At 31.8% G+C, this 129,409-nt stretch overlaps 1 protein-coding gene across 4 annotated transcripts; it reads right to left on the reverse strand.

Annotated features, from left to right (window-relative positions):
• Positions 1-2,878: 2,878 nt before the first annotated feature.
• Positions 2,879-93,633, reverse strand: LOC139491181 (glutamate receptor ionotropic, kainate 2-like). 4 transcript variants are annotated; one of them, XM_071278641.1, is made up of 17 exons: positions 93,356-93,609; positions 53,378-53,444; positions 50,807-51,164; positions 36,456-36,611; positions 27,488-27,739; positions 26,683-26,864; positions 21,645-21,698; positions 17,536-17,703; positions 15,646-15,801; positions 13,500-13,601; positions 13,225-13,338; positions 11,914-12,123; positions 10,311-10,653; positions 9,518-9,735; positions 7,579-7,801; positions 6,567-6,832; positions 2,879-6,198 (listed from the first exon to the last, which is right to left on the reverse strand). In XM_071278641.1, the coding sequence occupies exons 3-17, from the start codon at positions 50,901-50,903 to the stop codon at positions 6,028-6,030; spliced, it is 2,712 nt and encodes a 903-aa protein (XP_071134742.1). In that variant the 5' UTR covers positions 50,904-51,164; positions 53,378-53,444; positions 93,356-93,609; the 3' UTR covers positions 2,879-6,027. The 4 variants fall into 4 exon arrangements, with proteins under 4 accessions (XP_071134742.1, XP_071134743.1, XP_071134745.1 ...); XM_071278642.1 differs by having other exon boundaries at positions 50,807-51,250; positions 93,356-93,477; XM_071278644.1 differs by having other exon boundaries at positions 93,360-93,432.
• Between the last annotated feature and the right edge of the window lie 35,776 nt (positions 93,634-129,409).

Consider the following 129,409-nt stretch of genomic DNA (forward strand, 5'->3'; position numbering starts at 1 on the left):
CAAATTTTATGAAAATTGTTAAAAATTTACTATAAAGGACAATAACTCCTTAGGGGGTCAATTGACCATTTCAGTCATGTTGACTTATTTGTAAATCTTACTTTGCTGTACATTATTGCTGTTTACAGTTTATCTCTATCTATAATAATATTCAAGATTATAACCCAAAACAGTAAAATTTCCTTTAAATTACCAATTTATGGGCAGCAACCCAACAACAGGTTGTCCGATTCATCTGAAACTTTCAGGGCAGATAGACCTTGACCTGATAAACAAATAAACCTGTGTCAGATTTGCTCTAAATGGTTTGGTTTTTGAGTTATAAACCCAAAACTGCATTTTACCCCTATGTTCTATTTTTAGCCATGGCGGCCATCTTGGTTGGATGGCCGGGTCACCAGACACATTTTTAAAACTAGATACCCCAAAGATGATTGTGGCCAAGTTTGGATTAATTTGGCCCAGTAGTTTCAGAGCGGAAGATTTTTGTAAAAGATTACAAAGATTTACGAAAAATGGTTAAACATTGACTATAAAGGGCAATAACTCCTAAAGGGGTCATTTGACCATTTCGGTCAGTTTGACTTATTTGTAAATCTTACTTTGCTGAACATTATTGCTGTTTACAGTTTATCTCTATCTATAATAATATTCAAGATAATAACCAAAAACAGTAAAATTTCCTTAAAATTACCAATTTAGGGACAACAACCCAACAACGGGTTGTCCGATTCATCTGAAAATTTCAGGGAAGATAGAACTTGACCTGATAAACAAATATACCTTGTGTCAGATTTGCTCTTAATGCTTTGGTTTTTGAGTCATAAACCAAAAACTGCATTTTACCCCTATGTTCTATTTTTAGCCATGGCGGCCATCTTGGTTGGAAAGCCAAGTCACCAGACACAATTTTTAAACTAGATACCCCGAAGATGATTGTGGCCAAGTTTGGATTAATTTGGCCCAGTAGTTTCAGAGGAGAAGATTTTTGTAAAAGATTACTAAGATTTACGAAACATGGGTTAAAAATTGACGATAAAGGGCAATAACTCCTAAAGGGGTCAACTGACCTTTTCGGTCATGTTGACTTATTTGTAAATCTGACTTTGCTGAACATTATTGCTGTTTACAGTTTATCTCTATCTATAATAATGTTCAAGATAATAACCAAAAACAGCAAAATTTCCTTAAAATTACCAATTCAGGGGCAGCAACCCCACAACGGGTTCTCCGATTCATCTGATAATTTCAGGGCAGATAGATCTAGACCTGATAAATAATTTTACCTCTGTCAGATTTGCTCTAAATGCTTTGATTTTTGAGTTATAAGTCAAAAACTGCATTTTACCCCTATGTTCTATTTTTAGACGTGGCGGCCATCTTGGTTGGTTGACCGGGTCACCGGATACATTTTTCAAACTAGATACCCCAATGATGATTGTGGCCAAGTTTGGTTTAATTTGGCCGAGTAGTTTCAGAGGAGAAGATTTTTGTAAAAGTTAACGACGCAGGACGACGACGGACGCAGGACGTCGACGGACGACGGACGCCGGACGCAAAGTGATGGGAAAAGCTCACTTGGCCCTTCGGGCCAGGTGAGCTAAAAATGGAAAGTCTCTATCAAAAAGCAAAATAAAAAGCATATTAAACCTAATATTACATAAAACACTAATGATCGAATAGCAAGCCCCCCATAAAATAGTGATGTGCTTTGGAGGCATCCTTCCTTTTAGTCATATGAATACAAACCTGACGATATGTTAAATGGTATGTCATACTCTAAGAAAAACCAGAACCACGGGATTGGGCTTTCGACACTTGGAGCATATCCGTCATCATACATGTACATTTAAGGTGTATTTTATAACAATGACCAAAATTCGATGTTATCAAAATGTTCGAACGGATGATTTCACCACCTTAATCTCGTTGATTAGGATTTCATAGAAAAATAAAAAAAAAATTAATCTTAACAGTTCTGAGGTAGTATCAAAATGTTTCTTATTTTGGGCACTTTATTTCTAGCTGTTCGATGTGAGCCAAGTACTTTGACCTATACTAATTTTCTTTTTACAAATTGTTACAAAATGCTCAATGTTATAACTGTTGATAACAATGGATGTTTGTCACATCTGCAACATACAAAATAAAAAAAAGTCTGGCGAAGTATTTTAATTTCACTTTCAGATATATGATAATGTCCTGTCATTCAGTAGCCCACATTCTATTATATACGTTTAATTCATTTAACCCAGCTAAACTGAGAGTAAGGATACTGTATACATTTTTTATCGTTATCTTGTTATCGTTATCAATACTGATTGACTACCCCGAAATAGAATGTACAATAAATAGGAGAATTTGGCCTGAAAAATATCCGTTTTGAATTTCTAAGTGACTTCATAACTCTATCCATAGTATACATTTTCATATCTCAATTGATACGTTACGTTCGTGTTTGTTCAAAATTTACGGACTACATTAACGTGTTTGTGATCCTTATACAAAACTGCACCCATGGCGGGTGGGTAAAATGACTAAATTGACACTTATTAAGTTGTACGAGCTTGTTGGTGCGACTGGGGCCTGTTTCATACAAACAAGACTTATCATTGACATTTCATTCAGGTAGTTTCAAGGTCAAATCTATAATAATCTAAGGGAGTACAGAAAATAAAATAAAACCCCAAAAATCAATAACTGTTTTAACTTGTATCAGTATGATTACGACATTCATATTAGGATAAAATGTCGTAAACGTAGTAGTGTTTGTTGCCAGAAACATGATATGTTTGTCATAAAGTTGGTAAATAAGTGTTGTATCACATGCCATTACCATCTTGTTTCATTAGTTATTTAAAAAAGAAAAAGGCTTAAATTCTAAAAAATATTTTATTCCTTCAGAGATATGTACATTTTGACATCATAACTAGTGATACAATGATTAAATATAAATGATAGTGACAATCAAAAATAAAGATGAATAATCTACCAACGTTTTCATCTAATTAATTATCAAAGTTTAAGTTTTTAAAATCAACTTGAACTTCTAATATAACTTTAATGTGATCATAAACATTATCTTTTTCATATTTTACATTTTTATGCATGAGATAAAAGTGCTGATCTAAACGTTTTCAGTAGTATTTTAGGCACTCTTACCACTTTTTATGATCAGAGGGTAAAAATCCTAAACACAGAATATTTTGCCAGTATATGATAATATTTTCAACTCGTGTATTTACATTTATGTGTGCAACGGCACTATAGTTTCGACTGTGATACTTATAAGAACTACCTTATCAAAAAAAGAACTCAATATACATTCGACGAATATATAATACACAGGTATCCCACTGCAGGTTCATGTAAGTATGGTAAATGTATTTTTAAACTTAAATGGAAGACACAATTACATGACATAGTGACGTTAACATGATAAAATTTTTCAGTATAACGTTAATTACTCCGTTTGTATCACTATACATTACTTTGTTTATTATTCATAACAATACAGTTGGCACAAAACCATTATGTTTTTTTATCTAATTTTTATAAAGACTAGTTTCAATGCTCATGACATCATTTAAATTACCTTTCAACTGCATTATAGTATCTTTCCGTTTCAATGCAAACGTTCTTATTTTGTACCATTTCTTTCTCTTTCTAATACTGTTACAATAATACTGCACAATTCTTTTAATCATAAGTTTTAAATGACAAAATAGATGAATAAAATACATAATCAGTACATTATTGCAATTAAGATGACGATTTATAATAAAAGATCACACAATGAAAATATATACAAATGTTAATGTACCATACTTATATGACAATTCATGTGATGTTCATGACATTTGTTTGTTCTCATCAACATTTGTATCTACAAACGGCATACAAAGATGTGAACATATCTATCATGAACATGTATTTATGGACGGATGATATTGCTCTGGACATGTTATATCAAAGATCTTTTGTTTACATCACATATATTATATTTTAGAAAGGAGGTTAAACCAATAATATGCATGGTATATTTGAATAACGTTAAGGTATTGTCTGAGAATATCATAATTTGGAGAAAGTGTAATCTATAATATGGAAAGGTACATTTGAAGTAAGTTGTGGTTCTAATTTAGAATAAATAGTGTATTTTTTTTAATTTCTTAATTTCTATATACAAATGAAATTGATACCTTATGTTTGAATAAAATAAAATTCAATAGTGAAAGTGGAAAATAAATAAGCATTGTCAAAATGGTAAAAAGCGCGAAGATAATATATATCAAACTTTCATATAAGGATTTATGCTGTTAATAATGCTGGAAATATATTATAATTTCTCCTGAATATCTACGTCCTGTCAGTTGTGTTGTCGAAGAAAACATGTTTCAAACCTTTAAACTCCCCTCCCCCTAATAAAAACACTTATTTAAAAGAAATACCCTTATTGTGAAAAATTAATCAATAAAGTCGTAATACACAATGAAATCATTAATTTGGTGTTGTCCTTTCTCATCAAAAATTTAACGCTATTTTTTTTAGTATGTAACAAAAGATCATTTTTTGTAAGAATAATTGATTAAAAGCAATTATAGTTTCATCCATTCAAATAGCATGACACACAAACATTTAAAACAAACATGGATATATATATACAAATGGCACATAACCTTTATTGATTTCACATTGTTAAAGGTCAAATCAACAATATGGTAAATATTCAAAATATACACATCATATTGCATAACTTAACATTAAGACTTAAGATCAATATTCAATAGAACACATTTGAAAGTTTTATTATTGCAAGAGACATGAATGTAAAATTAAACTAATTATGAAATGAAATGGTCAACTTGATCTGAACAGCTTTACTGCAGTAAATTCACACTGGTTCAGACAATTCTTTTGCAGTCAATTAAGATCTGTCTATATTATGTTCAGACAGTTCAATATTCTTTTATTTTTTACCTAAAAAATACCAACTACTGATTTGTTTTGAACAGAGCATAACAATAATGGATTGACTGCAAGGAAAATGTGTTAAAAGTACTTTGTTTAAAACAGGAAAAATGGTTGAAAAATAAATTAAACTCTAAGCCGTACTTTATATGTTAGTTTTCAGATGATGTTATGGTCGAAATGGCAGTTTAAGACTAAACTTCTTCTACGAGGATTAAATTGGTAGTTACATTTTATTTTATTGTTCATAACTTTGATTGTTTGAAACATGGAGCCACATTCCGGATTGGCCTAGTAAAATGCGATACTTTTTTTCCTCATCAGTATAACTTTATATTTGATTTGATTAGACTTTTGACAACACTCACAAAAGCTAAATATGTCCTACATTGGAACATGCAGTTTATTCGTAAAGCATATTTTATTTACATATCACAAAGGCACTTTTTTCAAAACTAACATTAAATAGTATAATCATTTAGAAGTATAATGCGAAACGCATTTCTTCTCACACAATAAAAGTTATACATAGCATTAGTTTTCATCGCGACATAAATACAAAGAAAAATCATTTTTATGTAGATAGATTTTTGACAGGCTCACTAGACATTAAAAAACAAGATATCCTTCTGATTAGTATGTTTATCGTCTTGATAAATCTTAAAGAAATTTGGAGTGATTATCTTTTTTTTATCAATAAAAAATATCACTCAACAGTTTGATTGACGATGTGAAGACTTAATTAGGTTAAATTCTAAAATTAACACACACCACTTAAGTTGTCGCCTATAAAGCACAATACCAGTTAAAATACTGATTGATTTATATCAACCATCGAAACTGCTATTTATAATACCCAACATTAAAATATGTCTCCTGATTTAGTACATTCACCTGTTAGTCATCGTTTCAGAATCTATGTCATTGTTTTTTTCACAAGTATAAAGTAACGTCACATAATTAGCTGTATAGCTATTGCTGAGGACAATTCAAATGAATCATGTCTTGGTGTACGTTTTCTTCCAAAACGTATTAGATTCTGAAACATTGTATCTATCATGCATAATATTCTTTTGAACCCCCATAGTTATTACTAAGCATTGGTGCTGTCTGTATAATTCCATTATCTGTTATTTCTAAACTGCTTTTTCTGTTAGTTGGTTTTGTAGATCCATAACAAGTCAAGGCAAACCGGAACTCTTCTGACATCTCAGAACACAATGTTTGCTGAAACAAAATTATAAATGTTGTAGCATCTCTAGTGTTATAAACAAGCCATGACTTTAGGTCAGACGTTATTGCAACAAAGCTTGAAATACTAATAGATTAATCAATTAATTGCATGCATGGCTCTCGTGTCTGAATATATATGATATCATGTGAAGTCCATTAAATGATTTTGTCATTTTCTGCAGTACTTCTCCGACCCTTGCGCTTATAATTTGTGTCATTCGTCAGCTCTTATCAAAATAGTATTCTGGCCAAAAACAGTAGAAGGTTGAAGAGTATGGTTGAGGACCAGAAATTCAAGTGCCATCGTTTCCTTGATTTGTGATGTATTCACAAGTTAAATGAAGAAACATATATATATTTACCTTATCTTCTTTTGCATTTTTCCTGGCTTTCCATACAAATTCACACATTGATATGAAAAACCCTCCGATTACTCCTCCAGCTAACACAACAAATACACCTCCGACATTTTTAATTGACAATGCTTTAGTTGTACTCTTTTTAACCTCTGCACAAACTCCACCTTGAACGCGCTCTTTTTTCCACCACTTGACCTTAAGTTCAGCTATCTTCTGCTGTTCTTGCAAATTTAAAATTTCATCAGAAAGAGCGTCTCGATATGGCGAACCTATAACATAAATGAAAGCTGCATCCTGTGGACAAACAAAACAAGACAAAAACTATCGTTATTCAATGAAAATAGCTAATGAATTCAAACTCAAAGAAGAGAAAGGACAAGGAAGGTGGATGAACAAAATCATCTTTTATACAAGTCATACTCCTAGCCAAGAACTTTGTTCAAACGCACAAAACAATAAGCCAATATTAAATATTATTTGAAAGACAAGAGTCTCAAGCAAGAAATGATATATTATTTATTGTAACTATGCGATATCAACAGTTCCAACAAAGACTGTCGCCGTACAGTTCAATACATTTTGTGTGTTTATTGAATGGAGTCATGTTTTGTCAGTAAACATTTTTTACATTTACATGGATTCCGATCTTTTATACGTGTGAAATTGTCTGATTCACATTTGTCCTAGCTAATGAAAATGTAATTGTTCTCAATACAATAAAAATAGAGAATCGCCAAAGGATGAAAATCCACTGCTTAGCTAGGAAGTTTTGTTTTTAATCCTGGAAATAATAAGTTCTGCAAACAACTGTCATGTTTTATAGTAAAGGTAGGAAGAAAATCTAAAACAGTCATCAGCGTTGTTCGAATGAAACTATAAATGTGAAAATTAAAATAAAAAAATAGCAAACGCCGAGGAAATTCAAAACGGACAGTCCCTTATCAATACTTTTAATATTAATACTGCGAATGTGTATTATAATAGAAAATATTAGTTTTATACAAGTATGACTTACCTACGGGCAAACCAATCCCGTATCCTTTTGAATCAAGCAGACCACCAATCTGCATTAATTCACATTTTCTGGCAATCACGTATTCAATATAAGTAGATTCAGCAAAATATGCATAATTGCCATTTTCAACTTTTCCCATTCCTTCAACATTACTACTAACAAAGTTATTTGAATCACTATCCATCACCGTCCACATTTGTTGAAAAGTTGGAAAGACTGAGTCCTATATTATAATAACAAAGCAAATACTTCAATTTCAAAATAAACTCATCATAGATACTAGGATCAAAATTTTATATTTACGCCAGACGCGCGTTTCGTCTTAAAAAGACTGATCAGTGACACTCGAATCACAAAATGTTTAAAAGGCCAAATAGAGTACAAAGTTGAAGAGCGTTTTATTATGTGCATTTATTATTTCGATTTTGACCTTTTGGACTAAAATGGACTAAAATCCCGTCCTTGCATTTCCTATCATGATTTTCTTGATAGAGGGTTGCTGCTCATAAGGAAGCTACTTAACCAAGAGTTCCAAATGGTGAAGTTGAAATCATCCCTTCGTAAATTTTACGGACGCCATCACTAGTTGGTTGACCATTATTGAATAACCGTTTCACAAATGATATCGGATATGTTCCTTACGTCGTAACTACAATCCCCTTCCCTTTCATGAATGTAACCTACCGAATTAGACTATTTACCGGATTTGTTATCACATAAGCAACACGACGGGTGCCACATGTGGAGCAGGATCTGCTTACCCTTCCGGAGCACCTGAGATAAGACCTAGTTTTTGGTGGGGTTCGTGTTGTTTATTCATTAGTTTTCTATGTTGTGTAATGTGTACTATTGTTTGTCTGTTTGTCTTTTTCATTTTTAGCCATGGCGTTGTCGGTTTGTTTTCGATTTATGAGATTGGCTGTCCTTTTGGTTTCTTTCGTCCCTCTTTTTTTCTTAGCAATTTAAGACAAAATCATGTTTAATTCATATTAAAAAAAAATAAAATAAAAGTTATAATATCATTGCGATCATAACACTGTAGGATTTGTTTTGCAATAATAAAAACAAGGCAATAATTTGCAGTTATAAAAGGTGATAGATGAGTAAAACATTTCCTATGATTTTCTGGTATTTTTATTATGGAATATACAAGTAGCGTTTAAAACATATTTATTCAAAACAAATTATTCAGGTAGATTTTGACTGTCTGTCAACTGAAAGAATATTTCTTTCTAATTACTGTCATGAAATGATCCCAATCCCTTGTCTAACAAAATAAACATGTTAAACACATGACCGGTTTTCAAAAAAAATATCTTTGAAGTGTAAAATGGATTACTGTAGTGGTATCTTTTATGAATTTAATAATTAGTTTTGACGTTAATCATAACCCTCAAAAATACGAAATACTTTTTATAAACCGAACATTATTTTTAACAAGTACATAATTAAAAAAAAGCAAATGCTCCGCAGGGCGCAGCTTGATACGACCGCAGAGGTCGAACCAGAAACAGTTGGGGCAAGTATGGACACAAAATTATTTTGATACAGCTCTGAATTTAGATTGTGATTAAATAGTTGACACAGAATAAGTTTCTGACACAGATGCAATGGAAACATACGTGCAAGCATAGACGACGTTTGATAGATTTAAAGTGTATGATTTGACATTGTTTTCTGTAAGTTTCATTAGAATGGATATGATAATATTGTATTTTAAGCTCCGAAGGCATCAATTGTTGATTTGATAGTCGCAAATACCTGTTTACTGGCTACGGTAACGCGTCACAAGAAAACTCAAATTGCGAACATCAAATCACCGATTGATACTGTCGAAGCTTAAAATTACAGTTATCTCCTAAATGGACAAATTGCGGATAAACTATGATATTTATTTTAAAGAAATATATATATATATATGCAAATCAAATGCTCATACCGAAAAGAACTTTGCTGTGCTACCAGTTTTTTGAGTACCATATTTTATAACACTTTGCTTTGCCAAATCCTCAGCTCCCTCTATTGGTGATACCATTCTTTCGACTGTTAAGAAAGCAGCTAAATTGGCAGTGTAAGACGATATTATTATAAGGGTAAAAAACCACCAGCAACATGCCACCAATCTTGTTGAAATTGCTCTAGGTGCTACCTCAGATCCTGAAAATAGTGAATTATTTGTTTAATATTCATTTGGCAAAGATAATTTATAAACAATCATTAAAATGGAGACATGTCTTGATAGGATTTTGTAAAGTTCACATTGCACGTTTTGTATGTCTCTCAGAAAATACAATTTGAATATATGGCCTATTTTTGGTCATAAACGGCTAGAAAAAGATTCGATGGTCTGGCAAAATTGGCATGCAATGCAGGATATCAGTAATTTTCCAGGGCACCTACTAGAAAAATGGGATTATCTTTTGTTTTCTATGATAATGTTATTTCCTTGTTTGTCCTTCCAGCTCGTTTATTTTGAATTGATTTAACCCTCCTTCAACAGGAGGGACAAATATGTCAAACACCGGCAAGGACATATATGTCTATGTTTTAATTTATGCAAGCTTCTTATCATTGCTGTCTCTCTTTCAAAAAATAAATAACAAAACGTGAATTGTATATATATTGTTGTCAACATATTTCGTAAATTCATTAGCACATTATATTGATTTTTTCTAAATATAAGCAAACAATTCTAATTTTGGAATATTTTAAATTTGAATCTGAATGAATACCTTGTTGCATGAGAGCTCCAATTGAAAACCAAAGACTATTTAAGATGGAAAACTGGTTTTCGACAACGTCTGTTTCTGGATTGCAAGGATGTGGGTTGCACCATTCATATGGCGTAAACCTGGCTATCACAAACAACATAAAACTAACACACATAAATGCCGCCAATAAATAAATCCACACATCTGTTGATAAAGGGTCTAAAAACGAAAAGAGTTTTGGAGGTGCAGGTTCCGGTTTCTTGAAGAGGATAGATATTCCTAGATTAATGAAGGGCTTTGTGAAGTCAATGTATTTTTCTCTATCGTATGTAATTGTCATTCCAGCAACTGCAAGATCTGCTTTCTGAAATAGAAACAAAATATATGATTCGTTTACAGAACCTAAATTAGATAGAGGTTCTAGTATTTTACATTAAAGGTTTTAAACGCTTATAGTCAATAAAATTATTATATTTTATTTTAAAACAAAGTTATAATCCTTGTTTAGAATTTCAATAAAATAATATTTCAAAACTAAAACTTAAAGGGGCACTAGCTGTCAAATTCATGTTCACCGATTCTAATAAAATTCTCACATTTGATTTATAACAATGTAAAACATTTATCCAAACTATTAAAAGTCTAAATAAAACAATAAACAAGGCACAGGCATGAAAATACGTAGCTTCGTTTCGTGTGTATTTGAGTCTAGACGCCATCTAATTATTTATCGAGTTGACCTCTATAGTAATCCGATGACCATATAAGCGATGTAAACATAAATATAAATAGATTGAGCAAAGACGGGCTGTTGAATTATCTAGGTCTATTTAATTTCATATTACAGATAAAAAATAAATGTTTATCATCTTTTTTACCTGTATTAGAATGTTTATTTGTGGATTGAATCAGTAAATCAAATGATTTACCTTTGTTTTCACTTTCAATGTTGAAATTCTCTTCCTTTAAATAACTTTACACATACAATTCACATGTTATCCATCTCAAGCTAAGGGGTTACATTAAAGTTAAAAAAAACAATACGGATTCAATGAGGTCGAATTATTCACTTGCAAGTGAATAATTCATAATCAATGTTTTTTTGCTTATTTTTACAAAATTAAACTTTATTGGCTACTAAAAATGAATTATATTTTCACTATTTGTATTTCATTACTGATTGAGCCAAAACAAATTATATTAGGTTTTTCATATATATCGTAGCTAGTGCACCTTTAAATGAATATTATTTCATGAAAACGCTTTTACAGTTATATTAGAATGAGGAATGGAAACAGTGTATTTGTCAAAGAGACAACATTTGGACTATTGAGCAGAATGTCTACCGAGTCGTCAACGCAGCGAAGAAATTCACTCGGGAATGTTTTTTCAGCTGCTCCCTAAACAATAGTGTAAACTAGTCCAGCGAAAATGAGTCACACTACAAATGTAACATCGAAACATGCAAACGAACCATTTCATTTTTAAAAAGTCGACAAATCCAACAAGACTAGAGATTCCTGACTTGGGACGGGCGTAAAAATGCGTCGTGTTTTGTGAGATATCAACCCTCCATATACATCTGGTAAATGTAGAATAAACACACACATATTAGTATACTAACCCCTTCTACAAGTTCTTTCATCATACCATCACATTCAATTAGCTTAGTCCGACTGTTCTCCTTACAACTACCATAACCATCAGCAGCTTCAATTGTGTAGTTGAATTTTAATTTTTTCTTCAACAATTCAAGAACGTCTATTACAAATCCCTCAAACTTGGGAGCACCTGGTTTTGCCTCTCCTTCAGGACGCATTACGTATGGTGGATCCTAAAAAGTAGACACATAATAATTCAAAATCAAACATCTTGCATCTATTTTCTTAGATTCCTCGATATGCAAAAAAGATAGGTACCGCGTGGAGACCGTGTACTAGTATATTCCAGATAGGTACCACGTGGAGACCGTGTATTAGTATATTCCAGATAGGTACAGCGTGGAGACCGTGTACTAGTATATTCCAGATAGGTACCGCGTGGAGACCGTGTACTAGTATATTCCATAGTAGGTTAGGAGGAAGGCGGGGCTTATTTCAATAAACGGTTACAAGTGGAAATACGACTTTGGCATTTGATTATTTAAATGTATTGAAAGTTCTGTTTTATATTGGTATATGAAGGTAGTTGATATTAAATTATTATTGTTGATAATAGTTTTTTTTCTGCAGACCAATTGAAGTTGGTTCTTAAAATTGAACACTTGAACACTTTAATATAAAATTAAGAAAATGTGTTTGATTGCAAATGAGACAACTCTAGTCTAAATTCAACGAATAAAGATAGTCGGTAAGATAAATTCGTCACATACTGTGTTGGTGACCTAATACAATATATACGGGTTCAGTAAATTCTATATTGGGTTCCAGCTTCGATTTCATCCTATATGCAATCTACTCACCCTGTGTATGTCGTATTAGGTCACTAACACACTATGTAACTATATTATCGTACGCTTAGCAAGGCGCTGGTATTAAAAAAAAAGTGGAAAAGACCAAAACAGAGAACGAAGTTGAAGAGCATTGACGACTCAAAATTTTAAAAGGTTTCCGCCAAATACAGCTTCAGTAATCTATTCCTGGGGTAGAAAATCCTTAACATTTAAAAAATAATCCGGTTAATTTTGAAATGACCCTTTCAATAATTCATGTTAGCACAAAAGTGCTGGACTGGTGACCAAGTCTTTATATCTGTGAAACTAGTACCTTCTTTGGAAATGTAAAGCAATGGATTCATTCTAACTATGACAACATAATATTTGATGTATCAATATTTACAAAAAAATATGAAAAACTTTAATATTTGTTCATATGACAGCCTTATTTGGTGTATATATATTAGATATAGTAACACAAATCGTTTCCTTTTTTCCTACCTCTTTTGTTGTAATTCTCAACACCTTTTTGCTTAAATCTTTCTCAACTTCTACTTTTCTTTCTTTTTCTGATTTTGTTATATTTACTCCTGGTTTCGGACCCCATGTACCAATCTGAAATATAACAAGTAATTATGTGTTATGGTAGAAGAGTCTACAAATCTCCATGCCATGATTGAGTGAATCTTATGAATGTTTTATTTAAATTTTAATAAGAAGGAAAAATATTCACACAGACTGATAGCTGATAAAATAGTAGATTATGATCAATTTACCTTTTGAAGTCCAGTTCTAGAAAGTTCTACAACATCCAAATTAAAATTTCTACGTTCACCATTTTCAAATTGAACTCTTCCAGTCAAACTTTGAAAATCCATCTACAAAGAGATCAAAGGAAGAAAATGTACACATGCAGATATACATGCAGGTTACAATACGACCTTCAAACAATGAACAAAACCCATACTGTATAAAACACCTCGGTATTACCTGACCGTGCACGACCTTCATGGGTAGTCAAGGTCGTTAAAAAAATTAAAAAGTTACCAATTTAACTAAGTTATGAAGATCTGTCACTGGCGTCTATTCAAAAATCCTTATTTCAAGTAAAGTCAGACAATCAAACAAACAAGACAACTGTTTGTTTATCTTAAAATACGGGCTGTACACAGCTTTAGTTATTTCTGAGAGTCTTCACGTTTTATGTATTTCAGTCGCATTATTTCGTCCTGTCTTCTGTTTACTTTAGTTTGGTACAGTTAATCCTTCTGATTCACCTGAGCTTATGACTTTTGATGGTATTCGTGTAGCTCAAACTTTAGTTTTCAATGTGTAGTGTAGTGTTTTGTTATAGTTATTTTGCTTTGAAATGGGACATATCCGCTGTTATAACGTAAACGGCAATAGTGGCATTGGTAAACGTTCAAAAGATATTTCTTGAAGGAGTAGGTCCAGGAGGACCCCTTTTTGGCCTCAAAATATAGCAGTTTTACAAAATTGTTCAAATGTAAACTTTTAGTTACTTATTGGAATGTACAATGCTTCTGCTACATAATTATGGGCTGTTTTTGACAATACAATGCACATATATCGGGTATTAGCATCATTAGGTTATGCCAAATTTCTGAAATCTTCACAACTTAAGCATTTTAGTTAAATTTTAGACGGTTTCCGTCCTAAATGAAAGTGGCCGCATTTGTGTTCATTCTTCATATTAGAGTGTAAGTTGTATTTGATAATAATACATAACATATATAAAGGTTGAGGGTGAACACGGATTCGGCCACTTTCATTTTTGACAAAAAACATCTGAAAAGGGACATATTTTGGCAAATTTGATAGATTTTTCAAGTTAAAGCTTGAATCGGAGCGTTTTAATGACTTAATCAGTTAAAATCTTTCACATAAACTAATTGAATCAACTGAAATAGACACTTAACTGTTTAAAAAGTGTCCAAAATCTTTCGTCAGATGAACATGAAATATGAGGCCAAAACCGGCCCTTACCGGACCTACTCCTTTTATTATTAAGGAACATTTGCTAAGAAGCTACGGTATATACTGTGACCCTTCATCGATAAAATCAAGAAAGGATATAAAAGTGTTGTAAAAAGTAAAATCTCAAAAATTACTGAAATCCGATGAAAATCAAATCGAAAAGTCCCTAATCACATGGCAATATCAAATGACAAAACACATCAAAATCAAATGGACAACAACTGTCATACTGCTGACTTGGTACAGGCATTTTCAAATGTAGAAAAAGGTGGATTGAAACCGTACAAAATAAGAGATTCATAGCAGGTGCTATTAGATGACTAGAAACTGAAAGAAAATAATATCAGAATAAGGCAAACAAAAAATCAGATGGACTGTGTGTATAAAAATGTTAACATGATTTCATGCCTCCGAAGCGCTTTCTGTATTTATCTTCATCATGAAGATTCAAAGTCGAATATCTAAAAGGAAAGGAAAATCGAAACATTTAAAGAGTCATACGATTAAAATGAACTTAAAATAGTAGTCAAATCCATCTATTGTCAATTTTACCTAGTGGAATTGAACCCATTGCTACTAAAAAAATTCTAAATCTATGAAAGTACAGTTTTAGGATGTTTGTTGTTACTCATATAAACACCGAAGTTTTGCCGGGTGATACCTCAAGGACTGATTGTTTACCAACAGGGTCAATACTGTAAAAAGTTAAATCTACACTTTATAAATGTCAAACATCCAAAGTGTTTTTCTGGATCTTACACTAATTAGATTTGTTTTTATATATATAAACAAAACCAAACGGAGGAAAATGTGAAATAGTACTCAGAAATGAAATTACCTAAAGAATGAATATATAGTAACCTAAAAAATATGAGAACATCCTAATTAAGCACGTGTTCGGTTTCTATGGTTTCAAATACTTACAGTTTTCATGTAATTTAATACACTAAGACCATCAGCCCATGATTTGGACTTTGAACATGATAACTCTTTGTCAGTGGATATTTGTTTGGCCTTGCCCACCTCATCGAGAGCATGAGCTGCTAAAAACACTCCATCGTACATTAAGGCTACATCAGTCTGTAATATAACAAGGACAATGATTACTAAGGTAATATACCGACCATCTTCCAAAGACGCACATCTGGGTCTTCACATGTTTTAAAGTTAAATGTATTTGAAGAAGTATTTCACATTTCGCCATGTTATTATGAGTTTGTTTTAAACTTATGAGTTTGAATATCCCTTTGGTTTCTTTCGCCTCTTTTGAATGCATTTCATTAATAGTGAAATGTGATGATTGTGTGTCGTAAGAATAACTGACACTGATACAGTACGTGTTTAGCCCTGAAGTTCCTATTTAAACTTTATAACAAGAATGTGTCCCCAGTACACGGATGCCCCATCCGCACTATCATTTTCTATGTTCAGTGGAATGTGAAAATAGGGGGAAATCTCTAATTTGTCATTAAAATTAGAAAGATCATATAATAGGGAACATGTGTACCAAGTTTTAAGTTGATTGGACTTCAACTTCATCAAAAACTACCTCGACCAAAAACTTTTACCTGAAGCGGTACGAATGGACGGACAAACGAATGTATTACATGTACATGTACCCCCTTCTGTAAGGTTATATGTTCAATCCTTTGTTACGTTAAAACAATATGGATTAACAATAGATCAGTTTTATGGTCCATCTTGTTTATATGGTTATTACATGCTAAAACATATTTTAATTTAATGGCAGATTTCTGAATATTATAAACTAACAGTAATTTCTGAATATATGTATTTATTTTGACATGAATGACGTGTACCTAATGCTGGTTGTTATGAAAGTTAACGACAAACAATAAAAAAAAGAATAAAAATAAGTTTAGTTAAAATTTTATGTACGAATAGGCGAGCCCTGTTTGTCTCATACAGTCATAAAGATTTTTTACAAGTGTAGCGCTGAAGGTGAAAAGTACAGCGTTGTAAATATAAAGTCAAAAATTCACGAGATTCAAAGTCCAGCGCTTTAATTAAGATCTGCACAGAAAGTAGACAGGGTTCTCAAGTAAGACATGTTTTACCCAACCCCAACCTCTGGTTCCTATACTAATGAATACAACAATAATACAACACATTAACTATACCTCCATTGCATTTGTACTGTTATATAAGCTAAGAAAGCTGGACTGTATCCATTAAGCAGCACAAAGGTAATAAATAAATCAGTCAAAATGACAACAAAATTAGGCATTATAATTATAGAATTAGACCATGCTCTTAAAATTACATTTAATTTACTTATGATTGATGAATTAGGTACTGTTTTGTTTAACACACATTTTTTAAGATTTGTTTCTTCTTTCTGGGATTGTCATTTTTGAGAGGTCCATGACTTCTCAGAGTCAAATGGCTTTAATTCATTGAAAGGCTATTTTAATCATGGCATTACAAAGTTCCTTAAAAACATTAGCTTCATAAATTTTCATTTTGCACTTTACACTGCAATTTAACTGGTTAGATTTTAAGTTATGGTAGAAATGGTGGAAATCATGAATCAAGATACACGTTTATGTTAGTTTCAAAATTGGATTTTATAATCTTTAAATGATAGTAAGTTACGTTACGTTCAGTACTAGTGACTGATTGAAGTTTCTTTGTTAAGGACAAAAATACATATTAAAAATGTGGATCTAACACAACACATTCGATGCTTTTTCATTTTAATTAAACGAAATTAATGAGTGCATATGTTAACTTCTATATTTCAGTTTATGGTACTTTGTGGTACATTATCTTTTTTTACATTAAAATAGTTACCGGTATCATTCGTTGACCTTGCAATGGCGATTCTCTGTTATTCAACTCTTCAAACACCCAGTCTTCATTGACAGCTACAACTTTAGGATTTTTAGGATCTACTAATCTGAATGCTGTTATATTTGCTCCACCAAAGGAATATTGGTCTAAATCAAGTAATCCCAAGTCCTGCAAAAAAAGAAGATGCAATGATGAGCATGGCTTGAAAAAAAAATATTATCTTTAAAAAAAGGCTTTTTAGTTTATTTTCCTGAAGAAGCCGCTGCGAAAAGTTTTACAATGAGTACCTGTCTTGGGCTATTATACTAACTATTAAATATAATAGCCCCAGGTACCTGTGTAGCAATGTCTAACAATTTCAGTGCAAATCAAATAAGAGGAAAGAAATGATTAATGGTTCATTGTTTCTACCTATCGTTTGAATCAAATAGATCAACAGTATAAATAGAATCGCGGTCAACCATTGTGACCCAAGCTACCTAATCTAGCAATATATATATATATATGTATCTAGGACAAAACTAAATTCAATACAATACATAAAGCAAGTAGCAGACATTTAAAATATGTTATGCTGTGGTACATGTAGTACACACTGTCTTACTCCATGTTAAACAATTTTCTGTGTTGTGTGATGATGTCATTTTTTGCCACAAAACCAGGTTCAACCCACCATTTTTTTTCTTAAAATGTCCTGTACCAAGTAAGGAAAATGGCCATTGTTATATTATAGTTCGTTTCTGTGTGTGCTACATTTTAATGTTGTGTTTCTGTTGTGTCGTTGTTCTCCTCTTATATTCGATGCATTTCCCTCAATTTTGGTTTGTAACCCGGATTTGGTTTTTTTTCAATCAATTTATGAGTTTCGAACAGCGGCATACTACTGTTGCCTTTATTGTTATTATTTTTTTGATTCCAGTAACTGTTGATCCTGCTGTACAAAATATTTTTAGATTCAGAACTGGGCTTCAGCGAGCTAGCTCAATTACTGCTACCTCAACTATGAAAATTGCTTCAACAGAATTTTAATGAAGTGTTGTATACTAATTATTTTTCTGAAAAACTAATTTGTGGTTAAATAAAATGAAGACTGATAAACGACTTAATCATTTCTTTATCTTCAGATTTGTAAAATTGTTTCATTCAGAACAAAATGACCATTTCCGTTCAAAATCCGTTTCTAGTAATTATGCCTTAGACTGTAAAGCGGTAAAGAAATCGCTTATATGTTTAATCTATGAATGCTTTTCAATGCGTTAAACTCGTATACCAGTACTTCCAACCGTTCAGTTATGTATACATTTGTCAAACTTTTTTTTCTGTATCTCCGATTCTCTTCAGTTTATAACTATCATACGAGCATTCTAGTTGGAATGAACAACAACATGTGGATTTGTTCTTGCACAATAAACATCACATTTAATAGATCTGTATGAAAATCCTTTTTAAGAATCGTAAAAAAAACAAAAAACACAAAATACGCTTCTTGCATATTAAAAAAAACTCAGTGAGATACATTTTACCGGATTTGTTATAATATGAGCAACACGACGGGTTCCACGTGTGGCCGAGCAGGATCTGCTTACCCTTCCAGAACACCTGAGATCACCCCTAGTTTTTGGTGGGGTTCGTGTTGCTTATTCTTTAGTTTTTTTAATGTTGTGTCATGTGTACTAGCGTTTGTATGTTTGTCTTTTTCATTTTTAGCCATGGCGTTGTTAGTTTATTTTCTATTTATGAGTTTGACTGTCCTTCTGGTATCTTTCGTCCCTCTTTTACCATTCATGTCCAGTGAAGGATGTTTATTCAATATTGTCGACATCGCGATATCTACAATGTTAACACGATATAGTGTGAACATTGTTTACATTGTTTGAACCCTTATATATTGTATACATCGTTGACATCGCGATGTATACAATGTTAAAACGATGTTGTGTTAACATCGTTTACATTGTTTGAACCCTTATATATTGTTTACATCGTTGACATCGTTAACATTGCGATGTATACAATGTAAACACGATGTCGTGTCAACAACGTTGACATTGTTTGAACTCTTATATATTGTTTACATCGTTGACATCGTTAACATCGCGATGTTTACAATGTTAACACGATGTCGTGTCAACATCGTTTACATTGTTTGATCCCTTATATATTGTTTACATCGTTGACATCGTTAACATTGCGATGTAAACAATGTAAACACGATGTCGTGTCAACATTGTTGACATTGTTTGAACTTTTATATATTGTTTACATCGTTTACATCGTTAACATCGTGATGTTTACAAGGTTAAAACGATGTCGTGTGAACATCGTTGACATTGTTTAAACTCTTATATATTGTTTACATCGTTGACATCGTTAACATCGCGATGTACACAATATTAAACCGATATCTAGTCAACTTTGTTAACATTGTTTGAACTCTTATATATTGTTTACATCGTTGACATCGTTAACATGGCGATGTATACATATAAGAAGATGCGGTATAAGTTCAAATGAGACAACTTTTTATAAGTATACCCCTATAGGTTTGACATTAATACGGAGTTTTGGTTTTTATCAAGTAGCAAGCTATGAAAGGCACAAAAAAACACTAGTGTAAAACTATTTGAACAGGAAAAATAAAGGTCTAATGTAAAAAAAAAACATGAAACCAGAAACACGTATGAACAATTCAACAAACGACAACTACTGAACGACAGATTCTTGACTAAGGACAGGTGCAAACAAATGCAGTTAGTTTAGCGTTTATATACGTACCATAGACTCAATATAAAATATAAACACGATTTTGACACAATATTGTTAGCATTGTTATGTGAACAATTTAAACAGAAATGTATTTATAAAAAAAGAAGTGGTGTGATTGCAAATAAGTAAAATTTCCAGTACATACATACTAACTGGCACATCTATATATAACCGTATGGCCTTTAACATTGAGCAAAGTTTATATGGCATAGTTAACAATAAAAGACGCCGACATGAAAAATGGAAAACAATTTTAACTATATAACTAACTGCTTAACCATGTTAACTTATTAAAAAAAAAAAAAGAACGAAAAAAAATGTATATACAACAACAACAAGATGTTGACACTATATTGTTAACATTACGATGTATACGATGTGAACGATGTAAACAGAAAGGTGTAGACACTATATATACAATATAAACACGATGTTGACACAATATTGTCAACATCGCGATGTATACGATGTGAACGATGTAAACAGAAAGGTATAGACTTTATATATATAAATACAATATAAACACGATGTTGACACAATATTGTCAACATCGCGATGTATACGATGTGAACGATGTAAACAGAAAGGCATAGACTTTATATATATATATACAATATAAACACGATGTTGATACAATATTGTCAACATCGCGATGTATACGATGTGAACGATGTAAACAGAAAGGTATAGACTCTATATATACAATATAAATACGATGTTGACACAATATTGTCAACATCGCGATGTATACGATGTGAACGATGTAAACAGAAACGTATAGACTCTATGTATACAATATAAATACGATGTTGACACAATATTGTCAACATCGCGATGTATACGATTTGACCGATGTAAACAGAAAAGTATAGACTTTATATATATAAATACAATATAAACACGATGTTGACACGATATTGTCAACATCGCGATGTATACGATGTGAATGATGTAAACATAAAGGTATAGACTCTATATATACACGATGTTGACACGTTATTGTCAACATCGCGATGCATACGATGTGAACGATGTAAACAGAAAGCTATAGACTCTATATATATACAATATAAACACGATGTCGACACGATATTGTCAACATCCCGATGTATACGATGTGAACGATGTAAACAGAAAGGTATAGAACATATTGATAGGATACAATGTAAACACAATAACGACACTATAAAGTTGACATTACGATGTTGACAATATCGACAAAACATCGTGCACTGGACATAGTTCTCTTTTACTGAAGAATATATAATTTACGAGGGTCTAGATTAGCATCTTCATGACTGTTATCTGCAAGCCGTTTTACTCAGTATCTAAATTAAACTTACCAATGTTGTGAACATAAAGTGATAGTACTCATTTACAATGCTGACAAGACTAGCCTACAAATAGAAAACAAAGTTTGTACACAAATAAATATTAAATTAGGAAATAAAAAGGCTATGAAATGTATCATATTCAGCTTCATGTCACAAGTGTTTGAATGCTTAATTTGGACTGTTTAAAAACTAAAATGTTTGAACAGTAGCATTATCAAAAAACATGCAAAACTATGTTATTTTGGTATGTTTAAGACAAAAGACATGAAAATAAATCAAAATGTATCAAAATAACACTTGCATATGTTAGACATGAATGTTTTGTGATACACTATATACCGTTTACAATATGAAATGTTATAAAAACATCCTTAATGTTTACTTAAACCCTTGGATATAGCCAGAATCAACTGTTATTTTTTACTATAAATCCTTTATTCAGACCTGAAATAGGACTATCATTTATACCATATGTTATAAGAATTTATCACTTTTTATTGCATTTTGATACATACAAACATTTTTTAATGATTTAGGAGGTGTATGTTTGTTTTATAATAAAAAATATATACCAAAAGGAAAAGTCTCATTTTTAAAGTCAATGGTGTAACCAAAAGACAAGGTTCACTAATGGCACAAAATGGCCTAAAATATCAACTTTATCATAAAACACCAAAAAGGTCTCAATTTGGTTCGTAAATGGGTCTATTTCAAAAGTATAAATGCTAAGTATATCAGTTCTTTTCAAAAGACTACAAGATATTCACCAAAGTAAGCCCATTTTGGACATTTTGTCAAAATATCAAGATTTGGTGCATTTTTCAGACCTAAAAGCTTTTGAAACAACTTGGCCGCCACCTACGATCCAGAATGTGTTGTAACCAAAAGATTTCAATTTTGATATTGATTTCATCAATATAAAAACTTTTTGGATCGTAGATGGAGGCCAAGGTTAATTATGCCAAAAACAATTAAAATTATGGACAAAAAGTACCAAAATTGACCTTTTAATACAAATTATGCTAATTTAAGGGGTCATTGCTCCATAAATAGTAAAGGAAAGTGCCAGAAAAAATGTTATTGTCTTAGTAGTATTATCACAGGTATTCCTATGTGACATTTGTAATTTTTTGGCCCAATTCAAAAAACATAAAAAAATCAGGACCAATTTTAACCCTTTGTGAACCTTATCTCAAGATTTCAGCAGTTGCAATAGTTTCCCCCTTAGCAATGTTACCTGTAAGCATGTTATGAAAAAGAAAACAAACATTTATGTTGAAAATTTAGTGAAAAAATCTAAAAAGTAAGTAAAAGCTATATCATAATTGAAAATAGTGTCCATGGTGTACCCTTATAAAAATCATTTTTTTTTAAACATTTCCTGAACTCTGAATTATAAAATATATTGATTATAGAAACATGCACCAGTTACAACATATAAAATAGGGGAATGGAGCACTTATTTCGTAACTAAATCTTAAAATACACCTTAAATCATTGGCATTACTGTCAATGGTGAAACCATTTAGATAAAATAACACCATTGACCAGTTTAGTAACACCACTGAATATATCATGACAATCAGCATTGTTTTGTGTTTTTTTCATGCTTAACAAGCAAAACATCTTATTATTTATGAAAAACAATACTTATTTAACATTGTTTTAACAATATCATGTATTACATATACAAAGTTTTCACAAACTGATGTATGCTGGTAACGCCAATGACACTTTATTTAGTAACACTATCTCACAAACATGTTTAACCCCGCCGCACTTTTGCGCCTGTCCCAAGTCAGGAGCCTCTGGCCTTTGTTAGTCTTATATTATTTTAACTTTTAGTTTCTTGTTTACAATTTGGAGTTTAGTATGGCGTTCATTATCACTGAACTAGTATATATATTTGTTTAGGGGCCAGTTGAAGGACGCCTCCGGGTGCGGGAATTTCTCGCTGCATTGAAGACCTGTGGAAAGACCTGTTCGTGACCTTCTTCTGTTGTCTGCTCTATGGTCGGGTTGTTGTCTCTTTGACACATTCCCCATTTCCATTCTCAATTTTATTTACATTTTTAGTTATTGATGTTATGTTTTATAATTTGAGATTTTTTACCCTAAGAATGGTTTGTTTATCTTTTTATTTTGCTCGGTGTTCTTGGCTTTGTGTTAACTACTTAATAAAAGTAAATGGTGATACTTTTGTGTCATTGGAGTTACTGAAGGGTCAGTGATGTTACTATATAAAATGCGACATTTTGTTATTTTTATTCATAAATGAAAGTGTTTTAATGTCGTTTACGAAGGATTAGGTATATTATTATCATTTAATCTTGTACATTTTACATATATTAAGTTTAATTGTATTTTTTAGTATTCACAACGGCAGTGATTAGGACAGGCAACTTGTTTACGACAATGTATTCTGAAATTGTGTTTAAACAGAATGCACAGCTATATGAATAATGTCAATAAGTCGTAATTTAAACCTAAACAACAAATTGCAACAGTTGTTTGATGTTAAACAATAATATTTAGTACCAGTAATCTATGTTTTAAATTGGTAACACCATTGAAACGATTATATCAAAGCCTTTGATAGGATGACCTAAAATTGTTAAAATTGAAGGAACTCTTCATTTTTCCCATATTGCATATTTCTGAATATCGTTGCTACCATACTATAGAATAGAGGGACACATTTAAATGCTTTAAACAATGACATCATTTTTCAAAATATTGCCTCGTCGAAATTTGCACTTTTTTATAATGACCCATTTAAGTTTCAATCTGAGACAACATTACTGAAAATTTAAACAATCATATGGTTTTGTTAGAATCCAACAATTGACTGTCTATTTATGGTTATTTTATTTGATGTTCACCTCGTTTCTTCTTTAAACAATAACAACTTAATTGATTTGCCCATTCAGATGTTTAATCAAAATAACTGTTTATGTCTATTCTTTGTTGTTTTGAGTTGCATGCCTGTTTGTTAATGTGAGACGAAGATGGCCGATCCTTAATTTGCCTCCGGTTTTGTCAACAGTGTGTAAGGATCTTATGTCAACAAGTTTGTCCATCTTTTCCACTCTGTTTACTGTTTTACATGTTTTATCTTTATTGTTTATGACTCAAGAGATGTCCAATTAAAGAAGAACAGCCTTCTCATATCTTTTTTACAAAGTATATCCATTACTTAAAACACTATCATAATAGTCTCTAACGATTTTATTATTCTCCTGTTGTCTTGAGACTTACATTAAAATGTGCATATCTAAATGAGGGTCTGGATGGGGTGTCTAATATTTATTTGTTAGACGTTCACTTTCCTCCATTCTTTATATTTTTGCACATCATTTATATTCTTTATATTAAAGCACCCCATTTATATTAATTTCATGTGCCTATTTTTCTCTATTCCTTATCTTTTATTCGCTAATTTTTCCGCAGTGTTTGCCTATTTTTCTCTATTCCTTATCTTTTATTCGCTAATTTTTCCGCAGTGTTTGCCTATTTTTCTCTATTCCTTATCTTTTATTCGCTAATTTTTCCGCAGTGTTTGCCTATTTTTCTCTATTCCTTATCTTTTATTCGCTAATTTTTCCGCAGTTTTTGCCTATTTTTCTCTATTCCTTATCTTTTATTCGCTAATTTTTCCGCAGTTTTTGCCTATTTTTCTCTATTCCTTATCTTTTATTCGCTAATTTTTCCGCAGTGTTTGCCTATTTTTCTCTATTCCTTATCTTTTATTCGCTAATTTTTCCGCAGTTTTTGCCTATTTTTCTCTATTCCATATTTTTTAATTCGCTAATTTTTCCGCAGGTTTTGCCTATTTTTCTCTATTCCTTATCTTTTATTCGCTAATTTTTCCGCAGTTTTTGCCTATTTTTCTCTATTCCTTATCTTTTATTCGCTAATTTTTCCGCAGTGTTTGCCTATTTTTCTCTATTCCTTATCTTTTATTCGCTAATTTTTCCACAGTTTTTGCCTATTGTTCTCTATCCTGTAAACCCCATTTATACCCTTATAAATAGCAGGGTGTATAGCGAAGATGTATTGCAATTCTTTCTGAAAACTGCATGAAATGTAATACAATAAAAGCAATAAAAAGGAATGGTTTAATTCAAATTTATTTTGTATCTGAGGCACCGTAATGGAATTAAATTGTACTTTAAATAGTAAAGTACAATGCATAATTTGTTTTATAAATGGCTTGCTGTGCATAGACGCATTATAAGAAACATTCCTTAAGCAATGCTGAATATACAATTTAAGTGATGCCGTTTTCCCTATTAATCTTCACCGAGGACGACTTGGTCGACTATAATTTATGTTCCATTCAAATAAAAAAAAGGAACTCCCGCGAGTTTTGACTCAGAATTAAATTTACTTACATTTTTGTAATACTTGAACATTTATACTTCCAGAAAATACCTCGCACAGTGACGAAGAGTTTTTTTTTATTCAAGATACTTTTATATAGCATGACTATTTTCATTTTGCGTGGCAGATTGGTCTTAAATGCGGAACTAGGATTTTGAAAAAGGGGAAGCTCTAGTAGGAATACGTTTGGCAAGATGTTGATAAAATGTCAATGCTTTATCATATATGAAGCTCTATATTGACTATAAGAGGTTGCTGGGGCCCCTGACTCCTCTTAAATTCAACTCTGGGTCTGATAGTTTATTTAAGTTAATACTAAACTTATGAAGAATGCCTTCTACTTTCGATGCATTGCAATCTATATTCATTCACTTCTCACGTGACAGTTGGGTACAGTAGATAGTAGCTACGAATTTCACTAAAATATCATGACTTACACTAAAAATGCCGAATTTTAAACAAATATAAAGAATAAATAGGAAATTTTTTATTCCCATTGTCATTTCATAAGGTTTAGAGAAGATTTTAAAAGAGTTTTAACCTCTTAAATGAATTATTATCTATAGATAATATATATATATATATATATATCGCTGTTAGGACCGCCTTTATTCATACGACCTATAGTTGACCTGTGTTCGACAATCCAAATGCGCATGCCTACCTTATGAAGAACGCTTTCTACTTTCTTTACATCGCAATCTATGATCATTCTCTTCTCTTGCTTGTCAATCATTTCTTTGAACATGTATACCCAATTTGTTGGATCATCATCTAGTTTTCGGACTGTAACCTTCACATTAGCACCTTTTGAAAATTTTAATACCTCCTCTAATCGAATTAATCCTGTTTAAAGAAAACACAATTATCATTAGTATCTTTTAAAAATGTCAATTTCCTTGGTATATCAATTAGTTTTAGGTGGGTGTTCTCAAGTTAATCCGGGTCGAAATTTTATTATTAGTATACATATAAACCCTTGTTATAATCAAAACACACTTTGAAATTTCTTTGCAAAAAAAAAGTTTAACATGGTTTTTTTCAATCATTGCTTTGCACATAGATCATGACATGTTTTCTCGTTAGAATTGTTTTACATTTCTTATATCTCTTGCTGTGCGGTATGGAGTTTTCTCATTGATGAAGGCTGTATCATATGATGACCTATAGTTGCTAACTTCTACTTCATTTGGTCTCTGATGGAGAGGTTTCTCATTGGCAATCATACCTTATGAATCTACTTATCTATATTTTATATGTTTTCTTCTAGAAAAAAAAACCACTATGTTAAAGGCCGTACGGTGACCTATAATAGTTGTTAATTTCTGTGTCATTTTGGTCTCTTGTGCAGAGTTGTCTCATTGGCTATCATACCACATCTTCTTTTTTATATATACTAACATAGTAATCATCATGATCATATAATACACATAGTTTGTGTCTTTTTACTTACACATGTACACACTTACCATCGTTATCTTCATATAATATTGTAAATGTATTCCACTGCCAATATTTGATAAGATCTACATAAGCTTTTCCTAATACTTCATAATGTGGATATAAACTTATTGAAAAATAGTCTCTATCTACACGTGCATCCCAATGTGTCTGTATATGTGGAATGGATAATGTATTACATATAGACTGAACATGACCAGACGATATCTGTGATGAGGGACCAAATATGGCAGCGACACCGTCTTTAATCATCTTACAAACTGAAATAAAAAAAACATAATAATTGTTAATTTACAAATTATGCTAACAATTTAGCAGATTATACAAGTCTGCATTGGAGACCCATTGATGGTTTTCGGTTGTTGTCTGCTCTTTGGTCGGGTTGTTGTCTCTTTGGCATAGTCCCCATTTCCATTCTTAATTTTAATTATTATAAATACAAGCTTCTCCTAATGTGATTTATAATATGGCAGTAACCATGGTATTTCAATCTTTTATAAACCATGCACACACAACAACATGTGAAAACAAATTGTAAATTGTGTACCCTGTTCTTCATACAAGATACAAGAGAGAGGTTTAGCTAGCGATAAAACCAGTTTTAAACATGTTAAACCACCATTTTTTACATACAGAAATGAGAGGTGTTTTCCATGTTTCATGTGTTCGAGCTTGTGAATTTGCAATATGGTCTTATAATGTCGCAGTATTGCAATATTTTATAAACTGTACACAAAGACATGTGAAAACTAATTATGTGCTCTCTCCTTCATCTTAGAGAGAGGTTTAGCTAATTAGAAAACCAGATATAATCCACCATGTTCTGAATTATGAAATGCCTGTACAAAGTCAGAAATACAATATTTGACAGCTGTTTTCCATGTTTGGTATGTTTTATTAGCTTTTGATTTTTCAATTTGATAAGCGATATTCCGTTTTTAATTTTTTCTTGCAGTTTGGTATTTTTGTTGTTTTGATTTTTTTCTTTCTTGATTACGACCCTTAAAACAGTTATTCAAATCATTTATTGTCAATATGAGGGTTTGGAATTGGGGAAGTGGTCTTCCATTGCTATATTCTTTAATTTCTTGTATATTTTTTCTCTATTTTTCATATTTGTTGTCCATTATTTTCTGTTCTATATGTTTAGCACCCCATATTTCCATATACAATTCTCTATTCTCTTATTTTTTTCTACATTTTTCTATAATTTTCATTTCCCCCCTTTTTCTGCACTTCAGAGTCCTCCATTATACACTATTCTGTGCACCCCATGTAGCATAAACATGTTTTTCCTATACAAAGTGCTGTTATAAAGATATAAGGCATGAAATCGCTATAGTGTACGTAATGCTAGAAAATCGTGAGGTATACGCTCACGACAGATTTGATTCAAATTTTTAATTCACTTTGTCGTTTCAGCTTTAAAATGCTTTTAAAATGAAATATAATACGAAGTAATGTGCAATGCATTAAGTTTTACTTTGCTTACTATGTAGACACATTAAAAGAGGTCTCCATTACTTGTAACACTAAAATGTAATAATGTCAATAAGAAAACGTAGCATATCAAATTTCCGGAGATTGAAATTTGGTGTATTTCATAGCACTTTAAAGTTGCATATTGATCAATCAAAAGGCAAATCAACCATTATTTTTTAAAGCTACCGTAATATAAATGTGCATTTGTCTAAATGGACTCACGATCGGTGGGGCATCTATAACTTGCAACACGGGTGACTCAAACCAGATCTTGACTTGCATTTTTATTAGCTTTAAGTCCTTCCTTTAACACCAACCCTTTTTTCCATTTTAATGCAACCATAATTGGGCTGTCAATTTATCACTCAAAGTGTATTTTTCTTTAGAAATCTAGATCTCAGTGTCATGTTAACATACATGCGCATGTACCTTATTAATTGGTTGAAGTTTGCCAAACATCTAGTGGCAAATATTTCATGAATGTTCAGGACAAGTTTACATACACGATGGACGCTGTTACGAAAGCGAAAATGGACGCTTTTAATTAAGCGAAAATAGCTATGCTAAAAGCTATTAGAGAAAGAAATATCTGATTATCTTAAAGCTAATAAAGTAATGGTATTTGCGTTTTATCTAAAATAAACCGCAAATACTGATATCAGATAATATTGACCAGTTAATATTTTCTTCTATGAACGATATTGTCAATTAACTAGAGTCAATGAAACAAGGCATCATTCCGTTAAGTCTCTTATCTATAATAGTTTGTTTTCTAAACAAGATATAATCAACCGCAAAGATTACAAATTTATCGTTTTTCAATTACAGAAATGCGACTTTGTGAACCGCAATCTCCAGAAGCCGACTAAGTAATGAATTATACTACGAAAGAATAGCGAAATAGTATGGCTGTGTATGAGTGTCATAAACACAGACTTCTCGAGTGTCTTTAACATTATTGCCCCTATTGATTTCCATAAAGAGCTAAAAAGCAATTTGTATGTATAAGAGTCATTTGTCTAGCAGACATCTTCTTCCTGTCAAAGGTTAATGGAAAAGAAAAATATCTTGTAGAATATTTTAGTAAGTAAGTCAGTAAATTGTTCTGAAAGATCAAATTAATAGCTTGTCCTCTCGTGTTTGGTTATTTATACGGTTATACCTTGGCCACAATGATGGGCTAATGGCAATAAAATAGCGTAATAATTCACGCAAATAGTCTTTCATCAAGACAAAAATGCAATATGATGCTGGCGTTCTTATCATACATGGACAGTCGATTATGAATGATATGAGTTATTATGAATTAGAATCTTAAGTGCCAAAGTTGTTGAAGACGATTCAAAACTTGTTTATACTGACAAGTAAAATACGGTGGAACTTTGTGTATGGCTTATTACCTTTAAACATCCTTTTATTAAAAAAAAAACATCTGACAGAAAATAAATTATTTATACTTTAAAACTGATATATTTGAACTTTTTCCAATTACTATTTATCCTCTATTTGATTTCAAGAAAAAAGTGCTGATCGTGAAAATATATTTGTTCAATGAATGATAGGAAGATGGGCTATTCTGTTTTTCATTGCGAGTGTCCCGCATAGTGGAAAATTATTCAGATTTAATTTACCTTATAAATACCAAAAAATGGAAACACTGATCCATGATACATAATATACACTGTATGCACTCGAAAAAGCCGAGCCGAAAATGATTTAACTTTTATCATTACTTGAGAATTTACATAAAGAATATACTTGAAAAATTTATCGTATTCACTTATCAAGGAACGAATTATTTCGCTTTATATACCATTATCAAACCCCCTTTTTTTTAAGGTGAGCAAATAACTTGAAAAGAAACCCTTCTTCTTTGTCAATCATATATTACACACGTAATATATTTTTTTAAAGAAGAAGTCACACATGTGATGCAGGATATGTTACCCTTCCAGGAGGACTGGATCACCTGATATCACCCTTTTTTTTTGTTGTGTTCGCGTTGCTTAGTTTTTACTTTTCTATGTTGTGTCGTGTGTACTTTTATTTGTCTGTTTGTCATTTTCTGTTTTAGCCAAGGCGTTGTCAGTTTATTTTCGGTATATGAGTTTGAATGTACGGGGCGCCGAATGGTTCTCTTGTGATTTTGTACTCGAAATTCAATTTTGTACGGACAAAAGTGAGTTTGGTCAACAAAAATGAGTTCAGTTTAACAAAATTTGTAGCATACTACAAATTTAAAATTTTGTCATACAAAATTATCTTTCAGTGGACAAAAGTTACTTTTGTCATGACAAAATTCATTTTTGAAACACAGACTTTACTTTTGTTACCTAATTTGAAAATTGGGCGACAAAAGTCAATTTTGAATGCAAATTTGTTTAGTTTGGATTCTGTGAACTAATTTGCATACACAATCGACTTTTGTGACACAAAATTGACTTTTGCGAGACAAAATTGACTTTTTGTGAGACAAAATTGACTTTTGTGAGACAAAATTGACTTTTTGTGAGACAAAATTGACTTTTGTGAGACAAAATTGACTTTTTTGAGACAAAATTGACTTTTGTGAGTCAAAATTGACTTTTGTGAGATAAAATTGACTTTTGTGAGACAAAATTGACATTTGTGAGACAAAATTGACAAAATTGAGTTTTGTCTCACAAATAAAAAGTCAATTTTGTCTCACAAAAGTTAATTTTGTATGCAAATTTGTTAAGTTTAGAACTAATTTGCATAAGAAATCGACTTTTGTGACACAAAATTGACTTTTGTGAGATAAAATTGACTTTTGTGAGACAAAATTGACATTTGTGAGACAAAATTGACAAAATTGAGTTTTGTCTCACAAAAGTCAATTTTGTCTCACAAATGTCAATTTTGTCGTCACACAAAAGTCAATTTTGTCGTCACACAAAAGTCAATTTTGTCGTCACACAAAAGTCAATTGTGTCTCACAAAAAGTAATTTTGTCTCACAAAATTGAATTTTGTCTCACACAATTGAATTTTGTGTTTTAATTTCCATATCAGGTAACAACAGTCAATTTTGTATGCAAATAAGTTTATATTTGCGTACCTTTTTGACAAAATTGACTTTTGTCATGACAAAAATGAATTTTGTCATCACAAAAATGAATTTTGTCATCACAAAAATGAATTTTGTCATCACAAAAATGAATTTTGTCATCACAAAATTGAAGTTCTCAAAAAACAAGTCTGTATCACATAGTTTTGTAAGACAAAAATGATTTTGTTTATATGACAGAATTGAATTTTGTACAAAACCACAAGAATCCCATTCGGCGCCCCGTAGAATGTCCCTCAGGTATTTTCCACCCCTGTTTCTAATACATTGTCCAATAATGCCAATTGTGAATACGTCCGGAGGAATAGGGTCTTGATGGTGATGTCGTCGATCTGTGCATGTATTGTCCAACATTTTGGGATTCCATGGTGATGTCGTCGATCTGTGCATGTATTGTCCAACATTTTTGGGATTCCATTGTGATGTCGTCGATCTGTGCATGTATTGTCCAACATTTTTGGGATTCCATGGTGATGTCGTCGATCTGTGCATGTATTGTCCAACATTGTGGGATTTCATGGTGATGTCGTCGATCTGTGCATGTATTGTCCAACATTGTGGGATTCCTTGTCAACACATTGTGTCGAAGTGTTTGAGCATGTCTGCATGTTATTAAGTAAAATCTGTTATGTCGACATTAATAGGGATGTTTATACAGTACTTGTATGTGTCAAAACGGAGATTACTATTAGTGTAATAGTATTTCAAGCGTAAGTACAGCTGCCACACGTGGAACATCTTTAGTCAGTAAACAAGATACAGTTATATCGCACAAGCAGATTATTTGCATGTTATAATGATTTTGTCTGTGTAAATTGCTTTTACAAACATACATTGACGTCGATAAAACATTAAGCAACAATTTTCTCGTTTGATGAAGATATAATTTATAAAAAGTATTCAAGTCTTGTTATTGTTTATTCGATTTACGTTTCCCCAAGGGACATAACTTGTTACTGTTCAGCAGTAAATTATCATTTGGAGGCATAATACTGTGGCAAGTGTATATATGTGCTAATAATATTCAGATGTTTAGGTGGCGTGTCTAAGAGCTTTTTCATCTCTGCAAAAGACACTGGAATGTTATTCTGGTGAGATGACTTCTAGTCTTAAAATAAACCGATTTGTTAATCATACTTTTCTTTGCTTGACGTTATTTGTGCTAATGGGTAACAGCATAACTTTGAAGACATAAAAACACCGATGTGTATTGAGCTTTGTCATCGTTCAAATATTTAACATATTGGAGATGCACATGCGCAGGATATGTATCGTAGTTCATCTGAGTGTAGATTGGGAACAAACTTAACGTCCACTCCAAAAACGTCAATAAAAGTGGACCTAAAGACATAAACTCTAAGACGTCAATGATGAGCAATGAGCAAATAATAAAAATCTTTCAAATGTCTGCCATTAGCACAAATTCTCCAAAAACCCAAAACTTTAAGATACATGTATGACAAACATAACAAAAGAAAATCACTGACCATCTTGTTCATCTAAAAGTTAGTGCATATGTAGCTTTGATTTACCATTTTTAAGAACAATTTTTCGAATCTTTTCCATCAGTTTGTAATGAAGATTAAATCACGAGATACCCAACAAACAAACAAACAATAGATTTATTAATATTGAGCAATGAACCAAATCCAATGCATGTATGGACCATAAAATAGTCGGCCAGTAATATTTCCAAGAAAAGCTTGATTAAACTCTTAATCTAATGGTTGCAACATAAAAATGTGACTTTAAGAATTGAATACTATTTTGCATAATTTTAAAGAGATGTCAGTGTAGTGTGTTTCATACAACATGATTTCCTTTACATCCCAATAAAATTACAAAAGGAAGGATGCAGTTCTTAATAAAAAAATTAATGATCAAATTATAAAGATTTCAGTTCGAGTTTGTTAAAAGTTCTTCTTCTGAAATGGTGCGAGTCTTATCTTATATTCTCGTTGGTCTACTAGTAATAATGGTAAGAAATTTCAAAAGTGACGGAAGTTGAATTTGTATGAAATTTTCCCATTATCAATAAAAAGATTTGAAATAATTACCAATAAAACGAGATCTTTTCTAAACACTCAATGGTAAATTCAATTAATAATTACATGTTTTGTTTCCTCTTTTCATAAAATAGGGATGCTTAAATAAATCGTTTCAATCTCAGTGCATTGATTCCAAATGATTAAGGTATAAAATCGTTGCAGCTATTGGAAAGTTATTTGTTATTTTACAAATATTTAATAGGTTCGACACCAAGATGTCTTTAAGTGTTTGTTTGTAAAATTGCGATAATCGATCAACGAAGGCAGTATATATTTAATGGGTATGCGAGTTTTAATTGAGTTTTAAATTGTAAGTATGTTAAAGAATCACCATTAAACATGTTGCATGATATTCGAAGAGAAACATTACAACTAAAGTGGAATACTCCTAAGAGGAACACTTATACCAAAGATGTTTCATGCTCTTAATTCATGCCAATTGATGTAATTTTTGTAACATAATATAGTGATTTATATAACTGATTGAGTGAATGGTGGTGTTTAACACCATTTTTAGCACTCTTTTTAATTTTCAGCTTTAATTGGCGAAGGAAGCCGGGTGGCAGTGGAGAACCATAACCTTCCGCGGAAAAACTAGCAATCCCAGATAAGTCTGATCAAAATCGAACGAACATACCAAATACATATTCGGACTCCAAAGCCCAGTGTTGAAAGGCTTGTGATCCTGTGGATGAACTGCTTAGACCTTTCCGCTATCACGCCACTCTTCGAAGACTTTTTGGGAACAGATTTATTAACATATTTGTCAGACGGCGTGCATGGCATTAGACAAGCTATTTTAGGAAGTAAGAAGTAATTTATTGAATACAATCGGTCGTATTTATGAAATTTGGCATCTTGTAAAATCAAAAGGAAGTCTCCTCCCCCTTCTTACGGGTCTTCCTATTGAATAGAAGAAACTGTAATATACCAATTGCTTAACAATATCTGTATTTATCTGAAACCGGTTACCATATCGTATACATGTATTAATAACAATGCCCACCAAAGCTGTATGCATGAATTACGAGAATCGCTAAACATCTGGCAGTAAAGTATTGTATGCAAAGATCACTCGGTACATACAACATATGCAGTCACATGCTTTAAGTGTTGAGTAGGAGATAAGATTGTATCTGCAATCTATCTGCATCTAAAGACGAAACAAAGCCAATTGTATATTTCAACGACATATTTCTCCGAAACTAACGCTTCAAAAAATGTCTTACACGTAATTGAACTGACTTGCAATGCTATAATTTGAAACCTGGAAGTCTTTGTCTATTTCTGAAAAATGCAGAATATGCATTCAGCTGTCTTAAAGCTTCAACTTGAAGCATATCCAACTGGCTTTGTTTGCTGTGAGAAAAACTTATAATCATATTACTTTCTTCCATTTGAATGACAATGTCACTTTATATTTGAGTAGGAAAATTTTACTTCATGGTCTACCGGGAATGGCATTCTGCTTTAACAATAATTGATGGGTACAACTCATTCATAAAGTACTATACGCAAATAACTTGCTTTAATTGTGAAAAGATGACTAGTTTTATTTTGTGTTTCCTTTGAGTTTCTCATTTCTTATCTTTATTCATAGTTGGTATTTTATAAATACAATATAATTGCTTTTGACATGACTAAATAGTAATTCATGGATCGAAGAGCATGGACACAAGAACAGATAAAGACAATTGTTTAAGAAAGAATACGGACTTCTGGGAATTTACGTTTCTAAAATATAGCATGATACATAACACGAAGTATTTCTTATTCATTTAAATACAATCCCAAGATTTAATGGAAGACGACGTACATACTAAACTAGAAACTATTGATAAAAAACAAGATTGTCTTATATTTTTTTTTGTCTTTAACGAATATGCCTTACTCGATGTCATAGGACCGTTAACCTATTTAAGAGACACGATGATTTCAGTTTTTCGATAGTGAATTTCTCTTTTGTGAGAAGAAGCTAATTGTTTATTCCTGCTTATCCTGCGTTTATAATTTTTTCGGGCCCTTTATAGCTTGCTGTTCGTTGTGAGCCCAGGCTCCGTGTTAAAGTCCGTACTTTGACCTATAATGGTTTACTTTTATAAATTGTGACTTGGATGGAGAGTTGTCTCATTGGCACTCATAACACATCTTCCTATATATATTGGCATGTCAATAGTTATTCTTTATCGGTGTGGTAACTACATTGCATAAACCTTGAACAAGAACGATTCAAACATATACCGCTTGTGCAATGTATTAATATTCAAACTTCTTATTATACTTACTCGTCAATGTCAATATATTCTCAATCTCGTCTTTTACACCGTTTATGGGATATATAAAAATATACAAATAATACCTTTTTTCGATGACTCGAAACTATCATCTTGACTAACTGGTGCAATGTTATAAATGAGCAATGATTTTCCTAACACATCCCCTCTTAAATTTATTTTCTCCGTCGTGTGGCGGAAGGCAATCTCAACACCCTTATTTCTGTCTTCGAATAATCCACCTGAAATTCAAAACATAGAAAAATAAACAAATGCGTAGCTAGATTTTCAAATCAATTTGTTTCATATCAAAATTTAAATAAATATAGAAAGTTTTATAAAGTGTTAAGAGAGAGAAAAAGAGAAAGAGAGATAGAGAGATAGAATATACAACCGGAAATTTATATCATATCTGAAAATATATACAGGATGTAAATATATTATTTTTCATGTCAGCTTTGACAGAATAAAAATTAAGAAAGCCACTTAGATTTTAGATTTTATCGTAACATTCATCGATATACTTAACTGTAGAACATTGATATAAGAAACGTATACGCCATTAAATTGTTTGGGAATTTGAGTAAAGTTTTCAACATTTCAGTATTACGTTTTACCCTTTGGGAGCACATCATTAATTTATGTGACAGTATCTGGTAATAAACACCGGTTCACTAATGCGACAAAAAAAAAAATAATTCAAGGAAATCTACGGGTATTTTCACATCTTTTGCAAAAATGGAATATAGATTTTGAATTATTTATTGCGTTTTTCTATATAATAATTAACTAAATAGTAGTGATATTTGGTATGTTGCCAAAGAGACACATATCCACAAAATTTCAAATGAAGTCGATCGTAGGGCCTTCAACAATGAGCAAATCTCCATACAGTCAAGTCAGTTATTAAAGGCCCCGCCATGAAATAAAGATGAAACAACAAAACCCGCGACCTGATTAAGGCCCGTATAGTTCAATGTATTTAAAACAAAATACATGTATAGGGCGAAACATAATACGATGATACGGACCTTTTAATCACAAAATTAATTAATGAAGACTTATAAATACGTGTTAAAATGTATATATCTGTTTTAAGAGCTAGATTAAAATCTTCAGCAGTGCCCTTTCTTTTTAATTAAAATATAAGTAGTTTTATTTTGATATAAACTAGTGGATATATTACATAAGATCACGCTGTCAAAATAACTAATACGAAAAATAAAACCCAGAGTTGCATGTTATGCAAACGTTTATATTTACACATATAATTAAATGCACTGTAAAAATACATCTGATAGAGCAAAAAAATCCGAACTCATTTAAGACATGCCTAAGTAAAATTTCGTTTTCAATCATTGTTTAATTTGTTTTTGGAATTGACGTTGCATAAGCATGTCTAAAAGTGTTTCACTGAATAATGCATGCTGCCCACCTATCGCTGACTAAGTTAAAAGAGGAGATGTGGCACGCTTTTCAATTAGACAAATATCTATCAGAGTTCCAATTGCATGGAAATAAGCAGTTATGCATGTGTACGGCCTTCAGCACCGTACGTATTTAAGCCAAAAATGAAAAACTCCAAACGAAAAAATCAACGGTTTGATTAATAAAAAATGTTTAATAAAGAATAGATAAGACTAACTCAAATCAGTGACTAGGATAACCTTAACTAGGAATGGACGCAATTAAGTCTTTTTTATTAACCCTTTTCATGTGAGATAATCCCCCCCCCCCCCCCCCCCGAGGAATGTTCATTTGTTGTATCCCAATGGTTCTCTTGTAATTTTCTATAATATTTTAAAATGTCTCTATTATTCATATATACCATGATCATGATATACACATAAGATCGAACGTACATATTTGTTTTTAACAAATATCGCATAACAAATACTGCTTATTTTACCAAAAATCCGGTTTATTTATATTTTTCGACTTGTTTGTTTGTTTGTTTTGTTTATGCGTGTGTTGGAACTGCAATTAGTTTTGCTTTATTTTGAAAAATTGGTGCTACAAAGTAATGGAGATTTTGATATACTTTGATTTTGAAAGATATTGTAAAATAAATGAAAATTGTCTTGATAGTTATAGTATATATCTCAGTTAGAAGAGAAAATGTTTGATAAATATAAAAAAAAAAGAAGACTGGTGTACAAGTATTTTTTCATATAGTACCGGTTGTAAATTGAGAACATATAAACTTTTTAAACATACTTATAACACTGAACAATATTTGCTACAGAAAATGCCACTGCGCCATCGTAGTGCTTTTTCAAAGTTTAGATGTGTTGTAGCACCACTAAAAATTGAAACTGGTCGATATGAAGAAAAAAATCTAGACAAAAGAGTCTGTTTTAGCTGCAATATTTTAGAAGATGAAAAACATGTACTTTTAAATTGTCCGTTGTATGGAGATCTAAAACATGCTCTTTTTATTGATATATTGTGTCATAATGATATGTTTTTAAACTTGTCTGATGAAGAAAAATTTATATGTATGTTGAAAAATACCAATATTTGTAATATTATTGGCAAAACCTGCAAAAACATTTTAACAAGGAGAAACAGTATTTTATATCATTAAAATTGAGAATGGAAATGGGGAATGTGTCAAAGAGACAACAACCCGACCAAATAAAAAACAACAGCAGAGGGTCACCAACAGGTCTTCAATGTAGCGAGAAATTCCCGCACCCGGAGGCGTCCTTCAGCTGGCCCCTAAACAAATATATACTAGTCCAGTGATGGGCGATTTCTTTTTGCGCCAAAAAGTAACTCATTTGCGCCACAACTTATTTGCGCCAATACTTCTTTTGCGCCACCTAATTTTCAAAACCATAGGTATCATTTGCGCCAATAAAATAATCATATAATTGCGCCAATTCTATTTATTTTTATTCATATATAACAACTAAATGTTTGACTAGGTACCTTCAGCAAAAAATCCTCTTACATTGTACATAGAAATTTTAAATTAGCCTCGCATCCTAATAAAATTATCCCGCTTTCTTGATCGTTACACAATACAAAGTCATCATCTTTGTTTGTAACAACACCAATATCATCCAATATTCTGTGAAATTCTGCTTGATTTTTAGGTTGAGCCGGATGCAGTTTTCTTCTCTCTATAGACATTGACTGACGCACATATTTTAAATCTTTCTTTTCTAAATGTTCTTCTTCAATTTTGAAGAACTCTAAATTTATCATTTTTGAAGGTCGCCCTGACAACATATCGGTTGCTTTTCTTTTGCACGAAGTTATCAAAATTTGACGTTCTAATTTCTGGACACTGATAATGAAAAAAACATCTTTCTTTTAACAAATGAAAATATGGTATTTTATACTGCCAAAATATGAGAAAAAGAAAAGAAAAATTGTTTTATAGTCTCTCAAAACTCTTTATAGAGTGGCTCTTGTTGTTAACTTGTGTTTTAAAAAGCTGTATATTTCATATGTACATGTAACAAGTCACGGTGGTGAGAGTATTTGTATTGTCTTGTATTGTCATGATATAGGTAAAATATGTACAGGTATGATATAGGGAAAAATATTAACAGGTAAATGTGGCGCAATTTCATTTCATTTATTGGCGCAATTAATACTATCAAAATATAAGAGAGTGGCGCAATTAATACCTTTTCAAAACTGCAATTGGCGCAAATTGATTCTGCCCCCAGTGATAATGAACGCCATACTAATTTCCAAATTGTACACAAGAAACTAAAATTAAAACAATACAAGACTAACAAAGGCCAGAGGCTCCTGACTTGGGACAGGCGCAAAAATGCGGCGGGGTTAAACATGTTTGTGAGATCTCAATTAACTACTATACTGTATTTGTAGTATTTTATAAAATGAATAAGTATTAATTTATATGTATTTTAATAGTCTCTCATAATTCTTTAAAGAATGTCAGTATTCACCTCAGAAACTTACAAAACCTTTGAATAGACTTATTAAGAAGGGATATAATTACGATACTGTTGTCAGGTCATTAAAGATTGCATATTTTGGCGTTAACATTGATCTCACAAACATGTTTAACCCCGCCGCATTTTTGCGACTGTCCCAAGTCAGGAGCCTCTGGCCTTTGCTAGTCTTGTATTATTTTAATTTTAGTTTCTTGTGTACAATTTGGAAATTAGTATGGCGTTAATTAACACTGGACTAGTATATATTTGTTTAGGGGCCAGCTGAAGGACGCCTCCGGGTGCGGGAATTTCTCGCTACATAGAAGACCTGTTGGTGACCCTCTGCTGTTGTTTTTTATTTGGTCGGGTTGTTGTCTCTTTGACACATTCCCCATTTCCATTCTCAATTTTATTTAATTGCTTTAACTATGTTTACTGTATAATTAATTTTATAATTGTATCTTGTTTTAATCATGTTGTATGTGTTGAGACTTTAATAAACTATTGAATCTGAATCTGCTTTATTTTGTTATATTTGTTAAATTTAACAATTTGTTTGTTTGTTTTTTGGTTAGTTTTTGGTTTTGTTTTGTGGGAGTTGGTACAAGTCTGCATATTATCCTTTACCTTTGCCATGTTTACGTATTTAACTCAATTATCAAAGATGATTAAATTATCAGCATAATTTATATTAATTATTAGGAAAAAGCATTCTCGAAAAAAAACCCACCAACATAGATCTGACGTTGCCTTTCAACAAACATAATGCCAAAGTACTATCCAGTTGTACAAATGTTAATCTTTAAAAGAGTTCCATATTTCAAAAAACAATGTCTAAATGTTTAGTTTCATGATGTAAAACGTATCGACATCTAGTCAAAATTAATTACTTTTCTAATTTGCAATGATTTTCAAATGTCTGCTGAGTCTGATTGATATGTTCCCGGAGGTTGACTATAATGTACTCAGTGCACGGGTAGTAAAATGTTTAATTTTCTTATATTATATATATGAAATCTTATGCACAAGTACAGAATCATGCATTTAATTTGACTCAGTACAATAACGTTGTCAAAATATAGTTCTTTGAAAGAATTACAAAAATGGCTATATCACCAAAATTGATTAATTTTCTAATTTGCTATGATTTTCAAATTTCTGCAGTCTGTTTAAGTTCCCAGAGGTTTACTATAATGTATAATGCACTCAGTGTACATAGAGTAAAATGTTTAATTTACTTACTTATATTATATATGCATTCTGGTGCACATGTATCATGCATTGACTAAGAGTTCTGTATGATAAAGGTGGTATATTGTAATTTATATAAATTTTAGCAAAATATGCATGAATAAAGGCAACAGTAGTATACCGCTGTTCAAACTCATAAATCCATATAATAAACACAGTGATGTGTTTTTTCTGAAACGGCTTTAAACACTCAAATTGATAAAATTGAATATAATGAGAAAATCACAAGGAGGAGAACCCAGAAGATCATACGCTTTATATCAACGTTTATTTTATGGTTTATAGGTCAGATGAACGTACACGCAAAGGCGGATTAAAACAAACATCTGTCTGCATGCTTCACGTGCGTAAGCACGGCCGAGTTGTCTACATCTGGTTGTAAGCTTTGCAATTCATTTGATCTGTTTTACCTGTAATTTATCAAGTAAAATGATAAATGATTGATGCAATATCAAGGATGAATGATATTACACCTGTCAAAGATCCGTCTAACTCTCGTCTAACTCTCGTCCATCAGCCAATACATCAACCAAAAGAAAGATGGAATACATCCGGCACACATCTGTGTATATGTGGCATTTACTATGAAAAATAAATATATCTACAAACAAATAGATAGGAGAAACATATAAATCGAGATGATATCCGAAGTTTAACATCTTGAATACGCGTATATCAATTTATCAATGTAAACTGTATTCCAAGCATCCATTATTTTTCAATCGTTAAAGTGCTAGTGATAATTGCAACTGAATAAACCTTTGAGAATTCACCCCCTTGCAGAACTGATAAATATCCAATTCTTTAGTTTGTATCATTATCTAATTCAATACGAATGTTTGTTTGGCGCTAAATTGAAAACGAAAGAAAAACTTAGTGTGAGAATTTAAAATATAGCTTCTGCATATAGCTTCCTATTTGCAAAGGAGTCTGCTAGTTAGCGACAATCTCTTACAAAGCTCTCGACCACAGAAAGGCACATTAACATGTAGCAAGACTAGCTTTTTTTTAAATCTTTACTCTCCCTTTATTTATAAAGCTCTACTGATGGAATAAAATATATAGAAAGAAAAACAACAATACAAAGTTTTCAGGAAAAGCACTGCATGAACTCTTATGATACGTACATATGATAGATAGAAAAATAACTCAGATACCACAGACGTTATAAATAATACCGTAACAAATAACGTGGAGACATTATTCTGAGAGAACAGTCAATGAATCATGCCGCCATACACTATATAGAACTGGCGCCTGTACTTCGAAGCACTTTATTTTACCGTACCGTCATGAACAGTAGAGAAAGCAAACTTCCAAAATCTTGAAAATACTTTGCAAAGAAAAGAGAGAAACTATACGGAAAGTATTATATCATGAAAAGTCCATAAGAATCGTTCTATAGATTTTTGTGATCAAAAATTGAAGCAAATCCTCAATATATCCAATCAATCACATCATGCTTTGCCTGTGAACTGAAAACGGAAAGAGATGTTTTTCTTCTGCATATGACAAGAAACCGGAAGCAGATGCTTTTTATTTCAAATAAGGATGAATCAAGAATATGTAATAAAATGTCCCCAAGTATATTTCAATATGTCTCATTCAACAATTACTCATTCTGTTTGCTTATTTGTCTATTGAACATTTTCAAAATATACCATTCTGTGATGACATAAATTACCATTGATACAATAACGATTTGCAAAATTTTGAATTTTCCGAACTACGGATGATGGTCAACCCTAGAAATAGATTAGGTTAACTGTAGCCTTTCGGAACTTTGTCTCATCAATGCTCTTCAACTTCCTACTATATTTACATTTAAAACTTTTTTGTATTCGAGTGTCACTGGTGAGTAACATAAAATACAAAAGACATTTTAACAACTGAATAATTAAAATTAGTTTGTTGATGTCAGGATGCACATATAAGACAGACATATTCAATTCAAAACTTGAAACTTCCGTACACGTGGTTCAGTACAAAACAAATATACATGTATTCTATCTATGCTACCGCCGATAAATGGTGTCGTTCGTAGTATTATGTTTGTTATGTAAAACAAAGCCTATAATCATTTCAGAATGTTCTATATCATATTTTTCGTATGGATCCCCCTTTACATGCACGCAATCAATGTTGCCAAATCTTTTAGCTGGGTCAGACAAATATCTTATATAACAAAAAAATATAATAAAACAGTCAAAACCCGACCGTAACTGACACTTCCGTCAATATTCAGGATTCTCAAAGCCTCATTACCAAGATGACTTCTGCACATACGTTTCGATTAATTGGTGTATTGGGATATTGAAACAAGTTATTGTAGTCTTTGCACAAAGTTTATTCAATAAAATATATATTAATGATCAGGAATAAAGTTGTTATATTGTCGCTTTTATTCAACCGTTTTGAACCAGTACGTCTATTGCTTATTTGTTTTAATAGGACGGTGCTTTAATCAAAATTTTAGAATCATTTTATGCATCTATCATTCTATATTACCGGAGTTTTGTCACCTGGTTAATTTAATGTGAAAGAAACTAACCATATTTTTTATCGCTTGTGTCTTCAATTCACAGTTGTGGCGTGAATGCCAGTTTACCAAGAATTCCGCTCAAACCGGTGCTAGGACCATCTAAAACTTGCAGTGAGTTGAGATATCTTGTTTTTTGTTGAAAGCCTCACTGTGACTTTGAGATGAAGAATAACAATAAAAGCATTGTTCTCTGGCTTTTTGTGTATTTGCGGTGCATGGTCTGTTTTTGTGTTATGGATAGATATCCCATATAGTTTCTTTCTATTATATTATGCTCTCTATCATGTCTATCCAATGGACAGAGTATCTATAACATATATCATGCCATCATGGCATTGGGGAGTTACGCTAAATAATTATATGAACTAAAAAGACAAATCTAAGTTGAATCACTTGTACTTGTTTAAAGAAGACAAAAACACAAGCAAAAAATCATGACAAAAAAACAAAACAAACAAACAAAGGCATGCACAACTTTTAAAGCAACGGATCTTTCAATCGGCTATAAAATACCTTCATTCTTTCATTCTAAATGTCATTCAGTGGATATATGTTTTGTAGTTCTTATTTACATGTTTTTTTTATTATATGCTAAGAATGTTCTCACAAATTCCTATTTTGCAATCACTTTAAATGCATATTTGATTTCATATGACCTTTCCTGGTGTTAAAGAAAACGATTTGTAACGACGTTTGTCTGTAAGTTATCTTAAAAAACTATAAATACTTCAGGGAAACGTTATAATTACTTTATGTATTGGCTATATCCTATTGTTATCTCAACTCAGTCAATTAGCGTAGAATTGACTAATGACTCAAGAATCAGTCTCTCCAACTTGTAAAAAGAGATGGAATTTGAAAATCTATACCATTTATACAGGAACCTTTTTCTCTCTGTGTTATCCAACTATCCTTCAGATTGTTGGTGATTACGAACTGCTAATTAGTATCGAATTTTTCTGAACGTTTTCTTCGTCATGTTCATAATTATAAGAATTGAAGGATATTCTGTATCTTAATTTTGATTTTGAAAATCTCCATTTTTTTTATCTGGACTCTGTTAAAGGTTGGCAATAACTAGTACATGTAGTACTATGAACGTTTATTGTTAAAGATTGGCTTTAACCAGTTCATGTCGTACATCGTGTATGAATATGTATATCTCTTGAACACAGTGAATAACAATAATTTACAAAATGAATTAAAGGTTTAGGGTTGTAATAATATTTACATTACAATCATAATAATAATCCCTTCAAAATTACATATTTTCATGGCGGTTTTTCTTTGCTGTTTTATAGATTTGTTGTAAGAAAATCATAATGGTTATAGAACTATAATTATATTCTTGATCGTGAAGTGTTAATTTATGGACGTCCAGCGGTTGATATTTATACATGTATATTAAAATTCGTAAACCGACACACTATCGACATAAAATATGTGAACATAGCTTTCCTCTCAGCATGCTCAATTTAATATTTACTAGAAATAGAATAAGCCTTTCTCGTGTTCATGGCGAGAACAAATGTATGTTATAGTTTCAGACAATGCTTACTTGAAGCTGAATCCTGACTAGGTATATATTTAGTATTATAGTCCCAGATCCTAAAAATGCTGTAGACCATAAAACTAAAAAGAGAGGCGTGTTGTAGACCATAAAACTAAAAAGAGAGGCGAGCTTTAGACCATAAAACTAAAAAGAGAGGCGTGCTGTAGAGCATAAAACTTAAAAGAGAGGGGTGCTGTAGACCATAAAACTAAAAAGAGAGGCGTGCTGTAGACCATAAAACTAAAAAGAGAGGCGTGTTGTAGACCATAAAACTAAAAAGAGAGGCGTGCTTTAGACCATAAAACTAAAAAGAGAGGCGTGCTGTAGAGCATAAAACTAAAAAGAGAGGGGTGCTGTAGACCATAACATAAAAAGAGAGACGTGCTTTAGACCATAAAACTAAAAAGAGAGGCGTGCTGTAGACCATAAAACTAAAAAGAGAGGCGTGCTGTAGACCATAACATAAAAAGAGAGGCGTGCTTTAGACCATAAAACTAAAAAGAGAGGAGTGCTGTAGACCATAAAACTAAAAAGAGAGGCGTGCTGTAGACCATAAAACTAAAAAGAGAGGAGTGCTGTAGACCATAAAACTAAAAAGAGAGGCGTGCTGTAGACCATAAAACTAAAAAGAGAGGCGTGCTATAGACCATAAAACTAAAAAGAGAGGAGTGCTGTAGACCATAAAACTAAAAAGAGAGGCGTGCTGTAGACCATAAAACTAAAAATAGAGGCGTGCTGTAGACCATAAAACTTAAAAAGAGAGGCGTGCTGTAGACCATAAATCTAAAAAGAGAGGCGTGCTGTAGACCATAAAACTAAAAAGAGAGGAGTGCTGTATACCATAAAACTAAAAAGAGAGGCGTGCTGTAGACCATAAAACTAAAAATAGAGGGGTGCTGTAGACCATAAAACTAAAAATAGAGGGGTGCTGTAGAACATAAAACTAAAATGAGAGACGAAATATACTGAAGAGAGTGCAAACTCATAAATTAAAGACAATATGAGCACCATTAGACCACACCATGGCAAAACAAACCAAATTAAAACAACAGTCTATAAAAAACAACAAGAACAATGCAAAAAACGGGGGTTGATCCCAGGCACTCCCAAGAGTAAACCATTTTGATTTTCACATATATAGATGTAGATATAGGAAGATGTGGTTTGAGTGCCAACGAGACAACTCTCCATCCAAGTCCCAATTTATAAAAGTAAACCATTATAGGTCAAGGTACGGTCTTCAACACAGAGCCTTGGCAGAACAGCAAGCTAAAAAGGGCCTACCTAGTTGTCATCGCGGAATATTATGCACATCAGATGCGTTTTGTAAAGAGGGTTTCACTGAAACTGTGCATGTAACCTCCTTCACTTATAACAGAACTTTCATATAAGACGACAATACTAGTACAGTCTATTTACCATAAACATGAGAAAGTATTGAAGTTATGGTGTATCGAAATGGGTGAAATTGAATAATAATGTACAGAAATGAACCGAAATTGAGAAATTATGAACCACATTATCATGATTATACGATTACTGCATAAGCGTACGTGCACCTAAATTTAGTTGTCTAGTAAACTAGCTGATTGCGAATAAATTGAAGTTTTGTCTCGCTTGCATCCACCTCATATCATAATGATATGTAATCATTTGAAAAGAAAACGCCTCTTTTGTAGGCGTTTTCGTGACATTTACAATAATGGACAATAGGCTGTTGTCATGTGCATATCAAATGTGGTTATACATATCATCTGTATTTACATTTTTGGTATAAGAAGAGAAAACTATGCATTTTTTGTTCTTTTAAGAGTCCAATTCGTATCTTTTCTTAGTACTGAAATATCACTGATTTTTTTACAAATGTGTCCGTCAATTACCATTAAACCAAGAGAAGGAAAAAAACCAATGTCAAACAACCTATTACAGATCACAAAAGAAAAAAAATACACACGAAGATATAAATCTGAACAACATGACCAAATCAAAATAAGAGTTTCTTTGGAGCAGGAACTGCCATATAAGCAGTTTTCGTCGTCTTTTTCAGGACAAAACAAATCCGTTGATAAATCGCTTTATGATGAACAAGAGTACAGAGTACAGGATTCTGTTTTTATTTTCCTTTGTTATTAAATTTTAGTCAGGTGAATTTTTCAGGAATATATTTGGTGCAGTAATCAATGGAAACTATTTAGTATGTTAGTGTTGCAGTAGTTTTATACGTTTTCTGTATATGATAGTAATTATTTCTGTCATGCCTGTCGGAGGAGATTGTTTACAAGAAATTTACACAATGTTTATAGGAATGGTTTACAGTTCATCTTGCCAACCCTATAATGATGCATTGTTTATCCTACAACCACGCGAACTGACCCTAAGGTACTTATGGTCAAGGTCAACGACTGGTTCTTTACGAAACAGCAACAAAGAAAGGTTATTTTCGGCATAAAACATGCTAAATGATTTCCATCAAATTTCTGGTCCTGAGACGGCATTTATTTAACTGATCGCGGCGAGTGATCACTGGCGATGAGAGTTTTGAGGCTAAAATATCAATTGGTTTTAATCAGTAGCATTATGTTCGACATAGGTGATGAGTTTCGTGTATTGTTTTCAAGTAAAACTGCTGATATTCTCAGTGCTCTTCGATGAAAGTCTATACCATAGTAGTACATGTATGTAAATAATCCAAGTATAAATAAATATACTGGTCGGCTTATAACGTCCAAGTGCAAAAACAACTTCGTAAAGAAAATTATAAAATACTGTAATGAATACCAAATGTCTTTGTATTTGCATTTCGTCTGTCCTGTCTTAGTGTCAACATCTAGCTAAATATGCTTTATCATAGAAGTGTTTTATTGACAAGAATTACTACGACCCGACTTCAAACGTTTCATCTGCTATACAATATAATACTTCCATGGTTTTCAGAGGCGGATTTAGGGGGGAGGCACAGGTGGCCCGGCCCCCCCTTTTTGGGAAAAAATTTGGTTGCTTATATAGGGAATCACTGAAGCGTGACCCCCTCTTATGTCAGTCAGTGGGCCCCGACTTATGAAAATTTCTGGATCCGCTACTGGTTTTATCCTATGTATGCTATGTATGCTATCATATAGTCCATTTGTACACTTGTATGTGTCTTAGGTTACATGGACTATGAATAAAATGACGAATCTTGTTCTTCGTGTTGCTCTTGGAGTACACCCAGATATCAATTACTACAAGTATGTGTGTTTACGAGGCACCACGTGCACGTGTTCAATCAGTCACTAAAACTAACATTCACAAATTGTATATAATGTTCAGTAAATTTTCCAAAAAAGAGTTAAAGCAACGTTCGTCATTTGACGTTAGTCCTCCAAATGCAAGAAAAAAATCTTAAAAAAGCAAAAGGCATTACATTTATTATGTTTATCAAAATACATTTGTTTTCAATCACGGTGGTGAATTTGTTTGATCGAGAACATATCATGTATTATATCATAGTATGTACATAGGGTGCAAGTCTTAAAAGTAAGAATTATAAATATCAGATTCAAAATTGCAGCAGAATAATTCACTGCGTCCCGTATTTTGGTACTGTAGATGTCATTACCATCGAATATTTATCACCATTGGACGACAATCGGTTATTCCATTCATCAAAACAAAGAATGTAAATGATATTTGAATCCGATGACAATTTTTGAAGGACAATATGAAATATTTGCGACTAGAGTACGTTGATTATTGAACCATTGCTAATTTATGTCCATTTAATCACGAGATTAAACAATGTTTAGAGAAATACGAAACCTAAATATATTTTATAATAGATCGAAAATTTGAATTAATAGAATTAACCTTGATATTACATTTATAATGTATAATGTTTTGAAATTATTATACAATATTTATAATTTATGTTTTTAATTCCAACTCTCACAGTTTCGTGTTTTATGTTTTATCACGTAATGTGACGTCACATGTTTTCCTATCCGCGAATTAAACAAGCTGGTTTAAAGAAAAATAATTGTGTAATATCATGTAGCCCTTTTGTTCAGGGGTGTAAAGTGTAAAAAATAAAATGCCTTATTTAAATGGTCCCTATTCTTTAATAGCGACTAGTCGATTAAAATTCGAATATTAATTTTAAAATAAGAGACATGCATTTCAATTTCACGTATATCTTTGATAGTATGGAACTTCTTTCTTTATTTTTTCAATTTAAAAGAAATTAAATACTTCATATTACATGATGATTTCCAAATAACAATTAATCATCATTATGTTAATCATAAATTCAAAAATTTCAAGGTGTGTCGTAAAATAACGCAATATTGTATATTCCGATAAGTACTTTGAGAAGCCCCCTCCTGCGTAATTATCTCTCTATCATCTGACATCCTCAAAAGATAGAACGCTAATTAGATTATACACATCCCGGTAATTAACAAAAGTACAAACAGACTTTATCATGTGGTCATCACAGAGCGAGAGGGTCTTTGATTTTATCCTCGCTGTTATAAATTGATGAAGATAGCCTACTGTGTGGCATTTATGTACACATTTACCAATGTGTTATTGCAAGGACAATTTGGGGACACGTGTTACTTCTGAATGTAAATGTCTGCTATGCAATGATGAGCAATTGGACAAATATCAAATAATCGAGGCTTTATTATGACAAATCAAAGCACAGGAGTGTTTATAAAGATACATGTACATGTATTCACTTTCACATTTTCATAAATAAATTCCCAATTTTTATCTAATTAAAATTTTCATGAAATTCAACAGCAACTCGGATTTTAGTGATCAAATGGGGAAAACTTGAATATTATTGATTATTATTATAGTTATATAAGTAAAACGTGTATATAAATAAAAACGCCACCCAACATAATGTATCTATCAAATTTTAAACTGAGAAACATTTAAACTGTGCATATAATGTATCTAGTTACAAAAATCTTACACATAGTATGAGTTTAATTTAATAAAAACATAAATTTTAAACCAGCTACAAGTTGTATGTATAGTTAGAAGTATTAAAATAGCCCGTTTACATCCTCAGCTGTAATTGAAAACCAACTGAAACAAAGGAAAGATAAAACTGCAATATATTAAATCTTATAAATAGAATTTTACAACAGTAACTGATGATAATGTCCAATTTACAATTTTACTTACCAATGATAATAGTATCCGGCAATGCTGAGGATAGAACAATGGTGAAATATTGGTAGTAAATCCATACAAAAGACAAACATAAATTCCTGATATCCATTTTCCCACAACAACTAATTACTCCATCAAATTCTGTCGCACTAATCACAATTACAGTGAAATCAACAACACCCTATCTTTAATCACTTCTCTTTAATAAGATAACTGATGTATTGTACACTTTTCACGCCGTAACACTGTGTACTTCAAATCGACTCCTAAAATTGATTTCCAAAATGACACAAAATTCTTCTAACTTGATGAAACTTCTTTCAGTATGTGTTTTCTCTTAGCGTAAAAAGTTTTCTCTCTGATCTGGTATCTGCAATGGATTAAAACAAACTTGACGATGTGTAGTTAATCAGTTCTGGCGGGGGATCATATTACAACCAGGCACACATGGCACTGCTGTGAGAAAAAGATGTCTTACTGTTAATTATTTATCGCCTACCCCCTTAATTTTACATCACATACGAACTAACCAACCATAACCTTAATTTAAATACAACAATTAATACATAGTGGAGAAAGACGTATATAAATATGAGGCGATTTATTAAAGTAAACGATATGGAATATAATAGTTTGAAATGAGCAATACTTATCGCTGTTTGTACACGCTTTATTGAATTTAATTGTAGTTTTTCCAACATAGGTATTTTATACCTATAAATCTAAAGGTAAATTTGATTCTGTTTTGATTTTTAAGTTAATCTGATTTTAACCGCGTCTTTTGTGAGAAATTAATCGACAAGAAAATATTACTTGATGATCAGATGTTTTACAAAATTTGCGAAACAAAATACGTAATGTTGAAATTGTAATGAATAAGTTGGTGTATACGATAGCAAATGTTACGGTAGGTGTCAATGAATTGAAATATATTCAATAAATATGCTTTTTTAATTGAAAGGTAGGTGCAACACGTTTTGCGCAAGTGTAAAGTCATCAATAATACAGTGATCTTATCGCACGAGTACAAACCCATTATCATTAATTACCCGTTATTCGATGAAATTTTAACTAGGTGCACAATGTACCAATTTATAAATAAACATTTATTAACTAAAAAAAGATATAAAGTGTATAAGTAACACAACATACATTGATTGTAAAACTTTGTGGAATATGCTGTTTCACAGTCTAATTTGCTAACGGTATCTTTTTAAAGCGTACATCACTTACACGAAACAGTGGGTACCGAACCAAGGGCGAAGTGCTGTTTTCAGGAACAGACGACACATTTACCGCAGTATTACAATTGTCGTCTGGTTTTATCCCCAAGTACATGCACCCGGTATCCGGTCCAGTGGATACGGTGACTGGAAGTTACCCAATATTATATAACATGTCATTTGCTATTTTTCTCAGTATAAAAATTAGACGCATCTAATGAAAAATAGATAAACAAACAAACAAATAATAGCATATTTTTAATTTATTCAATTTATTGAATTTAATTATTACAAGAATGACATATTTCATCTGTAATCGTAAGTTGTATAGTCTTTAGTAACTTTATGTAGTTAACATTCTAAATAATCAAATTAATGTAATTTTAAACATTTGCTAACAAAACAAAGCGGCGGCTACTCAAACAAAAAATGTTTTATTTAATTTATTTGATTTGTTTTTATTAGTTAAAAAGGGAATGACAAATGAATGACCAAGAGACTACTCAAACATTCTTCACAAGACAGTAAAAGCCCTTTATTTAAATGACATAATTATGGAGCTGCCATTTTTCTACTCATCGAGTTTTCCCAAGTCCACCTTTCAATTAAAATTAAAAGATTTCATTGTAGACAAAATGGTTACTTATATACCACATAAGAGGTCTTATTCAAACATAGAATTCTATAAGCAATATTATGAGCATTTACTGCGAGGTGTTGAAATTAAGATTCTAACTAAAATCAAACACAGTCCGTTAAATACAAATAAAACTTTCAAAAGTTTTAAACTTTCTCCCTAGCTTGTGTATTTATACATACTTAAGAAAAGTTACTATTATTCTTGAAGTTTTAAAACATATACTAACCATGGTATATCAACATTACTAAACGTTCTTTTATGACTCTTCATAGTACTATGGACTAAGGTTTTAGTATTCATTGTCAAGAATTGCATTAATCATATAAAAATAGTAATCTGTTAAGACTGTGTTGATAAACATATTTGAATCGACAAGGAAGAGTTAAGAATCAACTTAATTCCGAAGTGTATTTAATAAAAATGTCCATTAACTGCAGTTTATTTTTCTTCAGATCACATCGAATGACCCCTGACGGGTTGCTGTCAAACCTGGACTTCATACATCAAACGATACTAGCAGGGTTTACTAAATCGTTTACTAAATCAGGTTTCGTGACGCACCAGAGTCGGACTTCACGGGGGACCGGGGAGGCCCTTTTGTCGGAAATTAATGATTAATAAGGGAATCACTTAAGCATGACTTGAGCGGGTCCCTTTTTCACAGTCACTGCACATCCCCCCTTTATTTTTAAATTCATGGATCCGCCACTACAGACTTACCTCAAACCCTCTTTTTGTGTAATTGTTTGTTCTCTCCTGCTTCCTCCAAGGAAAACTGATAATCACACTACAACCAAAAGAGCCGATAAAAGGAGTTAAACTCAAACAAACAATTAATTAACCAATTTATGCAATTGTATGATCTTAGATAAAATAGGCATGGTATGACAAAGCAACTCATCAGTTATTATATTTGGTAAAATCCCAGAAATAACCGAATATATGATTGATTCGAGTAGGCGAGAGACTGATTCTAATGAATAAACTGGCTGTTATCGGGGACTTTTAACTAGATTATATCGCAGCTGTTAAATATAAATCCGATTTTGGAAAAATAATAATGTTATAGCTGTCTGCTGACTATACAAATCCTTGGCTGACTGTAGGTCTATATTTTTTATTTCATTTTAAAGAGTACATAAATACGCAATGAACTTTTTTTATATCAATATATATCCAAAAAAAATCAAGCTATCAAATACCAGATACTATAGATTTTATAATATTTAACCGTTAGTGTACTTTTGCATAAGCGTAAGATGTAACAGAACAATGCAAAAATATGATTACTCGAGTGTTGGTTGCTTAACGTCCAGTGTCAAATATTTCATATATTATACAGGACGACAGAAATAAGAAAATCAGCTGATCAATATATTATGTAAAGTACCGATTCGCCACGGTCCCGGATAAAAAAAATCTTAATTATAACCTTTTTATGTCCTATATGTATAGATATATAACTCGGGGATTTACAGGTATATATTGTATATTTTTATGAAACCAGACACTGGGTATTCAATAATTTTATAATACAAAGAATTGAGATAAAAATGCCTGATAATTAAATGTTTACAGAATGTTTTGATGAAAATGATGTTCATTCAATTTCATTGTATGATTAAATGCTCATTTAACTGTAAATATAAAAAGAACACCTTCTCAATAAAAAGTCTTACTTGAATAAGTCAAAAGTGTATGTATACAAACGCTTTATTGATTTGAATCAATAAGTTTATTCAATGGGTAAATTATGGGCGTGTAATACGGCTTTATGGGGGATTTGATGTAAAAATTATGTTTACTTCTTAAGGCGAAATACATGTACATGTACTATATAAATTCTTGATATAATCTTCATGATTATCCTGAGATTTAGGACTTATACATGTAATTTTAAACGATTACATGTGTTTATACATTTTAGGTCAGTTTTGGCCGATTATAAATTCGCAGCTCAGTGTGAAAGAAAACTTCCCGAGCGGATTTGTTTAGCTGGGAAAACAAGGACACGGTGAATATAAACATTATTATTGTAAACGTAATCCAACACCGGTTCACAAGCGACATATAACGAATAACAAGGTTAAACATATATTTAATTAAACATAAGCAAAGATTTGTTTTTCTTTCTCTCCCTATGTTTCTACGTCAATATGATGAAAGGTGTTTATCAACATAAGATACTGTATTTATAATAAAACAAATTAAAAACGAAACCTACGTGTAAATAAAAAGGAAGAAAAAGAGAGTGGTGGACGGTTAAATGTTTATTATATATGTTGGTATTTTAATTTCCTATAATGAGCTTATAATGAGATTATTTTTCAAATACTTTTCTGTCTCCTTAATTTTGAACATTAAACACCAACTTCATTCAAAAATAGGGAGAAGTTGTATGATTGCCAATGAGACAAATTTCAATCTCAAACGAATGGTTATGCCTTCAATCGCCTCCAGCACGTCAGTCACTATACGTAGTCATTGCATAAGTATAATGTTGATCAACGGACAATGATTGAGATACGAGTGCGGACTGAGTAGACAATATTCGACCTATCTACTGATGAAGGTATTATGATCTAACAGCGACCTTTTTAGCTTTTGTTTGTGCTCAATATTTCATGCAAAATCACTTACTGTGAACGTCAAAGCTATAAATCAGAGAAGGACAGATAATGTCATACATGCATGGCTACGAGAAGACAAAAAAACAATAGCACATTAAAAATGCTAATAATAAAAGATAGTACAGCACAAACCTGGCCCTGACAACATACGAGTTGAAATTGAGTGGTCCGGAATGTTAAACTGCAGTTCATACTCAAATTGTAGTAACCTCCATGATGCGCATGTAAATTTCAAATGCAAGAAAAGCCACATTCGATAATTTCCCTATACTTTTTAGTAAAGGATATGTCGATCTCTGTTTAATGTTAATATATATACCAACATAGACAAACATTCCAGGGTTTTATTCAATTTAATACAGCCATAATTCATAAAACAGCACAATCAGATAAACCTTTAAACTTTAATTCCTAGGAATTGGCACAATCTATTACTGAATTGTTGCACCTGCATTTATAATTCCCCTCAAACATTTTTACCATATTTATGGCTTTAGTGTTGAACGTACTGACATGTAAATGGCAGCTCCAGAAAAACGTGTTGTCTGCATATAGAAATTTATGTCACACGTTTTTCCGTTGCGTGTGATTCAAAACACAAAAAAAAAAAATATCAAAACGAGGCCATCTATATTCAGTTATCAAATATGTGAGGAACCATGTAGCCTGAAGGATTGACTTTTTTGAAAGTTAAAATAATCTTAGGTTAACTGGATTGAATTTAGAAATGACGGACCATCCATGCAGCCTGACGGGTGCAAGTATATCATTCTATAATAATTGTATTATTTACCATCAGACTAAAATTACAAATTATAAATTAAAATTATAATATACTCAGATAATTGAAAAAATGATAGGTATAGCGTCAGTGGTCGGGTACTGATTCAGACGGGATGTACTTGGCACCCACTGGAAAAAGAAAACAAATGTAACTTATAGGTAAAATCAAAGACAATTTTTGTAAAAATATGGCCCCCTTACTCTATATTTTCAGGGGGCACCCACTTGTTACAAAACCTGGATCCCCTCCCAGTTTTCATGTCGCTGGTAAAATCAAGGATGAGGGACAATCCAGGCTGACAGATACAAATATTTTTAACACATTGAAGTATTTTTATGAACAGTTTGTAGCTCATACAATATATTAGTATGCATGTTGATAACTTTTGGAATGTCAGAATGCCATTCTAATTTAGAAGTAATTATATGGCGATTAAAAACACAGACATGCATGTAAGCATATTGCCAGAGAAAATTTCGTCAATGTAGTATTATTCCGCATGATATTTCCTTGTGCCAAGAACCATTATCGATATGGTTCAGGATAGTAGTTTTGTACAGTACATTTTTTAGCACTCTGTACTTTCAATTGCATGTTACAGGACAGTTGATGTTGTTACTTGTTAACTATACGTCTGTGAAACTGTTGAAGTCTAACAAACTTAATTAAATACTTACAATACCGATACGAAATTATTATCTAACACACGAATCGAAATTATGTAAAAGCAAATTATTAAGTAATTTAATGTTTCAACAAAGGATATTCATTAGTTTGTATTCCCATGTCGTAGAAACATAAGTCTCTTGACAAAAATTGCAGATTTAATTGATACAGTTATTGCTTATACGTGAAAGAGACAGAAATTAATATAGAAAGACACAAAGATTCCTGCAAATTATTGCCAGTGGTCAAGAAATATTCCTGGCAATAGGTAAACAATTACTTGTATGAAAGAATGAAAAAGTAAAAGACGAAATACTCGAAATTCAATGATTTCTGTCACGTAAAAACACACAGAATTCCATGAGGGGTTGATTAACTTTTGTATATATTTTAAGTTATTTGTGAGACTCGTCAACACAATCGGCAATCTTCGGATGACTCCGCTACTCTCATTCTAGGTACGGAATCGGCCGAGTTGTGACGAATGTCGTCAACACATAATCGTAGTCTTTTATTGTTAGATCTGCAAGCCAATGCAAAATATAATTGAAGCATGGCAACACTAATTATAAATATCATTCCAAAGGAGTGACTCTCAAAACTATTATATCTTTTTAAATTAACAAATCTACAGAGGGTTTCTTTAAAAAAATGCTTAACACATTCTTAAACTATAATAAGCTTTCAGTTGCTTTGTCTTGTTCAAGTGAGTATCATGACATCTGTTACAGCATAGATGTAATACCCATGGGTATTATGTGCATATATAGAAATAAGTACATATAAGGCAGCTATGGCGTTCTATAGTTACAGGTTAGTTTTATGACATCTGTATATCTACGTGCAATATCGACGTCCGTTCAATCATTCCTTAATCGAGTTGACCCTTCTTATCATACTTGACTGTTCGAGATTTCCATATCCAACATAACAGAAGCATTACAACGCTAAATATAATTACAGAATCTACGCTATAAACTATCATTTATATCTTTTCAACCAAACACATCTGCAAGGAGTTTGTCTATAAAATTCTAAAATCATTTGCATTTTTCTTGTTCAGGTGAGTTTTATGACATCTGTATATCTGCGTGCAATATCGACGTTTGTTCAATCATTCCTCAATCGAGTTGATCCTTCTTACGAGTTTGTTTAAGAAATTCAAAAAATATACTTTCAATTGCTTTTTTCTTATTCGGACGAGTTTCATTACATCTGAACTTTCAATTGCTTTTTCTTGTTCAAGTGAGTTTAATGCCATCTGTATATTTACCTACGTACACGATATCGACGTTCAATCATTCCTTAATCGAGTTGACCCTTCTTGAGTAAGGGATATATTAACCCGAATAATCCAGTCGTTATATTCCGACTCACTATCGCTCGAGAGGACCCTGACCGATAGAGGGCGCTGAATCATTCGAGTTAGGGATATATGTTAATTTTTGTTAATTTACAAACAAAGGAAGTGAACCCAGTATGTTGCTGAGTGCTCGCTGTCACGATTAAACATAAACAGATCTGTATATTTTCAGATAATGCATTTGCCACGTGCCGATTAGATTTGTAACTAATTAAGTTAATAGACACAGAGTTTATATCTACATTCTCACCAGGGGTCGTACCAATTATATAAACACACTTTTAACTATATTACATATTATTATTATTTTTGTCTTAACAACGCTAATTTAAAGATTTTCTCCGGAATTCCAAAGTCATTCAATGCCACTTACTCGGTGTTTTGGATATGACTTATTCAAAATAGAAGATTCCTGTCTGTCATCTACAAAGAGAAGTTTTTGAATCATCTGATATTCTGCCAATTAGCAAAAATGACCTTGTTTGCAATACCACGTCATTCTGTAGCGACGACCTTAGATAAATAAAAGAAACGAAAATAATATGTTAAAACATATTGGTACTGGCATAGAAGTAGCTTGATTATATTTTCCTTGAAATTAATGTTTCATAAACTTCTTTTGGGTTTCACATACATGTGTACTTTTTAACATTGTTTAGGATTTTACCGCATGGTATTGTCTAGTTGGCGTCTCGTTTGTTTTATAACTGATATCAAGCCGTTTGTTTGTAGTTAGAAAAAAAACAAAAATCTTTAAAACTATTTTTTTTTGGCAACAAATTAATTTAATTTTATGGTATTACACAAGATTGTTTCATAGAAAACGAGTATGAAACCTTCCCTTTCGAACAGTCAGCAATATTAGAGCATGGTTGTATGGGCAAGTTAAATGTGATTTTTTAAATTTTTTTTAAATTTTTATTTAAGTTCTTTTATGTGTACCTGTTATTCGGAATTTGAGTCAAAGTTATTTCATTTTTGTCGCCATGTTGAAAGTCAACGTGCATAAATGCCTTCATACATTAGGAAAATGCAACTAGTTAAACTGAACGCTAGACTTTAAAACTTAAGGATGTACTTAGGTGAGGTTTTGGAATTCGTGTCAAATGTTCGGACTCCTTGGTGTTTTTCCATACAATGCAAGGTAAAATATTTTGCCTCATAACACCCATTTATTTTTTCATATAAGAGAAAAAAATTAAGAAGATTTTTATTTTTTTCTTTTGTTTTGAGACCCAAATAATACTAATGCAAATGTAAGGTAAAAGTCCGAGTCAACCTTTTCCCGCCATATAAAATATAAAATCTCAAATATCTCGAAAAGGAGGTTCATGAACTATCATTATTTTAGCTTATTTCTATCCTTAACGAATGCTCTACCGGCTTAAAGTATCAATTTTAAATTCTTGATTTTTTTTATTTTTTACCTCACCTCACCTAAGTACATACTTAAAGGTTGTTTTCGGAATGATCTTAATTTCTGATTCACTACTGACTACGATCTACTAGTTGATCTCTTTTCTCAGACTTGTTTGTACCACACGTTTTAAATTAGTTTTTAATTACAAAACAACTTGCCATGTATACCTTAGAAATGGAGACCAAGACTTAGAAATGGCGAACAAGACTTAGAAATGGCGACAAAGACTTAGAAATGGGGACCAAGACTTAGAAATGGGGACCAAGAGAAGTAAAGGTTGCTGCTTAATGACGTTCGCCTAAACCGAGAATTCTCATTTTATTCATAGTAATAAAAAATCTTCATTGCAAAATTACACCCATAAGGGTCAAGCAATACAATCAAACAATTTTATACAATACAGTTCAATACAATGTAATACAATACAATATATAGAATAATAGATAAATTTATGTAAAAAACGACATCATAAGCTTGTCTGACATTGACTAAAGACTGCTTAGTGTATAGACTCCAATATGACAAACAAGTTCAGGGATGGAGTTTAGAAAGTGTTTTAGTTTATTGAATGCATCATGATGTTGAAATAATGGTACATAGTCTTTTAGATAGGCAAAAAGATTAGAACGTTACTCAATGATATGCTAATGTCACAATACAAAAAGAAATGAAATTCGTCATCTAGGACTCCACATTTTTTACATAATCTTTGTGCTCTTTGAATGTTACTGTACCGTCCTAATTCAATGTCTAGGGAATGATCACTTAGTCTAAACTTTGAGATATAAGAAGATGTAGTATGATTGCCAATGAGACAACTCTCCATCCCAAGTCATAATTAGTAAAAGTAAACCATTATATAATTCGTATGAATCAAGCTAGCAACATTCGAGTTGATCAATAGCGAGTGGCATTTAACGACTGGATTATTCGGGTTGAGGAAAGCAAAATGAATCAGTTTTACACCGGAAGCTTAACTGTATTTTTTATTACGTGGATCACTTAATTCTCTTATCTCCGATCACCGTGCGAATGAAAGTTGATTTTTAATTCACTTTTAATCTATTTTACAAATGGTTTATCATACTCATCTTACAATCGCATGATGTTTTTTTGAAATGTGACTGTATTCATTGAGCGCTTGTATTTAGCACGGTATATAAACTGTCCGCCCATATCATGCTTCGATTTGAGTTTTGAAATGTAATTTTATTAAATATTATAATCCAGATACATTGTACCAACATGTATTTTCAATAAAGATTCGCAGATTAAAACTTTCTTCAAGCGTCACTTTTAAATGCATAGCTATAACAGCCTTGACTACAACTTTCAGGGGGAAGGGGGGGGGGGCGTGTCGTTCCTCTGTGCGGTAATGTCAATATAAAATTAGGAATTAGCCAACTATCAACCAGAAACAAAAGGCGAGGATGTTAAATACTGACTTTACTTGAGGGTGTAAAATCCAAGACCGGTATTTAAGATCAATTTAAGTTTGTTCCTTTTTCACCGTTCATGCATATAGACAATAACTGTTTAGTGTCTTTAGATATCAGCTGTATTTGTACGAGGCTAAGAAACAGGTGTAATGCGAGCTTTAGTGAGCTATTACTCCTGTTTCGAGCCGAGTACAAATACAGCTGATATTTAAAGACTGTCTTTATCCTGCAATTAATTCTGTATATTGTTTGTGCTTTGAAAGACACACAAATTTACAATTTTTGCGTTTATTTTCGATTTAAAATCCCTCGAGGCCCGCGTAGTAATGTTAAAATCACACATTCAGCTGAAGACGGGTTCGCAAAAAAAGAATCTCAAATGGCAACAATAAATACATCGCTCAAGGTGAATAATTATCTATTTTAACATAACAATTAATGTCAAAATTAAAAACAAATAACAAAACATTGTCCAATTTAAAACAGAAGTGTACGGTTGTCCTACGCTTCAGAATTTTGAACTTGGCATTCACTTAACATGCATGCTGATATTGACATGGTTGATTTTGTTACACATGTAAACATTCAAGTTTTGAAATCGATGATTGTCGTCGTAGAAAATACTGCTCTTCATGGTTTTTTTTCTTTTTAGATTATCGTTGATCATCTCCACGAGATTGATTTTCTCGCTTGAGCCGGGAGCGAGAAAAGCAATCGAGTTGAGATGACCAATGATAATCTGTTTATCGCTATTTTACCTATGTCGACGTTGTCAATTTCATGTAAATTTCGCAAGCAACGCCACATGCCTCCTTAGTTTCTAGCGATAATTTTCCATCTCAGGCGAGTAGCATAATATGAAAAATTATCACAAAAAAAGATCAAAGGCAAAATGCACCAAAAATAGTGATAATGTCTGTTATCAGAAAATGGTTGAATTGTTATTGCTCAAAAGAAATGTTTAAAAAAAACAAACAGAACGTATAACAGTAATCGTGAATTCGTATAAGGTCAAACAATACGTCATTGGAATGCGACTGCAATACACATTTTGAGGTCACACAGGTTCATACAAAACTCGTCAAACGTAGCCCGGCAGTGGGCGGAGCTTTAAAGCGATATCTGTATAGTATACATATACAGCATATCGACATCTATAGGGCTGTATTTGTATAGTAAGACACCCAATTGCAGGATAAGCATTTGTATTTGGGACTAAGGGAGCTACCATTTGATTTTTATTTAGTTGTAATCTCTGTCCTGCCTTTTTATTTTTCACTCTATTCGGTCCTGCTTTTTTTATAGTTTATCCTGACTTTTTTTACATAAATTGTCATTCTGACTTTTTTTTTTTTTGCAAGTGTCTCATCCTGCCTTTTTTTTTTACTAAAAACTCCTGTCCTGCCTATTTTTTTCGAATTTCATCCTAGCCCCCCCCATAAAAATCAAATGGTAGCTCCCTAAACACAATTACATTTATATCATTTAGGTTTGTTTAGATTTGTAAAGTATACTGACTAGTGAATGCTAGTAAAATACAAAATGGCTGTTTACCCTGGGATATTTAAGACAGTCATTAATGATATAATTTAAATGAATAAACGTCAAAGAGGAAACGATGTATATGGCAAAAAGAGAACAATGACTAGTATATACATTCTACCTCTCTTTTCCTTGTTCCTATGTGGAAAAAAAGCCAAGAGGGGCAACATATGTAAACTTAAATTTTTGATATCATATGGATAGGAGCAGGAACTAAATAAATAAGTGAAAATTTAAAGAAATTAAAAAAACAACAACATTAAAATACAAAAAAAAAAACAAAAAAACAAAAGATGAAGGGACGTGTATGCCCCAAGAGCCTATGACTACATGTATGACCTATGCATTTCTTTAACGACTGATTGTCTGAGACAAGTACACATGCCGTATGGGCTGTACTTTTGATAATAAGGAAACCATCAAAAAGTGATCTGAAGAAACTATAATTTACAAAATAAGACAACTAATAAATTAAACTTGAAATTATTGTATCCCACGTCAGCTCAAAATATCTGATTATTTAACACTGAAAGTGTCAAAATTACACAAAACATGCGATTTGTGTTCTTTTAAAATAACTATAATACTTTGCAACAATAAATCTTAACAAATGCTCTTCATTATTGGAGGCAAAAAAGATATAAACCATTGCGTTGATTACAGATGGCGGATATCTTTTTACAGGAGATTATGTAATACAGTCGTTAGTTTAATGAGGACATGCTGTTTTCATGTAACGGGTTTTTCATTTTAATGTAAAGTGTTTTTATTTAAATGTATTGCTTCTTAAATTTCATAAAAACTTAGCTGTCTTGAAAGACATTTATTCTGCTCAAAATAAAATTTCATTAAAACATAAATATATGAAATGTCAATCAACCCTTTGTTAATGACCGAATTACATGAAGATTAACTCGCACTTTTAAATTACAACGCTGTTTTTCATATCCATGTTTGAGTTTACACACCGATTATCTTGGAAAATGATTCATTTTACTTATTCCACTCGTGAAACATGTTCGGAATGAAAATAAATGCTTTGATTGACTAATCTTTTATACGCAGGGTATTATACAGGGTAAACGGTTTTATCCTAGTACTATTTATAACTTACATATCCAACTATAGCAGTCATCACGTGACTTTGGCGACGTCACACATCACCCGTATCATGCCCAAGTAAAATGTATACAGCAATGCACAGGGGCTTTCGGGAATCGCTTAAATAAATTACTTTTAGATCATGATACAAAAAGTGTGGACATATATAGTAATTCTTCATATATTTTGAAATATATTTATGACTTTTGGAAAAGTTTAAATTTTGGTCTTCTCCCATCCAAATGCTTTTGAAAATTTGTCTTGTTGCCTCAATAGTTCACATTGTTATAAATCATACATCTACGATAAATATTGAATTTTTGTCGTGTTTCACCTAAAGTTGCATTTTATACAAAACAGATGGAAAAATTGTGGACATATGTGCTTATTACTATATTCATGAATATTTGAAATATCGTATCATACAATAGTTTATTTTTTTATTATGTCCCTTCCAAATTGCCGTTTGAAAATTAACTATTTTCAGAAAATCTGATATTATTTTTCAAGATTGTGACCACATTAACAGCGTGGGGCGACTTGGTAAAATATTATTTTGTAAAATTGTTACAATGAAAATCTAATAAGTGTTGGATGCTCGTGTTTTCAGTCATTGTCTTACCTTAAAGCACCATAGAATCAAACATTGGTTCCTTTTGATAAAGCTGATACATGCTGTTGGGTTTGTGTTTGTTTATAAAATTTTGAAAAAATGGCGACCAAATAATTTTAAAACGTACAAGATGTTCGACACTTATTTTGTCCATGCAAATAATTCAATTAAATTTCAGTATTTTCATTGCAATTAAATATGACACGTTATTGGCACTATAATGACAAAGCTATAGATTAAGTCATAACATCAACGTGATCAAAGAAAACAAACATGGCACCTAAATGAGGCAGTGAATGCTCCCACCCATATTAAAAATTTCTTGTTCTGCCACTAATCTTCCTTTAACTTTCACAAAACTCTTCTCCTCTTAACCTTTACTGGGCTACTTATTGGAATCAATTAAACCTGGTTAACAAAATTTATCGTATGATCGCGACAGACACCCAAAATTGCCTTCATGGCTGATAATAGATCGTAAGGCCGGAAGCGATAAGAGAAAAATATTTACAATATATAAATACACAATTTAAAGTGTATCTGTTGGTATATCGTGAAGAACAATATTAAACTGTTTGCAACCTCCACATAAAAAAATAATCTGAATGATTGTTCATAGGTGTTTTTTTTTATAATGTATTCACAAGTACATGTACAATGTATATATGATACCAGTAAACAATTGTTAAGTGGTTTGTGAAAAGTATATGGTGGTTTTGTGCTTTTCAAATGGTGTATTTAAACTGTTTGTAAATTACCCAAAATGAACTTTTTATTTACATTATAAAAATACACCAAGTCATTAATAGCGCTAGCAAAAAAACAATCTTGTTCATTCTATTCAAATGTCAGGTGATTTGTCAAATATTGAAGAAATCAACAGTCACTGATGAGTCTTATGTAGACGAAACGCGCGTCTGGCGTACTAAATTATAATCCTGGTACCTTTGATAACTATTTACACCACTGGGTCGATGCCACTGCTGGTGGATGTTTCGTCCCCGAGGTTATCACCAGCCCAGTAGTCAACACTTCGGTGTTGACATGAATATCAATAATGTGGTCATTTTTTTTCATATAAATTTCCTGTTAACAAAAGTTTAAATTTTTCGAAAAACTAAGGATTTTCTTATTCCAGGCATAAATTGCCTTAGCCGTATTTGGCACAACTTTTTGGAATTTTGGATCCTCAATGCTCTTCAACTTTGTAATTGTTTGGCTTTATAAATATTTTGATATGAGCGTCACTGATGAGTCTTATGAAGACGAAACGCACGTCTGGCGTACTAAATTATAATCCTTGTACCTTTGATAACTATTTACACCACTGGGTCGATGTCACTGCTGGTGGACGTTTCGTCCCCGAGGTAATCACCAGCCCAGTAGTCAACACTTCGGTGTTGACATGAATTTCAATAATGTGGTCATTTTTTTTTTTATAAATTTTCTGTTAACAAAAGTTTAAATTTTTCGAAAAACTAAGGATTTTCTTATTCCAGGCATAGATTGCCTTAGCCGTATTTGGCACAACTTTTTGGAATTTTGGATCCTCAATGCTCTTCAACTTTGTAATTGTTTGGCTTTATAAATATTTTGATATTGATATTTTATGTAGACGAAACGCACGTCTGGCGTACTAAATTATAATCCTGGTACCTTTGATAACTATTTACTTTAACCATTTTTCTTCTGACGCTGCATGTGCAAAATTGACGCAATAAGATGTCACGAGCTTAACTTCAATTACTCAGGAAAAAATATTTAATTCATTCCACATGAGAAATGATATAATGTTTTAAAAGCTCTCTATTGAAGAAGGAACGTGTTTCATCTCTCCTGTTATGTTGTAAGCTGTCTTACTCTTACAAGATCAAAGATTGTCACACTTTGTAATACTATGTTATCCGATCAATTAAGTATGAATATTAGCTATAGTTATAAAGTACTTAAAGACTATTTACTGAAACAAACTTATGAATATAGATATATATATATATACATGTTGTGATATAGTAAATGTTTGATGTTTTGTATAATAGTAACGTGCTATTTCTGTACCGTTAGTTGTAGTACAGAGTATTTTTCTTTCTGACAGTGCTTGACTACGAGATCGATGTTTAGGAAATTGCTTCCATGTCAGCTCATACTTCATATCCTATACGAAGTGAATTCATAAATATATTATTCTTTTGCATCCTAATATGGATGCAATAATTTTTAGATTAAGGACGAATGATTAAATTTCTTTAAATAAAAAAGTTTCAAGGAATATTTAAGGATAGTACGATCGAAAAACGGACGCTAAGGGGCGCATTATATGTACAGAAGATGCCTAACAAATTTTAAAGGGCGTATAAAAACGAAAATCAAATGATACTAAAGAGATAAACAGCAGTCAATCACGATATAACAATGTCATAGCAAACAACGTACAACGCCATAGCAAACAACGTACAACGTACAATGTCATAGCAAACAACGTACAACGACAAAAAGACAAATAAAAGAATACAAAACACAACATAGAAAACTAAATAATGAGCAACACGAACCCAACCCATTCGGCAATCCTCGGTAGAATCCGCTACTCTCCTTCTATGGTTAGATTAGGGTACGGAATCGGCCGAGTTGAGACGAATGGAACCCAACCAAAAACGGGCATGATGGCCGGTGCTCCTTAAGGATAAGACGATTCTGCTTTAATAATGTGAAATTTTGCACTGGATTTTTTTAAAAAGGGATACACAAATGTAAAAAAAACATTCATTTATTCTGTCTGCATAATATGTTTATAAGATAATAAGTACATTTCAAGTGCAGAATACATAATTTTGTTCTTACATCATAGCTGAAGATAAAGGGACCAATTAATTTAGATAATTAGATTGTGTTTTTCTAGTTTAGTATGGGTCCGTAGGAGGCTTGTTGCAAGGCTAAATATCTGTCCCGTGGCATTTTCCCACGACAGTCCAAATTTTCCCGACCTGCAACCCTTATGCAGTTGACTTCTATGATGGGACCTACAAATCATATTTATTGTTAATTTATTATAGGCCTGATCATGCATGGAATATTTGCCACTGGACATTAAGCAACCAACAATCAATCAATCAAACTATTTTAATTACAGAATTAAAGCTGTGACAAATCCATACATGATACATCATCAATTTTAAAAATCAATTAAGTTTTTGTTAAATTACTTCTAGTATAAGAGTTTGTTTCAAATCGTTTTTTGCAAAATTCCTTATCAAATTAGATATGAGTGTAAAGTCTCTTTGTCGTATCTTTTACAATTTTATTTTAAATTGAATTTAAAAAAGTGTAAATATAGTTTCCATATAGTTTGCGGCAAAATGAATCACACCCCTTAGAAATGCCCAGTGCCAGGATGTATATGGACAAGTCTGTAACCATATATCCAAATACACAATGCAATCGTTTCAAGGAGTGTGATCGTTCTAGACCTTCTATTTATAAAGTAAACGAATCTTGATCACTTCGAAATAAATATTTTATTGTGAACCATTTTAATTCCTCAAATGTGTTTGAGAAAACTAAAACATTGTCTTCTATTATCTAAGAGCTTTGCTGATATCTTTTTATCCAATGTATAATACCACCATTTACATAGAGATCAACGTGAACTTAAGTGCCACTTAATTTAACACAGTTACACGACTAATGTCTTAATTGAAAGTATCAATTTTACAAATTGCCACTTTATCCATGAAATTACCACATTAAACCCTCCCTAATACCACGGAAGTCGTTTCACAAACAAGACTATTGGAACAGCAATGATATTAACGTCTTTTTACAAATTAAAACTTTGAATGACAATGATTATAGCAAACATACATTAGATGAGTCAAAGTTAATGTAATTTTTAATTCAAATAGTATTACTAAAAAATAGAATGTAGTAATTTAAATGCCGGTCATTTTATTATAGTAAATCAATCTTAAAGGAACGTGTAGTTCTTTTTTTGATAATATTTTATATTGAATGAAGGCAACGATGGAGAATTTGATAAAAGCCTTATACCTCGACATTAGCAACATTAGAGAGAGAGAGATGGGTACATTTTAAAGGGAGAAGATAGAAACCTAACCAGTAATTGAGAGAGAGAGAGAGAGAAAAGTTTTTGTGTAAAAATAATTCACTATTCATTCAGTAACCACTATTGAATTTGTGCTACGAGGTTTGGCTGTTGTTTCAACATCAATATAATATTTGCTACTGAACATTAAGTATATATTTATCAAAACAAATATTATAAATATATAATATGAGCTACTTGGGATATGAATTATTTTGAAAATTTATATATCAAATACTAATAATATGTTGAATTAGATAAAAAAAAAACAAAAAAAACAAGCGTTTTTCAATAGTATAAACAGATGAATCTCTGCTTCACTTTAACAAAGCGCGAAATAATAGCCATGCTTATTATAACTCAGCACGAATAGAAACACACAACGTTGTACAAAAGCCAATGTTTAAACAAACAAAGTGAACAGTTGTATACTGTGCCATCAGGATAACTCATTGCGCAAGAAGTCAAGAATCAGCATGATTTAAGACTGGCGATACAGGAGTAGGCCCATATTTAGCCAAACGTTTTAGTGCAAATTTAAAAATCACGATGCATTATAATTATGCTTGAATTTGTCCTAAGGTACAAGGTATTCAGGAAAAAAGAAAGTTAACGTTCACATTTAACTATTTAACATGGCAAAAAAGCATGACAAAATTTGTTTTGTATATTTTTATAAATTCTCGATTTTCACAAAGAAAACATGATTCTGTAGTTTTCTTCTTTTTCATATAAAGGTACACATAATGACGAAACAGTGACTTCATCAGATAAATTGAATCCAAACAATGAGCAAATTTGAAATGGTTCTCAAAAACTTAATGTTCTTAGCCATAATCGGGGCTAAATTTCCTTTATCCCTTTTCAGGCATAATTAAAACGGCGTGGTTGCGTATTTATACATCCCGTTAAGCCAAACGAAGTTCACGAATTGGTCTTATTGACAGATATTGGAAGCCCTGTCCACTGTATATTATTATCATTACCAACCGTTAGTGGATAATGAAGAGTATTATGAAACAATATGCACTCAACGATTTAGAAAAAAAATTATATTTATCTTACATGAATAATATACTTACATGTACGAGTTCAAAGAAATAACGAAAGTTTTTAAGTGTAGAATCTCTATCGCTTTATATATATTCACCAAGCTTTTTGTTATCAAATCATTGTAACCAAGGAAATAAAATATATTTTATTTCCTTGGTTACAATGATTTTCAATATATTTTATTTCCTTGGTTACAAAGGAAATAAAATATATTGAAAATGTTTTAAGATAAGTGGAAAAACAGGTTGATCCGGTTGGTTAACAAACGGAGCATTTTTAATGATATTCATTTCATATTCATATCCTTAAATTATCATCGTGTTATTATATATCCATACTAAAATAGTCTTGCTTGTCATAGACTAACGTTTATAAACTTATTTTACAATGAAGCTTTACTGTACATCTTTTATCTATCATCACACTGGACGTTAAGCAACCAACAATCAATCAATCAATTTATCTATCATCATGTATAATAAACTATATTACACATTTTAAACAGGTCAGTTGAGTTGCTAAATGATGGTTAAAAATTTAACGATTTCATGTTACTTGTGTTATTTAAAAATCCAATTATAATTATTATAGATGTTTTGTACTGTTGTTCCTTAAATGCAATAAATTTTAAGCAAAAATGTATACGACAAAATTCTAATATATTAGTAACGTTTTCGTTACATTAGATTCTTCTCCTGGACAAAGCAACAAATACACAACATTGAAAATTCTACAAAAATGAAAAACAAAATGTAACCTAATAAGAAAAATAATAAAAATAAAATCAAAAATATGTTGTATGAGTACCAATTAGACAATCTTCCATTAAAGTCACAATGTGTGAAAAGTGAACAAACATATAGGTCAAAGTACAGCTTCAACACGGAGTCTTGACTCACACCAACGAACAGTAAGCTAAAAAGGCCCCCAAAATGACTAGTTTAAAATATTTCAAACAGAAAACTAATGGTCTCATTATTACAAAAAACGAGAAACAATGGGAAAAGTTAAATTACTGCGATATCACAAAACGCATCAGCGAAGCTCGAATAAAAAGAAAAAAAACGGACAAAAATGTTGATCCTGGTATCTATGAGGAGTTTATTTGCAACAACTTAACTAATGATATTTTAACTTAACATCGGTATATTACCAAAAACAAATGATACACAAATATTGAAGCTCCGTGTGTAAATGATGGTTTGGCCTGTCAGTATGCACTATGATCCATTTTGTAGTTTGTGAACCTGTCCTTTCAAATGCGTAAATACTGTCCTCAGTTAATGTCTTATTTAAAGATGATTAACTATCTCTGTTGTTATGTGTCCACATTTTCAAGACAGTACTCCTCTAGCAGTCTATTATAGGATAATTAATATAAATTTACAGACTGGCAGAACATCAAACTGTCCTCCACTGGGACAAAAATGTAGTGTTGAAGTATAAGGAATTCTAGTACACAATGTCAGAAAGATAAGTTAAAGTTCTGAAGACCTTCAGGTTTTTCTAGGTCAATATGATTTATTTTTTTATTACGTAGTATTTCACCCCCTTTTCGTACAAGAAAACGGTTAAACTCTGTCGTTAAAATGTCAATTGACTATTCTTATGCAATATCGTTTGTAACCGTCGGTCATTTTGATTGGATAACGTCATCAATTTTCAAGGCATCATCACAAATTGAGTTTACTCGCCAGTAAACTTAATTTGCGACCATCAAATCACCAAATAATGCCGTCCGAATTTATAATACATTACAGCTATCTCCTCAATACCCAACAGCAAAACGATGTTACAAAACAGTTATCATGAATGACAAATATAAAGTGCGTCTGAGGAGCATAAGTGAAGTATACTCTTTTGGTATTTCATCAAATAATAACATGCATGCCAAAATACGCAAACAAACCCGAATAACATTGATATACATACAATATACATACAATCCATATCGTATGGGCTTAGCATGTAGTGGTCGATTTGTAGTATTGTATAGAAATACACGTACGGTATAGGTTCCAGGTATTGTATTACTTTCAATATAACACATGCATCGCAGACAAACAAAGTAAAGAAAAATAAACATAGGCGTTGTATAATTTTAAAGAAAAATTCTTCTCTAATTTTAACTATACAGTCTCTATTTTTTTTGCAAATTATCAAACAATCAAAATAACAGACTTAATAACTATTTCTTACATGTGCACTACGAAGGTTATTTTTTCAATAATCAGTACATTCAATAAATATTCCGTAGAGATATTTGCAAAAAATAATACTTAACCTATTTTCCTTTTTATATTTAGACACAAAGGGAACAATAAACGTCAATAAGTATCAAAAGAACAAATGGGATCAATGCCCGATATAAAGAGCAAAATGCTTGTGTTAGTATATAACCAAATAGTAAAAAGTACTTCTGTGTTATATTATATCTCATGATATTATATACATGAAATAAAACGCAAAAGAAAAATCATAAAATTAACCAATAAGGCATATTGTGTAATATATCATTTTTTCAATTTCATTGCTGCTAGTAATAAAAACACGAGAAAGCGAAATAAAGGTAACAGTAGTATACCGGTGTTTGAAATTCATAAATCGATTGTAAAACAAAAATCCGGGTTACAATCCAAAACCGAGGGAAACACATCAACTATAAGAGGAAAACAAAGGAACAACAGGAAACTCGACAGGAACACCGAAGTGCACCAACACAAAAACAATCCGCCATATTCCTGACTTAGTACAGGACAAAATCAATGTTAACAGTTGCAAAAATGTCCAAAATTACAATGAGATTCCGATAAAACGCGATTGTCATGCTGGAGGAAATGATGCCAGATCCGTATTATAACCGATCACATACTTTCAACTTCTGGCATTATTGCTATTATGCGTGTATGACGAATTTAAAGAAAACATTTGTTTAATGGTGATGGATTTTACAGAATAATTATTTTTAAAATTGAATTACGCTCTAGACATTTGCATAAATTACAAAAAAGACGCTATTTAATGTTAGAACGATATATTTGAAGTGAACTTCACACAAAATTCCATAAATCTGATAAATTACATATGCACAAAGAACAGTTAAATCGCGGAGTACTTGAACGCTCGATACACGCTTCTGTACGCTTCTCGTATGCCCAATTCACGCCTAAAGCTCGTTGTACACACGACACAGATATGGTTGACAAGTTGAATGCATCCAAAATTACTAGCGTATGGCAGCGTACAAGATTTTTACCACGCCCGGCGTACGTCGCAGCTATACGCTAATGAGAGACGCCGGTATACAACCTTTATGTTTTTATTACCATGTATAATAACTTCATACAAAATATACTTCGGTCAATGATTTTACACCAAAATGAATTAACAAAAAGAAGCATTCAAATCTTAACTGAGGCCAACATATCAGTAAATCCAAAACCGTATTCGGACGTTGAAAAGCTAATGTAACCAAAAATGAAATATAAGTATACCCAAACTACGCCGTTAATTTGAACATCGAAGACACATACTTTTAGGTTGAAAAATCTAAATATGTATATATATTAGGTTTGATAGTAAGTGAGACGAAAATACTTCGATATACAACTTTGACAGTTTGTATCTACGTAAATTCACGGTTGTCACTCTCGGATTATATTTGCATTTTTTTTTTTAAGAAAGTCGTGTCTATGATTTTGAATTTAACTTTCAAATCGTGTTATAAGGTAAGTTACATCTCTTTTAAAATCTATTGTATTGATTCTATACAGTAAAGAGTTACAGCCATCAAGGAATGCAAGTTTGGAGTTATGAATATTGCATACTATATACACTCACCAAAGACACCAAGATTGATATTTTGTATGACAGATGCGCGTTTTTAGGATACAAAAATGTTCTAACAAGAAAGAGTTAATAGCATCAGTTTATAATGACAGTATTTGCCTAAATTGAAATCATATTAATATAGTTTGACTGTCCCTCTGATATCTCTTGCCCTTCTCTTTAGACAAAGGTTGATATTGATTGGAGTTATGCTATCGTGAAATCAAAGAAAGTTTGAACAAACACAGCAAAAAATAAATATAATTATATATGTAATGAAACGGTCAATGCTCTGACACCAGCATGACTTTAGATCCAAATAAATATGGTTACTCATCATGTAATAACCCGTTTCCAAAGTGATAAATCATGTTCTTTTTATGGCAGTTATTGTCACTTAGTATCAAAAGAATTATCCTGCTAAATGTCTTATCCGAAGTATACGCTATTGTTTTAAATGAATTATTTCGGTAGTTGGGATGCCTGAAAGTTTTTCTTTCCAACTCATACCAACTTGTTACAAAGCATATCAAAGAAACATGAATAAGGACGAAAAATACACGATACAAAGACGAGCCTTATTGTAAAATTAAGAACAATTCAAAATACCCCAAGATTAGTAGAATATGATTTGTTATTGTTAGAATTTGTTGCGTTATTCCCCTACTGATACTCAAAATTTTTTGATACTCACTACCGACGAAACAATATTTGAAAAATGTGAATACAACGTTGACGAAACAAATAAAATTTGTTTTTCTGGTTGAAATTTATTTATTTCTTTAACAATTCCTAATGAAAATTCCATATAATTTCAGCCAAGTACATCTTAATTTCATCCTTTTTGTAAAATCTGCAAAATTTCAAACGAAACAGTAATCACCCGCTTTATGAATCTTTATATGAATTAATGTCTTTAATCAGCATATACAATATGAATATAAACTAAATAAAATTATTTCTCGCACTCTTTATTTTATCAGAAGTAAATCCTGATTTTATAATTAGTTATCAAAGGTACCAGGATTATAATTTAATACGCCAGACGCACGTTTCGTCTACATAAGACTCACAAGTGACGCGCAGATCAGGTTAGTAATAAAAACCAAACAAATACATAGTCGAAGAGCATTGAGGACCCAACATTCCAAAAAGTTGTGCCAAATACGGCTAAGGTTATATATTCCTGGGATAAGAAAATCCTTAGTTTTTCAAAGTTTTGAAACAGGAAATTTATAAATAATAACATTCGCCAGGTTGATAATTGTTGCTGGAAGTTGTAAGAAACAAGATTTTCAATGTAACAATCGTTATAATTGCAAATTCTAAAATACAAGTGTTTAACATGCATAATTGCTGTTTTCACCCTATCTAGATGAAAGAAAACCACATTTCACGATATAAGTGATTTTACTAGATTAAAGACTATTACTATCTATGAAATCGTTAACCCTAAACATATTTGTAGTGATCTGCTTTGTTCACAGACTATCGTGTATATATAAACTATGCATGATTGTCTCTGTTCTTATGTAATAACATGATAAAGGCTGTAAAATAAGGAACCATGATATTGACCTCATTGAAATTAAACTGAGTCATCGTGCCTCTTTAATTGAACATTTATAAAGCAACGTTTCACCTTAAGTTCGGTAAGACAAACATAAATTGTTTAAAACCTTTTTTTTTTATCGAAGATACCAGGCTCAACATTGTAACGCCAGACAGATGCGTTTTTCGTCTACATACAAAAGTGGCAATCGAATCGGAATACAAGTAGTTCAAAAGGCGAATCAAAAACAGAGTTATCATGCATGGGGAACAAATTCTAGCAGTTACATTCCTAAATTGTATCAAATGTACTAGGCTTATGATTTGTAAAGCTAGTGTCTTCTACATGAGACTCCTTAATAGTATTCGAAATAAACTATTGTTGGAAGTTTAAATTAGATGAAAATGACCGTACAACAATATGTTATTATTATTATTTTGTTGGTGATACCCATGGAGAACAAACGTCCACCATCAAGGGTATTGACACAGTGTTTGTAACTGTTGAGAACTCATCAAAGATACCAAGCGCCTCTTTTGTACTCGCGATAAATATTCGGAACAAAATATGTCATAGACAGATCATACCAAATATGCTCTACTAAAAGAGGGGCGAAAGATACAAGATGGACAGTAAACTTCATAAATAAAAAAAAAACTGACAACGCGATGTCTGACAAATGAAAAGACAAGCATACATATTATAGTACACAAGACACAATACTTAGTTTCATAAATCAGTTTGATAAAGATAACATGATACATAAAGAAAAACATTACAGTCAAAAGCATAATTATAACCAAGTCAGAACCGAAGGACTGGAAATATATATTTGAAAATTTCAACAACGGTTAACCGACAAAATCCTCAATACAGACTCGGTGGTAGGGCATTTAAACGTACGATGTGATATCATCGGCTGCTGAAACATCATGTCTCGTTAGATTAGAAGGTCTCGACTGATTTTCCTGACAGGTTCTCTTTTTCAGATAAAGTGAATCATAATGCACAAAAAGAGTCCTTTGTTTCGATCTTCAATAGGATAGTCAAAGTTTTTCATTGAAACGATATCATATTCTCTATGTTTTATTTACAAACCCGTCTGCGTTTAGGAACAAGTCGGTAGTAAAAGAAAATGCTAATAGACTGAAACTGAGATGATCAGTGGCAAAAAGACTGAAACTGAGATTTTCATATAAACTGATATGTAAAGAAGAAAGAAAAACTAAAATACTATACAGTTTTGTAAACATAAATGTAATCCGTGACAAAACCAAATACTAATACTTCGCGTGTAATCAGTTAAGTTCTAAACAACTAAAGATAAGTTGTGACCCAGACTTGGAACTTAATATCCAAAGATATTCTATTGTGAAAATGTATAAACATTTTACTTCTCTTCATTTACATAAATATTCCTCACCCTAAACTGAAAAAGATTAAATGAAATAGATCAGCTTAATTTTATAAAGAAAAATGGTCAAGGATGGTACGAAAAATGTAAAATCACAAAAATACTGAACTCCGAGGAAAATTCAAAACGGAAAGTCCCTAATCAGATGGCAAAATCAAAAGCTCAAACAAATCAAACGAATGGATAACAACTATCAATTTTTAAATTGGTACAGGCATTTTCGTATGTAGTGTAGAACATGGTAGATTAAACCTGGTTTTATAACAAGCTAAACCTCTCACTTGTATGACAGAGGCATAACGTTCCATTATATTGACAAAATGTATATCTTGTTATGAATAGTAAATGAAAATAAACACGTTATAAAATTCCTGCGTCTAAAGACCTTTTCTTGATAAACCTCCATCAGGAACGCTCAACACCAAACTTTTGTAAGCATAAGATTTATAAATGCGTAGATATATTTTGGGCTATCAGACCAACAACGGATATGTAAATCATATCCTATATCATCTTGGTACACTTTGCTTAAGGTTATTGGAATATTACTTTTGTAGCAAATTTCGTCTTTTGTAACTGGGGAATAAAAAACAAAAATCATGAAAACTGAGCTGAATATACCGTCAGGAACTAAATGTCCACTAGCAGTGGTATCGTTTGCGTACTAATAAATGAAATTAATACTTTATAAATGTCCTTCGTATATAGATGGCATTATTTTGAACAAACGGGGGTTAACACGACAAACTCAAAACACATGCAACTGCAATGACAATCATGATCGATGATAGATAAACGAGAATGATCAGTATATATTGCGTTACATGTTACTTTGTCATGATGTCCAAGTTCAGATGATATAACAGGAAGTTGTGTTTCCACACTACTACTATGTTAATATTCCGAGAAATGTGTCTTTCGTCTAAAATATCAGATGTCTGTTCAATAATTTAGCGCAAAAACTGAAAAAATCGTCGCAATGAATGTATGAAGCTCAAATACGTAAGCAGTTCTTGTACCAAAATGACTGCAAATATAACCAAATTCAAGGAATTCAATGTTGAATATATAAATTAAAAATTAGAAGAAAAAAACTATATAAGTTTAACAAGGATTTATTTAATTAGATGAAACATAATTATGTCGCATAAAAGGATACATGAGATGTTAATTTAGTAAATGCAGTGGTACGAATCGTAATTTTCAATTTTATCATCAATACTGTGGACGATGTTTTTTCATTTCGACATTTTCTGAAAGTTATATTAATGTTCTATTTATAAAATTTGATTGATATTTGTGCCAATAACCCATGAAAAAATTAAGTTATTCTGCACAAGTCTTCTTTCAACATCTGGTGATTGTTACATTATAAGCCAATTAAATAGTCAAAACAGATGCATACAAGTTCATAGAAAACGTCTAACTTTACTGTCGTTGAATATTCGGTTTCTTGTCTAAACGTTGATAGGGAGGTCTTCTCATGTAATATTGAACTAGAAATTATAAAGATTTGTAAGGGTATATGCAAGAGATACGAAATTAACGAAAAAAGAAAAAGAACTTTGATTCAAACAGGTTTTGGGTCTTCACTGGTCTTCAACTTTGTACTTGTTTGGCTTTATAACTATTTTGATATGAGCGTCACTGATGAGTCTTATTGAGACGAAACGTGCGTCTGTCGTATTAAATTATAATCATGGTACCTTTGATAACTATTTACACCACTAGGTAGATGCCACTGCTGGTGGACGTTTCGTCCCAATTGTCAGAAGTTCAGTATTGGTATGAACATAAATTATATGTTCATTTATATAAATTTCCTTTTTACAAAAAATTTTTTTTTCTAAATACTATGAATTTTCTTATCCCAATTTGTTTTGCTTTTTGATCTGAGCGTCACTGATGAGACTTATGGAGACGAAACGCGCGTCTGGCGTACGTACAAAAAGAGGCGAAAGATACCAAATGAACATTTAAACTAATAAGTCAAATGTTAGCTAACAACGCCAGTTCTAACATAGAAACAAACAAACAAACAACGGTACACAAAACATAACATAGACATCCAAAGACTGTGCGACACAACCCAACCAAAAACGTTGGAGAATATTTCATTTGTATAAGATGTACTGCTCTAAACGATTGTGAAGTATTGTGAAGTATTGCGTTTTGACCGATTTTAAATTTATCATTTAACTAATAAACTTATTCGATCCTCTACAGTTAAATTTGATTTTCAAACATATAACGACCTTGCAGAAATAGGTACAACATTCGAGCACAACATATACATCGAAAAACAGAATAAGAAGTTTTATAATGTTAAGTCTTCTTTTCCATTAAACGATAAACGAATAATAAGGATATTAATGATGAACACCCTCCCCCAACCGGGTTTTATTGGGGATAATTGTGTTGCTAATTTAATTTTTTCTTTATGTTGTATTTGGAAGTCTGTTGCTTGTCGTTTGGTAGCTTTTCGTTTTTTTGCCATGGCGATATAGGTTTGTCCTTGACATATGGGTTTTAATGTCTCAATGGTATCAATCACTGATTTATTAATTTAAAACAATAAAGATTATATCCTAATAATAACACCAATATGTTCTGATTGGTTAAAAGCGGTGCTATAATCAAAGATACTTTAGAGTCTAAAACGGCAAATAAATATACATAAAAAGCTATTTGTACCGCCAGATAATTGCAATCTTGCCACGTTTCAACCGATTAGTTTTACAGTTAATCTGTAAAATATCTTTAAAGACATTTTGTTGAAATAAAACACCATAATTACAATAGAAACCAACCAATTACCTTTTCAAAATCGGTTGTAACTACTTATTAAAAGTGAAATCACAAGCAATTAGACTTTTAAAACAACATGTTTATGTAAAAGGTATCTTGACAATTGGTGTTCAGTTATAGTTAGATTGCTATAAATACAAGTAGGTATAACATGTTCTTCTTGCAATCTGGTATTTTGAAATGTTAAGTACTTTCATATGTTTATACGAAACCAAAATGCTTTCTCAATAAGCATTCTGTTTGAATTGTAAAACCACTACATATATCAACAAAAATCAATTCAGAAAAAAATAATGAATAGTTTCAACTAGCTTTTCGTTTAAATTTTAGTACACTGCAATAACACACAAAAAAAATATCGATAAAGTTGATGCAATGCAATGTTGAACAGGATTCTCTTCATATTTGAAGTTTTCTGGTTTTTTCTCTAATAAACTGTAATTTTTTTCCCATTAGTTTCATTTTCCATCAGTTATGCGTCCTGAAATTGATTACGACATAACCATCCATACCACAGAAATAGACAACACACAATTCTGATTGAATTTGATTTCTAATTATCTATAGTTGTCTCTGCAGATATCCTCTATCATGTAAGGGTTAAAATTGTTTATTGGGACTAATTTTTTATATACTTGATCTAATAGATGTTGTTTGACTACTGAGGGTAATTTTGATTGATCTCATTTTAGAACTGGTATCAACGACAGCAGTAAGAAATTATATTAATCTTTTAAGCACTCTATGAATGACATAAATGGCTTCCAATATACGTATCTTATATTCTCTTGGGTTATATTTTTTTGTGGAAATAAATAACAACAAAGATGGGATATTCTATATTTAACATTAAGGTGGAAAAGAGCATTGTCGTGTAACAACCGACATCTAAAAAAAAAATATCACTAAAGGTTTATTTACTAATTACCATTTAAGGGACATGATTTTTCCTTTAGTGTGGCGAAAATTACGAAAATGGTTAACACCAGAGCTTTATAACACACGTTGCTACTTATAACATTACAGGAGTCAATTCTTCGTTTTTGACATAGGTTTGGCCTTGATTATGAAACTCTTCTAGGAATTAGGGTGCAATACTTAGTTCACATTGACGTTACGTAGACGCTTATTCCTGTTCCATTTCAATCGTTTTTGATCGACATCATTATTTTCTCATAAGTTTAAAATTTGTTTTGTCTTCATTGAACTTACTACGAGTTGTGTCATATGCTAGTTTTATGCCATCTCTCATTTCCACATTTATATAACATTCCGTATCATTATGTGAGACTGTAGACTTTATCTTGTAAAAGAACAAATTTATTCAATATTATGTCTGTATGTTTTGCTCACACATTGTTGTCAATTTATTAAAATTCTATGCTACTGGAAATACTAGTGAGAGGTTTAGTTAGATATAAACCCATGTTTAATCATCCATCAATTTCTACAGAAGGAAATGCCTCCACCAAGTAAGGAATATGGCAGTTGTTTTAAATCGTTTGGTGTGTTTCAGGTTTTGATTTTGACATTTAAGGAAGGACTTTCCGTTTTGACTTCGGTATTTTTTTTTCATCTAAATATAAACGACAGTTGATACACGATATTTAAGTACAATAATATATATATTAAATCATATAAATCATATATATCCAAAGGTCTCTCAGAACAAGTATATTTCCATTCTCAATTTTATTTTGATATAACAAATTTCATTTTTTTTTATTCGTTGTCAATCAACATGTCAATAGTTCTAGACCTAAGGAACAGTCCGCAAAGGTTTACAGCATAATCCATAGGTTAAAGGGAGTTAAGTCATTCAGTACAAATTCGACTATTTAGATTTATATTATTTTATCATTTTATCCTCTTTTATGTCATATTACACATAGGGTTAGATATTGTACAGTCTCTGAGATAATTACAGTGCAATAAATAGTTTAAAAGTAGTTAAGTCATGAAGTGAAAATTCGACAATTCAAAAGGATAATATTTTATTATTTTATCTTCTTTTGTGTCATATTACACAAAGGGTTAGATGTTTTACAGTCTCTTAGATAATGATATAGAATTTGATTACAGTTACACGATCTTTAATCGCATCCTGTCTGGTACATTGTACAAACATAACAATGTCAAACATTAGGTTAGATCAGTCAATGAAATTTTGTTTATCCTATTTCTTAAAAAAGAATTCTTTAGAATTTCAAAAATCTTAATTAGTGTTTCAAGTTAAAAAAAAAAGATATAACAAAAAAAGAAAAGGAATCAACACTACATTTTCATCACTCCATCAATAGCTTGCATTAGTTGATTGATTGATTTACTGATCGATTTGTTGATTCATTCGTGATTTCTTGATTAATATGTTGATTAACTGATTATATCGACTGGTAGTGAACTAGTAAAATGGAAATTATCTAAATTACAATGTAATTTTTTTAGCCCTAAAACAAATATGTCAGATTCTAGATTTTTATCTACTTGTCTCGTGTTTTCTTATAATATACATAATAGCTATCTAATGATTTGCATTCTGAAAAATTAAACGATCAAATCAAATAAATTTAAGAATATTTTGTTTAACATTGTCCAATAACAGAATTAATAGTCTTATCAGTACGGTAGATTCTTAAATATTAATTTTACTGACGTCATGACGAGTTGGTTGACCGTTATGGAATAACCGTTTCACAGATGATATTGGATATGTTTATTACGTCGTTACTACAATACCCTTCCCTTTAATTGTTATGAATGTGACCTAACGAATTAGACTTTTTACCGGGTTTGTAATAACATGAGAAACACGACGGGAGCACCTGAGATCACCCCAGTGTTTTTGGTGGGGTTCGTGTTGCCCAGTCTTTAGTCTTCTATGTTGTTTCTGGTGTACTAATATTTGTCCTTTTGTCTTTTTCATTTTTAGCCATTGCATTATCAGTTTATTTTCTGTTTATGAGTTTGACTGTTCCTCTAGTATCTTTTGTATTTGGCACAACGTTTTGGGTCATCAATGCTCTTCAACTTTAAACTTGTTTGGCTTTATAACTATTTTGATCTGAGCGTCACCGATGAGTCTTATGTAGTCGAAACGCGCGTCTGGCGTATTAAATTATAACCCTGGTACCTTTTATAACTATATTCGCCCCTCTTTCAAATCAATAATTTGGTTTATATATTATTAAAGTAAACAGTGTGTTATTGGATAATTTTCAACATGACTTTGGATTTCCTTAGTTAGAACCGGTATACTATCTGTATCGTTTTAAAAGACCCAATAAATTCAAAAGTAGTTTACCAACACCTTAAGAAGCACAACCATTATTTTAAATATTTAGCAGTTCAACCTTTAGAAGTAGTAAATAAGCAGCCTGGTGAATCTCATTCAAAGTTTGTACGATCACCGAAAATAATTGAATTAAATTGGATTAAAAAATTACAGACAGTCTACCCTCTCGGTCTTAATGATAATATCATGGGAATTGGTAAAATATCTAGAACCGATTCCGTTAACATTTTGGATATAGTTTCTAAAACTGTTCGTAAAAACCGTTCTCACGGTCGTAGAACAAATCGCAATCAAAGAAAATTTCGGACCAATCATACCAATATTTTGGACCTAATTTCTATTTCAAAAAACAACGGCAGACATTATCTGTTAACATAACTCTGTTCATTACCGGTTAATAGGTTAAATAAAATTTTGGAGGATTGCAACACAATTTCATATAGCAGTCCTAAGTATGAAATTGTTCAAAATATTATGGCATATTGTTATTCTAAACTATTTCCCAAAATTGATCGCCCTGAAGATCATAAAAAACATTTTTATTAAAATAAAGTATGTCAATAAAGGTTTTGATTTTGTAAATATTGCTGGTATATTTAACGACCATTCTGTCAAAGAACAAATTCCTGGATATTTTGACAATACTGAGCTACCTCTAATTTGTTATATTTACAAGAAATCTACCCGGAAATTTGTGTTTAATTATAGTCAATTGTGTAAAGATGTTAATATCAGTGAAAATACACCTACTTCATGTAATTGTAGTACCTCCGAATATATTTATGGACCCATTTCCCATGTTATAACAGGAGATTTAACATCGTTCAAGACCGATAGTTAAAATCATTCCTCAGTAAAGGACCTAAATATCGTCCCCCGTCAATTATTAATTGGAATGAGTGTCGTAATATCATCCACGACTCACTCCATACTTACTGTATCAAATGGATAAAACGGGAAAAAGCTGACAAAAAATCTTTGGACCCTTTTTTTAATTCAGTAATGAAGATAGTTGATATACGTATTCAACATTTTAAAGAACATTTTACTTTAACAATAACCACAATAAACCTATTTCTCGTATCAAACATAAACTAAAAGAACTAGCCAAGAAATTTGTTTTTGTCCCGGCCGATAAAGCTGCTAATAATATTATTATTGTTTGACATAAATTTTACATTGAGGTTCTGAAAAAAAGAAATCACCAATTCACCAACATTCCAACTGACTCCATTTTCAGAAAACGACATATGTAACAAACATTAAGTTTTAGCTACCGCTTTACAAGCTGAGCCAATATCAGAGCGATATAATACCAGGTTCAATCAACCATTTTTTCTATATTTGAAAATGCCTGTACCAAGTCAGGAATATGACAGTTTTTGTCCATTCGTTTGATTTATTTTATCTTTGATTTTGCCATTTGATTAGGGACTTCTACTTTTGAATTTTTCTTTGAGTACAATGAAAGTCCCAACTATGTATTGGCTTCCGAAGCTACACAAAACACCTTACAAATATAGATTTATTTCGTCTTCAAGCCATTGTTCCACTACTAAATTGTCTATTCTTCTTACCAGCACACTTGGTACTATTAAAAACCTGATAATAAATTGTTCAAATAAGGCCTTCGAAAATAGTGGAATTAATTACTTTTGGAGTGTCAAGAACTCGTTGGAAGTACTTGATAAATTGCATGCTTATATTGGTGATTTTGAATCTGTTCAAAGTTTTTCTACCCTGTATACCACATTGCCTCACATTCTCATTAAGAAAAAATTCACACACCTAATTAAATGGGCATTTAAAAAGTCAGAATGTGAATATATATGTTCAAACTCTTTTTGGTCATTTTTTAGTAGCAATACACAAAAAAACTATGTCAATTGGACATGCTTTGATAATTTATATGCCCTTGATTTTTTACTAGATAACATTTTTGTTCGCTTTGGGGATTTCGTATATCGTCAGATTATCGGAATTCCAATGGGGACTAACTGTGCACCACTTATTGCGGACCTGTTTTTGTATTGCGCTATGAGTTACAATTTATGACAAAAATAAGCAAAGACCCATCGAAACAACATCTGATAAACAAATTTAATAATACTTTTAGATATTTGGATGATATTTTGGCTCTCAATAATGACGACTTCAGTATGTATATTAAAGAAATTTATCCTGTTGAACTTACTTTAAATAAAGCTAATACAAACAATGACCACTGCCCTTTCCTCGATCTTGATATATATATCACTAACGGAAAGCTGAATATTAAAATTTATGATAAAAGAGATGATTTTTCATTTCCTATCGTTAATTATCCATTTTTAGATGGTGACGTTCCCTTGTCAACATCTTACGGTGTTTATATATCTCAACTTCTACGATTCGCTCGTGTATGTAACAATGTTTTAGATTTTAACGAGAGGAATTTATGTATTACTGAAAAATTATTACACCAGGGTTTTCGATATCACAAACTAGTCAAAATCATCGGTATAAGAACATTATTCGTAAATATAGCTCAACATGCAGACTTCTTATACGTTCAGGTATTTTACATCCGATTTTTTATGGAAATATTCTTTATAAAGCACAAAGGTGTCAGTATTCACCTCAAAAACCAACAAAACCTTTGATTAGACTTATTAAGAAGGGATATAGTTACGATACTGTTGTCAGGTCATTAAATATTGCATATTTTGGCGTTAATATTGATTCACTTATAGGGTCTTTGCATCGGAACTAAACACATTTATTCAAAAACCAGTTGTTGGCATGACACGGGTTATGTACTTCTCATATATGTTACGATGTATGATACTAAACCCCTAACGGGAAGGATTGTGTCTGATTTTCATATCATGAAATCATAACCTTTCAGACAATTTAATTGAAGTCTGGAGCTGGCATGTCAGTTAACTGCTAGTAGTCTGTTGTTATTTATGTATTATTGTCATTTTGTTTATTTTCTTTGGTTACATCTTCTGACATCAGACTCGGACTTCTCTTGAACTGAATTTTAATGTGCGTATTGTTATGAGTTTACTTTTCTACATTGGCTAGAGGTATAGGGGGAGGGTTGAGATCTCACAAACATGTTTAACCCCGCCGCATTTTTGCGCCTGTTCCAAGTCAGGAGCCTCTGGCCTTTGTTAGTCTTGTATTATTTTAATTTTAGTTTCTTGTGTACAATTTGGAAATTAGTATGGCGTTCATTATCACTGAACTATTATATATGTGTTTAGGGGCCAGCTGAAGGACGCCTCCGGGTGCGGGAATTTCTCTATACATTGAAGACCTGTTGGTGACCTTCTGCTGTTGTTTTTTTCTATGGTCGGGTTATTGTCTCCTTGGCACATTCCCCATTTCCATTTTCAATTTTGTCTTATTTAGTTAATGGTCTATAAGGTCGATAAATGAATCGTTGTATATAGTTATGATAGATTAAATTCCAATAAAATTGAGAATGGTAATGGTGAATATGTCAAAGAGACAACAACCCAACCAAAGAGCAGATGACAGCCGAAGACTACCCATTGGTCTTCAACGCGGCGAGAAAATCCCACACCCGGATATAAGAGATAATAAGCCTATTTTCATAGCTGATTAGAAAGAAGTAAAGGTTACAGAAGATGTCAAAATCACGGTAGGTAAAGTGTCCAGCTAGGATCGTGGTTTTTCGAGTGAATATGATCAAAAATGTAAACAAACAGACTTCTTTTCTAAAAAGACGTGCTATAGAAGCTTGAGTTTGATATACAAGGTTATACATTGTATGTTAGTATTTGAGATATAAAAATATTATAATTTTGACATCGATTTTCGTTAAAAAAGTTAAATTAAGCATTATAATGCTTTTATTCCAAAATACGGAATAAAGCAATTTTCATACACATACCAATGCAAATGTCGACGGAAATGCATACATGGAATCTATATGTCCTTCGATATAGACACTTTACAAAAACTATTGTTATTTCATTGAAAACGACATTTTGAGACTAAATATATTTTTTCATGTCCGGGTTTTTTCGAGAGCAGTCCGGGCTTTTTCGAGTGTGTCCTTTTTTATCGAGTGTTTATACACATTTCTTATAGCTAAAAATGCTATATGTTGGTTAATTAACTTTTAAAAACATTAAAACAAAGGCTCAAATTAAGTACTTTCAAGGCACATGGTGTATTAACACTTGCATTTTATAAACAAGTATCGTTCATTTGTATATATTCTTTTTCTCACATCTTATAAATCGCATGTATAGTATATATTCGTGATGTCAACAATCTAATGTAAGTGTTCCGGACCATATATAAAGTTGAACCATACGCGTATGGACAGAAAACAGATACACCCAGATTAAGGCCATTAATTGAAAGACAATGGTTTTCTTATATATAAATTTATTGTTTTATTGAATCGTTTCTAATATATACCTATATAGTCCACATACTCATATGGCTCGGTCAGTTAATAACCAAATGAGTATATACTCATATAGTCCTACCATACGCGTACAGTCGGACCATATGTACGCGTATGGTCGGACCATATGAGTATACATCCGAGATATTTCATAAACTATTTGTCTTGTATTTTGTATTATTTATTTTATTGTTTAAGAAATGGAAACTGAAAATTTCTAAATGCTACTACTGTGAGGAGGAGTCTGATATATATATGCATATGTAATAATTGGTCATACAACAACTAAACACCACGAGAACTTCCTTTAAAGTAAAGAAAAGTGCCTAAAAAATGGAAAACAAGACCCTGGTGTCGTTCGAAGCACTGGACAATAGAGCTGGTGTTAGCATATAATATACACATTTTATATTTTTCTATCATTTCTGAAGGATCATATTTAGACTAATGAGCTATTCATTCCATTGTTGATAATAGATGAACTTTTATAAAAATGTTGTGTTCAATGGCATTTAAAATGAGGTGGATTAAGTATGTGTGGTTTTTTTTTTTTTTTTTTTATTAATGGATTTTTTATGGGGATGGGGGCAGGTCTCTTTTCGTAGTGTATCTCTTACTACATAGCATGTTTCTGATTCTTCACTTCTGTCAATTAGGTTTCTTACTCCTTTTTTAAATGTCCGGAGTTCACCACAAGAAACATTATTAACTGGAAAATCAAAAGTAGCATGAAATGAAGTAAAATTGAATATGAGTTCCCTGCACTATGTTCTTAACACCGTTTTGTTAAGGATCAAGTAATTTCTAAATGAAAACTGGAAAGTAGTTGTAGAACGCTCTCCAAACAGAAAATTTGCATTAAATTGAAAAAAGCTTCATTTTGATAGACGTAGTAATATGTTTTTGTTGAATTATTGGGAATATATGATATTGTCCTTCACTTAATTACAGTTATAAACTAGAAAAAGTCATTTTTTAAGTCTAGAATACCTTTTTTCTTTTTCAAATGTTCTGTAAAAAAAACCCGGACCATTTGCTTAAAAACGCTAACGATTTCACAGTTGTTCTCGAAAAAAAACGGACAATAAAAAACACTGAATTCTTTGGTTAAATACAAAGAAATTGGGCATCTTTGTTGATCAAAACATTGTAGTATTTAATATAAGATGGGTAGTAATGAAAAAAAAACCTATTATAATTACGAAATAGCAGGTAATTGAACTTATCGCATGTTTTATCGCTCGAAAAAGCCCGAACTACACTCGAAAAAAATGGACCGATTCACTCGAAAAACCACGATCCTAGCCGGACACTATACCTACCGTGAAAATGACAATGATAATCAAAGAAAAGGAAAGACAGACAATACTATGGCCAAAATATCAAACAGACGAACATGCAGAAAATAGCAGTCATCAAACTCATAAAATACTAAACCAAAATCTCATAAAATACTGTACCGAGAACTGACGATTAATCAACTTCTATAGTAATTTTCAATAGGAATACTCATTTCAAGATCTCTCCAGTGGATACTTATATTAAATAATCCCCGACGAAGGTATTAGTTTTGTTCAATTAAAAAACATTGTAGAAGATTAGAAGAGAGGTGAAGTCCAACTAGAAAAACCTTTAATAAAAATACGTATATATTGCACTGATCAATATTCATTGATACATCATTTGACACAACACCAATACTTTAATGATACGCCTTGTTGAAGTAAAATGTAACATACGGTGTACTCGATTCGCAAATTAATCAACCTTTTATCTAAACATACAATCGACATAGAAATAATTAATTATGATTTATATTAGAATAAAAAGACACTTCTTTATTAAAAATGTCTACATTTCAATAATTCGATGAATGTCTATTGTGAAATACGATTCGATAGTAACATCTGTTAACCAGGGTAATAAAAGGTTTGTTCAATACAATATTTAAAAATCGTTTGAAATAATGTTAAAACAAGCGAACATAATGAAACTATGTTTAAGAAAAAATGGAAATCACAGCTGTACTAACAACGTCACATTGAAGGCGGGAAATGTTTATTGGATCGAAATCGTTTAAATTAAAAAATCAAACTATAAAATTTACGAGACAAACCAAAAAAGTAGCAGCTCCTGCCAATTCTTAAAATATTAAAAATAAAAATGCCAAAAAAAAAAAGACATTAAAAATGAGATAAATGAGCAAAACATTTGTCAAGAACAGTGCGTCTCGAATTAAAACAGTGCGTCTCAATTAAATGACCTAATGGTGTTGTCGTCTGTAATTAAAACCATCGAATTTAGCCATGTGATGCTTGGATATAATCTGAAAAACAATTTAATCTCGTCCCATGTTTATGTACATGCGCCAAATCCGGAACCGTTGAAAATTGTCTTGCTTGTTTGTTTTATTGGTCTTTTTTGTCTGTTATGGAATTGTTGATTATATTATGTAGGGGTTTATTCTCGTCCAGTCTAGACTAAAGGCATATGGTATCGATGCTTGTCAATTGTGTTCACCTGTAGATATCGTGTTTATTTTTTTTGGAGGGAGCTGAATCCTGTTAATTTCCTGAATTACTGAATTCTGCGTTTAATTGTAATAAAAAAAGACGGCTACTATAACTAAAAACAAATTAAAAAATCGAAAGTTCATGAAATACAAGGTGCAATAGGATGTTAGGGGAATACGGTTAACACATTTTGGGGTGGGAGAGAAATGATGGGATAAGGGGTATTGGATATCATACCATTGACTGGTAAAAACGAAAAAACAATCTTACCAGAATAGATAGACGACAGGATGAAAATGGAGAACATGTAAGTGTGTAATATATTAAAACAAATGAAAGTAAAAAACACTAAAAAGTGGGTTATAACATAGAATCTTTTAGTTTAAATGCATATTTGTGAACGAAAACTTGCAACCAAGCTTTCCCAATTTTATATCCTTGCCCAAATTGGTGGTCATCTTGTTGGTAGATCGAATAAAAACAGGATGAAAAGTATAAATAAAGTACGACGTTGAAGGGCATTGAGTACCAAAAGTTCCTAACGAGTTTACTAAATAAAGCTTAGGTTATCTATTCATGGGGTAGAAATTCATAAGTTTTTCGGGAAGATTTAGAGTTTCGTCGATAGTTAAATAACAAGGATGGCCATATAAATGATAATTCATGTCGACACTAAAATGCTAACAAGTATAGAAATATTGAGAATATGTTAATCAATTCTCTGCATCAACAATATGTCTTCATATTTCATGAATTTATTGAATCTTGTTATAATTAATCAAAACTGTTTCTAAAACATTTTTCCCCTTTGCTCAACTTTGATTTAAGCTTATAGTATACTTCTGAGATTAAATAAAATCGAAGTAATTGAAACGATGAGAAACAAACACCAATTTATTCTAAGTCCTTCAAAAAGAGACAATTCTCTGCTTTTAATTTACTTATTTTCTAAATGCTCATTACACACTGTAAATGAAATCACCAACACTCATGCAGATGAAATGTATCACAGAGAAAAACCTAATTTTACAGGTTACTGATACGGATCATTTTAGAACGTTTTGATAATTGAGTGGTGATTAATTTCAGGTTTGCTGCAAAATGGCACACGTGCCATTAATCTAAAATGCAATTTCAATTACACGTGCAAAGGAAATGAGAAACAATGTGCAATATCTATCTGTAAACATAAAACAAAAATCTTTAGATCTTCATGATGATGGTTTTGAAAATATTTCGTTTTGGAGATAAAAGATTTAACAAAAAGAATGGAAAATTCTGATTTGAATAGTTGTTCATTTCATAGACCATTCAATTCAAAATTGATGCATTGCAGTTAATCAATCTTTCATGTCAGATTGTTTGGAGAAATTTTGACAACAACATGCATCAATATGAATGCAATAATCGTTATTTTCTTAAATGTTCTTTCGGTTACTCGTTAGGACGATAAAGTATGTTTTCGATGCAATAAATAGAAGACTATTTGGCATCGGTTTCTAATAATTGAACTGCACCAATACGACGGATCATGTGATTACAACGAAAACATATTTACAGAATTCTTTAGTTGTGAACCTATACGCAACGGACACTCTGCCAGAACTTGAATGTCACACATTTAACATGAACAGCTACATTATTAATGTTAGTGTATGTGTTTCGTTTTTAACGTCGTAGACCTTTCAGGCTTAATTTCATCGGATGGCCTAAATGGCAGAAAAAGAAAAAGCAGTATCAAAGATTGTATGACTTATAAATATATTTGCTTATTAATACTTAACATATTTCAAGATTATGATGAGGGACTAATGACATTTTTGAACCATCGAGTATAATTTATGCCAGTATTTTAAGTCTTTAATAACAAACTCCATCATAGATGCCAAGATTAACATATTGTACATGTTCATCTTTGTCTATTATCACTATATCTAAATTTTCGAATTTTTAATTTAAAGTAAGCATTTTTCTGCAAACCATTTTAAAAAGAAATGCTTAATGTTTACATTGTTGACTTCAATTTGTGCAGAATGTTTTTTAAAGGTATTGCTTAAACCATGTGTACTTCTCACTCAATCGTTCTTAGTACCAGTTGTCATTCGTTTCGCAAAGTCTTACAACATGTTACAATATCTAACTTATATACAAACAATTGATGTCTCTTAAAGATTTGCCACTTTGAAGTAAGAAGTTGTAATCTTTTAAATTATAAAAGGTAAAACACACCTTTATATGCCTGATTTTAATTATATTTCTGCATTTGTATTAATTAATGCAATTTTAATTATTATGGCAGTTGTTTTTCACTTGTTTCATTGTTTAGTATCATTTGATTTTGCTTCTTTTTTTCTTCTCCGTTTTGAATTTGGAGCTTGGTATATTTGTTAAACCTTTTTTTATCATTTAAATGTACTTTATAATTCTGAGAAAACGATATACCGCAGCTCTGGTTATATTGCTCTCGATAGATCGAGGATTTATGGAACCCATTAATGATTCTAAAAGCTTCAAAACACAATCAAAAACTTTTATTACTATATACAAAGGTGTGAAGTTCCTGGAGGAAAATGTACTTAATATTACAGCAAACTAAGATTCCCGAAGGAATTAACTATGTATTCAATGGTAAACTCGAGGTATGGACTAACGTAGCGACACTTATCATCTTTTGTTATATGTTTATTGTAATATTTACATACTGCAAATACTTTTTGTCTATATGACAGATTTGAACAATATCGGATTTGATGTTTGTTGTATCAAAAGATAGGAATACAGCTACAACTGTTAAGAATAGTCAAGCAAATAAAAATATTGAACTAAATGATGTGGAATTGTGACAATTAGACGATAGACATATATTGTATGTTTGTGTCTTTCAACTTTAGTTCATTCATATGTTTCAATCTACTATTGTCTACATAAGAAAACGTATGTACCCAGTCAGTAATATGATAGATGCTATCCATTCGTTTGAAGTGTTTGAGCTTTTGATTTTGCCATTTGATTAGGGACTATTCGTTTAGATTTTCTTCGGAGTTCAGAAGTTTTGTGATTTCACTTTTTTATTCAAATAAAATATGACAAGTACAGGTCATCCTCTTTTTTTTTTTTTAGAAAGATTTGAACGTTTGTTGGTAGTTAATATGGTCTGGTGAACTGTCCTATATTTTTGGTAATTTTGATACCTGTATCCTTGGATACTTGTATTGTTTATGAGTTACCATGGTATAAAAAGGTTAGCTATGCATCATTATCAATTATAATTAGGCCAGTTTAGAAATTATAGTTTTTTTAAATGTAAAAGTCCTTCTTTAAACTTTTTTCTAATTTAACATTAAACTTTTATCACATAGTACTATGGTTTGGGTTTGTGTCTTTTATTTGGTTTGGAGTGCCCATATCCATTTGCATTTTAGTTTATTTTTGTGTCCTGTGGAAAGTATATATATTATTGCAACAATCCTAGAACGAAACATTCCCTGCAAAAACATTGATAAACAATACAAAGTCAAAGTCGACAATGTTTTACTCAAGGGATGACAATTTGCTCTATCATCTTTTTAACTATGGTACTAGATTTTCTGTTATGATTAATATTTAGTTAGACTTCCGACTTAAACCTATAATCATAATAAATATGACGCGTTTAATCCCTCAGAAAATTGCGTATTGATGTTTTTTGAGAGGGTAACATTTAAAAATATGATAGCCGCCGAGTTATCTTTTAAAAATAAAGTCATCTGTTTAACAAACGAAAAACTGTTATTCAAACAGAAGTATTATAACAACAAATAACAAACTAAATCTGCCATATGTATATTTTAAATCAACACGAAACCACGTTCCAACATATCCCCAGTGTAAATACCTCCTAGATATTAGAAGTCACTAATATTTCCGATAATACAACTTTCCTTAATATTTGATATAAATGCACTAAATGAAATCGACAACTTTGCCAATATCATCTTTAACTAATCAAAATCTCTAGAATAGTTTCTTCTCTAGCTAAATCGATGTCGATATTACGTATCTTTATCTAACAGCTACACAAATCTATCTTTAAACCACAAACTATAAAATAACTGACATGTGCTATTCAATCCAAAAATATGAAAAATGATAATAAACAACAATACTTACATACAAAACATTAGTAATCTCCTCCGTGTTAACTAAGCCGGACATCTTTTTAATGATGAAGCTCTACCGTAAAGTATGATTAACGACATTACCACATGTCTGTACGCTCGTCAGTGTTTATATTTATAAATATATATTTGCAGTGTGCAACACGTTGCAGTCAGTACTATCAATAAATTGTTGAAAGAAACTTCACAAAAGTAACAAAAAACTGATTGATTTTTAATTCATCGTAAAATGGATTTCTTTATTTTGTCAAATTGCAACCGTCATTTGTTGTGTATTGATTGGTCAGAATCGTTTGAGTTCTTTTTACACTCATTGCTAAGTAATTTTCCAGATAAGGTTGTAGGTTATTACAATCTATATCAACAGACGGGGGATGGTTAAAGATTATTTTAACACTTTTATGCTTAATAATTACAAACAATCAAGTGAACTTGCCAAAGGTTAACCAAGCGTGGAAAAGTCAACAAAATATAAATATTCTCTTTTTTATTAATTGGTACCTCAGAAGGGAATATTTGGAAATAGTTGAAGATGGTTTTTTAAACGGATGGAGCAATGTATGGCCATATCATAACACACTCAGCATTGATAACAGAATTCAAATTGAGTACGCCAACCTGCGTTTCTTCTATAAAAGACCCATAAGTGACGCTTGAATAAAAAAAAAAAGATAAAAAGGTCAAATAAGGAACGAAGTTGAAGTCAAGTATTTGTAATGAATATGGGGACAATTATCAAGAGATAGTATAACATGATAATCCGACACATGATGTTTGCAGTACTTTTCAGCATTACTCATTATCTATAATGTCCACGGTAATAAAACGTTTAAAATACGACGGATGGTAAATAATGAAGCCATGCCTAACGCAGTCCGCACAAAACCTATCTATCAATGTTAAAAGGGGAGATCAACGGAATGTAAGTTTTTTTTACCCCACAACTCGAATATGGTATTCAGAACAGAATCTTGTAAGGCGTCTGATTGGGTGATACAGTATTGACATTACTTTTAATTGAAAAAAATCCAGAAAAATTGAATTCATACTTTACAAAGTAAATAGAAAATATGTATTTAATTTTTCTGCACAAAGGAGCCATTGAATAATAACTATCTTATCAAGCATTGTCTTCAACGGCATTGTAAGTCATTATTTTGCCGCACAATAATATTTACATAATATTTGCTTTTATTCAACTCTAGCATTTCTAGTAACAGTAAGTGCTTTCCATTTTGTACTAGTTGGTGTTGTCTTAAAAAAAAATATGGAACATCACCAGTACATATACAATATAGAAAATGCATTACGAATAATTTTGCTTACTCTGAATTTGTCATAGTGACTACACAAGTAGGTCACATAAAAAACACATCTTTTTGCAGATAATTAGATAAGAAGATACCGCTTGTCTTCATTATCGTTTAAAAATCATTAGATAACCTTTCTATCACCGATAATGTTTTAGTTATATAATGATTACTTGGAATATAGAACATTTCCGATAAAAGTTTTGATGGCGTTGCCTCATTTTGTTTTTCTCAACTGATACTTGTGAATATTGAAAAAAAAACAGAGATTCTGTCAAATTCATTATCTATATATATAGTATCAATGACATACGTCTATTCCATACAGTGTATATAGCTGGGGAAAACTTCACATATTGTTGATATTTCAAGTTTGTCTACTGTCTGAATATTTATTGGTAACGACAAAATTAAATGAGAAACATTAGATAAACACTTGTCCTTCGTCTTTATATGTCGAGATCTTAAACTAGTATATTCCATTTCAGTTTTCGAGATTGAAATGCAAGTAAATTGATCAACGACAAATGCAAAAAAAATAAACATTTTTTCGTTGGAAGTGTTGTGAATTTGTTATTTGGGAACCTTTTATAGCTTCATATGTGGTATGGTATGGGTAATAGTCATTAAAATCTGTGCAATAACCTTTATGTACCAACGTCTTCATTTGGTTATATTTCTTTAGTGGATAGTTGTCTCATTGGCAATCATAACACATACTCTTATTAATATATTACCTTTGCAATGAAAAATCCAGCTTTTTTATAGTCTTTCAAATTTGGGTTGGGGGATGGGTGGGCTTTGTAAATACAATTGTACAACTATTTGACATATGATACTTATTTGTAGACGTTCAATTTATGAATATTCAATTAAATCATAAGTATCATTGACGGAGAACTAAATCATTTATTTTTGCTGATTCATCACAACTATCTTTAATTTTTAAGGACAATTCTCACTTGCACTATTAGTCTGAAATAAATCTATTTCGAAAATGAAAATCCTAATTTGCCTTCGGACTTAAGCGATCACAATTTACAAAACCATTTATTTCATGTAATGAATGAATAAAAGTCATTATATTTTATTTGTGGCTTAAAGGCAACAAAGCAAACTAGTCCATTGAAGTGTTCATCGTTTAAGATATTGAGTAATAGTTTAAACAGTGTATGAGCCAATCTGAACCGAGCATGTCGGATGAAAAGGATGATTATTATTTCACCACTCATTTTCACAGAATTTCTTCATTTAGATAATAACATATATCTCGTGGGATTTTGTCTGATGCTTGGTCCGTTTCTGTGTGTGTTACTTTGTAGTGTTGTGTCGTTGTTCTCCTCTTATATTTATGCGTTTCCCTCAGTTTTAGTTTGTTACCCCGATTTTGTTTTTTGTCCATGGAGTTTGAACAGCGGTATACTACTGTTGCCTTTATATAGCAGTATTTACATAATATTTACACTTTGAAAAGATCTTTTAAGGTGTCCAATTGAATAAAACATTATTCTTTTATTTAAAAAGGAAAACGAGGGGCAAAATATACCGGCGGGACATTCAAACTCATTGATTAAAAATAAACTGAAAACGCTTTGGCTAAAAAAGAACTAAAAAAGACAAACAGACAACCAATGGTACACAAGGCTACAACATAGAAAACTACAGAATAAGCAACACGAACCCCACCAAAACCTGGAGGTGATCTCCGGTGCTCCTGAATGATAAGGTGAATTTGAAAGGTTACTGCAAACATACTCATATAAAACCTACAGGAAAAATATACACAGCAGTATCAACTGCGCATCGCCATAATTAATGAAAAACTGTCAACGGGGACGGCCGTCTTATTGTTTCAACTATGAAACTTCGGGAGATAACAAGCCTGAGGAAGAATTCTGCAATCAAAATTTGTTTCTATCAACGTAACAGTTTTTGATTAAGTTGCGTTAGATACATTTATATGCATTTATTGAAAAATAATCTTGTTTCAAAGATATAAATGTGGACAATACAGCTGCATATTTGACCGGATATGTAACAACTGGACTTTGAATTTACTAATACATCTTAATGATTAAACACATTTCGTCCTAACCTTTAGATCAATGTTCTCTGCTGAAAACATGTTCAGTCTTAGCGATACTTCACGTGAAAGTTTCAAGTTTGATAAGCCTGACCTAATAACATATATAGTTTGGCCGAATTCGAGATGAAAAATGAGGCAACAAGAAGTTATGGTCCACAGACGTTAATCGTAAATCTTCAATCTTCAGCGACTTTTGAAACTGAGACAATGATCATTATTATACCTTAAATAAAACAAACCACGTCTGATCAGCAAATTGAAAAACAAAAGTTTTATTTAGTACATGTGCGACAAATAAATGAATGGGAATGGCAATCAATTGTGACATATTGACTGTAATAAACCTCTGAAGGTCGCCATTATATCATTGCTTCTGTGAATGAATGTCGACATGATTTATAACTTACAAGGAGCAGCTGCTCGGATACAAGCTTTAAATAAGATAGGATCGAGTTATTTTTGTGTATCAATATAAAAAACTAAGACGAATGTCAGACATTAATAAGATAAATATATGCGTCTGGCGTACAATATTATAATCCTGGTATCTTAGATGAGTTTTTGAATATTAGTTTTTGTTCTAAACAACAAAATCTGAAATATCAATAATTGATGTTTCTCTATGACTCTTAAATGAGACCGTGGTTAAAGATTGACATTGTTAACAGTTGCAATTATATATATACGATATAAAGTTAAATATTTGTGATATTAAATATTAAAGCGAATTTGAAATGATACTATTGAAGGAGTTCTACAAGAAGAAGAAAACTCAGAAAGACCAAACTAAAAAAAACCTGGCGCAAACAATATAAGTTTTCTTTGAAAATATCACACATCTCATATATATATATATATACGGGTGCCACAGCTAAGGTAACCATATTTAGCAAATTCAATATCGGTTTCCGTTCATATATCTTTTACAATTGTTGGAAGGAAAATACCAAGAAATTTCAGAATCAACGTAAGAAGAAAATCAAAACCGGAATCCTGCAAAAAAACGCTTTTCTTCTCACTCTCTGATTATTTTTTTTATTTTTCCATAATGCTTTTATATCTTATACATGTTATAGGTTAATATTTTTAGTTACATCCTCACCGAATGTTGTTTGTAGAATTGAACGCTTATTGTGCTATGGTAAATTTTTGCTTAAGTGCTTCGTCAGTATTTGTGTTTCTTTGTTGGCTTATTTGTTTGTTTTTAAATTGAGTAAGATTATAAAGCATTAATGACAGCTGTACCTCCTTTTTTTAACGGTTTACCTAAGATGTCCGTTTGTTTTGTTGACACATCCTAATCACTTTTGAAAGGAAACAATATTCGTTTCTGTATGTGTTACATTTTAATGTTGTGTCGTTGTTCTCTTATATTTGATGCATTTCCCTCAGTTTTAGTATGTTACCCGGATTTGTTTTTTTCTATCGACTTATGAGTTTTGAACAGCGGTATACTACTGTTGCATTTATTTCCCAAAAAAGCATAAACCATATAAAGACAAGGCTCATTATAAAAAGAACACAAAACAGTACTATAGCAAAATAACACAGTGACGGAAAGTATAAGTACCGAGTCGCATCAAATAGACTTAACAATAATAGAAATAATTTACACAGACAAATTAAACACAAATATAACAAGTCATCTAGATGATTAACAACGTCAGTACCTAGACTCTATGCTTCAAGATCATCGTGTTGTATTTGTGAAGTTGATACGTATCTTTTGTCTACTGTATGTATCTTTCGATGAACTTTAAAAAAAACGAGGCGTTCTTTGACATACTCCTGGTTCATCTTCATTGTCTGCTCAGACACTGACAATATTTATGTGCTTTGTCTATAGGACTTTTTGTTTTTATTTGTTGTCATATTTCTGATTTTTTAAAGTGATTAAAATTATAAACATATGTTGTACATGTGTCCGAATGTTGAACTTCAATATGTTAAACCAGAATGCAACAGCCACAACATTCCAGGGCTTGTATTTCTTATCCTCATTTTTTTTATAGAGGGTTGCTGCTCACAAGTAAGCTATACGTATTAAAGAGTTCCAAGTGGTGAAGATGATCATCGAATTGTACGTTTTACGAACGCCATCACAAGCTGATTGACCTTGATGGATTATCTATTTCAAAGAATATGTTCTTAATGCCGTTAATACAATCTTGTTCACTTTTCCGGAATGTGACCTACGGATTTAGACTTATTACCGGGTTTGTACTAACATGACCAGACGACAGGTGCCACATGTGGAGCAGGAGGAAATTGAATACCCTTCCAGAGCAACTGAGATCAGCCGAAGTGTCTAGTGGGGTTCATGTTGCACATTCATTTTAGTTTTCTATGTTGTATATTGTATACTAATGTTTGTCTTATGGTCTTGTTTTTTTAGCTAATCTGTTATTAGTTTATTTTTCACAAATGAGTTTGCATGTCCCGCGATATCTTTTGCCTCTGTTTTAATAACATTTGACTAAATATAGTATACAACAACAAAAGATTAAATATATTTTTACAAGATTTATTGACAAAGATCTTGAAGTTTTCAAATACACTAGAACACACCCGTGATATCGCGGGTCCGTGACTGATATATAACTATGCGTATGCCTTATTTTAGTATTGGTACTGATTGTCATCTGATAAAGTCATGCCGATTATAACATGTATAAGATGCACAGTTTTCTCTGCTTTCAAAAATCTTTCTGTTTGAACCCGTCGACCTGGAACCTATCAATTATTAGTAATATTAATAATTTGGAAAACAAAAGGGCCTGGAATGGAGTATTTTTTACTCAACAGTATACAGCAAAATTCTAAATACACTGTTTGGTAGTGCGCCTGTCAGATGCGGAACGTACAGATAAGGTAATAGGTAACAGGTGATTATACTATTGGTATCGGTTTCGGACTCGACCCGGAACTTCCTAATTATTGGCAATATTAATTACGTGGAAAACAAAAGAGCCTGGAGTGGTGTAATTTTTAATCTACACCTTTGTACTATATTAGTTGTATATAAAGTTGAATTCTTTGATTTGTCGTTTTTACGTGATTACGGCTGACAAATGGGACCTCGTAATTTTAGTATTATAGATATATATCGTAAAATTCAATCGAATTTATATCTAAGCGTGTTTAAAGTGTTGGACTAGCTAGCCATAGAAACAATGATGTTGCTTCTGATTCAATATTATTTTATTTTTTTGTAAATGTATCAAGATAAGAAAATGTTCTCTGTATGAAAACACTTTATTTACTGTACAGAATACAATATACAATGTAATCTGGCTAATATTTACAAAAGCGTACATTAATACATAATGATTTCACTGAATCTGGTGTTAAACACTTATCAATTAGTTAATCAAACAAACACGAAATTCATGGCTTGGTTGCTTAGTGTTCTAGATTCTACATTAAAAGCAATCACGTGTAGAATGTCAACGCTGATGGTTTGCAGCTTTCAAACGCCGCATGTGGCAGGTTCTTCGATTCCGATTATAATTGAATATGATTTGATAATTTTCCTGTCTTATGTGGCTGGTTTTTTCCAGTCAGTAAGGCTTCCTCAATCAATTATAACTTAACGTCACGATATTTTCATAATGAATATAAGTGGCGTTTAACACCTACCACCAATCAATCATTCAATCCAGTAATCAATCTAAAACAACTTATATCCATCCAACCGTGTTAAGCTATTTCTAATTTGATGTACGCGCCCCGAGTTGACCCGCAAATTTATAAGTAGCCCAACACATTACTTTTTGTCATTTTATATCCATCACATTGGAAATCCTCCCGCGTCTCTTTTACTGACCTCTTCATTTAATACTGCCGGACTCGTTTGTTTACAACCTTTATCTGGATTCATCATGTTGAACACACTAGTGATTAATAGAATCACTACATCAAAGAAAGTCAACGGCATATTTATGTGAAGTTTCATCATTCATTTTGAGAACTTTAAACCAGGATGTACGTTTTGTAAGCAATAAATTACACTGCAATGTGTCGTATAGATATATAATTTTCAAATTTTCAGACGACACTTCAGACACTCACAGATCACAGCCTTCTGTTATATATGTTTGTCTTTATTTACATTATACATTGCAATAAACTTTGCATTTCATCGAGTCACATTCTTATAGATTACACATATCACCAGTTATCAAACTCATGGAAATGCTTCTATATTCGTCGAAGAGTTCGGAATATTGCTTATCTCAACCAACAAAATCGAATTCAAAATCTCAGACGAACACGTTTCGTAATTAGACATATTCAATTTGTTTTGCGAAACTATGGATGTTCATGAATAATATGTTGTACGTGAATGCGAATGTTTAACTTCAATATGGAATTCCCTTTAAATAACAGAAAAATTCCAGCCACTGAACAAGCAAAGTAAAAACAAACAACCCCAATTTAAAATATTTTCAACGATTGCATGACCAGCATCTACTATGTTTAAAATATATATATAATTGTAAAATAGAATCGAATCAATATATAGGCGAAGTAATCAGACTACGTGTAATCAGTTGGAATAGCGATTCATAGAACATACGTGTTTTTAATCATTATTATTTTTTTCTTAACCTAACTAGATATCATTTTGCATTTAGTTCATTTTTAGAACTACTAAGGATTTTCAACCCCATGAATATATATTTTAGTTGAATTTGACAAAACCTTTTCGAACGTTTTTGATTTCCCAGACTCTTTAACTTCGTACTTTATCTGGCCATTTTGATTCGGTCGTCAATGATGAGTCTTTTGTAAACAAAAACATACCAAATTTCAAGGAAAATTCAAAGCGGAGAGTTCCTCATGAAATGGCAAAATAAAAGCCCAAACACATCAAACGAAATCAGCTGTAATATTCGGGACTCATTACAGGATGTTTTGCATATATAGAAAATGATGGATTACAACAACCGCGTTTGGTGTACAAAATTGTAATAGTTTTCAAAAAATTGTTGCAACTGACTGTGAAGAATCCAATGTATTCTTGGGAATTTATTGAATGGAGTATACACAAAGACATTATGATTGGCTAGCGCTTTTAACTCTGTATGACAAGCTCGTACTGTGTTCATTCATAATTTTGACCCCAGTAGTGATCGATAGAATCTCTGCATCAAAGAATGTCAATGGCATATGCTACTGACGTTCAATTATACATTTAACCAGGATGTACATTGTGTAAACAGTGAATTACACTGCAGCGTATCGTATTGAGATGAATTTTCATACGATACTTCAGACACAGAAAGATCACAGTCGTCTTTTATATTTTTGTCTTTATTTAAATAAAAAATTAATATAAGCTTCGGTTGCTACAATCTAAAACATTGCACACATTATCAGCTAATATTCTCGAAGAAATGCTCATATATTCGTCATAAAGTTTTGCATGATCTTAACAAGCATAATGAAACTCATAATCTTTGTTTCTTCATTGGTCGGATTCAATTTCTATGCGGAACTATAGATGTTCATGAAATATATCTTGCACATGATAGCGAATTTTGAACTTCAATATGGAATTCCTTTTAAATAACAGAGACATACGATGCACTGGTAATGTTAGTGAACAAAAAACCAATATATCATATTTTTCAAGAATGGCACGACCAGCATCTACTATCTTTTAAATATATATATTGTAATCTTCAAATCAATATATAGTCGGAGTAATTAGACTTCGTGTAATCAGTTGAAATAGCGATTCATAGAAAATACGTGTTTTCAATCATTATTCTTTTTTTTTTTTTTTGTTAACTAAGCTTAATATTAGCTTGCATTCAGTTAATTTTTCGAACTACTAAGGATTTTCAACCACATTTATAGATTGTTCTAGCTTTAATGGGCAAAATCATTCGGAACTTTTTGGGTTTTAAATGTTCTTCATCTTCGTACTTTAGCCTTTTGAACAATATGATTCGAATGTCTTTCAGGAGTCTTTTGTTAACAAACAAAAAATACCGAACGCCAAGGAAAATTCAAGGAAATATATCGGAAATTGATGAGACTGTCATTAAAGTGAGAGGGTTAGCGCTATAGAACCAGGTTTAATCCACCATTTTCTACATTTGAAAATGCCTGTACCAAGTCAGGAATATGACAGTTCTTGTCCATTCGTTTTTGATGCGTTTTGTTATTTGATTTTGCAATGTGATTATGTACTTTCCGAATTTATTTTCCTCTAAGTTCAGTATTTTTGTGATTTTACTTTTTTCAAAGCGTAAAGTCCTTTAGTAAATGGCAAAATCAAAGGTCCAAACACACACAAAAAAGGAGATCAACTGTAATATTCCTGACACGGTACAGGAAATGTAGAAAATGGTGGATTCAACATTAAAAGCGTGTCTGGTTTATAAAATTTTAATAGCAGATGTTTATCAAATCGTTACATTTTACCGTCCAGAATCTGATGTATTCTGGGTAGTATTTCCAAAAGCTTGCACTAAGATTTTATAATTGGCTAGTGCCTATTTAACTGGCATCTATCTCTTATACTACAGGATAATAAACTTGATTGATAAAATTTATGCATCAAAGAAAGACAACGGCATATGTAATCGACGTTTCATTGTTTATTTTGAGACCATTAAACAAGGTTGTACATTGTATATAGTAAATTACACTGCTATGTATCGTATTGAGGAGAATTTTCAAATATTCAAACGACCCTTCTGACACAGACAGATTACTGCCTTCTTTTATATATTTTTTTTCTTAATTTACATAACAAATTAATAGAAACTTATCATATCATTGAGTCATTTCCTAATAAATTGCACACATTTCCGGTCAACATTTCCGTGAAAAGTATCCTTTCTTCGTATGAGTAGCTAAATAAAGTCGGCAATATCGCTTATCTTTACATTCCGCTATATATATATACATATATATATATATATGATGTTATCTCATTGAGTGTGATGACCGACTTGATCGCACCTATGTCGTTGAATTTGAAAAAAAGTGAGCACATTTTCAGGACCACTTGATAATCCAACATATATTTAATACTTGGATAGTGCGGGTCGTCTAATTGCGGAACTTGATGTCAAACAAGTTGATTAAATTTACATATTGACTGTATATCTGTAATTAGGTGCACTTTTACAGGGCTCGCGTTACGTCATTGACAAAATATTACTGTTACAGGGAAGTAAATTACCTAAAAAGGTAAATTTAAAAAAAAAAAAACTTCGATGAAAATTCAAAACAGACAGTCCCTACGAATGAAAAAAATGAAAAGCTGAACCACATCGAACGAAAGGATAACATCTACCATATTCCAGACTTGGTACGGGCATTTTCTTATGTAGAAAATGTTGGATTAAACCTGGTTTTATAGCTAGCGAAACCTCTCATTTGTGTTACAGTCGCAAACATACGGGCTCTAAACAATGACATTAAAGACAGTTATGCGGACCCCATCATGAATGATGATCGTGATAGACTTCTGTGATAATCATTGATATATACAATGTGTTTTACCGATACCCATATGTTATACGCTTCGTTTGGGAATCATTGATACAATTGGTGAATGTATAATGGGTTATTTCGTGACTACCAAAAGTCATTTCTTCTTTGTGTGAAAATTTCAGGTTTTTTTTCAAACGATTAACTATACAAAATCGACCTAGATGATATCATGGTTGGGTGCTGTAGTCCTGCACATGCACATATAGTTGTTGCTAAATATTAAACAATAAATGGTAAAGTTTCAAAAATCTTATCCTACCTTCATGACAAATATGTTGTCCCCGCAGATAAAGCCCCAAACATGTTGAGTCATGTGTACTATTGTTTGCCTGTTTGTCCTTTTCATTTTTAGCCATGGCGTTGTTAGCTATTTTCGATTTATGAGTTTGACTGTCCCTCTGGTATCTTTCGTCCCTCTTTTAATTGACATCAAAACAAACAAAATTACTTAATGTGGTTTCCTGAAAAAAAAATCCCCTCTAAATGGCTTCGTATATGATTTTATTTAATTGTCAGCGAAACGTGCGTTTTGTTTATACAATTGACAAGTCTGGTATATTTCTTAAGGAAATTATAGTTTGAGTATATTTATAAAACTAGTTTAATCCGATAAAAAATTCATTTGACTGTTACAATTCATGATTTTCGTGGACTTTTTTTTATCGGAAAGTGTATGGTATCGTAAAATTTCGTTCAAAATCTGTCTTCTCTAATGCGATTAGGAGGACGACATTATTTGGATATGGATGTTAGTTCGCCTTAAAATAAAGTCGGAATTACAACCCTTATATTTCTACCTTTTAGCGAAGATGGTTCTGGTTTTTTTTTAAGTTTACCACAGGCAATCTTTTTAGATTAGAAATCTTAATGAAGGTTGGCAATGTGATAAAATTTGTGCACAACTGCTTCATCAGAACACTTATTACCTTATTGTATTTCAAAAAGCTAATTTGCGGTGTTGAGAGTTCCTGATGATATAGGGTTGTTTTAATTTTTAACATATAACCAAATAAAAAAAAACTAAAGATAATTTAAAACTGTAATTTCGTAAAATTCTTAGTATATATCTATTCATGTACACGAAATATATTCTAAATCAAAAACCAATATTCTATTGAAAATAAACCGATGTATAAAATGTTGTAGTAATACTAAACGGAAATGTGGTATTTCATTTTACCTTGTTACACAATTCAGATTGAGTAATAAAAAGTTTCAACAACTTGCTGATTATTATTGTGAGATTGTAGCTGATCTATGGGAAATTGGCCCTACCTCCGTTGAACTTAAACAATATAAGGAATAGTACAAGCGGAGTTCAGTTTAGTTTATTTTTAAAGTATATTTTGTTAAATTTTTCCATAGACAAATATAACATGACATGATATTTAGGCTATGGAATAATTCGCCTTTACAGAATCTAAGGAAAACATCCAGCAAATGAGCGCTTATCGTACATTCAATCTATACGTATGCTGGATTCTATAAATAATAATGTTTGACGAGTTTTTTCATCATGTTTTAAATTGGTCGTCTGGTGTTGAATTTAGCTATTTATTCTTTCTCGACACCGCAAAGAAAACTTTGGTCAACACCTAAATTAATGAAGAAAATACAGTCGAACAGACTGCATTTATTTAGGGGTAAACTTTTTAGTTTTCAGATTACTTATAAAAGTATACTGTGCATAATTGAATAATAGAAATGCGATTTTTATTGCAGAGAAGTTTTATTTTTGATTGGGAAATTGGTCTAACGACATTGTTATAATAAGACAGCATACGTCTTCATTTTATCGTTAAACAGGTCATGTATCTGTCTCTTGATCTTAACGATGTATATTGTATTGTTTCTTTCAAGGAATCATTTGTTTGTCGTTACAAATGGGCAATGATGGTTATGATACTCGATATCGAACTATTGCTTTTATGGCTTAAGATCCTTATACGAACTGAAATTTGTAGTTGATGGGTCTTCAAAGTCACATTTTGATACCGAAAAGTAATAAGCATCTAACTAAATTATTGTTTTGTCTAGACAATGATTTGACAAATAGTTCAGACTTATAATACACTAAGTTTTATAAGGGCAGAACACAGACTTGATTGATCTCAATTGAAAAAAAAAACGACAATAAAAAAGTGCAAACTTTGCTTTGGATGCACCCGAACCTGCTAGATATTTTTAGTTTTCAAAGATAAAAAGTTGGCTATTATTTTAAATCTGTGTTAAGGGTATATAGTTTCTACGTATATATACATTTTCATACATCCCTGGTTTTGAAATTTCTAAGTTTGAACAGCCCTTCGTTGCTTCAGAAGCATGATTTAATAAAAGGTTAGTATGACATAGTCAATGCATATTATTGATAGAGCTATTGGTATAACCCACCTAGGGACATTCTTATCTGTGTGTCCATTCGTTTGTTTATTCGTCCGTCCCGCATCAGGTTAAAAAGTTTGGGTCAATATAGTTTTTGATGAAGTTTACTGTCCACTGAATACAGAAAATGATAGTGCGAGTAGGGCATCCGTTAACTATGGACACATTCTTGTTAATGGATACTTAAAATAAACAATTGACAGAAAAGGCGTCTTATTTTCTAAATAACCTTATTTCGTTTTTCTAAATAAATTGTATGGATATGATACACATGAGGTTGTTTCCCAAAAAAAGTTAAAGGGAGGACCATTTGATATTCGAGGGGCGAGAGGAATTTGATCTGTTTTGTGGATTGAATACTTTAGTTTTCATCTGCTGGAAGTAATGCTTTCCGAGAATTTTAGTTGCAGTATATTTATTTTCTTTTTATCTTTTGCATGTGTTTTGTCATTTGATTTTGCCATTTGATTAGGGACTTTCCGTTTTGAATTTTCTTCGGAGTTCAGTATTTTTGTGATTGTACGTACTTCATGCGATTAAAATAATTTAGCATAAAAACACCTAAATTCCTTACGATATCTAAATGTCTAATCAATTCAAAATTTTGTATTAATGGCTCCTTTGGTGTGGGATATTTGTCAATGACACGACTGCAACAATATTGTCTTTATTGGTATTAATATTGTTTTTTTTTTATCTGTGAATCAAAATAAACTAAAATATATTTTGTATACATATGCATATTCATTTATTGCAATCTTGTTTAAAGGCGATAAAATGGATAAAAACTTGACTCAGTAATAATCCTCATAATAAAGACATTGGTTTGTTAATTTGACATAATTCTTATATCTAAAGAAAAAAGGGTTATAAAAAATTAAGAGTTTAAAGAAATTGAAAAGCTATGGCTGTTTCATAGTATAGTGTTATATTCGGTATACGTGAATTGATGTGCGTTATCGTCATTTGCATACTCAACTGACGTCTCAAGAACCTGCATCATAAAAGATTCAATTTCCGTGAAAATTAAAAATAACAAGTTTCATCATTGATTAAGTCGTGCATGCGTGTGAGTCAATTGTAGATAGATAACAATTAAATCATAGAATGACATAATGTCATATGGTCGTTAAAATGTACTTTACATCATAAAAGGTTTACCTGCACTTTTTAGCTACTTCTAAAAAGTATTTCAATTATTTTAAATGAAATAGAAGACTATATGTTAACAGCCAACATACTTTAAGTTGCAACCAAAACCATGCAAATTTGAAAGCAATACATATTAAAATATACAGTAGACAAAATGCGGATATTTAACGACTGAACATGTTCTGGACACTCTGATGTGCAATAGTCCATGTTGTAATGATTCAAGTGATATAGATGAAAAATCTCAAAAACAGCTGAAACTGCAGGATTAAGTAAAGATAGTTTTAATGAACGCAACAATGCTGTACTCGTATACAAATCATCCTTGTTAATCTTCATAGTTTTTAGATTGTGTATACGACACGGTGAACAACTTGATAATCAATTCATATAATTGAAACTCGATACTAAGATAGGAAGCAAAGTGGAAAGATTTGCTTTCATTGAGGAAATTAATGAAATTTTCAAATGACTCCTGCAAGGATTAGTTCCAAAGAAATTGAAAAATTGTCAGTTTTAGAGAAAGGTTATATGGGAATAGTAATCGATAGATTTCTATCAAACTTGGTCAGCTGGATAACATCTTTACTTAATCTGACAGAGATTTAGAGGTAAATCAGGAGAATTTGACGTGCAACTGACATCATCAAATTACGTAAACTTTAAATTCTATTTGTTATACATATAGACAGGGCAATGTTACAGACAGATGACAAATACAACAGATGATGAAAACAATCAAACTAAAAGTACAGAAACATTATGTAATATATGTCAAAGTGAAGATAGGGGGTATCTATATGACTGTCTGAAAAGCAGAGAGGAAGATTACAAAAAGGACATTCAAATTTTAAGTCGAAAATAAACAACGCGCTATGGCAAAAAGGAAACCTAACATAATATCCGTACAGATGTTATATAGAAAAGCTTTTTCTACACAACAAATATTTCAAAGATTATCAATATATGTCTAATGCATTAAGAGCCTAAGCAATTACTCAATGGAATGGACAAAAAATAAATAAAGTACTAACAATGATTGACTGATTTGTATTAAGCGCCAAGTTCAGCACTTTTGAATGTTTTCGTGACGGCCAAGAGAAAACCAAATATAAAAAAAGAAGATGAAATATGATTGCCAGTGAGACAAGAAGACCAAATGATACAGACATTAACAGCTAAAGGTCACCGTACAGCCTTTAACAATGACCAAAGCCCTTACATAATAGTCAGCTATAAAAGGCATAAGAAGAAGCAGAAGGGAAAATTGATTCACTTCTTTTCACTGCTAGATAATCAATTATTCAAAAAGAAGCATTTTCATGAGCAAGAATAAGAGACAACAATAAACAACATGGTACTTTTATGTTTAAGCTCTTCTTTTGAAATAACTGTAGAGCTCAAACAGATGCTAGAAACCATATTATCCATTCTCAGCACAAAATATTGTGAGGTCAAATGAACTGGAAGAATTTATATTTTTATGGAACGAGCTTAAACCACTAATGAACAGTACAAAGCCAATCAAAGCATTCTTTGCTTTTCAGGTTATTGATATCCTCTTTTTATAAATTAAGCCTGCAAAATATAAATATAACATGCTAAAAGCTACACTGATATAATAAATGAGGCCAACATAGTACAGATCTTTTATCTTTTAAACTACTTTAGAGAATAACAAGGAAACTAGAATTAAATTTGAAATATTCGATGAATAATATTATATTATTGTGAGGCAATAACAGCGACATTATAAGGTTACTTGTCGCTAGTTAAAACTTCTGAATTAAAATACAATTTGTTTTGTCATCATAATTTTGCCTGGTTAACAACGTTATCATAAATTGTAACATGTAGGTATAACAATATCATTATATCAATTATATCAATATCAATACACTGGCTAGTGTACCGCAAATAGTAGATATTTATAAATCTATATATCTATTTATCATATGTTTAGTAATAAATACATTAGTTTTGAATATTTGATAAATAGCCTGCTGTTTAATCCATATCGCGCAACTTTGATGCGCACCCTTTATCGCATACCTTTTATCACACCCTACCCTTTATCGCATACCCTTTATCACACCCTACCCTTTATCGCATACCCTTTATCACACCTTTAACCTTTATCACACCCCTACTTTTTTATGTTTTTATTATGTAAACTTAAGAAATATTTGTCCTCAAAATAGGTCCAATAGAACATTCATTCGGGCTTGACGCAATTTATTGAATGACGTCATTATTTGGTATGTACATGTACATGTACATGTGACGTCAAGAACGTCAAGTTTTCATATTTTTTGACACACTAAACTATAATAAATACAAAACACACCAAAAAATACAATAAACAAAATATTTTTAAAACTACAGCACGCCAATCGTAAGGTTACCCAGGTTCTTTGGATATGTAATTGAGCAGTTCTTTTAAGACTTTTAAAACAAGACAAAAGTAGAACTGAAGGTAACCCAGTGCTGAGATTACTATAACTATAACTTAACTATATGTGTTATAGTAATCTCAGCCCAGTGCTATGGATCAGAAAACAGTTCATATAATATAATTCTCCTGTTGAAATATATGATAAAGCGTATAAAACATGGCAAAATCCGTATCACATGCCGTATCAACCTCGCCCAATATCATCCCTCGGGCCTAAAGTCCCTTGGGCTGATATTGATGTCTCGGGATGATACGACATATGATAAGGATTTTGCCATGTATTATTCTCTATATATTTATATATTTATATATTTATGTATTTATACATTTGCTTCATTGAGTCGTTCATTTCCCTTGCTACATGCTTAATGGTTTTTTTTATATGTCTACAATCGAGGCACAAAAAATCGTATCATATGTTAAAAAATAAGTCATATACAAGAATAATAATTACAATATATCTGCAAAAACCACTAGGAACCACAGGCACTCGTCTTAGAAAATGTGTTTTCCTATATACCTTCATGTAAAGGTATATAGGGAAAAACATTCTGAGACGAGTGCCTGTGCTAGGAACCTCAAATCATACGGGAAATCATATTTACATTTTACAGTCAGCTACAAAAGTTTTATGATGCGGTCCTTCTTCGTTTATATCGTCAAAGACTGGAAAAGGCTGTGTCCAGATATCACTACATGTATTGCACTATAAGTATTTAAGTCTTGAGTGACCAAAATCATTAATTATCGAATTTATCTTTATTTTATTTTAAGCAGTCTTTAATAATGTGCAATTTTCCAGATTATGCATTATGTTGAATGTGCGCGGAGAAAGGAAGAAAAGAAGAAATATCTGTGTTTAGAATTCTTCATCTGTTTGTTAATCATATTTCTAATTTGAGCGAAATAGTCTTTTTCTAAAATTAGGTCAACTCTTGTTGTTCATAAAGTTTGTCAAATTCATATTATCATGTTTAATCTCTTTATGTATCGTATTATTGTTATGAATTAGTTAAATCTTTAAACTAATATATATCAGGTGGGTTTATTTTCGTACTGCATTCTTCATTAGGATTATCGAAAAACACAGTCAAAATAGAAAAAAAAATAGAAGATGTGCTATGATTGCCTATGAAACAACTCTCTTCAGAGACAACATGACATAGCACTTAACAAATATAGGTTAGAGAGCCGTGGTGTTAGTGCATCGGACTACTAACACAAAGGTTCCTGGTTCGATTCCCGTCTGGGATGAAAATTAAAGGGATTAAAAATAAATGGTCTTGAGGAAACGATGATAGTCCGTCGGACGGGGACAATAAATGGCTGACCCGTGTTAAGAGAGAGCCATATCTCTTGCACGTTAAAGACACCCTTGTAATTTCGAAAAAGAGCAGGCTAATGCCGCTACAAGGCAGCACTCGCACCCGCAAAGTGGAAAGGGATTAATATAAGTTGCAAAACTTGTTTCCCAATCCACTATAGTTTAATATGTTTAAACTAATAAAGGTTCCAGTACTACCTACAACAATGAGTTAATTCAATACCCCATAGTCAGCTATGAAATGACAAATGTAAAACAATTCAAACCGAAAAACGTACGGACTACTTTTAGTAATAAGTATTAAGTAATTTGTGGTAACAAAATTCCTGACAAACTTATTTACCGGTAATACATATATTATGATCATTGAAATCAACAATAGGGCACGACACAGAAATTGTCGTAGAATTAAGCATAGACATTTCCGGATGGAACTGAAACATCTCAATCTAGGGCAGGACAGTTATTACTGTTTATATTGGATTTAATTTAAGTAAGTGCCTTATTGGTAAATTTCGGCGGTATATCAAGAAAAATGTAATCAAGATAAAGGTAAGTTGTTTTGAATTTATCGATTTATTGCATGATCGTCTTTTTAAATAGTTAAAAATTAAGCAAACATTTTGCACACAATTTGTTACCCGCTTTACAAGATTTCATCGCAAATTTTCTGTATTAACTTGTTTTAAGTAGAGCATAACACCATTTTTAAATATAATATGATACACATTTAAAAACGTCACAAAACGTTCAAATGAAAATGTAGATTAAAAACACACGCCAACGTTTGCACAAAATTAACATGAGTTGTATCAACCAATTCCTATCAACATAACGTCAAATCTACAATTTTAGAAAAAGATCCAAGATATCATATTTTGTGGAGTTCGGTTGCATTTTTAGTTCTAAAAACCTTCATTAGGAACAGGATCATCAAAAACATTTATGAAGGTAAGATTGCACATTTAAATTAGTACAAAATGACATAAATTGTCAAAGAATCTTCCAGAATGTTTTGAGATCAGTTCATAGTAATCATATCGGATCTTAATTACCGTGGATTCATTTATTTTAGTGAGTAGACATTTTATTTGATCTAGAAATAGTTATGAAATGTACCAGACTTACAATTTAATACGCCAGAGGCGCGTTTCGTCTACATAAGACTCATCAGTGACGCTCAGGTCAAAATAGTTATAAAGCCAAAGAAGTAAAAAGTTGTAGAGCATTGAGGACCCAGAATTCCAAAAAGTTGTGCAAAATACAGCTATGGTAATCAGAAAAACTTGCATTTTCCTGGATGTTTAATTTCGTTTTTTTTTTTACAAACTTTGTATATATGTCTTTCGTAAATTTGTTGGACATTTAAATTCGATATTCCCCTGTACCAACGAAATTCACGAGTATTCGTATCCAGCGAATATTAATTAAAAATGCATTTTTTTGGAAATACATACCTTCTTATCCTTTGGATGACTAAAAAGTCTTGCCATACTTGACACACCAACTATAAGAGGAAAACAACGGAACAACATAAACACTGAACTCCAACAAAAACAAACGCTAACATTTAAAGTAAATGGACTATTTGATAACAATTGCTATATTCCTAAATAAGTACAGGACATTTTTGTGAACTTCGTTTAATGGTCAGCCAAACTTCTCACTTATATGGCAAAGTTAAAAAATTTCCATAAAATGACAGGAATACATTACACAGAAACAAAAGAAAACTCAACACAGAGAAATGCATAAATGAATAACATTATAGTACATTACAACATGTGAACAACAAAAAAACAACGAATATCTCCCATTTACGACATCACAGACAGTGGTGTATTTTTGTTACGTATATATAATCTTGAAATTCATATATTATATGGAAAGAAATTCAAAAATGTACAATTGAAACATCATGTAAATACATGCATGTTGGATGTATAAACAAGTCCTATAGCAATAATAATTCACATGCGGCAAAAGAGTCATATTCGGTAATAGGTCACGTTTGGCACTTAGCAGACAGAACGACTTAGACGGTAAATTACAATCTAAGCCGTGATGAATGTCGTTTATAGATAGAAAAAGATGTGATATGAGTGCCAATGAGAAAACTCCCCATCCAAGGCACAATTTGTAAAAGTGAATAATTCAAGATCAAAGAAAAACATCCAAAACGGAGCCTTGGCTCACACCGAACAGCAAGCTTTCAAATGCCCCAAAATGATTAGTATTTAACCAACCATTCAGGAAAACCAACGGTCAAATATATACATAAAAAAGGTACTTTCGACACAGATCGTATAGATCAACCAATTCGTGATGGTGTCTCTAATATTTACAAAGTGTCATTTTTAATCTGTCCTCCTCTTAACTCTCTGTTGAAGCTTTTCTGTGTAAGGAGCGCACTCCTGTATTTGAAGTCCTTAAAGTTTGATCATGCACAAGCATATTAAAATTAGACGAAAACATTACATGGAAAATTAAACTGTTAAGTCGAAAACGAACTGACAATTTCACTGCATGAAACGAAAACGAACAAATGACGCCTAAAAGCAGGATCTGCTTACCCTTCCGGAGCACATGAGATCACCCCTAGTTTTTGGTGGGGTGTTCGTGTTGCTTATTCTTTAGTTTTATATGTTGTGTCATGTGTTCTATTGTTTGTCGGTTTGTCTTCTTTCATTTTTAGCCAGGCGTTTTCGGTTTATTTCCGATTTATGAGTTTGACTGTCCCATTGGTATCTTTCGTCCCTCTTCTATAAAAAAAGCTAGCTGCTAAAAGTTTGTAAATCTATAATTCAATAATTACCTTCTATATAAGATATAACTTCTTCTTTGTTAATTTTCTTCTCCATGTTCAAAAGTTTCATTTCTGTTTCAAAAGAAGATTTATAAAGTATAATTTAGGATAATTTTTTTCCAAACATTTTTCATAACACATCAGTGAAAATATTAAGCTGAATGACTTTCATGTTTGTACATAACAAATACTATTCACTGGATTGACTCGCACAATAATAATTGGATACCATCATAAAATGTTTCGAACTGGTATGACTTCAGTTGGAGATCGGTATCGCATGTGCTCAACATAATCAGTTCTTGAAAGAGTATTATCTGAAAATATGAAACTACCAACAGGTTCAACAAAGTCGACAAACGACTTGTTTCTTGAAATAGTATGTAATCAAAGTATCGGATTAGATATCCATTTCATTCTGTAGTACGTATATGCGGATCTATAGGTATGAATTAGGTGACTATCTCATTGAAATAAATTCATCAACAATTCATAGATAGATAAACAAAAATAGTTTAACAAGCTGACACAAATCTACATAAACTCATCAGACATACCAGACTCAATAACTTGTACGCCAGACGTACGCTTCGTCCACACACAGCTTTTCAGTGAATCTCAAATCAAAAAAGAGATTAAAGGTAAAATAAAGTTCGAAGTTGAAGGTCATTCCGAATGATTTACTGAACAAAGCTAAGATAATCTAATCTATAAAACAAAAACGATAAAGAATCACAGGAATAATCAAAAATTAAACTCGAAAACGAACTAAAATGTCATAGAATTAAACGGGAAACAAACGAATGGTGACCAATATTAATTTTACTGCACAGGAGTCCTTAATACAAGTGAACTATCAATCAATATTTACCTATTGCATCTAATATGACTTCCTGCTTCAGAAGTTTCTCCTCTATTTGTAGAAGTTTTCTCTCTGTTTCAAAAGACGATTTTGACAGTATGAGTAATATCAAGTTTTTTTTACCAAATATTTGTAAAAAAAATAGTGACAAAATAATCTCTCTATACAGTGAGCCCTCTTAGGCTCTCTTTATTACGATTTCGGTATTAAATGAGGAAATACTATTTGGTTTATGATATTACAACATGTTATACTGAAATATATTGTACCTTTCCAACAACTTCTTACGATAGAAGGGGCCTGGTGGCCGAGTGGTCTAAGTAGTTACTACTGCAATCACTAGCTAGTCAACTAGTGAATTCAATCCCACTTGTGCGGGTGCACTCGACTACAATCTTAATTGACTAACATTGTATTAGTTTTCCTATAGAAGGTCGGTGGTTTTCTCCGGGCACTCCGGCTTCCGCCACAAATAAAAACTGACTACCACGAAATAGCATAAAAGTGGTGCTTAAATGTGGCGTTAAAACATCACAAATTAAATCAAATCAAATCTTTCGATCGCATATATATACTTAATCATGCTAATTGATTAGATAGCTATTTTATGAATAGTAGAGTGGGACGCTCATATTCGCCGTGGACACAATTTCGCCGTTTTACGATTTTGAGGTGTAAAAACTTCAAAGGATGGTTGACATTGAAAAAATATGCCGGTAAATTATATTTTTATAACAAATATGATTATTTTTGAAAATGAGACCAAATTTCGGCACATACCGCAAAGGACCGAAAAACGGTCAACGATTTCCAGCCAATTTCCTGAATAAAAACACGATTTCAAAGAAGTATTTCTTTAGTAATTCTTTGACTGATTGCCCTAAATTTCAGTTTTTTACACCTTTCAAATGTCTGCTATTCATCTATAATGAAATGTATTTGATAAATATTGTTTAAAGCTGCAGTTATTTGGTTTTAAATAAATGTGTTGCAACGGCGAATATGTGTCCCCCGTTGACAAAACACCAGGAAATTTCAAACACCCTTTAATCCAACATTTCAAATGATTTTTCTCAAAACAAACACGTTTTAAAGCTAAGAATATTTTGCATTTGAAGTTATCTTCATATAGAAATATCAGTATACTTCAAAAACAAAAAGACCTGAACATAAACTGAAGAAAACATGAAAAATATAGAGAAAATGAGCACCCCGCTCTACGTATATGTTGACCTGACGGTGTGATTACGGTGAATATTTCACTAAAGCAACCCCGTAAACAATTCCTTTAGTATAGACCAGTCTAAATTAACGGAAAACAACATACTTCGTTTTACTAACTAAGATAAGTCTAATTCATTGATTGATTGGTTGTTGGTTGCTTTACGCCGTATTAGCACAAAAAGGCTATATCGCGGCGAGAGCTAATTCAAGACATCATGATACCAGACTGTGTAAGTCTGATTCACGTTTCGTCCACAAAAAACTCGTCGGTGACGCTCAGATTAAAAAGTAAAAAAGGCAATACAAATTAGAGGTTGAACAACATTCAAGACCAACGTTTCCGATAGATCTTACCAAAAAGAGCTAAAGTAATCTAATCTAATCTATATAGAGAGATAATAAAACCTCAGAAATAATCGAAATCTTAATTCGAAAGTTAATCGATAATGTCATAGCATAATACAAATAGTTATCAAAGGTACCAGGATTATAATTTAGTACGCCAGACGCGCGTTTAGTCTACATAAGACTCACCAGTGACGCTCATATTAACAAAATATTTATAAAGCCAAACAAGTACAAAGTTGAAGAGCATTGAGGATCGATCCAAAATTTCAAAAAGTTGTGCCAAATACAGCCAAGGTAATATATGCCTGGGATGAGAAAATCCTTAGTTTTTTAAAAATTCAAAACGAAAAACGAACAAAGAGCAACTAATATTCAGCTTACTGTCAAGAAGACCTAACAAAAATCCATCTGTCAAAATTATGTACATATATCAATCAATATTTACCTGATCTATCTGATATGACTTCCTGTATGAGAATGTCCTCTTTCATTTGTAGAAGTTTTCTTTCGGTTTCGAGACAATGAAAAAAGCTAGATGAAGTTTAATCAATACATTTGCAATAGAACGATAGTCAACATTTTTAAAACAAAGTCAAATGTCTAAAATGTGTCAATATGTCAATCAACATTTATCTGCTGTATCTGATATGAATATCAGTTTGAAAATGTCCTGTACCATTTGTATGAAGTTTTCTCTCTGTTATGAAAGAAAACCAATTTTACAGCATGTTTCGGATGAAGTTTTTTTCTAATGCCCGCGTCACACTGTCCCGATTTTTATATACGATGGACACCCGAATGCGAAAATTGTAAGTTCGTACGAAGTTGGTCCCGATCTCGTTAAAATACCAAAAAGTGACCGAAGCAAGTACGATGAATAACGAAGTCTATACGATGGTGCCGAAATCATATACGATAGCAAAAGATGGACAAACGAAGGTTAAACGAAGACGGGTATTTAAGCTTCATATCTCAGCCGAAGCCTACACGATGGATCACGAAGGCTACACGATGGATTACGAAGGCTACACGATGGTTTACGATGATGGCGCGAGGGCCATACGATGTCACAGTGGCAGTTGTAATACAAGGCAATATCACCTTTGTGGACACTCTAAAACCAATATGCTTCAAAACTTTTTAACCACATTTGGTATATTGTTCCTCCTTGTAATGATCTGACATTTTTTACGTTCAAGGCCAAAGGTCAAGGTCATGCAGATGGACTTTTTTTTCTCCTTGAAATAGCATAATACACAGGAAATTGGTTGCTCATTGTTTTACCTGCTGGTTCTAAAGACAATACTAAAGGTATTTCCAGTTACTGAATGATTTGTTTGATAACATTTGCAATAGAACAAGAGTAAAACAATAACTAACTGCAGTTTAATTTTGTCATCATAATACAATACATTCTCTGATTTGACTCGCACTATAGTAATTTGATACCGTATAGATATATATCTGACCTGTGTGAACTCAGTTTCGGATATTTACCGCACGTGCTTAACATTTTCCAATTTTGACAAGAACGTCAGCTGCAAAAATGAAAATAGCCAACAGAATTTTTTCAGACTGATTCAAGCCCCTAAAAGAACTCACAAACAGATGTAAAATAATCTAAATAACTATAACAGTGTATAGACAACATATGCATAAAATATCTGGATGAGACTAAAATATCGAAATGGTGCGAAGCACTACAGTAAGCAGGCTATTAAGCGTAAAACTCATCCTGCCTTTGAAAGAATGAAGATCAATACAATATCTAAAATAACGGTGACCAAAAAAATGGCTCGTATATACCTTTCAATTTTTTCCCAAGGAAATGATCATAAATTTAAAAAAACATTAGACTACCATAATGTTTTCAAGTTTGAAAAGGGGATTTATTTTTGGTTTTATATAAGTTGATCCGTACCTGTTTAGGTATATTGTTGCATTACACGATGTAAAATGTAAGTTTCATTGTGTGTTTATTTTATGAAATGATAGTGCATGCAACATGTCATATGTACATATACAATATCTTATCTTTCTACCGAACTGATTCTAAAAATAATATTCAATCATACTATTTGATTACATAGATATTATATCCAGTAGTACGCGCATGAGCACTTCACGATGTGATTTTGGGTGACTGTCTCATTGAAATAGACCCATCAACATTTCCTTTTATTTCTATTGCATTTTTATGTAACAATGTTTTCATTGGCTAAAAAACAAAATTATCGTCAAATTTACAGTTGACATATCTTAACAAAGGAGGGCCCCGCCATTTTCAATTGATTAGATCAACAAATGTTCAATTACTTCATTATTATCAAAAGTAAAACAACACCGGCCTCCATATCGCCGTTTTGATGTGATTGTATCCAGTTATTTTGAATCGTAGAAGTAACGTAATAACCTTCAGTTTGTTAGGTTTCATTTTTTATGACGTCACGTTTAGCCATGATACATTTGCGCCAAAATCATTCATTAAATTTCGTCGAGTTTTATTTTATTCCAAATTTATAAAAACATTTCAAGCACTAACGTATTACTTCTTTTTTTTTAATGCATTAGAATCGGAATTTCAATACTTTAGTTGAAGAGTTGCTACCATCAATTTTGATTTGATGGTGGGAATTCTTCAACTACAGTACTGTTATTCCTTATATAGGCCAGAAAACAACAGTTTGACGAACTTAAAATGTCCTATCAAACTCGAGCTCATCATGCATACTAGATAAAAGCGTATTTAATAGTGTGAACTCCAGTCGCACGCTTTGTCCATGAAACACTCGTCAGTGATGCTGAAATCAAATAAGTTTAAAAGGCTATATATAAAGAACGAGGTTAAAGAGAATTCGAGACCCAAAGTTCTGAAAGATTTTGCCAAAAATACCTTATGTAATCTTACCTATAAAAGGGAAGTGGAAAAAAACATTAGGGATAATCAAAAGTCAAAACGGAGTGATAATGTCATAGCATAACCTGTGAAAAATAAAACATAACTGTCCAGGCTACTAGAAAAACTCAAATACCAAAGTTTGTTGATATGTCATTCAATATTTACCTGCTGTATTTGATATGCCAACCTGATGATGAATTTTTTCCTCCATGTGTAGAAGTCGGTCGGTTTCATAAACATAAAATGACATTATGATGACACTAAGAGACACGAGGAGTATCACTAGTGTTTTTCGTCGTTAATTGATGTAAATCAACACAATGTGTCAGTCAAAGTTTGACCATAGATGTATGTTCCTGGTTGTAATTTATTCATTGTTAACCTTGCAGTATTTTACTTTCTCTGTCAGATAACATTGATAAGATTTGTGTGAATACAAAGCAATCAGCTCTTTAACTTTGAATAAATGGGAATAGAATTGACAAACAGCTACAAATTTAGAAGGAAGAAAATTTCGGAATGAATAATCGTTCAATAATTCAACTGAATACTTCAAATTTAAATTGAGGAAGAGGATAGTGTTAATCTATGAACGAGGGATTTTCTACTTGAAAAGAGTCACACACAATGTGGAAGTATTTGAAGTGAAGAAAAAAAAACTTTTAAGGTGGTATGGGTGTCTTCCTCCATCTTGGATTGTAAAAAACAGAGAATCAAAGGTCCAGATTGTCCATCAAGCTAGCAAAATGTAATGCAGGAATGCAGATATTTAATGTACATTTTCATTTAAAAGTTCCAATTTATAAGAATATAACTTCTAAATATTGATATTTTTGCAAATGTTAATTTTTTTTGGTTGTTTTTTTTTTTTTTTTTAAATAAGAATTTTAAGGGGAGGTAACTCTAAAAAAGTGCATTTTCTGAAGGATTCTGTATGTAATTTTCCTATTTTGTATTTTAGCCGGAAAAAACATACGGTGACCCTATCTTTTATTTTGATATTCTCAAAGCAGTGTCTGAAAGCTATCTTTACCTGAAGTATTTAACAATTCTATCATTTTGTTTAGTTTCTAATCACAAAATGGTGTTTTTTCCTGTATAATCCATACAAAATGTGTCATTTTGTCCCGTCCTGTAGCTTGAGAAAATGGGCGGTGACCTATCATTTTTATTATATTTTTCAACATGTATCAATAGATACAACATTTTGGCAAAGTATGAACAAATTCTATCATTTTTATTTTAGACTCCCATACCACCTTAATACAAATAATAAACCAAAACGATTTATCGAGTAAGTATTCTAAGAACTTCAAGAAAGCATGCTAGATATGATTTGTAGAGTTGTGATGAACACTTATTTTTCTCAGGGTAAAGTTATCACAAATGAGAATGAAAGGAAAGATTGAATATAAAAAAAAGATGTGGTATGATTGCCAATGAGACAACTGTCCACAAGATACCAATATCACACAGACATTAACAACTATAGGTCACCGTACGGCCTTCAACAATGAGTAAAGCCCATACCGCGTAGTCAGCTATAAAAGCCCCGATATGACAATGTAAAACAATTCAACCGAGAAAACTAACGGCCTTATTTATATAAAAAATGAACGAAAAACAAATATGTAGCACATAAACAAACGACAACCATTGAATTACATCGAAGCATTCTATAGTTTGGACTCGACTTCCAGGTTGACCTTGCAAATGGTATACAAACTCAATTATATAGAACTCCATGGTGAAAAACATATATCTGCTTAATATCTATAGATTGAAACAGTTTGGCAAAGCATAAATAGATGGAAAAGGGTAAATAAATGTATGAATGAGTGGAATCACAAAAAAAGATAAAAATGCTCGACAACATGAGAAGCAAGTAAAATTCATGAATACTCAATTGTTCAAACCACCAAATTACGGAGCAAATGAATACATATCAAAGATATATAAAAAGCAAATAAACAATAGTCGACCAATACCACAGAAACCTTTCTATAATACGCTTAAAACCGTGAAAAAGTTATACAAGTCCGGTCTATCCTATTTCATTCTTCTGTTGTAATCAGCTTTCTGTTTTATTCTTTTAACGTAATCATATCATATTACACTGTTACAAAAGACACAGCATTATAAATGTCGAACGTTTTCTTTCAGCCCAAACAATTTATCTTCAAGGCCAAAACACTTAAAAATACAGACCCCGCTGGAAAAGGGATTCGAAATTGAACTATGTTCTGTGCAACGGTATTTGAAAAAATATCAATAACGACAATGGCTGCTTCCCCTTCATTACCGTATTATTACACCATATAAATGTTTTTAATCTAAAGTATCCGTAACCTTTATTCATCCAACATATTAGAACCTCTTTTTTTCTTTCATTTGGATCAACATTTCAATTGTTTCTATTAAATCTGATAAATAAAATGTTGATTCATGCAATGAAGTTATGTACTCTGATGGTGTATTTCAATTTTGGCTAATTATTTTAGAAGGTCAGTGTATGGTGAAACAAACACAACATGCACATGGTATACCCCCTCCTTTCTATCCCCCCCTCCCCAAAAAAAAACAAACAAAAAACAAAAAACCCAAATCAAATAAGACCTCAAAATAATACATTGATTCGAAACTCAATCAGGGGCAAAATTGTCAGCATAACATACAGTTCTCTTCTTTGAGAAACCTTTTGATGCAGTTTGTTCACGGAAATGTTGTTTTTAATAACTACTTTTGTAGACATTCTTAAACATCACATTGGTCTGTAACATTAAACTGGGCAACACGACGGGTGCCACATGTGGAGCAGGATCTGCTTGCCCTTCATGAGCACCTAAGATCACCCAGTGGGTGTTAGTGTTTCATTAGTTTTTATTTTCTTTGTTGTGTCTTGTGTACTATTATTTGTCTGTTTGTCTTTTTCATTTTTAGCCATGGTGTTGTCAGTTCAGTTTATTTTCGATCTTTGAGTTTGACTGTCCCTCTGGTATCTTTCGTCCCTTTTTCAATAACACCATGCGTCCTTTCTAAATCGTATTTATCCTTCTTATTTGTTTTTGTGCATAGAAAATTAAGCTATATATATATATAATGGCTATTTCTTAAACAATCAAGGTTAGTCTTCATTCTCGGTTGTGTCTAATAGTCAATATAATACTCGGTGCAGTCTAAGATCTAGAAGCCATTTACATTAAGTTACTCTAATATTTAACAAACTAAACTGCCGGTATTAGAAATGCTGTCACTTAGATATCTATTTCCTATGACAAACTACTTCCCTAAAACACATTTTGGGATTTGTAAGATAATATTAAAGTCCCTGCTGTACATTTGTCAATGAAAAATGTTTACAACTACAGACAAACAAGGACATTAATGGAAAAGAAAATGAAAATTATATTATTTATTGGCGACGCCGGTATCCCTACTGACCAGTGCTTTTATGTTGTTGTTATTCAAAAATATTGTAAAAATATTGTATGAAGACCTTGGTCTTCAAAGGAAGATATCTTTAAGGCTTTTTTTTGGCCGTTTGTATAAAATTTCCTTTTTTATAAATGTACCATATGTCATCCTCCAAATGCTCGCAGTTAATCGAATCAGAGACATCAAAATTTATATTTTTGAATTTTGTCTTGCATATTTACATTTTGGTCCCGAACCTTTTGTGTTTAGTGCAAATCTGCACACATTATCAAATTAACCCCTTTGGATATAGTTCGTGCATATTTCAATACAGGTGTCTGAGCGTAGTTCGTAAATACAGTGTGTTACAAGATGTGTTTGCAAATTTGATCATTTGTGTAAATAGTTATCAAAGGTACCGGAATTATAATTAAGTACACCAGACGCGCGTTTCGTCTACATAAGACTCATCAGTGACGCTCATATCAAGTAGTTATATTTTTGTGTTGCAATTTTAAATGAAACTATTGCAGTCTTACTTATCTGCAGTATAAAAATCATATTAAAACAATAAAGAAAACAGAACCTATTTTGTTTTCGTCACAACACTGCTAAATGGCTCAATGTAACTGCCCTTTCCGCGTTTTTGAGCGTCATACAACACAGCTTATATATTTTCCTTATATCAATTAGCGTTGTACATGGATAAACAGATACAAAACTTTATAAATTAAGAATTTATTGCCAAAATTTTATTAAGGCGAGTGAGGAGAGAATTGCAATTAAAAACTATCAATCTGATAATTAAAAAAAAATCGATATGTATGCATACTTGTCCAGTCTTGATAAATCGCAAGAATAAATGCGCGCAATAATTTCTGAATTAACAGTATCTATAGACCCTTTTTATCGAACTATAAACCTACACAACTGTCACTGGTAACAGAACATGACCATAAACACTATATTCATGCACGCAAGGTTAATAGGCTGGAGAGATCAGTTCGATGTCTGTTAAAAAACAAACTGTTTGTGACATTTAGTCCCTTGTCATATATATACTGGACAATTGTTCTGTCAGAAGCAATCAAGTATTTAGTCCCTGTAAGTTCTGAGAGGAATGAAAGCAGTGTTTCCTGATGAAAAATAGATAATATCAATTCACCTTGATCTTGATATTGATTTGCATGGAGACTGCTTGTACATTTTTCCTCACAACAAAGTAAATCGATTTTGACCTCGCATTTTAGAAAATAAATGGATTCCTCAGAAATATTGTCCCTTCGGAATAATAACGAAAGGAAAGGTAATCAACGTCTAAAACAAATTTAACTTCCGAAGACTATTCGAACTGACAGACATTTCGAATGGCACGTAGTCTCAACTTGTATAACCCATTTTGCCCTGACATGAAATAAGGACAGATATGTATTATCCGTGATTCAATGACAATTCACAGTTTAAATGCAGCAACGAATCCAAAAGTTGATTGGAGAAAGGTGGTCTAGAGTTGGGACAAACCAGGTTCGAATTTATGATATAAAGATCATGTTTAAATCCCGTATATAAGTGAATTGATATTGCTTGTCAAACACGACACATTTACACCTGTATAACGCATATAAGTTAGAGAGAAAACCTTAATATCCCTTTTGAATGTTTTCACGCATAATTTATATACTTTTTTTGCATTTTTTTTTCTTATTTTACCGTTTCTATCAATTTGAGGGATTCTTACATAGCCAGTTTTGTTAGTATCTTAATTTTACGTCGTTACGTTAGTACTGTTTAATTGTATGGACATTTCTTCGGCGTTACTAAGCCCAATGATTTGTAGTAATATATATTATAATCAGATAGTTCGGATCGAGATGCCCAAAGTAACTTCTAAATACTTAACGATCTGCATAGCATATTATTGACAGTAGTATTGTGTTGATTAAGTGAACAGATCGATTTGTGTTCGACTATAGTTATATTTATTATATTTATTAAATGTTGCACCGTTTTAAATTTGATAAGTTCCTGTAAGGATATTAAGTTTAATTAATGACTTGCCTCCTGTGTTATGATACATTATAAATGTTTAAATTGTGGACGAATTCATAGACGTCTCCCTTGCTGTTTTTTCTTCTTCAGATATTGAAATTCATTTACGACGTAAAAGTTTCCTTGCTCATAAAAATAGTTCAAATATTTTATAATGGCATCGACCTAAGAAACATAACTCAAATTATTTTTTAAGAACGAAAACGGTAAAAAAAATAACAACTAAAAAGCAGCATATATAAATGTTTCAACCATACATATAACTTCTGTTTTTAGCAGATTGTGACTAAATAGCAACAACAATGTATTATAAAAACGGAAGCAGGACAAGTCGCCCCACTGGCAAGTCGCCCCACACCTAGTCGCCCCACTTTTTCACCAACTCGCCCCACTTTATAAAAAAAACGCCCCAACCTGGATCACCAACTCGCCCCACTTTTTAAAAAATCGCCCCACATGTGAAATTGGTTAAATCATGTTTAATATTACTCCTGCCAACTCGCCCCACTTAATGGAAAACGGTACTATTTAGATATAAAATTAAAATATAAAAACTCGCCCCACTTAAAAATAATTTTCGTATTATTGAAGAATAACTGTATTTTTTTAAGATTAGTTATTTGCATAACAATTGAAAAGAAACCTGTTAATTGTATCATAATGCAATATATCATAATACTTAACGGATTTCAATTAACAGCAATTTGTTATCATAGCAATTACCAGATTGATTACTTTTGTCTCTGAATTTAGAATAATTCAACACGTGGAAGCAGACAGCTATTGAACTTTCAAATGACAATTCATGTATTCATGTCTTCATGTTCTTGTTTCTCATGTTTCTAGTGCTGACACTTAATCTAGTACTTCTTTGATGTTATCATGCCAGTGCTTGTCATAATTGATCTAATGAATGTTTGTTTAAAATATTATTGTTATGCATACTTATGTAGATGTGCAAACATCTGAGAATAAAATTATGTAAACACACATGATTCTTGACTTATTTTATAGAAAATTGCATATATTTACCAGGACAAACACGTCACAAAAATGCTGTTCCTAACCTTTTATCTGTTTTATTTCAACTATGCAGAAGAAAAGAACAAAAAAAAGGAAGGCTTTCAAACATTCTCATAAGTGGGACCAATTGGAAAGCCAACACACATTTCAGTTTAATTATTTTATTCGTAAGTGGGGCTAGTTTGTAGCCTTTAACTCTATTCATACTTGTACTATTCATAAGTGGGGCTACTTGACATTCACGTTACCGAAATATTAATACTCACTTCTTACTGCTATATTAAAAAAAGGAATAATATAAGAAGTTTCTATAAGGTTTTCAATGGGATAGCAAATAAGTGGGGCGAGTTGGCAGGAGTAATATTTACGGAATTTAATTTATATACAACGGGATAACATCTTTTTCCATAAGTGGGGCGAGTTGGCATTACTACATTCATCCTGGTTAATAATATAATATAAATCTAGATATTATCGTTTTCTTTCAAGTGGGGCGAGTTGGCAGGAGTAATATTCAGGCACGGAATAACATCTTTTTCCATAAGTGGGGCGAGTTGGCATTAATACATTCATCCTGGTTAATAATATATTAATCTAGATATTATCGTTTTCTATAAGTGGGGCGAGTTGGCAGGAGTAATGTTTACGGAATTTAAGTTATATACAACGGGATAACATCTTTTTCCATGAGTGGGGCGAGTTGGCTTTACTACATTCATCCTGGTTAATAATATGTTAATCTAGATTTTATCGTTTTCCATTCAGTGGGGCGAGTTTTCAGGAGTAATATTAACGGGATTTAACACATTTCACAAGTGGGGCGATTTTTTAAAAAGTGGGGCGAGTTGGTGATCCAGGTTGGGGCGGTTTTTTTTAAAGTGGGGCGAGTTGGTGAAAAAGTGGGGCGACTAGGAGTGGGGCGACTTGCCAGTGGGGCGACTTGTCATGGATTCTATAAAAACAAATCAGGAACGGTTTAACTTATTGACAAATGATTCAGTTCTTTTTTGTCCATATTAACATGTTTATCCTGTGATAAAGATAATTAATTTTCTTTACTCTTCACTTTAATGTTTAGACGTTAAATATTTCTCTTCATGACTTGTAGAATATTGCATTTTAGATGTTTAACATTCAATCTTCTATTTGAAGTTTTTTAATAAACACAAGTGTTATCTTTGCTTATCAGTATTTGTTATAATTTACTTTTTCTGTTCCCGTCTTCTCCTTGTTGTTATAAATATTATAGTGTTATTGCTTTTGATTTGTTTACGTCTAATTATGTTGTCTTCCTTTTTCAAATATTAATTTACGACCTGTCATGCACGTGGACTTATACAACCACACTGAGCGACATATAACAATATAATCCAGGTATTAAAAGTACAATTTAAATGTCAATTATATATAAAGGTAAAGTGTTTAAGATTATAGTTTGTCTTTTAGTGTATTATATATAACATGTATAAGTTAGAATGTTATGCAATTTGATAGTATGTTTTGTCTGTGTAATGAATAAGATGAAACAAATGTACTAAACATAGTGTTTGTCCTTATATAATTAGAGTTCATCTTTTATCCCTTGAAGATGGAACATTCTAAAATCAGGGCTCCTTGTGTATGATTTCCTGGGTTACATAAGGTAAATCATATTCAGGTGGGTTTTTTTTCGATAAAAGTATTTCTTATTTAAAAAAAAGACTTGCTGTTATAGATCAAATTACTGCTTCAATATCAAACGAATATATGATGCTCTTTTGTGTTAGAGCCAGTACAAAACTGGATTTTGCATATTAAATTAAGGATTTTGGAGCAATTTTTAGTCCTGATTTTGATCTAGTCAGCTGCTCTGTCGAAATAAAGGCAAAACATACAAAATGCATTTTTAGAATGAAGGAGATTTAAATGAGTATTAAACACTACCAAAAACACAAATCTTACACATGTTGCATGTGTATATCAAAAATATAGTCTTAATTCCTAACATTGCTTTTGAAGCGTTAACAAATTGAAATTTACAAGTAATACTGGAATACAGTAGTATATTTGGAATCCTTAATTTATCCAGCCGTAACTAAAGAAATAATTGTCATTCCAAAACTTGCACATTTCCGAATGATACGATGTCACAACCATCAAATCTGTATTCAGAAGTCCAATACGTGTTGGGTAAGTCTTCCAGCTTTTTGTATATGGTGTTCCTGTCATTTTTTTTACCCTCACTCTTTTTCAACGTCAGTTGACGTACTACTGGTAAAAGGCGTACTATATCCTAGCTTTTAAGACATTTTAATGTCACTTGCCATATTCGGAAACCTCCGAAGTTTTGTATGTTCCGTTGCACCCACTTTAGTGCCAGTTGCTGATCCATAAACCCATAATTCCCAGAGGTTCCATTTGCTGACCGTTCTGATAAAATATCCAAGGCCATAAAACCAAAAGCATGAAGACGGTTATGCATGCTGATATAAAAGACATTTGTTGAGTTTACAAGTTGTGTTTTCGGACTGTTGGTCGGCCAGTTCCCGCTAGAAAACTCTAAATTTCCGCCATGAATCCAAACAATTACTGGTAGAGTAGCACTGGCCTTAATTGTTGGTGTCCATACATTGAGGTAGAAACAATTTCCACTTCCAATTATTTCACTATAATTGTGAGGATTTCTTTCAATGCATTTATTTCTAAAAGTTTTCTGTCCAGCATATACCGCCAGTTTTGCTTAAGGCTAGTGGAGGAGTCCATCGTAGGTCCCGTAATGGAGGAACGGCATACGGTATGCCTTCGAAAACATAGGATGTGGAATAACTTCCTAAAACAAGGCCTCAATATATTGTAACAAATGGTTTGATTATATCTGCAACCCCTCTCCCCATAAACAAACTATATAAATAATATCTATAATAAAAAGTCCATTATCATTTCCTCAGTTATAAAAACAATTTATTTCAACAGAGTTTTAATCAAATAAGATACTAACATGTAATATCATCTAGGTAAATACATAAACATGCATTCACATTCTCATTAAGAAAAAATTCACACACCTAATTAAATGGGCATTCAAAAAATCAGAATGTGAATATATATGTTCAAACTCTTTTAGGTCATTTTTTAGTAGCAATAAACCAAAAAACTATGTTAATTGGACATGCTTTGATACTATATATGCCCTTGAATTTTTACTAGATAACATTTTT

This window comes from Mytilus edulis, chromosome 10 (assembly GCF_963676685.1).
Source record: "Mytilus edulis chromosome 10, xbMytEdul2.2, whole genome shotgun sequence".
In the NCBI taxonomy this organism is placed as follows: Eukaryota; Metazoa; Mollusca; class Bivalvia; order Mytilida; family Mytilidae; genus Mytilus; species Mytilus edulis.

Excerpts from the sequence above, each read along its gene's own strand:
- LOC139491181 (XM_071278643.1), bottom strand. The coding sequence starts at position 50,903 with ATGGATATCAGGAATTTATGTTTGTCTTTTGTATGGATTTACTACCAA. Across the intron at positions 36,612-50,806 it reads GCCGGATACTATTATCATTG|GTGGATTATTCGAAGACAGA; the intron begins GTAAGTAAAATT and ends TTTGAATTTCAG. Across the intron at positions 10,654-11,913 it reads TGAAAGAACTTGTAGAAGGG|AAAGCAGATCTTGCAGTTGC; the intron begins GTTAGTATACTA and ends TTTCTATTTCAG.